At 40.8% G+C, this 144,179-nt stretch overlaps 3 protein-coding genes and 2 long non-coding RNA genes across 6 annotated transcripts; 4 read left to right on the top strand and 1 right to left on the bottom strand.

The window, feature by feature from the left end:
• Positions 1–63,895: 63,895 nt before the first annotated feature.
• On the top strand, positions 63,896–107,424 carry LOC148338642 (uncharacterized). Its single transcript, XR_015842993.1, has 6 exons — positions 63,896–63,941; positions 64,267–64,461; positions 80,245–80,372; positions 80,444–80,515; positions 106,215–106,324; positions 107,290–107,424. It is a non-coding gene; the product is annotated as an uncharacterized LOC148338642 (long non-coding RNA).
• A 2,851-nt stretch (positions 107,425–110,275) lies between these two features.
• atox1 (antioxidant 1 copper chaperone) lies at positions 110,276–113,132 on the bottom strand. Its single transcript, XM_088295161.1, has 4 exons — positions 112,993–113,132; positions 112,089–112,164; positions 111,405–111,535; positions 110,276–110,637 (listed from the first exon to the last, which is right to left on the bottom strand). Exons 1-3 carry the CDS (start codon positions 112,996–112,998, stop codon positions 111,411–111,413), a joined length of 207 nt encoding a protein of 68 aa, XP_088151287.1. The 5' UTR covers positions 112,999–113,132; the 3' UTR covers positions 110,276–110,637; positions 111,405–111,410.
• A 110-nt stretch (positions 113,133–113,242) lies between these two features.
• LOC148338640 (uncharacterized) lies at positions 113,243–115,305 on the top strand. Its single transcript, XR_015842992.1, has 2 exons — positions 113,243–113,855; positions 114,018–115,305. It is a non-coding gene; the product is annotated as an uncharacterized LOC148338640 (long non-coding RNA).
• Positions 115,306–116,820: 1,515 nt separating this feature from the next.
• On the top strand, positions 116,821–120,753 carry LOC148338639 (major histocompatibility complex class I-related protein 1-like). The gene is made up of 7 exons (XM_088295160.1): positions 116,821–116,994; positions 118,735–119,001; positions 119,109–119,387; positions 119,464–119,772; positions 119,914–120,024; positions 120,107–120,124; positions 120,330–120,753. The coding sequence occupies exons 1-7, from the start codon at positions 116,934–116,936 to the stop codon at positions 120,347–120,349; spliced, it is 1,065 nt and encodes a 354-aa protein (XP_088151286.1). The 5' UTR covers positions 116,821–116,933; the 3' UTR covers positions 120,350–120,753.
• Positions 120,754–124,063: 3,310 nt separating this feature from the next.
• mbnl3 (muscleblind-like splicing regulator 3) lies at positions 124,064–139,312 on the top strand. 2 transcript variants are annotated; one of them, XM_088295159.1, is made up of 6 exons: positions 124,064–124,948; positions 131,907–132,071; positions 132,668–132,871; positions 132,943–133,167; positions 134,571–134,721; positions 136,000–139,312. In XM_088295159.1, the coding sequence occupies exons 1-6, from the start codon at positions 124,775–124,777 to the stop codon at positions 136,143–136,145; spliced, it is 1,065 nt and encodes a 354-aa protein (XP_088151285.1). In that variant the 5' UTR covers positions 124,064–124,774; the 3' UTR covers positions 136,146–139,312. The 2 variants fall into 2 exon arrangements, with proteins under 2 accessions (XP_088151285.1, XP_088151284.1); XM_088295158.1 differs by having other exon boundaries at positions 124,077–124,948; positions 135,997–139,312.
• The last annotated feature ends 4,867 nt before the right edge of the window (positions 139,313–144,179 follow it).

The following is a 144,179-nucleotide window of genomic DNA, read 5'->3' as shown; positions in this document are numbered from 1 at the left end:
GATTTTTTCTAAAGACAATTTAAGTTCTTCCGCGGACATACTGAAATTGTGTACAATTTCGTCTTCCCTGAAGCTAAATCTGGTTTTGTCTATGTCAAAGACGAGTCTTCACCGAACCTGATGTTGTCAACAATTTTCCTTCCATTATCTGAGCCGCTTCTCCTCACAAGGGTCGTCCTGGAGCCTATCCCAGATGTCTTCGGGCAGTAAACGGAGTACACCGCAGACTGGTTGCCAGCCAATCGCAGGGCACACAGAAACGAACAACCATCAGCGCTCACAATCACATCCAGCACGTATTTAGTGTATTCCATTAACCTACCATGTCTTCGGAATGTGGGAGGAAACCGGAATACCTGGAGAAAACCCACGCAGGCATGGGGAGAACCTGCAAAATCCAACCAGGAAGATCAGAACCCGGAATTGAACCGTGTACCTCGTGTACTGTGAGGCGAATGTGCGAACCTGTCGCCCACTGTGCCGCCTCAATCATTTTCAATGACTTGAAGACACTTTTTGTCTTCAGAAATATCAACGTACATCTTTTTTGCAAAAGTCAAATCTGAAAATCACAGACAATGTTAACTACTCCCCTAACTCATTATTTTTTTCCGTCAACATCAAAGATGACTCATTGTCTTGAACGAATGGAACAAATGTGTTTTTCTTGCTGTAAGTCGCTTTAATATGGATGTACTGCATGCATGATGACAAATCACGGTTGCCACTCATGAAGTGGTTGTGTTCCAGTCACGGAAGAAAAAAAGATAAGATGATAAACAAGATGATAAACGGTCCATTGCAGGCCATTTGTTTGGCATTACAGTACACTCGGAATCTTTGCTTGATGAATGAAAGAGAAAGCGGCTGCACAAATCTTCCCCTTCTATCTTTTATCGACTGGTTTGCCTCGTAAAGGATGAGCGAAGGAGATGGGACACAGGCATCCCTAAATAAAAAGGAAATAATCACAAATTGTACAAGAAAAACTGGTGTCTAGGGGGAAACAAAGTATGCCAAGAAAGAGACGACACATCTTGGCAGCTCCCGTAATTAAACGTCATACTCGGATGGGCCGTGTGCCGCTTGGACACTTACAACGGTTGACTTCCGTCAGTTGGTTTCATCTGTCTCCCTTGTTTTATGTTCTCAAGATGAATGGATCAGATTTTATTTTTATTTTTTTTTTGGGGCTCAATTCACTCGCAAGGTGCGCGAATCACAAAAAGTAAAGATGATAAATGAGGTTTCCGGACAATTAGAACACAAGCACTGAAACCATCAATGAACGTAGACTAGATGGATTTGTCATCATCAAAGAAGAATTAGTCTCAGACGAACCAGATGGATCGCTTGTGTTTTGTAAACATCCATCCATCAATCCAAGCCAATTTCCAGGAGTAGCAAATAAAATGAAAACAGCAGGGGCCCCAAACTTGAACCCTGTGGAACACCGTACAACAATGGGGCAAAGTAGGACAATAGCCAAAGCTAACACAAAAACTCCCGCCTGACAACTTGAATCCAAACCACTCTAGAACGCGACCACTAATGCCCACCTGGTGCTGCTAATGAGCCAATAGAATACTGACGGACTCATTATAATTTTACTTGTGCTAACAATGCGATAGCAGATGGCTGTGTTGTTGTGTCATCTATTTCCAGCTACATTTGTCTCTTTGACTTCATATTTTTTTTTCACGTTCCTCCTCATGAGGAAAATGTATTTCTCACACTCGTGTTATCGCTTTGCCTTCACATATCCGTTTATTTATTCTTTCCTCCGCCTATGTATTATTATCTGACACTTCTGCACCATCGACTTCCTCCTCCTCCTCCTCGGAGCGCTGCCTAACGAGCATCGGGGACGGCGCCATTTTGCTCTGCGGGGGCTGGAGGACATCTATTCATAACGCGCTCATAAATAAAAGAACGGTGGAAGACGGACGCTTGACGCTTGAAGTGTGGAGGGCCTCATCCCGCAGAGGACAGCCCACCCACTGACCACCTTGCCGGGCTAACATCAGCCACACCGTGGGCTTCCTGGAGCTCTTCACGGTCTTTAGCCGTCAATGGCGGTAAATGAATTAACCATCTTTTAATAGTTTTAGTTAGCGACAGGTAAGTTCTTTCCTTTGCTTTTAAATTATATTAAATTAATTTGTGTTTACTGTAAATCCTGCTGCTTTTAAATGTATTTTTAATTTTGTGAAGCACATTGAGTTACTTCGTGTATGAAATGCGCTATATGAAAAAAGCTCCCTTGCCTTTGTTAGGATCAAGGAAAATGGAAAAATTGATCTACAATGAACATATTGTGCATGTTCAGAAGACAATTTGGAGTCTTGAAAACACATAATTTGATTTATTTTTCATCAAAATTTGCCTCTTTGTTAACATCAAAGACAATAAACAAAAGTTTGGGTTTTTTCGTCATTGAAGTTACTTTGGCGTCTTGAGTGAGGCTAACAAATGCTTTTTTTTCCCGTCTTTGCACTATGGTTGGCGAGCAAGCGCAACACGCAAACATGTCAAACCTTCTTTCTGGTTAATGATGTCCACTCCCTAGGATGTCGTCATCGCGTTGTTTTGTGCCTCCAGCTTCCCAAGCCGTCAACTGTTTAGCGCGGCTAATGATTGGCACGGCTAACGGATTACCGCGCCTTAATGAGCTGCGCCCTGAGACGGCATCCAACATGCCTCACCATCACTTCTCCTTCAAGACGTTAAAGATTCACACCTTGCTTCCTTTCCTTCATTAATGTCCCCGATGTCCAATGGCAACCTGCTAGCCTGTCAGCCAGCTTGCTCGCCTATGCTGATGATGCAACTCATCCATAACGCTAATTGGACGTAACGGCAGTGGCAGCAGAACCTCAGCGTGATCAAACCATCAAAGTGATGAAAATCAAAGACACGTTCGCAAAGTTCAAGACTAGAATGTTTATGAAAACTCATGCGGTAGGTTAAAGACTGTTAAAAATAACAATAACAGGACACTAAACAATGAAGCGCGGGTCTTTGATGTTTATAAAAACACGTACGTTGGTCCCGCAGGTTTACTCAAGACTGAATCTAGTCGGTCATTAATAAAAATGTGCGTTAGGCTCATTGAGGCAAAATTGTTTTAATTCTTAAATGTACGTGCATATCATGAACAAAAATAGACATTTGGTCAATGTTTATGAAAAAGACACATAGTTGCGGCAATTTAATTCAATTCTTTGTTTATAGAAATTGTTTGTTTTTTTATATGAACTAAAACAAATGAGTGAATCTCTTTGAAAAAGATTTGTCTTTGATGTTTCAGAAAGACAAATTTTTATATGAAATTGAATATATAATATGAATCAGATTCTTTTAAGGCACAATTATTTTGACTCTTACTAAAGTGCGGGTGAATTTTAATGTTTACTGGGACTGTAACTAACGATTATTTCAATAACCGAATAATCTGACAATTATTTTTCGATTAATCGGATAAAAATATTTTTATTCCCACCCCTTTTTTGCGAAATCTTGCGGATTTGAAGAATTGTTGAATGAAACAAGGTCTCGATGATGATCGAAATAGTAATGTTTAAAAAATTGTAGAGATTCTATGAAGGCTAATATGTCTTGAATGTTTACTTGGAAGCGCTGATCTCATCTCCCAGCATGCACTCCTTTGCGTCTCCTGCCCTGAGGGGCCCGACACAAGCATTCAGCACAAGTCAGGTTGACGCTTGATTTCTTTGCAGCCGCCCCCCACCCCCGCTCCCCATCTTTCTTTCTTTCTTTGGCTTCTATGAAGTGCAGCTGTGTTCAGGTGCCAGCTTCTCCGCCGTCTTTTCTCCGCCTGGTAAAGGTATCAAAGTGCTTGTGACGGCACCAAAGGAGAGGTGGGGAAAAAAGTGGCAGGAGCCGAATGGCGGCGCTGCAGACAGATTTGGTATATGGATATGGTTTGGGTTTTCTGGGCAGAGTTGGCATCCAAAAGTAGGGTTACAAACCAAAGTTGGGGTTTCAAATTCATGCTTTATGCCTCTGTTAAGGTGTTGAGTCAGGGTTAAGGTTTCAAGATAGGGTTGGAGTCTCAAATCAGGGTTTTGAGACAGAGGTACGGTTTATTCTGGTTTGTAACATGGATTAGCGTTTCAAAACAGGATTAGGGTGTTAAGTGGGGATTCAAGCCTTGGTTAGGGTTACCAAGTATTGGGATTAGGGTTTCAGGGTAGGGTTAGGGTTTTAATGTGGGATTTTAAGACATGGTAAGGATTTCGAGTAGCCTGTGCTTGGGTTTCAAGACTGGTTTGGGTTTTCAAAGTTAAATTTCAAGTCAGTGTTAAGGTTTCAAGATGGGGTTTCATGTTAGGGTTGGAAGCTAAAGTTAGGGTTTGGAATTAGGGTTTGAGTTTCAGTTGGGGATGTATGCCTCAGTCAGGGTTTTAAAGTAAGGTTTTCAGGTGTTTCAGGGCAGGCTTAGTGTTTCAGGGTAGGGTTTCAAGCCAGGTTGCGATTTTTGGTTGGGTTCTAAAAAGTGGTGATTTCAAGGCAGTGTCAGGGTTTAAAAACAGAAACACACATATTTTCTTCAGTGAAGTCGCATCAAGGTGTCATCTTTTCAGCTGTCTTGTCTGTGCTTGGCAAACATGCCAAAGCGTTTGTGACGGCACCAAAGGTAAAATTGCAGAAAACGTGTCAGGAGATGAATGGCAACTTTGACGCCGGGAAACAAGCACCTTCTAGCTGCTGTGAAGTTCTTTTCTTTCTTTTTCGTTTTTTTTTTTTTTTTTTTTCACTTCCGCAGACAAGCGTGAAATGCCGTGTTTCCCGCCTTTGACGCCATGATGCCGGGACGGGCTGACTCGTCAGACAGGTGACACTTGAGGAATTTCAGCCTGACACTCGCAACGTCCGCAGTTTGAACGGCGTCCCGACATCTCCCAATGTGTCAGCGCCATCTCCTGCCAAGCGGCGCTTGCAAGCTGGCAGGAGACGGGCAGGCACACTCATGTTGGTGTTGGATGTACACCACAAATATTTGGACATTTCAGACCTCCGCCAAGGCGTAGTGAACCTTGTTTGATTGCAAAACGTTCCACTCCAGAACTATAGGTGGCGATAATGTGCGACATTTTAATGTTTGCGAGTACACATTGTTCATGTACGTTGTAACAGAAAACTGTTTCACATGTTTCAAATTGTGGTTTGGGTTTTAAATAGGCTTTCAAGACATATTATGGTATGAATTTAGGACTTCAAATTAGGGTTCCAGGGTTTAAATAATGCTTCTTGTTTCAAATTATGGTATCAAGATAACTTTAAGATGTCAGAGAAGATTTAAAACCAGAGTTGAGTTTTAACATTAGATGTAAAGATACAGATGGGGTGAATATAGTGTTTCAAATTAGGGTCTCAAGACAAGTTTAGGGTTTCAGATTAAGTTTCCAAACAAGGGTAAGGGTTTCAGGTTATGGTTTCAAGTTAGACTTAACGTGCCATAATTAGATTTGAAAACTGAGGTGGCATGCATGGATTGTTTATGTATGATACTTGCAAGTTGCAGCATATAGATAAAGACAAATAAAGGGCTGTGTATAGTTAGAAATTCCAACAATTTTCGAAGTCGTAATAAGGTGTAAAATCTGGGATTTACTTATTACAGTATTGATCCCTAGTCGACTCCGCAAGCGACATTGTGACACTGGTTTCAAACTTGGCTTTCAAACCTGGTATAGAGATATTAGAATCTGGTTTCAAGCCTGGGTAGACATTTTAAATGAACGTTTTGCATCTTAAATTATGTTTTCAAGCCACTTTTAGGGTTTCAATGTAAGGTTTCAAGACAGGGTTATCATTTCAAATTAATTTCAGACCTGGGTTTGGCTCTCAAATTAGGATTTCAAGGCAGAATTAGGATTTCAAGTTAAGTCAAGTCAAACCCAGCCTCATGTCTCAAATTAGGGTTTCAAATCATGGTTTGGGTTTTAAAGATGGCTTTAAGCACTTTGGCTTCTCTTTCAGTTGCTCGTCACAAGTGTCCCCTCACCGCCCTTCAATCATAAATAGTATGACCCTACAGTACGTAAACCAGAAAGTATAAGTAAGTAGGTAAATAAGTAATGTTGAGGATTTGACCTAGCAAGAAGAATATGCTATATTAATCCGAATGAATTAGAACAAGTACTCACATCGTCATTGATAACTGCACCGCTATGAGCTGAATGACGATCGAAAACGCTAAACCGGAAACGGAAATATGAATCGACCCGTCAAAATAAAAGCAGAACGTATTTCAGAATTATACAATTTTACGTCACACGTTGAACGACTCGAAGAATTCTTAACAAGTAAGTCACTTTGTCTTGTCAATTTTAGAAAGAATTTCACATAACTCTCCCAGTCGCTGTACTGAAATAGTGTACCTAATAAAGCGACCAGTGAGAAGATAGAACACAATGGCTGAGGGGACTTTATGGATGCACACTTCCGCTTGTAAATGGGAATCAAAAACAGACATACGTTACATGCAGACTGTGCGTGTGCGTGTGTGTGCGTGCGCGTGTGTGTCTTCTTGATGCTGTAGCGTTAATGCAATTGCATCAGTGAACGTGACATTTCATATTTATGACTTCCTCCCCATTTTAACATATAGAGCCACTCTCTCCCGCCATTAATCCACAAACTTGTACACTGTGTCATTTTATGCTTCAGAGTCATTTCACGTCCGTGAGCCTTTAATGGCGGCAGCAGCAGATAAACACGAGCCCTCGCTCACACGATCGGAAAGTTATTTTTTTCAGAAATCAGTGTGAGTGGCGATGAATGATTTTGCATGTCCCGGTAATAAAACCATCTACGTTACTGGGAAAATCTTGATGCATTCAATCGGGGGACGCCCACGCAGCCGTCAATCAAAGAGGGATGCCAAAAACGTCATTCGAATGGACTGTTGCCACAACCCGCAAATTGAGCCCTTGAAAGTATCTCAAATAATCCAAAAAGACATCATCTTGACATTGTTGATGAAAGATGTTCTTGGCAGACATGATGACGCGTCCTCCAAGGAACAACGTGGAGCGTTTCCACGTGAAAGGGTCGCGCTTTATTAAGCTGTCGGCTTCATGTTTTCATTAAAGAGGATGTTTGCAGTGTTAACATTTGTAGATAGCTTTACTAATCCTGTTGATAGGGGAGAAAAGCGGCAGTAAAACAGGCCAAAATGCAGATGTTTATTTCTATGGATTATTTGTGGTATGAGGTGGCAGTTATCAGGAACCGTTGATCTAATCAACAATTAGTGCAAGGTGTTTTTGACACTGGTGATGATTTGGGGCCTTATTGTCATGGACAGGCAGAGGTGTGCTCGATTAAATATTGGCGCATATTAATTTTCGTGCTGGGAAAACTCTAGTTTACCGTATTTTGGGAATTTTGCGGACCACGCTGCATCGTTCTGGCAATCCCTGGCAAAGATTATGGAATCACTAGTGGTTGTTCATTCACATTTCGATTAGTAGAATAAAAGCAGATCACAGCCATGACAAAAACTAAAGTGGAGATCTTCTTACAGTTCCTTCTAAATGTACTTTGTCTCCCTCAAAAGGAATGAGAAGAGCCGCGTCGACCGGCTGGGAATCCGAGTTGCGTTCACTCCCACAATGGCGCAAACGCCCATTTCGAACTGTGCATGTCTATGAAAATACCAGAAAGAAAACTACACCCATGAGCACAATTGGGCTGCGCTCATGCTGTGCACAAAAATATCGCCCTGTAAGTCGATTTTGTTTTTACTATACAAGATGTTTTTTTTGTTGTTTTTTTATGAATAAGGAACGTGTGCTAGTGACTGAAAGATTCCGATTTTTAGTCGTCCACGCTACGGCAAGTTCCTCTGCATGTGCTCGTCCAATTACAATCAGGTACCTTCAGTGCCTCACAGACAAGTTGTAATTTAAATTAATTAACTCCAGAGCACATAACGCCACAGTGAAAGTAAATTTCAATCATACACATTATTATTATTATTTTTTTTAATCACAGTTTATGCTTTGTTATGATTGTTGCCAGAATTCTCAAAAGTTCTGACTGATTTTGAGGCAGGCAAGTTCTCTGAGTCAGTCTGAGCGTGAGAGTTTGGAATTCATTCGCACGTTATCTCTATTTGACGGCCAAAAATTAAAATTTGAATTTCATACGCACGTTTTACCTCTTTAAGTGGCCTCAATTTCATCTTTTTCCCATGTCATGTCTCGGGCTCCTACAAACATGTCTGACTGCGTGACCAAGAGATTCTCCAAAAGATCAATATTTGCACATTTAAGCATGAACGCCATGAACACAAAGTTACGCTACGCTAACAGCCTGCTGTAATAAACACACGGCAGGCAGGCAGATAAGGCGGCGGCCGGGCCGGCTGGATTTAAGTGACGCCGCGGAGAGAATCAATCACACCTAGCGCGCTGTCTTTGAAGCCGGATTCCACTTTAGATCCTTCACAGGGGAACGCCGGGAGCGCGACGAGGCTCGGGCGCGAAGGGCCACTAAAGCCTCTTGCCCCCCCGCTCCGGTGGTCTTTTATCAGTCCGCCCGCTAATGTCCGCCGGCGTTAATTCCGCCTATAAAGTATTTTTACAGCTGCGCCTGTGCTCGCAATCTGACCCAGCACACACACTTGTGTCTTAACTCCTCCCATAAACTGTTGATGGATATGTACATCATATCTGTGTGTGGACATGTGATCTCGTACTCCTACACACTCACTTCTGGCTTCGTACTTTACAGACAAAGTGTGCAGTGGAATATTTTTACCACGTGGATTATTACTTAGCGGTTACTTGTGGGGTTTTTTTTTTTTCCACTCTTTCCATTTTTTTTCCTCACACTCACGAGACAACGAGGCGCTCTAAAGGAGCCGCGCTTGCCCTGACGGCCCAGTCAACACCTTGGCTGTGGAATCGGATTTGAAAAAAATAAATAAATGAAAAAAAAAAAATCCCCCTTCCTCACTATTCCATTTTTTTGGGGGGGGGGCGTGCAGGCACTCATGCCTGACAACAAGGTGCTTTAAAGTGGCCATGCTAGCCCAAAGCCCAAGTCTGGGATTTTAAGAAAAGCTATTCCGCCTTTCTCTGTCTGATTTGTGCACACTCACGGCAGATAACAAGGCACTCTAAAAGTGGTGGTGGTGGTTAGCGTGATTAATTAGTGAGAGGAGCGAAAGTGTTGAAGTTAAGTTAGCATATTAGCTCGTTGCACTCCCAATATGTGTTGAAGAAAATGCAACAATGTAACGTTAATAATAGGAACAACTTCACATATGTGTGTCTTTCATCTTTTTATCAAGGAGACGGACGGGCATGTCTTTGATGGGAGTGGATGAGCTGCTCTCTTGTTCCATTTCACAAAAACACCTGCCGGTCATTTTTTTTATTTATTTTTTTTGGTTGCATTTTATTTCAATTTTCCTGGAGTGACTCAGGTTGTTATTTGGCTGCGTGGATGAAGGTGCGCAGCGGACACCTGTCTCCCAGATTAATTATACCCCAGGCAAAACATCACAGTGCACCAGAGCAGGTGCTTCCTGCTAATGTGAAGAATTTCTTTTTCTTTTTTTTATGTATGAGACTTTTATTGAAAATAATAATAATAAATAAATAATGAATAATTATATATATAAATATATATATATATAAATATTAATAAATAATAATAATTATTATATATATATATATATATATATATACAAAATAAAAGGTAACTTAAATGGTATTTGTTCAAAATAAAAATATATAAAAGTACAAAACAACTGGGAGCAACAAATCACAAGGACTTGATTTAACGGAACAAAGGCAATACAGGCAGGAGGACAACTGACAGAGACTTGACAAGATGCACTGACAAGAACTGAACGTAAACAGGGAACTAAATACGAATTAAGAGCCAACGAGGAGCACCTGGATGGGTTGGAAGGACCTGATTGGTTGACACCGGGTAGACGAACACAGGTGGTCACAATGAACATGACGAGACACACCAAGCACAAGGAAAAAACATGAAACTAAATTCTGAACTAAAAAAAACACAAAGTAACGAAAGCAAGCTCAGATTATTTTTTTTCGCATTTGTTTTCTGACACTTTTGCTTGGATTTAAAAAAAAGTTAATAAATAAAAGGTGTAAAAAAAAAAAAAAAAAAATGGAGAAATTTTTTATCATTAGCAATCAGATTTGTACTGCTGTAACATTTAAATTTCCCCTTTGAGGATCATTGACGATTTCTCATCTTTTCTGCAGTTTTCAACTTGAAAACGGTTTCATTTGTCCCACAACATCACATGAAGCTTGAGATCTGTCCTACATATCATGGATCAGAGTCTTGTCATTCAAATTTGTTTACCTGCTGCATGTGCTCCTTTCTGAAAAACGGACGGATAACGAGACGAGCATTTTGTACTCTATTGTATCTCCAGCAGGAGGAGAGGAGAAAATTGGCATGTATTTTTTATATTTTTTTTTCACCCACATTTTTATTTCCTGTTCCAAACAATCAGCAGCAAAGCGCTTTGGACAGATGCAAATCACCTCATTAACTCCACAACCTAAATCCATTCGGCGGCGAGCGAGCGTGAGGAGACGGGAAGAGACAGCGAGGCTGGAAAAGCACGGGAAAAAAAAAACAACAAAAAAAAAAACGGTCCCTATGAAAACATCTGCCGGATCGGTCCATCTGTGCCAGCGAGTGAGGGAGCGAGTCGGCGGGCCGAGACAAAAGACAGCAGCCGCAGACGGAAGGCGCCATTGTGCCCACGTCCTCCACTGACACAAATTGTTTGGAGTGGGGGGGGAAATGTAAGATAGCGAAGGCGGTGGTCGTGACCGACATTTTTACGTTAATCCCGCTGTTATATTGTGGGTCAAATTGACAAAAGTGGAAAAATTATGACAAGCCATTTCTCGAGAATTAAATGAATTTCACATGCTCTCTATGGAAGAGTGTGAAGATTAATTAGTCACTCATTCACGAAAGATCACCGTTATTCGACATTACCGTCAACGGCTCAGCATTGATTATCGCCGCCGATGGCACGGAGGGGTACTGCATCTCACACTTGAACTATGTTGTAAGTCAAACTGATCTCTCTAACGTTATCGTGAGTCAGTCTAGCCGAGTGACACATTTTTCAGATTAAAAGCCCGGTTGTAATAAAAATGCATCACCCCATTCGAAATATTCTGTCGCGATCACGCCCATTACGATCAAGATTATATTCCGAACGAGAGGCGTGCTTTATGTGGATTGATAATCCGATCGGCGCACATAAAATCACGGATTCTGAAATTTCTGAATAAATCGTCTTTACCGTGACATCACTATTACGATTTCTGTTAGTCTCTGAAGCTCGTAGAAGAAGAGCGGGCGAAAGACTGAACTGAAAAGTAAGGTCTGGAGGAAATGTCGCTCCATTTGGAAGTATAACTCGACGCAACAGCGAAAAGAAGAAAATAATGCTAACGTTTAAAGTAGAAATTAACGCGTTTGGGCTTCTTCTTCTACGACTATTTATGGTATATTTCGTCAATCTGCGCGTGGCAAAATAATTTGTTCCGATCGAAAGTATGATGCCTAATCGGATCGAAACTTTTTAGTGTTCATGAAAACAGTGCATCCGGTCATAATTTTAATGCGGACTCCGGTCGGATTATGCTGTAATTTATGGTGACCCATTTTTAACAGTCACGTCTTCTCTATTAATGCATTTCAAACCGACCCATTTTTAACACTTTGGATCTTGTTACAGGTCAAACTGACCTCGTTATTTTGCTGAGGACAAATTTGACCGATTTGACATGTTTTACCCTCCTGGGGGGGTTAATTTGACACATTTTTAAAAATGTTTAATCCTCTTCTTAATATTATGTTCATCGTGTCCCATTTTTGACGTTAACCGTCCTTTTAATTTGGAAGTCAATTTGATTTTTTTTTTTTTCATTTAGCCCTGAGCAAAATGTCAAAAAGGCTCTTTGAAATGTAAGCCATTTCTAACAAGAGAAATATTTTTAGAGAGAAAGAATACAATAAACATACTAAAGACAATATATTTTAGCATTTATTTTATGGGCACCCATTTTCAAATTTTAAACCTCCTGTTACGCTGTTGGTCAAACGGACCATTTTTTTCACATTTAACCCTCTTTCTGCACGGCGGGTCAAACCGACCCGTTTAAAATATAACACTCATTATATACTGCGGGTCAAACTGATGAGTTATTAACGTCACTCCACTTATACAGTGAGTCATAGTGAGCCGTTATTTATTCATTCATTAATTGTTTTTTTTATATTATAATAATAATAATATTATACGTTTTTTATCGCTCAAACCTCCTGTTAAATTGTGGGTCAAGTTGACCCATTCTAACGTTCAACTACTACTACTATTACTGTTCAGCGTGGGCAAGATTTCGATACTGTGCCCACGAAAATACGTGCCACAAATTGTTTTGAGGGGGGTGGGGGGTAGGCATAAAATGCAGGATGGCGGGGGCGGACCAGAATCCCCCAGCTAACGCCAAATCCCGTAGGAAACAATTAAAAGCGCCAGTGTCTCTCGCGGCCATCTTTTTAGTCACACACTCGCCCTCCGCGCCGCCTGTTTCCTGACTCGATTTCAGGGGGATTTAGCGTTTCCTACGCCGCCGGCCCCACTGAGTTGTTGGAGTGGCGCAGAGGGAGGCCGGGGGGGTCAGCGCAGGACAAGATGTCTGCTCCGTTATCGATGCTCGATGGTGGCAGGATTATTATTCTTATCGGCAGGATTATCAACAGGATTATCCCGCCGCTGAAGTAGAGATTAGCGCATGCCTTCACCGACAAAAAAAGACGTACGCCGATGGATCACCAGCATGAAGACAACATGGGCGCCGTAATCCAGTCCGTCTGGTATACTACGGGTCGAACAGGTCCGTTTTGAACTTTGACACTTCGTGTTGTGTTACTCGACAAACTGACCTGAAGTCAACTGGTCCCACTTTTAATATTTGATGCGCCTGTTATACTGCGGGTCAAACTGACCAGGCCACAAAAGTCATCCTTTTTAAACCTCTTGTCTCACCGTGGGTCAAACTGATCTTTTTATAACACTTTACCCTCCTGTTGGATCAAATATACGTACCTGTTGTGGGTCAAATTTAGGGCTTTGCAATTAATCGAAATTCAGTTACGATTATTACACAATTACAAAATATATACAATGTATATTAATATACATATATCATTGTTAATATAGTACCTTAAATTTACGACGTCTACTACTAAAATGGGCATACTTGAGGTCAAAATTTGAATGTTCGATTGAAATTATTTCAATGTTTCTTTATACAAGGAAACCATACTCGATTTTATACATTTGCACCTTTTTAAAAAATAAAAAAATATTTACATTTTATTTGTTTGAATATTGATTTATTTTGTGTAATATATTTTATGTTTGTACCCGCAATCAAAAATAATAGTTCGGATTTAAATTATTACTAAAATAATTATTATCAATATTTTTTGGACTCATGTGACCCATTTAAATATATAATGCTCTTGTACTATTGTGGGTCCAAGTGACGCAATTAGAACATTAAACAGTCCAATTCGACCCAACGTTTAACGCTCCAATTATAATGCAAGTCGCACTGACCCATTTTTTTAACATTTAAAAGTCGATAAAAATTAGCCCCAAAACACGTTTTCAAGTACCGACAACTAGTCTATCACGAGTAGACCTGAGAATTCTCAAGAAGTCTGCTTTTTGGTTTTGAGAGAATCCTTTGAGGCCGCATTGGCTCAGTTGCGCTGAAAAGTGTTCAAAATGAAAAAAAAAAAAAAAACAACAGACATTTTGGTTTGAAGTGGCACTTCTCGCGTCAATTTGTCCATTTTCATGAGTCTTCCAAATATGGACGGATGATGCCCAATTGTTTCCAGACAGCTGCTATTTCATCTTTATTCAATTCATATGCTATTATTAATTATTTAGCAGTCATCCAAATATGCCCTGGCATCTAATTACACTTACACAGAAACTTTTTGCCGAGTGCACACTCATCGTGATTAGCTGCTGCTTCTTCTGCGTCGTCTGCTCTCCTCCAGATTGTATTCCGCCATTAGTCTGATCATCAATAATTGCATTTTAAAGAGCTGACGGATTATACACTTTGCCAAAACGGCCACCGCCACTTCACCGGTGGCATAAATCTCTGTCCGTTCAAGGCGCGCGTTCGCCTCCTGCCGTATTAATTAAAATCAACCAAAGCTGCCCTATCAATCACTCAGATTAATAAATGTATTCAGTGGAGGCACATTGTGTTCCTGCAGATTAACCAGCAAAGACGAAGTGTTATACAAAAGGTGAGGGGGGGTGTCAGACTCGCGGGAACATGGAGTGCACATTAATCAAGCAATTTAATCCTCTTCTCACGATGTGGGTCAAATTGACCCATTTGAAAGTTGCGTAGTGAGTGAGTGAGTGAGTGTAATGGCTTAATAAAAGGTATCTATAGTGAGTAATTGACCTGATAATGAGATTTCATGCTGTTTAGGAATTGTTTGGGAAACGGGTCAAAGTGACCCCAGGAAAAATTTGATCGGAAATTGCAACTGAACAGGACTTCTGAACATTTAAATGGGTTGGTCAATTCCATTAGCAATATAAAAGGATGGGTGAAGATTAAAAACGGGTCAATTTGACCCACATTATACGGGGAGAGTCAAATGTTACAAACGGGTCAGACTGACAAGCAACGTAATGGGAGGGTAAAATGTTAAAATGGGTCAATTTGACCCACAAAAGGTTTGCCGACCTATGATATAGTTGAGTGCAAACTTAGACTCGTTTTTTTTAACAGGGTAAATGGGTCAATTCGACCCATAACAGGTCAGTTTGACGCTCAGTAAAATAGGAGGATGCAATGTAACCTGGGTCAGTTTGACCCATGATGTAGCAGGAGTGTTCAATGCCCCAACACGACCCACAACACATCAATTTCACCCTTGGAGGGTTCATCATTTTTGGTGAACTGAGCCAGGGCAGCATAAAATGGCGGCTTCAAACCTAATTGGCACAATTGTGTAATTTTTCGGAGTTCTTGTGTCTCAACCTATTACTATTTTGACTGGCTTAATGCTAATAATCAATGTGAAATGTTAAACTTTAACTTGCGTGTTAAATGCTTCGTTAACGCACATTTAGAAGCAACAAATAGAGGCAGAACTTACATTACAACAACACTCAAAGGCCTAAAACTGCAATTTGCATTTGTTTAGCTTTGGTTGCCTCTTTGCTCCAGTCGCCCGCCTCTCAGAGTGAACCAAAGAACTCCGCCTCATCGGTCTCGTTCTCCCGGATCCAATCGATCCAACGCTAATGGCGTCGCCATAATGCGTGTCAAATCCATGCACCAGGGCGACCGTGACAGAGTGTCGCCACCACCCGTGTATGATCGCAGGTGGTGGGCACTCCCCAGCACTGCCTCGACCATCCGCCGGCGAGCACAGGCAAGCAAAGTGGCCCTAACCTGATTTTCACACCATGATTGGATATTGAAAATTCAATATTGGCGGGTAAAAAAGAGGTGGCGTGGATCAGATGGCCATTTACACCTGCCGTGTCTCCGGCAGCATGCTTAATGTGCGACAAGTGGATTTATCAAAGGCCACTGGCAAGAGGACAGGATAAGTTTATTTGGGCGGCCTCAAGTTGAAACCACTGGGATAAGGACGGTGGCTTTTTGTGGTAAATTTTGCATAATTTCCACATCTATCTTTCCAGTGTGTCCACGGATGAATAAAAAGCTTTTTTATCACTACGGAAGGGAAGGAAGGAATGAAGTACAGTGGTGCCCCGAGATATGAGTGACTCAAACACAAACAGCCGAATCGTACTCAGTCATATTTTTATCCTCTACGTAGAATGACTAATGTAACCCGCAGTATAACTGCAGGTTTACACACTAAAAATGGGTTAATTTGACCCGCAGTACAACAGGTGGGATACATGTTTAAAGCGGGTCAATTTGACCCATAGTATAATAAGTGGGATACATGTTTAAAGCGGGTCAATTTGGCACGCAATGTAACAGAATTGGGATACATGTTTAATGTGGGTCAATGTGACCCCCAGTATAACAGTTGTGATACATGTTTAAAGCGGGTCAATTTGACCCACAGTATAACCAGTGGGATACATGTTTAAAGCAGGTCAATTTGACCCACAGTATAACAGGTGTGATCCATGTTTAAAGCGGTTCAATTTGACCCGCAGTATAATAGTTGGGATACATGTTTAAAGCGGGTCAATTTGACCCACAGTACAACAGGTGGAATACACTTCTAAAGCAGATCAATTTGATCCACAGTATAACGGGTGGGATACATGTTTAAAGCGGGTCAATTTGACCCACAGTATAACAGTTGGGATACATGTTTAAAGTGGGTCAATTTGACCCCCAGTATAACAGGTGGAATACACTTTTAAAGCAGGTCAATTTGACCCACAGTACAACAGGTGGGATACATGTTTAAAGCAGGTCGATTTGACCCATATTATAACGGAATTATTTTGCTCACACTATAACGAGAGAAATGTTGAAGTGTTTAATTCCGGTCTTTTTGACCCGCAGTACTATAACATGAGGGTTAATCGTTTCAAACGGGTCTGTGTAACTCGCAGCTTAAATTGAGTTTAAATTTAACTTTGACCCGCAGAATAACAGCTGGCTCTTTTGTATTGGTTCTGCCTGCCTCGTCTGTAACCTTTTTTTTTTTCCCTTAGTGGAGATAACAAACAGGAAGAGTCCGTTATGGATTTCCGCTCTGGCAGTGTGGCGATCAATACATCATCCTAAAAGTAAAATGCACTTGTGCCAATTATTGCGCACGTCGGCCGCCTCGCGTGAGTAATCGGCCAATTTAGAGGACGGCGGCGGGGCTAAGTGCCGCGGCCGTCGTCATAAATCGCCCGACGCGTAATTAAGTTCCCCAAACGCACGTGTTAATATGGCCGCCGTGGCGTAAGGTGCGCGACTAGCTTTTGCTGACTCGTCGTCTCCCAGGATGGTCCTCAAATCGGACATTGGCAATAAAAGCAACTGCTCATCGGAGACCAAAGCAATGCACTTCTCTTTTATGATCATGTGTTAGACTTTTTTTAAACTGATTTAACTTTATTATAGTCAATGTTTATGGTGTATTTTTTATTTATTTGCTTTTATTTTGGTCTTATATACCATTTTTCAAGTGACTGTTCATGGGTTATAAAGAGCTAATTGATCTGAAATTATATTTTTTTCAATGCTCTATTTTTTTTTTTTTTAAGTTTCGGACTGAGAAAAATATTTCATATAATACATAAAATTATTTAAAATGAATATTTAAATTATGTAAAATGTATGTCCCAGAATTTGATTAAAAGGTTTTTTGACACAGACTTCATTTATATCATTTTAAATCTCTTAAAAAAATCAAATAAAAAAATTATGTTCAGACTAAGAAAAAAAAATCAAATTTTTATTTAAAAACATATTGGAATGCAAAATTTTACATCTTTAAAATTTGAATCGTTAAAAATACATTAAGAGAAAAAAAATTATATTGGTAAACATTTTTCTTTTTTTGTATTTTTTAAATATTACAAGATATATTAACATTTAAAAAGTTATATTTGAAAAAAATGGTATATAAGTTATATATACCTGTTATAAAACTTATATAAAAAAAATATAAATATATATATATATATATATATATATATATACCCTGCATTTGAGCTCATACGAAATGTCACACAAAACTAATTTTATACCTTAACACAACTTTTACTAATTTCTTACCATGTTACCTTTAGCGCTTCATCTTTGATCATCACCAAAACATCATTTAATTGACGCTTACGTGCAATATATGTACGGTATTTGTGTTTTGTATGCCGTTGAACAGAAAGCGCGTCGTCAAGTCCCCTAGATGTGTTGCACCTGTGAGCCTGCACTCAACTGTTGGCTGTTGCTAATCAGCCTGACTGAAAAGGCGCTGAGAAGCTCACAAAGGTAAGAACCATCAGCTTGCTTTGCAAATGTCGCCAATCTCAACGCAATTCACATTCGCTGGAGAGTGCAAAGCCCAAAATCAGCTTGATAGCAGCTCACACATGTTTGGGAGAAAAAAGAAAAAAAAAAAACAGCCACAGCAGATACTTTGACTTGACAGCATGAAATTTGGTAGGCATGTTGATCATGAGTAAACTCTTACAAAAAAAAAAGAAAAATTCCCTGCAAGCCATACCTGAAAAACTCACGCTAAGTCTCATTTTCATTTGAAGCAGCCATTTTAGGATCATTTCAAGGGTGCAACGATCCCTGTTTTTTGTTAAATTTCATCCATTGACCCTGAAATCTGCTAAACACGCCATGAGTAGCTCCACAAAAATCAAAGCAGTCACAAAAAGCAATACCCCCAAAACACAGAAATGCTTTCATTTTGCTTTGAAGTTTATTTCTAGATCCTTGACCACATGAACATTGGAACACACGTCTATCATGAGGAGCCCCACAAAAAAAACGTGTTGAGAAGCTATATCTGAAAAGACGTAGCAACTCAACCCTTTTGCTTTCCAAGCAGTCATTTGATCCTCATTTGGCCCAATTTTGCAGAACCTGATTCATATTGTCCAATCAGCCGCAGCAGCCAGTTACTAAAATGTCTATCACGATTAGACCCACAAAAAAAATCCCAAGGAGCCATGCATTAAAAGACACAGGACGTCACGCGTAAACGTACAACATGCATCAACTCCCCTCCTGATGTTGCGATTTCCTTCAAACGCCGTATAGTTGCATCAAATCCTCGGTCCGACAGTCATAACGACGACGGCCACAAAAATGGAGTCAACAAAGCGGCAGCGACATTGCGACTGTTTTCATTTTCCCCCGCCTGTGTTGCATCAAGTGGGTCCACCGCGCCGCATCCGTTGCATCAGCGGCACGGCATCCAAAGCACTTGTTACGGCGCGCCGGAGGACACAAAAAGTGCCGGCACAAATCCAGAACAATAAAAAAAATAAATGAAACAACAGGATGATCAAAGCTTGTGTTTGCGGGGGAGTGGTCAGTGATACTCAAAAATCTTCCCCCAGGTGAGAGAATCAACAATGTGGTGTTCACGGTCTGCAACCCCAAAACACACACACACACGCGCACGCACCCGCGCTTGTGAAGGGGCCTAATTCCCGCTTAATTACTACAAACTTCTGTGTAGCCACCCCGGGATTTTGTTATTGTCACAAAGTTGCAAGCCACTTTTATCGAAGTTGGGAACAATAAAGAACATGTTTTATTCAAAAAGAGTCTTTGAAAACATTTGTGAATCACATTTTCAAAACATAAACCCACACATTTATGTGGTCAAAGTGCCTTTCAGAGCACCTTGTGAGGAAACTGAGGAAGAATACGATTTTGCATTGTTTAAAAATTAACCCAGGGCGACACGGTGGAGGACGTGCAGGGTTCGATTCCGGCCTTCCTGTGTGGGGTTGCTTTGTTTTCCCAGTGCCCGTGGGTTTTCAACGGGTACTCCGGTTTCCTCCCACATTCCAAAAAAAAAATGCATGTTAGGTTGATTGGACACTCTAAAATTTCCCGGAGGTATGAGTGTGAGCGCGGATGGTTGTTCGTCTACCCTGTGATTGGCTGGCAACCAGTTGAGGGTGTCCCCCGCCTACTACCCGAAGGCGACGGGAATAACATCCAGAATGCACGCGACCCTTGTCGCGGCTCAGATAACGGATGGATAAAAATGAACTCTAACCCTTTAAAAGAAAACAGGCAAGTGCAAATTTAGAGTTTACTTCAAAAAGAAGACTTGACTTGTTGAAGAAGACGTCTGTATTTTCAAAACGGTGAATACTTTGAAAAAAAAAAAAGAATACTTGACTTTCCAACAGTGAAAACTTCACTTTCCCAAAATGAACACTTGTACGGAGCCCGTAAGGTGACATGGAAGTTAAGAAATATTTAAAAAAAAAAAAAACTTTGCATTCCCACACACAAAAAAAAAACAAGCAAGATGTATATAAATATATAAGATTTATTTATTTATCGCAAGGGAATGCTTTTTATTAAAAGCACGTTCATGTACTTCCAGGTCAGAGTTTAATTGAATTACTTTGAAATTCGCTTGACATAAAAAGACATAAAATGAGTTATTGATATTCAGCATGACATCTGAAGCGAGTGCGAAACAAAGGAGGACATTTCTTGACCGCAAGAAGCGTTCCAAGTCGTCCTCCACCATTTTTGCCGTCCATACCCGAAGTACTGTCCAGATGACCCGGCGTTATCTCGCAAACTGTACTGGGAAATGCCGTTTTTTTTTTTGTTTTTTTTTAAAGTTCCATTTTGACTTAGGAGCGCCGTCGCCTTGACTTTGAAAAAGATGACTTTTTGAAAAATGAGATTTTACTTTGTGCAGAAGATGAAAAATCCGACTTTTCGCTGTTTGTTAAAGAAGACTTGACATTTAGAAAATGAAAAACGAAGGACTTTGAAAAAGGTAAGACTTGACTTTGTGAAGCCTTGAAAGGAGTTAGATTTTTCCAAAAAGAAGACATTTTTTTTGCTCTTTGAAAGAAGACTTGACAATCCAGAGACGATCCAAACCAACGCAGAAAACACCGCATTATTTACGTTGACAAATTTACCGCATGGCGATTATGAAGATGACGACACGTCGCTAAGTCAGCAAGGCCTACCTTGCAAGATAACATTTTCCAAATGAAATCAAATTCCATCCAAGATACACGTTAAATATTTCACACTCCTCCAGGAATTTATTACCAGCACTCGGTGACCCACTCATCGTGGCCCCGTAACCCACTTTTGGGTCCCGACCCACCAGTTGAGGATCACAGCGTTAACAAACGCGTTGAAGGTGTTGTGTCATCGCGGGGCTGCCAGACATAACGGGAAGATTTTTTTTTTTTTTTACCTCCCCTTGCACTGTATAAAATGTTCAAAAGCCAGATGGTAATAAAAGCAGCACATGGTGAGCAGGCGGGGGGGCGACGAGGGGTGCACCCAGCGCAACCCCGGGGGCGCTGCCTGGTGCTTGCGATGAGAGCGAGCGAGCGCACGCCGCCGCTGCCAGATAAGCCAAGTGGGCGCCTCCCCACCTTTTTTCTCCCGCTTCCCTCCGTCATTACGGCGCTGAAACATTTGATTACGCGTGCTGGCTCGCAGGAAGTATTTATTTGGTTTCCTTCTTCTATTTACTACCACGAGTGAGACGCCCCGGGGGCCCTAAAGAAAATAAGAGTGACATGCAAAAGACAAGTGTCGTATTAACGCCTTCATGCATGAATTAGCTCCCCCAAGTGTTTTTTGTGCGTCTCATCAACAAAAGAAGACTAGAGCAAGGCAAAAGCTTTTTTCTTCCACGCGCATCAGTCTTTGTGTCAAAATTGCGCATCCATCACTACAGTGGATGCCACTTTTTTTAGTCAATACGCTTCTGTATGCATGAGATTTCACTTGCACGTGAGTCACGACAGTGGACAGCCATTCATCACTATTCTTGTCAGTACGTTCACGAGTATTGATAGTTAAATTGTGCTTCAGGCACTACAGTGGGGAACTGCTCACAAGCTCTTAGCGTGATGTCAAAACTATGGACAGCTGTTTCCAGGTCAGAGTTGTGCATCAGACACTACAGTGAACTTTTCACAAGCAAAATTGTAATAACAAAGTAATAATAATGTTATTACAATAATAACGTAGTAACAAAGTTGTGAATCAGTCACTGCAGTCGAATGTTGCGCGTCAGTGACTACAGTGAACCGTTTTTCAGTATCTACATCTCCAACATCAGTCACTACAGTGGACAGCCATTCATCACCATTCTTGTCAATACGTTCACAAGTATTGACAGTTAAATTGTGCATCAGGCACTACAGTGGGGAACTGCTCACAAGCGCTTAGCGTGATGTCAAAACTATGGACAGCTGTTTCCAGGTCAGAGTTGTGCATCAGACACTACAGTGAATTTTCCACAAGCAAAATTGTAATAACGTAATAATAATGTTATTACAATAATAATGTAATAACAAAGTTGTGTATCAGTCACTGCAGTCGAATGTTGCGCATCAGTGACTACAGTGAACCATTTTTCAGGATCTACATCTCCAGCATCAGTCACTACATTGGACAGTTGATCAAAAGCTGTTTTTGTCTATATGCATGAGTCTCGAAATCAAGCTTGAGCACCAGTCACTACAGCGGGCAGCTATTCACAAACTGTTTTTGGTGCTGTCAGAGTTGTGCATCAGACACTACATTTGGGAGCTATTCACAAGTTCTTGTGGTGAATTAGTCACTACAGTGAGGAGTGAGTCACAAGAAGTATTTTATTGAATTTGTGCATCAGTCACTGAGGTGAGGGTGCTATTCACGAGCTGTTTTCTTGATACCAAATGTGTGCATCAGTCACTACAGTGGGTAGATTTTTTTTGTGCATTAGTTACTACATTGAACAGTTATTTATAAGCACTTCTCTTGATGGCAGCGTTCATCATCTGTCACTACAGTGAGGAGCTATTCAAAAGCTCTTTTGTCGTGAATCAGTCACTACAGTCAACAGCCATTCAAACTGAGTCTTATCTCTTAACGTATGTCTAGGTTGTGCATGCAAATGAGCGACTGTCAGTCAAATGGGTGGCTACTGTAGTGACTGATGTCCCACTTTACATTCAAAGCGCGTATGCATATACAGTTTTTCATGCTCAAACAGTGAGAAGACCCGTCTGCCTTTTGATCCCGAGCGAGTGGAGCGATATGCGAGAGCTGCCAATCATTCGGCATCCATCTTGAGTCTCCAATTGTGTCAAAGTTATTTGGGAGTCAGAGCGCGAGGTCCCGATTCGCGGCATCCCGCCTGTGACGGCGTGGAATATCCTAACGTATCCCTGACATTTCCCCTCCCAATTATACACTAATCCGGCATCCCCGCCACAATGTGTCTGCATTTATCAGTGGAAATTGATGCCATTTATATTCATTTTGCAGCGTCACACAATAGCGTCGTACGGGAATGGATTGGCTTCCTCAATGCGCGTGCATGGAAATGGCCAGATAAGACGTTCAGCAGCCCGGGCGGAAAGATGAAGATTTAAGGATTTTGGATCTATTTTGTCAACTGTGTCTGTGTGTGTGTGTGTGTGTGTGGGTATGTGTGTGTGCTGTGTGTGGCTGTTGGCTGTTTGCACCTGCATGGAGGAATTCCAAATGAGAACGCTATCTCCCTCCGCCATTCAGCAGGACTTACTTGAGGCCTGAGATGCTCATAAATTGGACTCGGCCGTCATGTTTCATTTAAAATCATGTCAGACATGAGCGCTCGTATTTAGACAAGAAATCTTGGGCTCGACTCGCTCTTAACCCCTGAAGTCTCGGTCTTAATTGCATCTCAACCTCTCTAAGATTTCAGCTCAGTCTTACTCTTGACTTGGTCCAAACCCACAAAATCTTGGTCTTGGCAAGGTCTTAGCGATACAGTATCAGTACTAGTTAATGTCTTTGTCTTGAAACCTTGGTCTCTGACTTGACTTAATATTGAAGACTTGCAGTCGAGATCTTGTCTTGATCTTAACTTCTCCACGTTTATTCATTCTCCATGATGCTTATCCTGATGAGGGTCAAAGGTGTGCTGGTCTTAAAATCTTAGTCTGGACATGATCTCAACTTATTAAAAGTCTTAACTGTATCCCATGAAAGTCTTGTGGACTTTTACGCTCTGTTAAAACCTGGCACATTTTCATTATAGTGCCAGGACAAGCCTAGTTTACCGTGTTTGAGAATTTAGCAGTCGCGCTGTGCCTCGCTGGGCATTCCAACAGCTTTTTCTATGACATGCCCACAGTGCAATTTAGTGACCGAAAGTAGACTGACCTCAAAAAAGCAGGTCTAAGTTGTGGCGCAGGTGATGGAACGCAATTTTGGTGCAGTTGATCAAGGCACGAGCAGAAATATTCTGCACTACTCTGATATATGGGAACGCAGGCCGATTATTTTATGAATAAGGACAGAAGGACAATGATCCAAGAGTCCCCAGGTCGCGGATGGGATGGTCAATCAAAATAGGCTAAAGTGTCCATCTCTTATCATGTTTAAGTTTAAAAGCAGTATCTGACTGCAGCACAGTTAGTGTGTGTTTTTGTGTGTATGTTGGTGCCCACATTCAAGCGGGCAACTCGACATCATCCACCAGTGGAGATCTTGCAGTTCCTTATGAACATAGTTTGCATGCATCAATCTCCTTCATGGATTCCAGAAAGCGAGTCTGTTATGCTTCCGCTATGTAGACCGGAGAATGAGAGGAGCTGCTTCAACTGGCCAAGGATCGAGACCCTTGTGTTCTTTCCCACAACAGTCCAAACGCACATTTCTAACGTCAATGCCTGTCTACGAAAATACTAAAGGAAAGAGAACTCAAGTCAGTCACTCTGGCCCTTGGTCTTGTTCTCAGTCCCTTCAAGTTATGGCCTTGAATAGGTCTTGAGTCTAGGTCTTGCCATTTGGTTTTACCAATTCAGAGACGTGTTCTTGCTTTGGTCTCAAAGTGTTGGTAATAAAAGTTACCCGAAAAGTTTTGATCATGACTTGGTCTTAGTCTAAAGCCTTGATCTTTGCTTGGTCTTGGCTCAAGAACTCATGGCCTTGATTTAACTTTGACTGCTCTAAAGTCATCTTCTTGATTTAGACTTGACCTCTCAATGTCTTGGTCTGGCCATCTGGACTTTGGTCTTGGCTGTTTCGTCTCTGTCATCGATCTCCGTATGTCTTTGTCTTAGCCCCTGAGCCTTGGTTTTGGTCTGAGCGCCTCAAATGAAAAGGCACAATCCTGAAGTCTCTGTGTCACATGAACACACACACTTCTGGTGCAGGTTTCACGTTGTTGGTTTTTCATTGATACCGTGATCCAGGCTGACGTCATCCCCTCGCTTCTCCCTTATCATCACGGGCGTGTTGGGCTGCACCCATCAATCTCCCGCCACTCTTCCTTCCCGTTTCTTTCAAGCGCCACCTGTGAGTACCGCTCCACGTGGTACAGTATCTAATTGCTGCAGGCGTTTGCTGTTATTATCGCTCCCTCCTGTTGCCCCGCCGTCTAAATCCTCCACGTTATTGTCGGCACATTTTCATTATCTTTGAGAGAGTCGGCGCTCTCGGTGCGCTTTGATGAGTTTATGAACAGTGGCACCTCTAATCCGAGGCAAGATGCTCTGGAGAGCTCACATCAGAGCGCCGGCAGCCGGGGGGACCAGGCTGATGCAATTTTACATTTGTAATAATAATCTGGGAAGCCTTTAATGCGACTCAAACAAAGCCCCGTCAAAAGGAATACGGCCCAGTTTATATGAGGTGAGGGAGGCTGCTGCTCTGGTTTGTTTGTCACGCTGCACACTCCAAATGGATTTCTCATTACGAGTGCGCTTCCTCTGCACTTGTGAGGATGTCTGACCTTCGTCGCCTCGCAATTAGGAACACTCGTAGGAAGCCTTTTATGCAGATTGGAGAGACGTTCTCTCGAGGCACCGCGGTGGCCATCTGATCGAAAGCTGTTTTTGTCCACACACGTGAAATCTTGACGTCAAAGTTGATCATCGGTACAGTGTGGAACTGTTCAAAATCAGTCTTGCTTTAATTTCCAGATACGTATTGCTGCTGTGAGGTGGGAACTTTAGATTTCCTCAGGTGATAATTTGCTTTTACAAATCGTAGTATTGGTCTGGCTCGACATTATCCGGCATTTTTACAGATTATTAATCAATTTAAAGTGTCGGAAATGGATTGAGAACACATCTCTTAAATCTCTTGACCTCACTTACTGAAAAGTCTTTAAAAAGACGGGGGCGGAGGACGATTATTTTTATGAATAAGGACGGAAGATGATGACGGAAGGCTGTCCAAGTTGCGGATGGAGGACAGAGGACGGACCGGTGAAATAGGGTCAAATTGCCCTGGTTCTGTGGTGTTCGTCATTGGCCAGAACAGGATGAATGATGCCATAGTTTTTTTATTTTGGAGTTTTTTACGTATTTGTCGATCGTGACGTCAGGGTCGGTCCACTATGTAGTGCACCGGACGTTGTGTGAATTGGTTTAAAGTACAAAGTACCGTGTTTGGTGCTTAAATCTTGTTGAGGTTGTTTGAAAAATCTTCTTTGATCAGCGTAAAGTGTCTCGTCCCATTTTCTTCACATTTTCCAATTGGTCCCTTTTTGGGTCAATTTGAACTATTTGTGTTTTCAAATGTGTTTGAATAAACACGGATTTTGATGGTGTAAATATACTACGGATATCTACTCAAAATCTCTTTCTCCAATTTGCATTTTTGTATTTTTTCAGTTTTACAGTAATTTAACACAGACAAGAGCGTTACCATAGCAACATTTTTTCTGTTGTGTTTTCCCGGTCGTCCTATAAAATGCGACTTGCTGTCACCTGTGGCTGTCTTCGCCAGGATGGCAAAGCGGTATCGAGACGATCCTCCCAATCTCGCCTTAAATTGCCAATTAGCTTTAATGATAGCATTAATTTTAATGAGATGCGCCATTCACGTGCACGTCAACACAATCATAAGACGAGCGACCGGTCAGCAAACCTCCGCCCGATCAAGGTTGATTTTTTTTTTTTTTCCTCCCCACTCTGAGCCCCATCCCGCCTGTCCTTTTTCCTTTTAATTCTTTTCATTTATTTCTTTCCAGCCGGAATGTCAGTCCATCTTATTCTAATGAAGCTTTGATTTCTGCGCGTTCCGGAGCATCCGAGCCATAACGATCCGCCGCCCGCAGCCCCGGCCTCAATTAGATTATCCGTGGGGGAGCCAGGGGGGGGTGGGGAGGCGGTGGACCGGGATGATGTTGATGGTGGTGGTGGGAGGCATTAAAGGCACTGGCATGACTGACCTCATGCCGGAGGTTTGATATAAATTGCGTTAATGGTTTTAATCCCTCTGAGTGCACAAGTTAGTTTGACAGGACTTTGCTGTTCAACACGTAAGATGATGGAGAAGTCCATTAAAATGTTGTTGTGTTTGAGTCTTGGGAATTTCCATACTCTACTTTTATCACTTGAAGATTATGCTCGCTTTGATAACTGTTGGTTGCTCAAACTCATTTCAGGCTATCACCACTGGTAGCATCCTGAACGTGCATATTGCAGCTCTTCCCTCCCAACATTTTGGTCTTGTCCGATTACATTTCCAGCTGTTCCCGTCCCCGTTGTGCCATTTTGGTAGTCTCCAGCCCTGGCTGCTCTTGATCCAGGTTGTTCCCATCCGAAAGCTCATAGTTCCCAACCAAACTGCTATCGTTCCAGCATACTTTTTTTTGTCCAGTTTTTCTAGTGCCGTAATTTTTAGAGTATAAGGCGCACTTAAAATCCTTCAAAAAAGTGACAGTCAGCCTTATAATCGTGTGTGACTTTTGCGTGGAAGTGGAAAGAAGTTTGACATATTTGCTGTCCAGATTTGTTTCCCTTAATATGCAGTAACCCGGTGCACCGTTTAACCCGTGTGCCCTAAAAATGGACATTTCCCAAAATGGATCTGTTCACTCAGACTGCACCTTTTAGTCCCGAAAAAGTACTGCTCCGTTTATTGACTTGTTTTTCGACCCTCTGTCGGTTGGAGAGTCAGTTCTTGATTTGTATCTCCGCCTCGTGTAGGTTCGATTTGGCTTTTGTTTTGCATTCTGTACTTCCGTCTAGTGCAGGTTGGATTCGTCTTTTTGTTGTTTAAAGGTTACATTTCTGCTTTGGCACCATCCACTTCCTTTCGTTCAATATGGACATGTCATATTAGTTTATTCGCGCCAACATTTTGTCATTTTCTGATTTGGTATCTATTTGACGGGTTGTAGCCGCACGGTTACATGCTCATCCCAGCCGTCCTCATTCCCACTGCCAATCGAAATAGTCATCAGTCTGTTCATTCCCATTCCAACACTCATACTGAGAGTCTCCACCTTGGATTTCTTCTTCTTGACTGCTCCCAGGAATCTATAACCATTCATTCTCAATCATTGCTTTTCTCATCCTTGCTGTCCCTGTTGGAGGAATCAGATGGCTTTTTCCATCCTGGAAATCCTCATTCTGGGGAGCCCTATTTAAAAACAATTAGTGGTTATCCCTCACCTGTATTGTCCAATCTTTATAGACATTTGTCAATTGTCTATCCATTCTTGTCCCCATAACCACCGTCCCGTCTAGGTGGTCTCCATTCCAATCTTCCTTTTCCTGGAGTCTACATCCTGGAAGTTGCCATCCATGTTTCCGTTCAGGTTGTTCCCGTCCCTAGATGTCAATTTCCATTCATTGTACAAAATGTTGCATCTTCATCATGGTTGTCCTCATTCGGGGCGGATCTCAGGAGTCTCTTCAACTCATTATTCTGGTAGTCCCCGTCTTGGATGTCCCAATCTATACTGTCCCCATCCTGGTATTCTTGAAGCAGTTTTTTCTCTAGGCCATTTGTCTTTGTGCCAACCGTCCATCTCCAACCAGGATTTCCGACCGTCTCCATCCCATAAATCCATCCTTACTGTTGTTTTATGTGTCCAAACAGTTCCAAAATGCTCCCTTGGAGGAAATCTGAAGCTCATTACAGTACATTTATCCAATAATAATAGAGGAGCCACGGAAATTCCTCTTACTTCCTGTGGTGGTTTTGAAAGCACTCTATAAAAAATGTTGAGTTGAGATGAGAGTAAATTCCCACTTTTGCATGATCAGTGAGAGGTTCCCCATCTGCGGTTGTCGGAGCAGGTGACTCTGAGGCATTTCCTTTCTGTGTTTAAACTAAACCGATATGTTGACGACGAGCAGGGCTCGCTCGTGTTTTCATTGAATATTCCCGATATGTGGCACCTGCTGCCCATTCCTGCCGGAGAGGCCGCCAGCTGCAGATGACATTAGCATGGAGATAAAGATGGATGCGACGGTTCTGAAAGCAGGGACCGCCTACTCGTCAGGTGGCGAGGCACGCAGCTGTGGCCAGGGAACATTTACATCCCCTGGACACTCCATAAAACTTATCATACATGTAACGTTTAGTGCGTAAATACAAACTAAAGCCGTTTAAAACATCAGTAATGAGCCGTTTTGCTGTAAAGCCAAAATCTTCTCGTCAAGGAAATGTCGTCAGCTCACGCTGCGGTAATTGCTGCCCAGCCACGATTAAGGGTTAGCACTTTTTTACTCCCACACGGACCTTTAAATGCGATTTAGGATTTAGGAATAACGCAGCTCGGAATGTTAGATGTCTGTAATTAAAGGGGGAATAAGCTATAATGTGTATGACGCCAGGTCGTCCTTTGAGTGCCGCTGTGTGGATAGGAACCTTTGCAAAATATGCATGTGTGGTATCATGAATATTGCAACGCTTGGACATTCTAATGAGCTACTGTGTCATAACATTCAGTCTTTAACAAAAAAAGAAAGAAGAAAAGTTTCAGACTAAGCTTCGAGTTTAAAATTAGGTTTTAACATAATTGGAGTTTCAAATTAGATTTTAAAGACAAAGCTAGGGTATCAGACAAGGTCAGGGTTACAAATTAGGGTTTAAAGCCGTTCAAATGATGGTTTCAAGAGAGTGTGACGGTTTCAAATCTGCGTTCTATTTGAAAATGACAGTTCGAAGCCAGAATTGGGGATTCAAATTTGATTTTTGAGACTGGATTTAAAACAAAGGTTGGGCTTTAAAAACAAGGTTATCATTTCAAGCACATTCAGTGTGCCAGCATGTGGTGCGTGTGTGTGTGTGTGTGTGTGTGTTCGTGCCGAGGTGCCTCGGGGTGCTTCTGGACAAGGTTTTGAGACGGAGTCAGAAGAGGACCTGAGGGAAGCACGCTGTCGTTTCTGGCAGCTCACGTCCATCCAGACAGTCCACAAAGTCCATAAAGTGTCATGTGGACGCTGCGTGGCTGCGGGTCCAAACAGTCGTACATTCTGCCCGAGAAAGAAAAAATAAATAAATAATAACACAACACGAGCGAGTTGAACAAGCGAGCGAGCAGAACACCTGCAGGCTGATTTATTTTATTGCACCGCGTCCGCGCGCCGCTTTGTTTACAACGGGGAATGTGACGTGAATATCGATCGCCACTATACGTCGACAATGCTCAAGAATACGTTTTCACATTTTAATGTAAAAAAACAAAATAATAAACGACTAATGCTACGAGTTTTCTTTAACCGTTTGCCGATAGTATCTTAAACAGAAATAAAATGGCAGCTTCAAAGCAAAGTGACCGTATTTTTTGGGGCATCGATTCTTGAGACTTTTTTGTGGGTTTATTTTTTATTACCAATTTTTAGCCTTTTTGGTAAAACTGACTGATGGCGACATTTGGCACAAAATTCCAAGAGGTCAAAGATTCTTTGGAATGAGGCCTAACGACTTCAGTTTAAACCAAAATGTCGATTTGAATGTGATTTCTCAAGAATCTTGATCTGTCTTTGTGGTTTTTGGTTCAGTTTTTAGTTTCATGTTTTTTCCTGGTGTTTGGTGTGTCTCGTCATATTCATTGTGTCCACCTGTGTTCGTCTACCCGGCGTCAACCAATCAGGTCCTTCCAACCCTTCGTGTCATGGCCAGGTGCTCCTCGTTGTCTCGTTAATTTGTTTGTATTTAGTTCCCTGTTTGCTTGCTAGGTCAGACTGGCTTTTGGGACTGAAATTTAAAAAGAAAATCCAGGGGACAAGATTTGTTAGCCCTAAAATATCTGCTCTGGAACAAAATGGCAGACTTATTTTCTACTTTTGGTCACGGCTTCTTGAGGCTTTTTGATTTGCGACTTATGTTTGACATGCCTACAAAATTTCAGTTTGCTAGGTAAAACTGACTCTGGGGGATTGATTAAAAAAAAAAATCCTTGTACCCTTGGAAATTACCTTAAATGGACACTCTCAACCAAAATGGCACACTCGTGTCTTTTTGAGTGTAGATTTTTTTAGACTTTTTTTGTGCAGCAATTTATGGGTGGACCTGGCTGCCAATTTTTGATTTGCTAAGTAAGACTTGCTTTGGTGGATTTATAGGGGGGGATCCAAGGGGTAAATCCCTCTAGAACAGGTGTGGGCACACTATGGCTCGGGGGCCACATGCGGCCCGTTAAACGTTTTAGCACGGCCCGCCCAACTTGAAAAAAATTAAATGAATAAAACTTGTTAGTGTTTTATTTTCTAAATACTGTAGTGTGTCAAAGACATATAATTTGATGTAATGCTTTTGTTCACTTTCATTTAAAATTAAATGTATTTTTTTTCACCCCTCTGTCAATTTTTAGAACCCATTGTAGCCCGCCAATCACAAAGTTTGCCCACCCCTGCCCTAGAATGATGGTGAATAGCCACTTGGAACCAAAATGGCAGACATCCCTCACTTTTCAGGCCTCTTGAGCAATTTTTGTGGGTATATGATATATATGCCGACCAAATTTCATGTAACTCTGTGAAGCATACGTCAGGGGTTGAATTTTTCAAATTGGAACTGCCCCCTAAAATTACCTCTTCAAACCAAAATGGCAGACCTCCCATGTATTTTCAGCCTTTCTCTCGGCACTTTTTTTTGTGCGCCTACTTTTGCTAGACCTGCCTAGCAAATTTCATGTTGCTAAGAGTTAACTGGCTTTGAGAGCTAAATTATCTAAAAAGTCCAGGGGCCACACAGCATGAATTCCACTTAGTGGGCTCATCATTCGGTAGCCTTTTAGCCAGCAAGTAAAAGGCTAACCTTGGTGGGAAGAATTGACTTCCACCCACATGGGAAGTGAGTCATTGCAGTTCATGAAAAACATTTGAACTCCCACACGCATTGGCCACTTCAATAGGTACACCTGCATAAACTACAGCCATCCATTACAACATCACAAATGCGTCCAGCATGAAAAATACCATTGCTGTCACCTGCAAATGAAAACTTGTCTGGAATGGCATGCACGTAGACCAATCAATGACTGCTTGCAGGGTGGACACCACCCTATTTATCATTAGTCTTGCCCGTAATGATTGACAAGTCGACAAATGAAAAACTCGATGGACAGTGCATGAGGGCAGCAGTCCGTGTGAATTTTTTTATTTTATTTTTTATAGGAACACAATGTGCAATAAAATGGAAAAACACAACTGAGATAAAGAACCCTTGAAAAAAAATCATGCACTGCTAAGTGTACTGGTAGAACAGGACATCTGGTCACCTGGGTTCAAAGGTTGCCATTTAAGTCAAGCCAGTTAAATATCGTTGTACAAGAGCGCCCCCTGGCTTTGCAGTGCACAGTCAAAGGCTAAAAGAGGAAGTGTATTATTAGGACGTCTTCATCCCGGAGGTGAGCAAGATGGAGTCTCCTCTTCTTCGTCTTTGGGCCTCGTGAGATACAAAGATTGGCCCGGGTGAGGGGAGGTCTCTCCCGTAATGGCGACTCGGGGAGACGACACTTCCCGGGGTCGTGCCGCTGACAGTTTAAGGAATCTTTTGACCCTTCATCCGGCGCATGGCCAGCTTCCCCGCCGGTGATTATCCGCCCATGGAGAAGAACGGCGCTTAGAATGCACTCCCACCCCGCCCCCCCCCATGTCCCCGTCAGCCGGCGGAACCGACGGGGGCTGACAGAGCGGGTCAACCCGGCCGCAGGAATGATGTTGTCGCGGAAGGAGCGTCAAGGCGGAATGGCAAAAGTGTCCGGAAGCTTCCTTGTCAAAGCAACGGGGTCAATTTCAGACTTTGTCATGGCAAGAGCTGTTTTAATTGGCCGGTCAAGGTTATTCTTGTACCAGCCGAGGAACTGTACACAATTGTTTGCTTGGGATCACATAGTAAACTTTTTGCTTACCCTTTTTCACATCCTAACACCTGATTGGTTGCGCCGCTCATCGAGTTAAGGCAAATCAATTTCAGAATAATGGATTGGTGCCAACCGAGTGTCTCGTGAAAATATTCCCATACACTGAGTGACATTATTCACCTCTACATGGTTTAAACAAATCCGCCATGTTTCCAACCACTTCAGGCCAAAGCAACTGCTTAGACAAGATTTGAGTTTGTCAGCGTTTAGCCCCGCCCACTAACTTTGATGTCGAGTTTGACAAATAAAATAAATTCATGAAACACTGCAACATGGGACTGTGAAATAATTAAACACAGAAATAATTAATTAAATACCAAAATAGTTTATAACATAATTATAAGAAAAATGAATGATTATTATTCATTAATAATTACTAGTAATTAAAAAATTGTTATATAAATATATTAGTGATATAGTAATTTAATTTATTAATGTCACATTCATTTATTTAATTCCATATTTAATTAATAAATCAAACGTTTAATTAACGACTCTTTTATTTAATTGTTAATTTATAAATTAGATTGATTAATTTCATATTTAATGAATGAATGAAACAAGTCATTAATTACCATTTTCATTTCATGGTGTATTTATTTATTTAATTTTGGCGCTTTCAGTCCTCCATAGTTTCTACTCTTTATCGCAGGATATTCAAAAAAAAATTTGGTGAAGTATGAAATTTTTTTGGGTCATACAGACAACGCACTATGAATGCGACTATGAATGAATTTCTCATTTGTCTTGCTAGATAATACAAATGCCTGTCAACAATTGAATGTTTCCGATCACCACATTAACATCTCTGTTTTCTGCTTTTTACCCTCGTTTCCTCTTTTTATAGATTTATTATAAAAATTCAACTCTTGGTTAGTTACCTGTTTTTTTTGTTGTTTTTTTTTTTGTATAACTGTTCATGAGACAGGAGCATATTTTGCGCAGACTGCTTTTGTATTTTTTTTCTGTGGGATAAACGATGACGTATTTAAAAAAAAAAATAGTTTAAGATAAACAACGACACTGAACTGACTGAACTTGACCAAGCGACTGTCGACAATTGTTGTTTGTGATCAAAAGCTGCCGAGTGTTTCAGAAGGATGCTTAAACTGCTATTTGTGTTGACCATGTGCAATTTCTCCTCTTTCTTACCAGATGAAAGCCTCCGATTTTTATGACTGTAATAGAAAAGTGCCGCGACACATCTTAATATCTGCAGAACAACAGAAAAAAATCGAAAACGCATCAAAGCTAAATGCCGAACTTTTTTTTTTTTAAAGCCCTGCAAGTTCATATTGATTTTTTACAGAGTGGAAATGTAATTTTTCTTTGTCCTTCCTCGCCTGCCTGCCAATCAGAGGTGAGAGTAAGAACTCCTGCGGACGTCTCTCACTTGACAGCCTCATTTCCAGGACGGGAGGCCAAAGTGGCGGCGAAGCCACCGAGCCGGCCTGCGCCTTCTGCTTTTGTCTCCTCTCATTTCCCGGAGAAAAAGCGAGAGAAAAAAAAAAGCAGCGGGAGAGTTTGAGATGGTCCTCCCGACCGCTCGGCCATTAACTGCCAAGCTGATTGCTTTGTGCAAAAGGTACCCAAAGAGAGAAGCGAAGGAAATTAGGGAATAATGGGCGGGAGTAATGAAAGGCGATGAAAAGTGGCAGCCTGGCTCATCTCGGCAAAGTTGAAAGAAAAAGAAAAGGAGGCAGGCGGGGAAAAAAAAAAAGGTATCAGTGAGGAGAGATGAGACAAATGGAGTCGGTATTTCTTTTTCTACAAGATTTAGCCGGACGATAAAACTGAACAATCACTGGTGTCTCCTCTAATGATCGACACGCTATCAGACCATAACACATGCTTTTGGGCTGTGTTTCTTTTCAAAATAGATGTCAGTATTCCCACAAAAACCTTCCGGTACATGCAAGAAAGCGAAAAAAAAAAAAAGTCAGGAAAAGCCTACTAGAACATCTGAAATGGCGAAAGGTATTGGACTTAATCAGAGGCCCTTAAAATGGTGGCAGGTGCTTGCCCACTACCATTTACCTTAAATTCGAATGTTAATCCCAATTTAGAATTTAGAACAGGGGTGTGTAGACTTTTTATAACCACTCTACCTTAAGAGTGTGAACAAACACTTGAACATGCATATTTCTAAAACCAGAATAAATTGTACAATCGTCCTGAAACACTTTATAAGAAGGTTCTGTGTTTTTGTGTATTCGTCAATAAGTACGGCTGTAACCATATACGTGCACACGTAGGCGTGGACGACCACACGGTTCAGCACGCACGGATTCACTGATTTTTTTTTTTTTTTTCTTTTGATAATTTTTCGATATTTTTCCTTTTTGTCTTTGATGGGGAGAGTTAACCCCCAGTTTGTTTGTCATATATTTTTCTCAAGAAGTTTTGTTTTTTTTCACTGCACTTATAATTGCCGTCAATTATCCGTATATTTTCACCAGTTTCTCTTATCGCCCAAATCGCGGCGTTTCACCGTACGGTACATGCATGTGTAGGGATAGCAATATTTTTTGTGTGCATGTACAGTACATGCGTGTTTGTGTGCGTGTGTCGGAACATGTGAATAACATATATGTGTTTATTCGGGTTGTGATCGGCTCATTAGTGAGTCTAACGGGAATTCGAGTGAGCGTAAAAAAAGCGAGTATGGGATGCAAATTTTTGGATTTGATTCAGAATCTTGAAATAATGTCGCGTGTCCTGTCCCTTGAACGGAGGGATCAATGTGTATGATGTAAAATCTCTTTGGACACCCACCGTATGATGTAGATACAGTGCGTGAAGTGAACTCCAATTACCCGTTTAATCATATTGATTTTTTCATCTGTTGGACGATGACACGTTTTGTTTTGTTTTTTTTCTGCACGATGCAAATCAATTCGAAAGTCACTCGCTGACATGAAATCGAATGGTGAGTGGAGATTCTTCGCTCTCGTGCATAAGAACGTGTACATGCATTTCTGCCGAATGCCCATTCGTCAATATGTATATTAGTGATTGTGTCTCTCCGTATTTGTACGGCGGAGCTGGTGTTTCTCAGGACATTTGAACACGGTTTATCATGCTCCTATTAGATCGCAAGCCCTTTCTCCATATATTGACAAGGAAATGATGAAGACGCTCCTTTTCTCCGCCCCCTCTCTCTCCACCTTCCAATATTGAGCACAATGAGGCGCTCAGCTGGATGCTTTCGCAGCAGCGCGCCGCTAACAAGCAGTTGCGGGAACTCCAGCTTATATGGAGGAGGGAAAATCAACAGTTTGATTTGCAAAACGCTGCACTCGGACCAGGAGGAGCCCATTATGGAAAGAAAGAGGAGGAAGCGGAGGATGAGGCGGGCGATGCTGGGAGCGAGAAGAGTGTCGATATCACAGTTCCAATTACGGCCTTCTAAATGGGCCCCGGTGTCGGCGGGAATGAGCGGCTCCATCCATCTGTCCCGACAGCCGCGCTCCTTAGCCCGTCACTCCCGCTTGCCGCCGCAATCTGTACATTTCAACTTGGACCCGTAAATTGATAATCTGATTGTGCCGTAACCCGGTTAGCCACTCAGTGCGCCCGGGGAAGACGAAGAGGAGGAGGAGGAATCCGAGTCCAGCGCGCTTGAGCGAGGCGCTTCCCAGGAAATCCGCTTGATCGATCGTCAAGGAAATTCACAAACAATTAGCAATGATGGAGGAAGCCTGGAAAAGCCGACGCGAATTGTTCTGTGAGTGGCTCAAAGTAGTCATTCAGTGACATCGTGATACAATGCGATTCACTCCAATCATGTTACGCTATAATTCACCCAATTATAATACGATACATTACGAAACAAAACGTCGTTACTCCAATTTCGATAAAACAGTAAAATGAAATTCAATTACGATGCAAAACTGACGTGATAAAATACAACCAACACGATTCACTCTGATTACGTCGGAATACAATTACGATAACATGCAATTTATTCCCGATATGACACAATATTCAATAATGATATGAAGCGGTGCAATATCACTAATTTATAAAATACGACGATTATGACACAAAGCGATTCGTTTCAGTTCCCATAAGAAACAATCCAATGCGATTCACCCTGACTACAATAATGATCGGAGATGACTCGCATTTGTGAGCCTTCTAATTACATTCAAGCAAGTGGTTCGTTGGATTTATCCGGATAGTTTCGGAAAGTTAATAGCTGCAAAGGTTACTTTAAAAGCCCAAGACGAACAAACTGTGATTTTACCGAGCATGTGTACAAATAAATAAAATATTTCGCTCGGCTGCAGTTTTGCTCTGCATGGATCTGTTCAAGCGGCGCAGGTAGCGGCATTCATACAAAGTGGAGCGTCGGAGATCGCCAGACGATCGTTGGGCGAGTTCGATGGAGGCGAGCGATCCCTCGCCAGGCTCCGTATTGATCCCGGGGCTCTTCTCCCAGCCCGCGGCAGATGAATGGAGCAGCGCTGACGTAATTGAGTCTTTACGGAGCACACGTGAAGACGGCAGAGGTGGAATGGCTATCAGATTGTCAATCTGCTCCTCCATTACGCTGCTTGGCTGTGCATGTTTGCCAGAGGGCCGTGCGCATCTAAATGTGCTTTTGTGGCGAGAGGTGCGCCGACCACGCTAGAGGTTGGCGGGGCCTCGCTTTCTTCATTTAATGGCCGCTGAGTCTTCAAGTTTTCTTACGTGGAAGACAACAACATCAATTGAAGCAGGCGGCTGTCAGGTATAGAACACGCTCATTCTCATCCCCATCATAGTGATTGAGTGAGTGCGTGAGTGAGTGAGCCAGCAAACTACCATGTGAGTGAGTGAGTGAGTGAGTGAAATAGTAGTGAATGCTTGCGTGAGTAAGCAGCAATCTATTACATGAGTGAGTGAGTCAGTGAGTGAGTGAGTGAAAGTGAGTGAGCCGTCAATCTACTATGTGAGTGAGTGAGTGAGTGAATGAAAGTGAGTGAGCCAGCAATCTACTATGTGAGTGAGTGAGTGGGTGAGTGAGCCAGCATTCTACTATGTGAATGAGTGAGTGAGTGAGTGAGTGAGCCAACAATCTACTATGTGAGTGCTTGTGTGAGTGAGCAGCAATCTATTACATGAGTGAGTGAGTCAGTGAGTGAGTGAGTGAAAGTGAGTGAGCCGTCAATCTACTATGTGAGTGAGTGAGTGAGTGAATGAAAGTGAGTGAGCCAACAATCTACTATGTGAGTGAGTGAGTGGGTGAGTGAGCCAGCATTCTACTATGTGAGTGAGTGAGTGAGTGAGTGAGTGAGCCAACAATCTACTATGTGAGTGAGTGAGTGAGTGAGTGAGTGAGTGAGTGAGCCAGCAATCTACCATGTGAGTGAGTGAGTGAGTGAGTGAGTGAGTGAGTGAGTGAGTGAGTGAGTGAGTGAGTGAGTGAGTGAGTGAGTGAGTGAGTGAGTGAGTGAGTGAGTGAGTCAATCCACAGCTGCTATATGTTAAGAACATCCCCTGATCCGAACCCCTCTATACTACTCTCTGAGTGTGTGAGAAATTAAGGGACTGTGTGCGTTAGTCAGTGTCTAGCTGTTTTACTTACTGGATAGGTGTGTGAGTAAATGTGTGAATGAGTGAGTGTGTGAGAAGGTCACTTATGAGCAAACAAGCAAGTGAGTGAATGAATGTGTGTTTTCACAAACAACAGAATAGGCCCTGCTGGTCATCAACTGTGAAATTTAATTTTTAAAAATTTGAAGTATGGCATTGGAAGGACCCCCCCCCCCCCTGCCCCGACTTCACCTCATATGTGCCGCTGTCGCCATGGCAATGTCAAAGGCTCGGGGGAGAATTAATGGGCGTCGGATGGCGAGGCATCTGCAGCTCGCTACGCCGCCAACTGCTGCTGTCACGTGATGAAAAAGACCCTCATGGAGCCAACGTGTGCTGACTTCTTGTGTGACTCGCTCTGCCTGTCTGTCAAGTCCATGCTCTTCTTCTGTTTTGGATTCCTTCTGAACCGCCAACCTTTACTCTGACCGAAGTGTTTGGAAGAAGAAACGGTACAGACGAGCATCTCTCGCATAAATGTTAAAACCATCATGTTATTTGTTCTTATTCAAAATTCGCATCATATCATATGTATTCCTTCTCAACCTCCAACCGTTCCTGTGGACCAAGACTTAAGGCTCTACGCCAAGAGTTAGAGAAGCTACAGGCACTGACTTCCAAAAAATATATAGCAGGCGCTAAATTGTGCGTTCACGCTAACATACAATTTAAAGGTTAACATTGGAACATTTACGAAGCGAATGAGATTTTCTCTGATCTTTCTTCTTTTTTTAATCTAATATAACATTTAACATGGGGGGGGGGAATATGAACAGAACGGCCGTACTTAAGCACAGCGTGAGTTGGCATCCATTTCACAGTCTGCCTTTATTGAAGTGACCAGCAGCACAGCGCTAAAGACGGTCTTCAGTCGTCGCTTCAGCGAGTCATATTCTCCAGGCAAGACTAATCGATTTACGTTCAATCCATGTCCAAAGTATGAAGACGACAGTTCGAATAAGCATGGGTTGATTGGTCATGCCTGGAGAGGGAGGCGATCTGTGGCTATCTGTGACAAAGACACATCTTAAGAATTATCAAAAAGCGGGACTTAAAATAATTACGAGGAATCAAATTATTGGGAACTGGCTCATGCAAAGAACTGCAAAGAGTGAGTTCAGAGTCTGTTTCGGGTCACTCTGTAAAGCCCAATCTGAAAGTTAGAGTTAGGTTTCCTGTTTCTTTTCTCCTCTGTGAATTCAAACTTCTTAATAACGAAAGGCACTGACATGCAGCCAAGTGTGAACAAGTCATAAGTGTCTTCGTTCTGTGATAGAAAATTGAAAAATGAGATGAATGTGTGAAAAGCAAACACGCTGCCAACATTTTTTGCAGCAGCAAACCTCGACAAGTTAAAGCCTGAAGGACGCCGCGCGTTTGCCTTCCGGGCCGCGACCTCGACCTGGACTGGGCCTGCGAGGCCGCCTGACAAGGCGAGGTCAGTGACCTGGACAGCCTTTCGAGTCGTCAAACCTTGAGGCGGGAGCGGAACCGGGGCTGAAGAGCGTCTTCTTTCAGGGAAATAAAGTGGACACAGAAAGAAGCGTAAACTCCCTTTGGACATCATCGTACGTGGATGCTGAAAGATGATGTCATCGGCTTGAAATTGTACAGACAAGTTTTTTTTAAAGGGTTTGTTCATATTTTAAAACTCATGTGAACAACCACGTAAAAAATCAGATGAGCAGGAGAAATGCAGTAGTAGGTTGCTGTTAGGTAAGGTTGAGGTTAGCGTTAGTTAGGGTTGGTAAAGTTAGTTGCACTGGGTTGTTAGTTTAGGTACAAACATTTTCCGAGTATGATTTATTTATTTTTTTATTTTTTTTTTGGGTGATGGCAGAATCTGTGCATCTCCAAAGCCATCACTTTTTTGATGCATGTTTGTTGAGCCATTAACATTATGTCAAAGACAACAAGCCATTCTCAACACTTCAGATTGGTTAATAATTTGAAATTAAATAAAAAAATGAATAAAAGACCCAACAGGGCACTTATTGATTGTGATGATTTGTGAATAAGAAAAATATAATCAACCAAATTTGAGTTTGAGAAGTTTCTGACTGAAAAATCTCAGTTTAAAAAAAAAGTCCCGTCAAAAATATACAAACATTTAAAAACATGTCAATTAAATTAAATCCAAATAAGGAAGGGGGCGGGGCAATGCTCCCATGCCACATTTTTTTTTTTTTTTTTTTTAAATCTATGATGACAATTTATTCGATTTGCAAGATAATTTGGTTTGGAAATTAGCAGAAAGCCTTTTTCTAGCGTTTCTCCTTTTGAGTGGTCTGTTTTCTCAATGTTTTAAAAATATTCAAGAAGCACATAAATTTTTGTTCTGATTGTCTTTCTGTTGGTCTTCATTTGATGCGGAAAACCGCTTTCATTGGACTGGTTCGTTAGTGAAATGTGGGCATCTTCACTGTACTGGCGCCACTGAAATTTAGCGAGCCGTCAGCGGATTTTTGGCCAGTCCCGGTGCACTCTGAGGTGGACACGGCAATGCGATGGCCTCGGGGTCCGACTAGAGGAAAATGTACGGCCTTTAACAAAAAAAAAATGAGCCTTCAAGAACTTAAACTTAAAATTATTTTTTTATTAAATTCAAAATATTATGAAAGAGATTTTGTGTGTTTCTTGTTTGTCTATGTGTGCCCTGCGATTGGCTGGCAACCAGTCCAGAGTGCGAGGATAAGCGGCTTGGATAATGGACGGATGGATGTTTGTTAGATTTACTGCTTAGTATTTTACCACATGAGCACAATATTGCGTGAGTCATGTGACTATTTCATCCAAGATGAAACTACCGCAAGCATCAGAGTATATCGTGCAAGAAAATCATGAACATCATCTTAGACGTGTTTGAGCACCAAAGACTCTAAAAATGGAGAGGAGGTCTTCCCACGACAGCATTTTTTTTTTCTTTTCCCGCGGTCTCGTTATGTTCCGGTCGGCGGGTCGCCGCGTCGCTCGCTATCTTGGATCACAGCAGCGTGACCTCGCGCTCTCATCTGGCTCTCATCCTCGTCACACCTGCCCGGCTTGCGCTCAGCCATCATGGGCGCACTTGGTGGGATCACGGCGCCCCCTGGAGGCCACTTTTTTTTTTCTTGCTCTTCATCTTCCTCCTCTTCGGCATCAGCGGGGCACCTCATGCATATTTCATCAGGTTTAACTCCACTTAAAATATGCATTCTAATTGGGCCTAAGTGGCGCAGCTCAGCTCCCTAAGTAGCTCCTCCGCTCATGTGCTCACGTCCTCCTCCTGACGGACAAGTTCGGCCAGGCCCGCGTTCTCCTGCCGGCTGCCGCGTCTCCTCCTCTTCCTCCTTTTTAGCATCCTCTTCCGTCACAGGCTTGACCGTGTTAAGCGAGTCGTATTGATTTGTTTGGAGAGCAGTGTTAGCTCGTCTCCAAGGTGTGTTGAGAGATTAGGATTTGGATGAAGTATTAATGAGCTTTCAATGCAACAAAAATTAACATGAATTTTGAGAATTTTTTTTAATCTCCAGTTAGGCTTGATTAACGGTTTTCTTTCCGGACTCTCTCAAAAGAGCCAACAGCTGAAGCTCCGGTTCTGACCACAACAAAGAGATCAGATCATATTAATCCAGTTCTAAAGGCTTTACACAGCTCCCAATTAGCTGCACAATAGATTTAATATTCTGCTACTGGTCTTTAAATCACTGAACGGTTTTGGTCCTGAAATGCTGATTGAATATGAACTCATTAGGGTTGAGAGATCTGCGGACTTGGGTCACTTTGTGGAGCCTGGAGTTCAAAGTAAACATGGTGAAGCTGCGTTTCGCTGTTATGCTGCGCCCAGATGGAATAAGACTCCGACTGAAGTGAAGTCGGCTCAGTGCAAATAAAAATAAAATTAAAAAAATATATAAACATAAATACTTAAATCCATGTTTAAAAAAATCCCCATACCTTTAATGAAGGTCTTCTAAAAAAATAATATATTTTCTTTTAATTATTTTAAAGGTTTTTTTCAAGTTTGTATGTTCTTTTAGTAATTTTTAAAGCTACTTTTGTTTACCCTGCTTTGCTTCTGAATGCCATTGAGTGTTGTGTTTGTAAATGTTTTCATGCAATGTGTCTTTGCTTGTGTGAAGCACATTGAGTTAGTTGCCTTGTGTATGAAATTCGCCATAGAAACAAAGCTGCCTTGCCTTACCTTGATGTTGAAAATGACACTTTTGCTTTCGGCACCGTTACAAAGAGAATACATGATAAATCCAGGCACAGCGCCATGTTTTTTTTTTCCTCTCCTGGAGCTACGAGGTGGAGGGAGTTTGGACGTTATGTGGGGTTGCTGGGGAAAATAATTGATCTTCATGACTTCACGTACTTGAGAGGTTCTAATCTATTTTATTTTTTTAATAAAAGTACAATACGACAAGCATACGTATACGAAAGCGTGCAACTGTCAATCAGGAAGGCAAACTCCCGCCAATGTATTTACAAATTATCTTTGAACATTTTGATGAAATGTATGCTAAATGCTCAAAACGTGGCATTTTTTCCCATAATACCTCAACAACGTCGACAACCCCGAGGAGGAGACCATTGAATTTTTTATTTTATTTTATTTATTTTTTTTAAATCATCGAAAACTATGGCCCCCACTAGCGCCCTCTAGCGCCGCGCATGGTTAAATCCAAACATGCCTCGTGAGCATTCAACGGCATGAAGTAAAGATGTTTACTTACTCTTAATTTACAGTGACCATAATTATAAACGTAATATTCAAATTAATCACCTTTTTATATTCTTTATGTCTGCATGCATCTCTGCATTTGTGTATTTCTGTCTGTAGTTTATGCGCGTGTGAATTTGAGTAAGTGTGTCTTTAGTGCTGCGAATGTGCGTGTGTGTCTACACTTTTATTTTCGCATTTGTACTTTTGTTCTGTTTTTACCACTCTTTTAATTTGTGTTAATATGTTTGTGTGTGTGTGTGTGTGTTCACATTTTAAATACATGTTCAGTCCGATACACCTTGTCCATGTATCACTCTTTGTCTCACACACACACACACATGCAGCACACAGTGTTAGTTAGTGTTGTGAACTTCCCGAGTGCACAGTGTACGTATGTGGTGGAGTGTGTCGGGGGCTCAGCGACATGATGGAGCGCACGGTGAGGCGGGAGGCAGCGCTTTGTTTCCATGGTGATGGCAGAGCAACTAATAACATGGTGGTGGCAGATAAGGCGGGACACACACACGCATATGCTGAAATAGAAGTGTTTGTGGATGATAAATGTTCAATCAATCACTTAGAAAACAAACTTCTTCTTTTTGTCATTTTAAAGTTGTAGCATGTAAATTTGGGTTGCTTAAATTCTGGAGTGCAACAACAGAACAGGCGTCGCTTCAATATGATGTCGGTCAATGGATGTAATGCCCCTGGAGTTTGTCAACATTTTCATTCAATTCTGAAAAAAAGATTGTAAATTCCTTATCTTTGCTGTTTTGTGGGATTTCGTGTATTTTTTTTTAGCAGGCATCTTTTTCTATGTGCTCTGGAAGATGGACCTGAAGTTGGTTTGCATTAGCTGTTACTCAAGATCAAAAATGCAGAGTATGGTCTTGTAAACTCACCAAGTATAGTTTTCCTAAAGGCCTCAACACACCAATCCGACGTCGGCCGCCTGTTTGGTGTAGCGCGCCGCGTCGGAAAGTCGGCGCAGTTGTTGGGGCGTCTGGGGGGCGTGTTAGACCGATTAAAAATGTAGAATCGGGCCGTGCTGTTGGGATAAATGAACTATGCGATTGGCTGTCAGCTAGCGAATCAGTGCACTGGACAGCCGTAAGTGTTGAACGCTGAAAAAACTGTGAAAGTTGAAGCGATTTATCCATTATCCGCCGCTTATCCGGGGTCGGGTCGCGGCGGCAGCAGCTTCAGCAAGGAAGCCCAGACTTCCCTCTCCCCAGCCACGTCTTCTAGCTCTTCCGGAGGGATCCCCAGGCGTTCCCAGGCCAGCCGGGAGACCTTGGGGCCTCCTGCCGGTGGGACATGCCCGGAACACCTCACCTGGGAGGCGTCCAGGAGGAAGAACTAAATAAACTAGGCTCCTTTTCACATCTCCTCTATGGACAATAATGGCTGGCTAGAGAAGAGTGCCAAGACGTCGTTCAAGAAAATATTTGACATCACCCTCAGAGGGTACACATTGACTAGCGCCACCGAAAGCAGGGAGGGGTGCTACTTCTCACACATGCGCAGGCTTTTCTGTCAGCTTTTCCGGTGTGTGCACTTCTAGGCAGTCGCGACAGTTGACCACGACGACCGACGTCGGATTGGTGTGTTAATACTCATTTAATCCCAGAAATTTCCACTCGAGGAAACCTCTCAATTCCGGCGTTTTTCTGGATTTTGACTGATTATGCCAACCAAATATTGTGTTCTAATTGCTATAAAAACACAGAGCTATGAGGCAAAAAAAAAAAAAAGGCTAAGACGTATAAATACGTCTTTGGGAGGCGGGGACTACCTTTTTGAAAACATATGTGTATGTTTTATGGATTGAATGAGTTAATGTACTTTTTTTGTTTCTATACCCGTCAATGGCAGTGAATGAATTAAGAACGAACCCGAGAACATACTTCCTTAGAAGATGTCTTTGTAATTAAAACGGCTTTGTATTTGTGAGCCCCCACCGACTCTGATGTATTTCGGTGATAGCAGCACGGAATGCATCTGGAGATATTTTCCCAGCCAAGTCTTTTCAAGTATCCAACTGATTCCTCCTTGGTTTAAGAGAACAACATCCGGTATCCTGTGCATTCGTGGTTCGTGAATACGAACCGGACTTGGGCCGTGACGGGTGACGTTTCGCAACATCACAAAAATGGAATTACGGAAATGAGCGTCAATTGAGAAAGTGTAAATAAAAGTATCTTTTATTTCTTTTTACATCAAAACGTCTGCATTTGTGATAAAGATATCCAACCGAAAGATCCCAGGCAGTAAAATGCAGACACAGTGAGTCATTCCTTATTATTTCTGGGTTTGTGCTTCGTGTGTTTCAGTCAGGCATCTTATTGGGCAGCTATGCGATCTTGGGGAGATGTTTTTTTTTTTTAAAATGCTTTATTCGTCCTCGCAAGACAAACAAATCTGGTGTCGGATGGCAAATGTTGCATTTTTAATTTAATTAAAATGTCTACTTGAAACCAATTTGACCGTCTTCCTGTTCAATTTGGAGCATGGGTCTTCAACACTTTTTTGTCTGTCTTGTAATAACAGACATGTTCGCTCAATTGTGTGACATTTGACAAAACTGGTGTGGAATTGTCAGACTGACTGAATTGACAGTTTCAAAACAAAGTTCCCGTTCAATTTTGGGTCTGGGCACTTGAGACGTTTTCATTCATCCTGTTATGATAGACAAGTCAACCTATTTTTGTGTCTTATAGTTCCAACTGTTGTCAGTTTTTTTTTTTCAAACTTTCTATTAGGCGCCATTGAGTGATTTTTGGAGGAATGATATTGGGGGAACCCGAAAATGGATCCATGTTCACATGTTTACCACAATTGGAGCACTTTCAGGCATGGTGAGGATCTCAAAAAGGTGATTGAGGAACCAACTCGGAGATTTTAAACTAATCCTCAAAGCATCACTTGTTGTTCATTCGAATGAAGAAGAGAGAAATTATTCCGTGTATGTTTCTAATGTTCTCATTCGACTACATTCGAATTAGATCAACACACACGCGCGCTACAATTCTACACACACACGCATTCCATCCGCACACCCATTAGCAGCGCAATGATCCAATTAATCAGACTTTTTGCTTTGGGTTAGAATACTGATTCCTCGTATTTTCTCTTTCCGAGCTGGAAATCCATCCGTCTGTCGGAGGCGTTTTGGCCGGGAGGCTTGGCGTCGCCTCCCCGTCGAGCTGGGCGCCATTAAAACTAAAAAATATAGCGATATATAAAAAGGGTCCGCATAGGGGCTGGAAGACGCAGCGACGGCCACTCAGCTGGACGCCGCAAATGAAGCAGAGGCCTGGCTGATGTCTTCCATATGGACGTCCTTGCGTGGCAGCCACCGCCACCAAAGCCGCCACTTGTGGGACCCCAAATGTTAGCTCGACCCAGGGTCTTGAAAGGCGCTTCCAAATTGAATGTATTATTATTATTATTAGTTTTATTATTATTATTAAATCATTTGAATAGCGTTTAATATTAATAGAAATGACGACAAAATGCAAAAATACACAGAACAGGCCAACATTTTACTTTTTGTCAGCATCACACATTGTGTCTATGACGGAGGAAGCTTTTATTTGCTTGTTTTTACTGCGCGTGCGTGCGTGCGTGCGCACACGCGCGCGTGTGACTGCACGAGGTGTTTCGCGTCTTCACGCACGACGTCTCTTTATCTGCCGCTGCTTTTAATTACACTTTCTCATTTGCACGTGCTGTGAATGCGACGATGATGATGATTGTAATGAAGGTGCAGGCAACAGTTGTAAAGGATGAAATAAACCCTTGAAAAGATTTTTCTGGATTTCATTTTTTTTTTTTTCGTATAAAATACTTCGTGCTTCCATTCAGATGACTTCGAACTGCTGTGCCCCCTCCCCACCTCCTCCGCTTCACATCTTACTGTCTTAACGTCTTGCTTGCCCCCTCAAATATAAAACCTATCAAGTTGCTTCTTATGTCATGTTTCTCGACTCAGGTCCATCCCTCCTTTTCCCTCTGCTCACAGTATCTGACTGCTTCCGGCTCACTTGCGAGGGAGACCCAACAGCCAATCACGCTTCAGTATGCAAATGAGCCAGTGTCAGGTTACTAATAGCAGTTTGCGGCAGTAAACTGCTTTTGCGAAGCAAATGAGCGTCGTTAAACGCGTTGATAGTGTTTTCCGTAGTGACATTAACAATAATGAAAACAACGGTTAATATTTTTCTTGAAAATACTGATTTTCTCAGTCAACAACAACGACTGAAACAATATAACCAAATTCTTCTAATGGCTAAGCTGTATCTTTTTATTCCCCTCGTACACTGGCCTGTCGTGTGTCACAGCACAGGGTTCGATTAAAATTTGTATATGTCTAAAATCTGCATTATATTTAATGTGTTTATACTCCTTTTATGCTCCATATTCATATACAGTATGTACACTACATACTGTCGAATGTAAATTAATGTTTGCATCTCTAATGCATGAAATTTACTATATAATGCACGTCTATTAAATGCAGTTTGTGCCCCCTAGAAATGTCCCTTTAAGAAATGTTGCATTCAAAGTTGCACCTGCTGTGCACACAAACTAAACATGACAAGCTCAAAAGTCCTCTGAAGACTTGTTTTTTTTCCCATGTATTAGCCTGCCTTACTTCATTTGCCTGATCAAAAATCATTTGGAATTGTCGTCAGTTGCATCCTTCTCATCCTCCTCCCCCTCATCATCATCATCATTCTCATCATCACACGTGCGTTTGAGGCCTGTGAAGGATTCATCCCGGGATTTTTATTTATTTCATCACTCCCCGCCGTCTTCTGAGGGAATCAGATAACGACGTCGCTAACGATGATGCCGGCAGCTCGTCTGATGCCTGACAGGAAATAGCTGCGGGCGGCGCGGGAACGCCGCACATATCAAAAAAAGTCCTACAAAAAAAAAAAAAAAGAAATCAGCGAGTGCTCAAGTGTTGAGAAGGGATTGTGGACGCCGGCTCAAGGTGGAAAGTGCGTTGTGTTTTTTACCCGTGTCTGTAAAAAAGGGCTGCATATATTCTCCAGTCAAGTCATTTATGCATCCTCTTGCCAGGTGCCCAATATTGGTGGAGCAGCTCTTAATTGCGGCTATTCTTTGTCAAATCTTATACCGCCCCCTGCTGTCCGCTGAAATTGACGTTATTGTGCCCTTGAGCTGACCAAACCCATAAAACAGTTGAGCTGTGATATTTGCAATCCGCGAGCACTTTGATGTCAATTTTTATCGACAGCGCAGGGGGCAATTGCTGCATACATAACATGTCAGCCTCCTTTGATGAGGTGTGGAGTGAGGAACATATTGTTGCAATGAGTCTTAAAACGTTTAGCGCTCATTCTAACACAAGCTGAAACTGCTGCCAAGCCGTATTGTCAAAATACAAAATGGAAATATTTTATTTCTAATTTTTCATTGGAAAACGTATATTAAATGCTTATTAGCAAGTATTTTAAGATTTAGTTTTCCACCGATGCGTTTTTATTTAAAAAGAGTGAAAGTGTGTACAAATGAAGGACTGATTTTTTTTTTCCAAATCAAAAGGAAAAAGTGCGTTTCAATCCAAGATGTCAATTTGTGAAATAATATTGATTATAAAATGAATACATATTCAGTCTATTTTTATTCATTTGATTTCATCTTTATTTCATTCTTTAAAATAAAATAATTGAAAGGGGGCAGAACAAAGTTGAAATAATTTTTTTTTGCCTGTTAACAAAAAATAAATGACACTTACAAATGTAATTTTACAATTCATAATAAAAAAATCAATCCAGTCTCCTAATTTAGAAGCTATAAATTGTACTGTTAAGTAGTATTATCAAAAAAAGCTGAAAAAAGTCGAAATCAAAAAAAAAAAAACTAAATCACAGGCCGGCCCAAGCCTGACTGTTAGCCATTTTCAACTAAAACGAAAAACCTTTCCAGAGATACAAATGGCAGCCATTATAATCTCTGGTTGAAAAGGTAGTTTTCCCTAAAGTAAAAAAGAAAAAGAAAAATCCATGGCATACTCCGTGACGCATCGGCTCTTGCGTGTAGTTAGCGCAATTTCTCCTCTCACCATTCTTCACCACAGCTGCGCAATCGAAATAAACACATGTTGAAATAATCCATAAAAGCAGAGGGTAATTTTCGCTCGGATGAAACGATGGAGGATTTAGTGAAAGGATTAAAAAACTTTCACACTCTCAGGAAGCCCGACACTTCATTAAAACGGAAAATAATATCCCAATTGTTTGTTTGTTAATTATGCTGTTGCTCTCCGACTGCTAATTTGGAAATGGTGAGTGTGTCTCAGTCTGCGCATGTGTGCATGCGCGCGCGTGTGTTTTCATTAAACCCGGGCAGCCATTGTTATGCCGCCTGCTGTTTATCAGGCGCCCGCTATCGCTAACACAGCTCATCATTCACTGCCATATTGTGGAGGCAAACAATGAGCCCCCGCCGCACACAATGAAGCCTGATGGGAGCCTGTCAACAATTGTATGTTTGTGATCTCGAAGGTGGCTCGGTGTTGAGGAGAAGTCTGACAGCAGTTGCCGTGTTAGTCTGAAGGCCTCATGTGCTGCATTCTGTGCCTTGTACAATTTCTCCTCTCCTACGTGATAGAAGACAACTCGAGGTAACTGTCATCTATTGCATGTTTGTGATTAAAAAGTGGCTCAGAGTAAAGTCATTATAAATTTGGCAGTAGAATCCTCATTGAATCCCAGACATTTTCACAGGAGGAAACCCCTCAATCCCAGCATTTTTTGGGATTTTGACTGATTTTGCAAAGCCAACAGAATATTGTGTTTCAATGCTATAAAAACACGGAGCTATGACGCAAAAAAAAAAAAAAAGAGGCAAAGACGTATAAATACGTATAAATACGTCTTTGGGAGGCGGGGACTATGTTTTTAAAAAGGTATATGTTTGTCTTATGGAGTGAATGAGTTAATCAGAGGACCTGCATTAAGTTCATCTCCGCTGTGCAAACTCTGCTTTGTTACAAGTCCAGGGAGTTTCCACAATTGTATGTTTATGATGTAGAAGCAGCTCAACGTTTAGTAGCTGGCGTCTGTGTCAAAAGATCTTGTCTACTGCATTCCATCTATACTTTGCACAATTTCTCCCATTCGTTGTAAGGCAAGCGACAGCTCTTACTTAAGTAACTGTGCGCAATTTTATGTTTATGATCGTCATTTGGCTCCACGTTATACATAAGCGAAAGAGTATTATCAGGATGGAGGCGTTCAATGGAGTGAGGCATTTATTACTGCATCGAGATGAACCATTCATTTTTGTGGTGCGTTCACGGACATGAGGCATTTAATGGCATGTGGCATTCACGAGCATGAGGCCTTCATTGATGGATCATTCTCAAGATCCTCATATATATATATATATATATATTATATGGTGAGAAACACTTAATGTGATGAGGCATTCAATGGAAGGAGGTGGAAACTGATGGGAAACATTCCGTGCAACTGCATTTTGTCCTTGTGAGTTTCAAGATGGTCCTTGTGTGGAAACAAGACAAATTTTACATCTTTAAACACGATGAGATCCTAAAGAGGAGGCGTCAACCGTTTGATGTCATTCAGATGCTAGTGTAACTACAGAAGGGGCGAGAGATTCTTGGGGAGAGTTCCCCCCTCAGAGCGGAAGAATTGGTGAAAAGGTTGCCTGCTGGATGATTGGCGGCTGGTATTTGCCGAGGCGAGGTGTACGCAAAGCGCCGCTGTGTCCAGGGAAAAAAAAAAAAAAAAAAATCAGGTGGCACGTCCTCCCCCTCTTGATGCCTCTTTGACTCTGCAGTCAGCATCAGAAAAAAAAAATATATATATATATATATATTTGAAACCCTCGCCCTGGCTTGAAAATATACTTTGACACCCTACTCCTAATTTGAGACCTTAATTCTTGTTTGAAACCCTGTAACTGACTTACCTAGTTTAAAACCCTTACCCTTATTTGAAACCCTACTTTTGTTTGAAATTCAAACCCTAGTTCAAACACGAACTAGGAACCCTGAACGTTTCTTGAAACCCTACTCTGAACAACCTGGCTTAAAAATGCTCTTCGTTGAAACTCTCATTGTGACTTGGCAGCCTACTTTGAAACCCCGAGCTGTGTTTGGAACCCTAATTTAAAAGCCTAACCCGAAGTGGACCTGTTTGTCGGCCATCATCGCTCTTACGTGCTTCCAAACGTGACACAGCCACTTTAAGTTGGCATCACGTTGGCGTGCCTTTCGTCTCATTTGAACTCTGACCCTACCACAATGGGGCCGCGTCGGCCGCCGCTTCCAAGCAAATGAATGAATGAAACGCGTCCGCTGGGGGTTAAAAGCTACCCGGTGGTTTTATTGAAGGTGAAGCGCGCACGGCCGTTCACTTGCGACGAGCGTTTCTTTTCTTCTCTTGTTTTTTTTTTTTTTCAGTCTGCCTGTGTGACATTTGAGCTGAGATTGCTTTTCATTATTAGACTCCACTGGATGCATTGTGGGTAAATATGGCAGGTGGAGGTCGCCCGGGGAGACGAGAGAACACTTGGCCAAAGTCAAGCCGCAGGGAAATGCCGCCGCTCGTGTCGGATATTAAAAAAAAAAAAAAAAAAATCAAAACACAACAGGAACGAACAACAACAGGTTGTGTACAAACATAGTGAATAGCTAACAGTAGATAAACATCAAAATCAATGGCACAAAAAAAAACAGTTTGAAGCCCTAACCTTTATTTAAAACCCCATCCCAATTCTGAAACTGCACTTTGAAACCTAACCCAGGCTTGAAGCCCCAATTTGAAATCGCAGCACTGGCTTGAAACTTGACTTTGAAACAGTAATCCCTGCCAAAAACCCTCATTAGAAACCCTAACGCTTATTTGAAACCCTAACCTGTAATTAAAACCTCAATTTGAAACCCTAGTGTGAACTACCAACGCCAAACACCCTACCTCTGTCTTGGACCCATAATTAAAAAAAAACCTTCCCCTTGTTTGTAGCCCAAACCAGATTTGAAACCTTAACTTGAAACCCTCGTCCTTGTTTGAAACCTTATTTGAAAACCCTAACACTGTCTCCAAACTGTGACCCCCACACATGAAACCCACATTTTAAAACCCTAACTCTGTCTTGACCCCCTCATTTTGAAACCCTAACCTGGGATTGAAATCCCAAATTGAACCCACAGCCATTGCTTGAAACCCAAACCGTTGTCGGAAATACTTATTTGAAACCCTAACCCTGGCTTAAAACCCATACAGTCTATCTTTAAATTGTGTCTGCTGATTTGAAACCCTATCTTGAAACTCAAAAGCAGATTGGAAAACCTCTTTCCGAACCCTAACTTGTGTGCAAAAACGTAATATTGTCCTAGTGCGTTGAATCATCTTACGAGTCAGGACAAAGACTTTACTAGTCCACCTTAAGGCGAAGTCAGGGATATCGAATAAATGCTCATAGCGCGGTGGATAATTGGAGCATTTGTTCTTACTTTCCATGAACCCCTGCGGCAATCTCAGCTTCCTGATTAAATCTCTCTCTCGCTCTCTCACTTTTTAATGGAAAGAAATTGGTGTTTCTCGCAGCCAAGGTAAACGCTGACCTCAAGACTTGTAATCATGACAGGCTAAGGAGTTAGCTGCAGGTGGCGTAATGCTAGCAATAGATGGAACCTAACTGTCCTGAAATCTGAGCATCTACCAAGAATTATTTTACGCATTTACCTTTGTAGCATGCCCTCCGAACCAAGGATGAGACTTTACTGATGATTTTGTGGTTTATTTTTTGAGCAAGATGTATCCATAACCGTGAAACCTTAAAACCGAATCACCGTAAGAGCTGAAACACAGTTCAAAACATACGCATACAATTAGCTGACATATTTCACATTCAACACTTAATATTTACAAACACAAAATACTTATATCCATCGTTTACACACCTTTTGCCTCTTCGGAGGGGGTGCTAGAAAAATAAACGTCCGTTTTCTGAGGCGCAATATGCAACTTTTTGCCGTACTCTTCGTTAATTTACTACTAAACAGGAAGTATGCATTCAAAATAAAAGCATATAGCTTAAACCGGAAGTAGAACCTTTCAATGCAAATTTCAAATGAAAATAAAATACAATAAACAAAATCACCGCTGCTGTTCACAAAATATGAATATGGTTAGTTACAACCATGAATGAGATGTTAGAATAATTAAATAATTTAAACAACTAACAAATGAAAAAGGAGAAGGAACGTGTACTATCACTCATTTTATGGGTGTATATTTTCCAATCATACAAAAGAATGTGAGTGTTTCTAATGACAAATTGCAACTTTGACATATTTCTAAGATGTTAAACGATAGACGTGTCCCAGTGCTACAGATGTCTAAGGGTAAAAATTTCCAATGATCCCTCAAACTTCCGTTGGCCCAAAATGCTCCCTGTACATTTTAGAGTTCATTTTAAGATTATTTTATTTGTCTTTAAATCTCGAAATTGGTCTTGCCCCTTCGAGACCAGACTCAACCGGCAGGTCAACGAATGGCTAGACTAAAGTTAAACATTGGCAGGGTTTTTACTTTCTGGACTCGGGGTTCTTAGTTTATTGTTTAAACTGGACTTGTTTTCACATGTCCGATTTTTACTTATGTACAGCACTTGGTGTGGTTGTTTTTAAGGCGCGCTATAAATAAAGCCGAGTTGCGAGTTACACCCTTCGAGGGAGTGAATTTAAAAGTAAAATCATGACATTTGCGAGAAGAGTAAAACACTTTAGGACACGAGCGACATATCTTCCATCCACTTTGAGCCTTCAGCGAGGCTAATGAGCGTTAACATCCTCCTATATGTGAAGCATCCCACCAGCCGCTTGTGGCGTCACGCCGTGCCCGCAGAGTGACGCGCCAAACTCCTCTTCATCCGCTCATTAATGCCCGAGAAGACGGTGACAAAGCTCGCTGGAGCTTTAGTGGCCGCTGTTTATCCTCGCCTTCTATGTCTAACGTGACAATGTTGACTTTCATCACCACCACGCCAGCCCAGCCAGGACATCAAAGTGAGTCAAGCATTAACAGGACACGATGGAACAAGCGTCGTGCGTTTTTATGGGGCTTTTAATTGTTTCAATGTGAGCTAAACTCCATCATTGTCTGCTGTGATAAACAGGCGGAGCATATTAGTGCGTGTTATTGGAGCAGCGAATGAGGCAACATTTGTGGTTGTGGCTCGATTGTGATTCACTACAAAATTTGTTGAAATGTTATCAAGTTACATTTTTGACATTACATCTAGTTACATACGATGACAAAAATATTTGGTCGACGCCCCTTTTTTCATGACGAGACGAGGACGAGCTAAACGAGGTTATTTGATGACGAAAGCATGACGTGACGTGCAGGAATTTTCGTTGACGAGACGAGACGGGACGAAATTGTTCGCGTGTGGTTCGTCAGACCCACAAAATTGATGACCTATTGTACATGTAATATGTCTTTCAAAAAATGCAATGCAGGTGCAACCTATCTTTTGTTTGGGCACGCCCACCACCGGGACAGCACGCAGGGCGCATGCGCGACGCACAGACACGAACATGTCTGCGGGCATTCATCTCGGCTCACGCACACTGACACGCTTTGCTTTGATTGACCGAGGCGACAATGACTCTCGGTAGGCTACTTGGTTCTGATAACAGCAAGCTGGTACAAGTAAACAAGACATATGTTTGATCGAGTTTCTACTTGTGGTACTGTATTAGAACAAGTCTATGTTGTTAAAACGTTTTTATTTTATGTTGCTTTAAGTGAAATAAAGCCACAACAGCTGACAAACAAAACGTTTTGGTTCCCGGCTTATTTTGGAGCAATGAGCATAGATTCCACTGTTACATTATCTGTTTGTCCTTAATAGTCCAGAAAGTCTTTGCTATTGGGTGGAAACAGAGTATGCCTTTTTCTAACTAAAACGGACTAAAACCTTTTTGAGTTTTGGTCTAACAATTTTACAAAAAGCAGACTAAAACTTTTTTTTTTTTTTTTGCGTTTCAGTTGAATAAAACCTCTTTGAGTTTTCGTGGACTAAAACCGACTAAAACTTTTTTGAGTTTTTGTCGACTAAAACTAGAATAAAACTATCACAAATAGGAATGACTGAATCTGATGAAAACTAATTAGCATTTTGGTCCAAATGACTAAGTCTAAATCTAAAATGCCTGCCCAAAACAACACTGGTAAGGGGCTACAGGTGAACCGTAATACATGTGTCCAGTTTTACAGGTGTCCAATCATGCACATGACCATTGACACAGGTGCCTATTGATTTAGGTCCACAGTGAAACAGGAGTGCATTCAGATTGGTGTCTATGACTGCTCTCGAGTGATACCTGTGTGCAGTGACGTAAGAGTCCTTTGACACAGGTGTCCAGTGATTCCGATTTCGAAACATGCAATGCAGATTTCCAGCGGCACAGGTGTCCATTGATAAAGGTGTATGCATCCAATGTGATGGTGTCTGGTGCTAAAGGTTCACAGTGACGTATTTGTCAAATGATATAGTTGTCCATCGATACAGATGAAATTGATGTCTAAGTATTGTCCATTAAGGACTCTTTTTTTTTTTTTTTTTTTTTAAATCATAAAACGGAAGTCGCCATGCAGTGTTAAGTGTTTTGGTTGTGCTGACGTGATGTCAGACTGACACAATCAGAGCGTGTTCGCTCTTCACATCTCAGAGAAATGAACATCCTGGAGGTGAAATCCTTGCGCGCAACATCGTCCTCATTTGTAATATTCTCGGCTTCAAAGGAGGGATGCCGTTAAAGCGCAATTTTCTCTACGGGGGTCAGCAACGAGAAGCTGAAAAACATAACAAGCGAGGTGTGGAGAAAAGCCTCTTCTGTCAGATGGAAATGGTTTCACATGACTGCTTCACTCTTTAATAATAACAAAATACAAAACACTTGCTGTAGTTTGGAGTTCCCCAGGGCTCTTTACAAGGGACACCTGTGTTCAACTTATAGCGGACAAAATCATCATTTTCTTTTTTATTGCATTCAATTATTGTTTGGTTGCTAAATTATATATAATAGTAATTAAATGTATCAAATTGGTCTCGGCCTTGGTTCTCCTATTCTTCTCGAAAAAAAACATTGACAATTTAGCTTACTCTGAGATCATTCTTAATGATCACAATTAAACACCTCAGAAAGTTAAACCAAGTGCCCAACACCAGTGTCACCCATCGACATGAAATTGGGTGGAGAGGATTCGTAAAGAAGTCCCACGGAATCATACAGGAAATTGTACCAGAAATTTCAATTTGAGACTCCCAATTTTAGGTCAATTCAGCAGTTCAGGCAAATTTGAAAAGGCCCAATTTGACGTTCAAAATTGTCCCCGGAACCCGGGGTTGAACCCTGCATCTCTGAACTGTGAGGCAGACGTGCGAACCAGCCGCCCACCGTGCCACCTCTTAATTAATATTATTTTTATTATCTGAATCACATCAGCAAGGTCAAAAGAGATTCTTCGCTCTTTGCTCATGTTTTGAACCTTTTTAAGACCGACTGTGTGAATACGGTAGCAGTGAAAGGCCTTGTCACTCGAGTGTGCGTGCATGGGCGCGTGTGTGTGAATAATTAGAAGATGAAGTGGCTCCTCTTTTCATGGCAAACACAAGCCGACTGAATTCCCTTCAATGAGTCATTATCAAAGTTCAGTGTGAGGTTGGTGCGGACACAAAAGAGCCGCCGCCGATGTTCATGCATTCATATGGAAGATTTCAAGAACACGTCGCAGACTCACCAGCAATTTGTGTCAATAACATCTTTTTTTCTCTCCACCTGGGAGCCAAAGTGCACTTTAAGCTGCCGACCCTGAACATCCATGAAAGATAAAAAGTTCCACGCCGACACTACAGCAGCTGCAGGACACAAGCTCCCCCTGTCAATGGGGAGCACAGCATGTTCTGTTTCTCAGGATACCGATTTACAATGACATACTTGTCCATACAGGTGCCCTGTCACGCAGGATTCATGCGTCTGACGATGCGGGTGCCTGATAACGCAGTTACGGTTGAAGGAATATGGTGTGTGATGAAAGCAGTATATGGTAGAGAGAACTGAAGTGGACGGCACGATGGCCTCACAGTGCAGAGGTCGTGGGTTCGATTCCGGCCTTCCTGTGTGGAGTTTGCATGCTCTCCCTGTGTCTGCGTGGCTTTTCTCCGGGTACTCCGATTTTCTCCCACATTCCCAAAACATGCATGGCAGGTTGATTGGACACTCTAAATTGACCCTTGGTGTGATTTTGAGCGTGGATGATTGTTTGTCTATGTGTGCTCTGTGATTGGCTGGCAACCAGTGGCAACCCGCTGACTGCCCGAAGATAGCCGGGATAGGCTCCGGCACACCCGCGGAGAAGCGGTACAAAAAAAATGATGGATGGATGACCTGAAGTGATACCGCACCTGAACGTTAAGGTCACATCGCGCCGTTTTGTGACAATAAGAAATTAAGTTTACTTTGAGTTTTCTTTAAAGGGAATATCCCCGTATTGTTTTGATTGTCCACATGGTTGAAGAATGGGAGGGGTTAGGAAAAATATTATTGACCATGTATAAGTAGCCTGTGATCAGCAAAAAAAAAATAATCAACATCTGTCTATTTCCGTCTCATTGGGTCAGACACGAAATGTCGGCATTGTCCGTTGACGCGAGCAGTGAACATCAAAGTCAACAGATTTCGTCCTGCGTGACACTTAAAAAATGTGGATGTAAAAAAGCTAAGCTAAAAACTTGAGGTGGAGTGAATGAATAAAAAACACAAAGCAGAAAATGTTCTATTTTTTTTTTTGTAGTGGGTTGTTTTTTCCAAGCAAACATGACTGTGGTTGACTCCAGAGAACCAGATATTTTTCAATAATACCAAATAAATATTTTCAGGCTGACAGTGTTAACCATGCTAACACATTAGCACTTTGTTGGACAGGAAATAAATGTTTCCTGCCTTCATGAATGAGCATTGCCGAGTTGTTGACCACCCAGCTGCCTATTCCTGACGTTGTTAGCGCCACGCTAATTAGCATCCGGGCTTCAAATGGCGGCATGGACTGCACTCAAGTTGAACTGAGACCCGCTGCAAGGCTGCCTAATGCGTCCCGCAGAGTACTGAGAAAATCAAGCGTTCTTCATTTGGTAAACAAAGCACTATTTGTCTAGTATAGTCGGCGCTGACATCTGGAGACCGACATGAAGAGGGCTATCGCTCTGTGACAGGTCCTAATTTCATGAATGAACACTTGATGACGAGGTCTCTAATTTGATTCCAATTCTTAAAAAAAAAAATTATAAAAAAGAGGGCGCTATCCAGAGTCGTTGATGATTGATGGGCTAACCTAGAGTTGTATTTCTTTCGAGAAATATATTCTGCATGTATGCATGTATGCTCTAAGAATAATAATTTATTTGGGCATTTTGATTGATTTTTTTTTTTTTGCAACTAAATATTTATCACTGATCCAAACTGATGTTCTGTCTCTTCCTCCGTGCAGAGTGAGACTCCATTACGATGTCGAGCAGCTGAGGAGCCCGTTAGCGAGAAAAAAAAGGCCAACTGCCCTGATCTGATTGGACTCTTGTCTGCTGAAAAGGCCTTTGTGGGTCTGCTCCAAAAAAAAAAAAAAAAAACCTCTTCAGAATTTATGGGCGGCCTAATCTTGTTCACCGCACAAAAAAAATCTCCAAGCACATTTTTGCTTTCTCTTTCTATTTTATTGGAGTTTTTCCCAACCGGCGTTGGCCCGATTTCCACTCGCGCCGCTCTCGTTTTCACGCCAGGACAAAAGGACGGGTCGGTGAGCACTTAGCTTGAAAAATGCTCATGTTGGCGTCCACTGTCACTTCGATTACGAGCAATGATAAGATCCATTTTGAAATTTTGCAACTGAACTAAAATGTGATCAAGCAGATGTGACAATGTCACCTGTTGCTAGGAAGAGTTTATCTTCTTCTATTAGCGTCAACCACCAAGGAACAAATGACAAAAACCCCAACACCGGCTTTAAGATAAAATTTAAAACCTTGACTCTTGCTTGTACCATCAATTGAATGTCTAACTTCAATTTATAACCCTGTCTCGAAACCTGACCCGCACAATTGCATTCCTTATTTGCAATCCCATAATAATGGCCTGACAAGCAAATTTATAAACCTAAACCAGACAGCAAACCATAATTGGAAACACAAATTTGACAAACTAATGTATGCGTGAAACCCTTTCCCTGTACTTAAACCCAATTTAGAAACACGAAATCCTGCCTTGAAACCTTACTTTCAAACCCTTATAGTCCATTTTCTCTATTATTTTTATCACGAAAACTGGTTTAAAAATCATTTATCAATCACCGGCCACAATGTAGAACGGAGTCCTCAATCCTGGTCCTCGAGGGCTGAGACCCCGGAATTACGGACCCCATTCTAGGGAAGCTTAGACGCAAGGCAAGACTGCCTTCAAGGTATTTTATTTCAGGAATGTAAAAAAAGGGAAAACAAGGCACATTGGAATCATCCAAAAACGAAACAATCAAAAGGGGCGTGGCTAATGACAGAGTACGAAAAAAAACGAGAGCAATGACAGAAAGGAGGAAACAAACTGACCAGAAAACGAGGAACACCTTGGACAAGACACGAGTGGCTGAAGAAAACGGACGAGAACAGGTGGACACAGAACCCTAACGAGACGCACATGCGACAAATCACAAGAAAACAAGATGTAACATGAAATGCTGTCAAAATAAAACCAAAGTCCAAAGACAGATTTGACAACTTGTGACTTGATCATTTTGTACAAAAAAATCCGAAGACGAACAAGACGAAAAGGGGGAGTCCCGCATGTATAGCTCGAGTTTTATTTTTTATTTTTTTTTTTTGTATTTCAAGTTGAAGTACTTGCAGTAAGTACATTGTTGTTCTATTGTTTCTCTAGTGTGTGTACGTGGTTATGTGATAATGTTCAAAGCCGAGTGGGCATTTCTTCTTGGTCTTGGTCTTCTTCGTCATCCGGCAGAATTTTAATTAGCCCCGCATGCTTGGAGATGCGCAATTTAATGAACAAAACGTCTGTGGCGTGTGTCAGCGTCGTCGTTTGGCCGTATCGCCGGCTGCGATCGCGCGGCAGAAAAGGAAAGTTAATTAAAAAGATATGACAAAAGGCTGTCGGGGCTGCAGCCGTCTTTTCAATTACGCCTTCATTGTGCCTTTAAAGCTCTCAATCAGCAAACATCCTTCTTCTTCTTCTCCACAGATGGTGTGTGTGTGTGTGTAGGGGGGGGGGCGTATTACGGGCAACCACCAGAACCCCCCCCGCCACCCCCTACCCCCCTTCGCTTTGAACAAGGCACACCTAAAAAAAATGGACAGGTGAGCTACAATAGAGGATTCTGTGACTCTATTGCAAAAAATTAAAAACAATACATTTGAATCTATTCAGTGGTGTTGCAATAAAATAATTTGAATTAGAAACCTGAGACCTTGTTTTGAATTCCATTTTAAAACGCTAACCTTTGTTTAAAACTGTAACTGACTTTTGAAACCCTATTTATTTTTTTTGTTACATCAACCCTACTTAGAAATTTTTAACCCTGCCTTGACGCCCTAATTTGAGATCCAAAGTGTTTTTTTTTTAAACCCTGAAGGCACCACGTTGGTAAGAAGAAGATCTTAGTTTGTACGTAAAACCAATTTAACAGATTGGTGCCGTTTTGAAATGAGTGCAACCAATGAATCGTGGAGGGTTAAATAGGATTAACTTGACACGGGATTTGGGTGAATTATGAACTCAAAGGGAACGCCGACCTCCGTTAAAATAGTGGTGAGCGATGATATTAATAGAGATGATAAAGAAGGAAATGTGAACTTCCAAGAGGAGGTCACATTTCATCCAGATACATTATTACTGAAGGATCTTCAGGGGGATAAGCATGAGATTTACTTGATGTTGAACGGGATTGTTGTTAACTTTTAAATCGGGATCAGATCTGGATTAAACTTGTTTTAGCATTAAAGTTACAGACCCTTCAAATAAAAGGAATTTTATTTGTGGGTACGGTTTCATAAAGATCTGACCTTTTACAATTTCTAAACTACCTTTGTCTTTCCAGGCAGTGCTTATTGAGAATTGTTTTGTGGTTCGAGTAAGAACAGATTTGCTTACTAAATCTCACGTTGCTAAAACTGCGTTTTCAAATTCATGTGAAAGTAAAAAGATTTGTAAAATGTCAATTTCCAACCTGAACGGCCAGATTCAAGTGTCGTTTGGGGCGTGGCTTCTTGAGATTTTTTTTTTTTGTGGGTCTACTGATGATAGACTTGCCTACCAGAACATGATACTAAGTTTAACTGGATTTGACAACTATTTTTTTTAATTTGTGTGAATGGCAAAAAATGACATTAAAATGTCATTTTGTAACAAATTGTCTGACTTGCTGTTCATTTACGGGTCATGTTTATTAAGAGTATTTTGTGGGTCTTCTTGTTATCGACATTTTATTTTTAGTGACTTCATGGCCTTACATTTGCAAATCACATTACTGACTAAAATACCTCAAATGGATCCTTCGGATCGAAATGGTTGACTTCCTGAGTCTTTTTTGCCAAGGCTTCTTGAGATTTTTTTTTTTGGTAGACTTGCCCACTAAACTTCATGTTGGGAAGATAAACTTGCTCTCAAGTCTGAATTTTCAAATTTATTTGAATGCCCAAAATGATCCTAAAAATGGCGTCTTTGAGCCAACATGTCTTTTTGGTCATGCTTTTTGACCCATTTTTGTGAGTCTACTTGTGAATGACCAAATTCATGTTGCTTAGTCAAACCAACTCTCATGGCTGAATTCAGAAAAAAAATCCTGGGGGCGCCAGTGAGCCAATTTTGGACATTTGACCACTTTCTCTGTCCTAACGTAAAATAAACATTAATTGTCCACGCCTGCAAAATTTGTAGAAGTTCTGAGCATGCCAAAGCCCTCAAAACGGCAATTTAGTTCGCCATGATGAAAAGATCCAGGTACTATTAGAACGACTTCAGTATTTTGCGCTTTCACCGTCAGAGGTATCTGCAAAAAAAAAAAAAGGTTTTCAAAAGCTTCTTTTCCTCTTCCAGATGTTGTCTTTGAAGCAATAAATGTCAGGATGCCGACAGTCAAGAATAATCTGAAGAGGAAGAGGAGGAGGTGAAGAGTAAAAACAGATTTGGAGCCTCCGCCTCCTCCTTGTCTTCCTCCTCCACAGCTCGTCAGTTGATATTTTTTTTTTCCACGTGCAGGCAGAGCGGAGACAAGAAGTTCATTTCAGGGCCGACTAATTCCTCCATTACAGGTGCAGGGTGACGGCTGACGACGCAGATAGCAAGAACGGTGCGGCTGAGGTGCGATGAGGCAAGGGAAGGAAGGAAGAAGTAAGGAAGGATGCTTGAAAAGTTGAGACTCTTGCGTCACCCAGAACAGAAAATACACAGTGGACGTTCCGACCGTTTCCATCGAGTTGGTGTCAGTAGAGTTCATTCTCAACACCTAAAGAAAAAAAAATCAAGAAAGACGACAGACTCTGGACCCTTCTTTAACTGCCCTCTTCCTAATATAAAATCCCAACTCTGTCTTGAAACCCGACTTTAAAATGACAAATTGCGCTTGAAACCCTTATTTGAAACCCAACGCATGTTTGAATTAAAACCCCAAACTCGGTCTTTAACCTTCAGTCTAAAACTGAAAACCTAATAGTATCTTGTAAATCGAATTTAAAACCCTGACCCTAATTTGAAACCTTAAAGGTCCCGTGTTTAGAATCTAGTGCCATCTAGTGGCGAACTAACAGAATGCAACAACTTTAGCTTGAAGCGCATTAGACATGGAGCTAAAGTGTTACATGAATTATATTTTTAAGATCTAACTCTACAGTATCTTAGCAGCAGGCTTTAAATCAGTTGTCGAGCTATGCGCACAGTTTACGTTCAATAATCAGCGTCTGTGGTGAATAGGATGCATTTGCTCTCAATGTTTTATCAGGTTAATAGATAAAAATTGATTATAAGTTGCTCTAGATGACGTTTTTGGATACGTTGGTATCGATAGATTCGATAATTGCAACCTGATGGCGGTGCTGCTAAGAGACGGTCTTGATTGCCTAACGAGAAATAAATAGTTTTTCTATATCGCCATCTGGATGAAGTCTCAATGGAAAGCTGCGGTTGGAGTCAATAGCAACTTCGAGGCTTTGAACTTCCTGTGAAGGAAAAAAAAAAAGTGCATCCTTCTGCTTGCGCATATCCAACCTTCTTGTGGCACTTTTTAAGCAACTTTGCCTCAGAGGAGCGTCTGGCTAATGGCGTAAGCGCTGCCCCGCTAAGTTAGCGGCAGTCAGAGCGCGGTCGTAGGCGGCGTGCTAATCGATGGCGAGCGCAGGTGATTTATTACGTTTGCTGAAGTCAGCGGCGAGGCAAGGGAGATTCTCGCCACTCAGGATTCCCTCGCCGGTGGGTCGGCACACGCCGCCCTCGCTCGCCTCCTAATTGCATCAGAGAAGTTTTTTAAGAACCCCCCCCTCCATGCCGACCCCCACCAATAACCTGCATTGCTAATGGAGACAAATGCTGCAGTGCATCCTGGGAGGCTTCACTAATTGGGTGACGGAACGGCTAAGGAAGGCATTGTGGGATGACACAGGTGGCGCTCAGGTGGTTTGCTCTTTATTGTCTTGAAGATATGAAGAAACATGAAGTTAGCTTTAATGCTGCTATGCTATCGGCAGCGACAAACAGCAGTATTGTATACAGCGCATAATAACCTAAGGAATCGATTTGAAATTAAATAAACACCAAAAAATAAAAAATTGTGAGTAAACATATTTTATCAACAGAGAGGAATATTAGTCAGCAAATTCTATGCTGCAATTAATGTTGTGTATGTAACCCATGTTTTGGCAAAGTATATTTATTTTATTCTTATTTTCTGTTAATATGATGTTTTCATGAGCGGTGTTGTTATTTCCTATGTACCAAGAACGCACCTCAGCGTGAGATGACGTCACCGCTCGTACGAGAGAGAGAGAGAGAACTTTCGACAAAGTGCTCTGAATTGACAAAAATGGGTGCCTTGATTTTGTTTTGTGTAAGTTGTGAGGGAATGGAGTTCGAATCCTGTGGTGTTCTTCAGCCATGTCAAGTTGGAGAGTTTTTTTGAAGACTATCAATCCTGGTGAGTGTTTTAGTCGAATGTGCCCGACTAGCATTCGTCTGTCAATGTATCACTTGATGTGTAACTGTAAAAAAAAAAGTCAGCAATGAAGTTCTTTGAACGTTGAGATTGTTATAAGGTAACGGTGAAATATAACTGTTGCTAAAAAAAATGTAAACTATTGGACCCGCACAAGCACTCCGAGCAGGTGCACTACCTCGTGAGCTAAGCTAACAGACTCACGGGGGGGCCTTACGCTGTGTACTCCATGCGAGTTCGGTACCCGCATTTTTTTTTATTCAATTCGATTATCACAATATTGTTTTTGGGGCCACATTGAGTAAATGCTTTGCATGTTTCGTGCAGGTTGTTTTTTTTTCGGGGTGATGGGGGGGTCTTATAGAATCGTCTCAGGATTAATCGGCACTGACAGTGGATCGGATCCCTCGTGGGACTTCGATAAGTGACGTTGGGATTTCCGTGGCCACCTATTTCCCTGGAAGGTTGGAAGGACCGTTATTTATTTTTTTGATGGAGGGGGCGGGGGACAAATCATTTTTTGTTATTGTTTTTCTGAGATCTCAGACATTTTTTTGTGGGTCATATCTGCCGCCAACGTTGAGCCTAACGGGCACCAATTTTTGACACTGATACCAACGCGAATACTGTTAAAAGAAAATTTGAATGTTCTAAATATGAAGAAGTTTATTATATATAAATATAAAAGTTCGCATATTTCGGCTAATTACTCTTAGGGTGTCTTATTTCTGTTGGTTTCTTCCTGCTCTAAGTAGAGTCGCTGCCGTCAATCTCCCTGCAACCTAAAATAGATGAAGCCTAAATTCAATACATTTGGATAATTGGTATGCTTACAATGATAACTTAGCTTTAGTGTGATGCTGCATAGCTTTAATTGTAGTTGTTACATATATGTGTGTGTGCGTGCGTGTGTGTGTGTATATATATATTATATTATATTATATTATATTATATAAGCACTCGGGAAACTTAAACTGTGCTCCAACTTCCAATCGGGACAATGAGTCAAGTCAGTCGCCACGTCATCATGCGCTACCACAAACAATGTAAAAATAAAAGTGTTCCAAGGCACTGATGTCCGCTTGTTACTGTATTTGGAATGAATTGAAGTTGGCTTCACCTCGTTGGCTGCAAGTTTTGTCACGTATTGCACGAACAGTTGTTTCTGCTTCTGGTCGAATAACAAGTCTAGAAATATGAAATTTTTTTTGGTAGTTTTTATGAATCAGTGTGTAATAGGTTGGCATTATTTTTGATTATTTTGTTGCAAAAAAATGTGTGTTGTTCTTCGGAAATTATGAATGTAGCAATCAGTGCTTTGAGTGGAAAAAAAGTGTTGGCAGTTAAATTAGGCAGTGGGTAACTGCACAGACACCCAAAGAAAAACTGTTACCCACATAATATGGACATATATGCATGGAAACCTACAAATAAATCCAATAGTATGTTATCAAAAGCGATTTGAATAGAACAAAAAGCAGCAAGAATAGTCAGCTGCGTTGTATGTGATGAGTACTCTCGACACAACACTTGTGTTGTCCTCTGCGAGTTCTGTGTTTATGATAACGCCACAAAAAAAGAGCGTTTTGATCTCCTTTCATCTTGTGTCTTTCCTCAAGTGTTTTCCCACCAAGAAATAATTGGAGCGCCCCCACTTGCACCCCCTCTACTCCCGTCCTTATTCCCATCGTCGGCCCCATCTCGTGGGAAGAAGCTCATTTCAATTCCCGCGCAGAAACGCGCTGTTAAAAAAAACATCCCCTTGGCCCTCGCCACCAGCGGATGACCAGCGAAGGCTGCAAACATCTTCCCACAATTCCCACCCGAGTGCATTGTGGGAAGGGTCCCCGATGGCTCCTCATGGATGGCTTTTTTGTTCTCGGCTGCGGAAAGCGTCCTCCCACAAGAGTCGCTCGGCTTAAAGGAGGCGATTAAGCCGCAATTGGGCTTTTTTTTTTTAGACTCTATTATATATTTTTTCACACCAAAAATAACAATTGTAGTAGGTATTATAAATATAAATAAATAGGATCAATAACAACTGATTAACCCTGCGCCCCAACCAGCTCCTTTAATTTTGCCGCTTCATTTCTCTGGCGACGTGTTCCTGAATGTTCTGCTTTCGATTTGGAGGATCCTATAATATGCAAATGAGGTGGGCGGAACTATAGAAAGAAAACAAATGTGGGAAAAGAGCAACATTTAATGAATTTCGATGAAACTATCAAATTAAAACAAATCCAAAATTGTACAACGGAAATATAAATACGACATTTTTTTAATGCTTTAAATGCTTTTTTTTAACCCCCCAAAAAATGTAATGGAAAAAAATAAAATAAAACAATGAAAATTTTGTGAGTTCTACAAATAATGTCATTGAGTTAATTGAATAGATTTATAAAAAAATGTTTCATCATATTTCTTGAACTAAAATAATTTCAGTTTATATTTTTTATATTTTTTTTTATTGTTTTATATTTTTTATCATCATTTAAGTGAATTAAATATAAAAACAATGAGAAATGTTTACTTTTTAAATTAACAATGAAGCCTGGAAATAAATGAAAAATATTCAACTTTAAAATCAGTATTATAAAAATAGGGTGATTTCTTTTTTTAATTAAATCAATGAATTGATTAAAAATATAATGAATTAAAGAAGTCAAGCTGCTTTTTTTAAAATGAAACAATTGATGTCTGAAATGACAGAGGTTTATGATAGTGAGGTTTATTTTTCAAGATATAATGAAATAAAGAAAAATAATACATTTATAGAATATATTAATAGAATAGGCAGTCTCTTTTTATATTAAAAAAATAGTAATACAATGTATTTTTTTAAATGAGTGCTCGCTAGAAGCTGCAAGGTCACGCGTCGCAAACCCGTCGAGATTTGCGTGTTTATTAACGACACTTGAGAGCAGCTTTCGTTGCAAATGACATGCCGTGTGCACTTGTATGCATGCGTGTGCGTGTATGCATGTGTGCGTGCGTGTTTCAGCATTCATCTGAAATGCAAATAACACAGGATTTCCATATGAATGTGCATTTATGATGTGGAGCGTATGTATTTCCAGAGATGGAAATTCATCCTCATTTCCATCCAACACATCTCGGCTCCTCTTTAAAGGCAGCGTCACGTCATCCTGTCAATCATCTTACAGGGTTCGCAGTTTTGTTTAGTTTTTTTTTTCAAATTACTTACTGTATCTTTTATGTCGAAAGCGTTACGTGTAGTTTATAAGGTGAGATCTGACTTGGGTTTGTGGTGTTGTGTCATGATTTGAAAATGTAAATATTGTTTTGAGAATTCTGAAGAGCATTCACATACTTTAGTCTCTTTTGTCAAGTCTTTTATTTTAATATTACACCCACTTTCTTCAGCTTTTATTTTACAACGAATTCAAACCATTTAAATGTCTCAACAAAAAAAAAAATGCAGGACTTGCGCGTGCTTGTCTAAAAATATTTTCCACACACAACAATCAAGTGAATGAGACATTCAACAAGAATGTTACCTTGTCATTCAACTCGAGGCTGTTTAATTCCTTCAATTTCATTATTCCACATTTTATGTATCAACCTTCGTTTTCCACAATTCTTAACCGATTTAATTTCATTTCATTCATGATATCTTTAACTATTTAGTTTCCCAAATGTCCACATTTTTCAGGATTACACATTTTCCATATACATCCATCCGTTTTCTGAGCCGCTTACCCTCACGAGGGCTGCCGGCCATTTTCCATGTCTACGTTCCAAAATTAATGAAGAAATTTTACACATTGACTTTTCTCTTTTCTGAACACATTCAAACAATTCACACTGCAGAATGTTAAGCTTTTTGTCGGACATCTTGGAAACGACCGCATTCCGCAAATTCCCACTTCATCACATTCAAATCCCCAAATCAAACGATTTTACGAATTAAACTCCGCTTCCGCATTCCTTGACCGATTGGAAACCCTTCTACTTCAAAATGTTGATCAAATCCTGGAACCCGTTTTATCTGTGTCCAAATTCTCTAATTTTTCCGATTCAGCATTCCCAAATGAATGCAGACATTTGACCATCTGATCTCCTTCTTCCTAATCTCCACAGACTCAAACCATTGCAACTTGAAAATGGTCACGTCTTTTGTGACACTATTGGAATTATATTTACAATACCACATTCCAGGAATTCCCACATTTTTCAGTCTTCCACATTTTCAGATTATTCCAATTTCACACATTACAATTTATGCCATATTCCCCAAAATTCCAACATTTTCCATGCCCAAAACCTGAAATTCATGGAGACACTTTTACAAACACACCAAAATGAATTAAATTCTTCTTTTTTTCAGTCTCACATTTTACGATGAAACGTTAAATGTTAAGTTTAATCTTCCGCAGCATTTTAACCGCGTCAGCTTCTCAGCGTTCACTTGCAATTTCTACAGAAATTGCAATTTAATACAACATTAAAAGTGTGAGTATTGTGTTGAAACAGTGGTCATAAGTGGGTACAAATTGCCAAATTTGAACAAATGAAGCACTAAAATATCACAGTCATTTCTGTTTACTGCGTAATTCCAAATGATTTATGTTATTTTAATGCACAACGTATACGAACAAGACAGTCATAAGTAGACCGCAAGCGTGTGTTGCGCCGCCTTTGCGCTCCAACTGTCTTTTTCCATCATTAATCTTCGCGTGTCCATAAATAAATACATAAATGAGGTCACGGTAGTTGAGTGTTTGTGTGTTTTATTTTCTTCTTCCCAGTGGAGGATGGACACGCATGAAATGTGGCCATTAGCCGCGTTTTGATGGATACGGCACATTAGGCCCGGGCTTAACGTCTTGCTTGATGCGTACGTGGCCGTGAAGGGCTGGCTCATCATGGTTATTTTCATCGTCATCATCATCGACGTCACTCTAGGTTTGGTCGTGACTATGAAGATCTCGTGTGATTACAATCTTCTGGCTTACTATGCAAAATAATACATCTGATTCAATGTATGTGCAGGACATGCGTTACATTGTTTGTAATGCAAAACGCTCATATGCCAAATCATCTTTTCCTGGGTGAAATTAATGCAAATGTCATGAATGCTTTTCAGCTAGCTTGTTGCTAGGCAGATTTCATAGCTGAATCATAACTGGCTGATCACACCTTCATCGCTTCAATTAATTTTTGACATTTAGATTTTTTTTAAAATAAAACTTAACTTTAGTCAATCACACAGATGCATTAATAAAATTACTTTTTTAATTTTACTGATAAAATTCACGGTACTGGATCACAAATGCCACTTAACAAAACATGAATTATTTTTCATTTTTTCGTTTGAAATCATCCTAGATAAATATTTTAGCATTGTTCTTCACTCCTATTTGAAAAACTAGTCAGACCTGAATAACTTTTGACATAGTTTAATAATGCCACAAATCGTACGTGAATTGTATTGACTTTTATTTGTGAGCTTCCGCCTTTATTTGTCAGACTTCCTTTGTCCTTTTGTTGAGGATTATCTAAGTTTTCCTCATCCGGTGATTTGTGGGTGTATTTCAAGGGGGAGGAAGGCGTGTCCTCTAAAAGACATGATTAAAATAAAAAAAAAAAGTAATCTTAACTGACATTATCACGATGCTTGAATAATGCACAATGGCATCAAGTATTCATAACGTATTGAACAGACCTGCCTTAAGGCGCACACTCGACCTGTGCATGTGTGTGCACGCGTGTGCGCCTGCATGTGAGTGTTTATTGGCAAAGACTGGTGTTGATATTGCAGCCCCTCAGGAGCAACAAAGGGAAGATTTAAGCAAAAAGTAGCTTTTGTTGCACTTTATTGACGTTTTATGTTCATCCAGGCAGAGAAGAACACAAAAGTTTACACAGTCTGGATGCCATTTGTAACGATTGCTGCACGGTGGGCGCTGATCTCATCTGCGGGTTACACTTTATACGCGAGTTGTATTGACTGCTAATAATAATAAAAAAAGAATGCTATACAATAAAACCAAGTGTAGAAAGATGTGAGGGTTTGATACTTGTACGAGGGCTTAACAACAGCCAACAATCAGATAAAAAGAAAATAATGAAAATGAAACTAATATTGATTAAAATAAACGTACAAATATAGAGAATGAAAAGTAATGGAAATAAAAATTTAAAAAATGATCTAAAACCAATTTAAAATCATATTAAGGAAATATAGAAGTACACGTCCAATTTAATTGCGCCGTTGTGGGAGTGAACACAACCGACTTTATTCCTGGCCAATGAAAAACGGCTCCACTCATTATCCCAATGCAGGAGCGCTGCGCGCAGTTTTTAATTCCTTCAGCGGGCTTGAAACACGCTGTTCTTATATTTATGAATGAAATACATGTATGGTAACATCCACCACAAATACTTGGAGAGCACAGGATCTGTCTGCCTGTCCACAATGAAATTTAGCAAAATTGTTTTACACCACCAGCGCCACAATTTAGACCTGCTCCGAGCTGGTCAAAGGTTAGCACGATGGCCTCACAGTCCAGAGGTTACAGGGTTTGATTCCGCCTCTGGTCAAAATGTTTTTTTTTTTTAAATATAATTTATAAGTATGCTAATTAAAATTACACATTCATTTTATTCACTAGAGGAATACTTCAACAATAAAACGTAAACGTAACCAATTAAATCCTGAAGGTTGATTTAAATCTTTTTTTTTTTTGCTCAAATATACATTGAAACAAAATAAATGTAACATGTTGATGAAAAGCTTTTGAAAAAATGGTCGTTACCAGAAATCCATCCCATAGTTTTTGATAAAGTTTGATTATTTTGCATTTGTTATTTGCACTCATTGTTGGGGTTTTCCTTGTGCTCAACATGAATCATACGTGTTTGTTCCAGTGTAATCGAACCGCCCGCCCCCACACGCCCGGAGACCCCCACCCTCAACCCTCTTCTTCCTCCTCTTCCTCATCTTATTATGAAAAGTGTCCTCTGGGTGCGAACATGAAGCAATAACACAGCGGCGGTGGCTAATTGCGTTAGCCGAGCAGCACAGTGGCTGGTGAGTGGGACAAAGGGCAAAAATCTAATAGTCAGGTGGCAATATGGCAACCAAATTAGAGCATTAGTTTTCATCAGTGTCCCCCCGTTGGCCGGGGGGGCGACAAGGGGGGCGCTACAAAACATCCCAATCTAATTGCCAGCGTGCAAACGTGACTGGAGGCCCGGCGAGTGGTGGCGTGAACGATGTGATGTCATCCCTGGGAGACGCAAGCAGCTTTGATGGGGCCACTACACCCCCAAGGCCCCTTCATTAGGTACAGCAACCAATTATGCAGGTGGCTTGATCTACGAGTGTAATTCAGTCCATGTCCGAGCTCGTAATGTAAATTTACTCATATCGAATACATTTTCCCATTTGAAATGAAGTGAAAAGCCATTAAGCATTCGCCCCACCCCCCAACCAACTAATCAACAAATACAAAATTATAGGAGACTGGTCAGTTGGTTCTTCGGCAATTGTCATACAAAAGAACTGATTGTCATTGTTTTTATTATTCTTTCATCCATAAGCGAACATGTCACCCAATGTAAAATATAAAATCAATTTTAAAGTAATTGGATTCCATTCATTGTAATTGAAAATGAGTGTTTAGAATTACAAGCAAGCTCACCAAATGAATTAAAATTGTTTTACTACATTATCATAAATACAATTTAGAGATGCTAGTACGACTTTTTTGCCTTTATTTGTTGATCGGTTGTAAGAACTCGCGCTGCATCAATTGGCAGCCCAACGTCTCATCTGCCTTTCCGCTGCTGGAATGGATTTTTTCTCAACTTTAGCGACAACTGTATTAGACGCTATTTTCCGCTTGTACAAATGTTGGTATGTGCGTTAAATGTTGTTTTTGTCGCCAGGGAAGCAAGGAAGCCAAGCGACAAACGAAGCCAGCAACGGCAAAGGCGAGGTATTTAGCGCTAATGTCGGAGCTGTAGGCGACATCGACGAGCAATAAATGGCGCACGAGGGCGAGCGTGGCGCGGCCCCCCCATCACAAAGAGACGCTGACCTTTTGTCCATGAAGCCTCCCCCTCTCGCTCGTCTTTTGTGCCACATCAATGTTGTTTTCCACCGTCTCGCCGAGGCCTCGGCGCAAAGAGCGAAATAATCACCGCCTTCGCTGAAAGCCGCCGCCATATCGACTGATTTAAAGCAAATGTTCGCCCGGGCCAGAAGGTCGCAGCGCCGAGCTCATTTCGTGAGAGTGAGAGAATAAAAAAGGAAAATATAAAAACCAGGAAAGGCAAGCTGCAGTTGTTAATAGTTGAAATAATGAGCTTTGCCCGGATACATATCGGTATCAGGTCGATACCAGCCTTATTATAAGGTCTCGGATATCCGTGGAGGCTGCTGACACTAAGTCCTCTTTGGCAGTAGTCTCAGAAAGAAAGGTCCTGTTCACAATGTTTTGTCAAATTGCATCCATCCATCTTCCATCCATCCATCAATCTGAGCCGCTTCTCCTCACGAGGGTCACGAGCTTGCTGGAGCCTATCGCAGCTATCTTTAGGCAGTAGGCGGGGTCCACCCTGAACTGGTCGCCAGCCAATCACAGGGCACGCAAAGACGAACAACCATCCATGCTCACAAACAAACCAAGGCAATTCAGTCTGTCCAATTAAACTACCTTGCATGTTTTTGGAATGTGGGAGGAAACTGGAGTACCCGGAGAAAACCCACGCAGGCACGGGGACAACATACAAACTCCACACAGGAAGGCCGGAGCCGGAATGAAACCCTGTACCTCTGTACTGTGAGGCCATCGCACTAACCAGTTAGCTGCTGTTTTGTCAAATTGTTAATTTAAATTTTATACAATAAAAATATTGTTGCTCAGTCAGTTTGTTAGTTAGTCAGTCTGTCGCCAGGTCGATTGCTCAGTGATTTGGTCAGTCTATCTGTCATTCGGTTGGCAGTTTGGTTTGCCGGTCAGTCAACCAGCCTGCCGATTGGTAGGTTGGTCAGTTGTTCATTTTGTTGGTTGACTGACAGGTTGGATTGAGTTGATTGATCGAGGAGTCGGTAGGTCTGTTGGTCACTCCAGAAGTCAGTCTTGTTAGTTTGTTGGTTGGCCAGTTCGTTAGCTAGTCAGTTGGCTGATAGGAATAATTAGTTGATTGGTCGAAAAGTCGGTGGGTCTGTCAGTTAGTTAGTCAATTTGTTATTTTGCCGGAGAACCAAGTGGACAAATGAAAACAGAATTTAATGATAATTGTTTTGAACTATTCATACTCTGAGAGTGTAATAACGGGATTTTTGTTTTTCCGATATGAGCATCGATTCCCAGGTCAAAATATCGAGAACAGAAACCATCAAATATGCTTGAACAAAAGGCAACAAAGTAGCTCTTTCAAAAAATAGCTTTTTCTCTCTTTCGACCATATAAAATCTGGCGGTGGAGGCCATAACAATTTGGAGCCTTGATGTTTTTTTCTTGTCCTTTCTGCCACACAAACTAGCCTCAGTCGTGGTGGAACGCACGTTGGATGGCCGCAATATTTTGCGCAAAGTCGACAGGCTTTGAAGTGTCTTGGTGAGGAAAAATCACGTATCGAACGTCGCCGCCTCGCACGTCTCGCTGCGGCCCGGTTAATAATTCACAGTGGGAAAGTGGCAGAGTGAGCCAGCTCAAATCAAAGAATAATAAGTCTTTTTTTTCTTCCTCTTCTTTTTCTTCACACAGCTGCAGGTGAGGCGTCATATCGCCGCCCATCAAATATTCACACAGCCGGAGGGGAAGCGGGAGCGGGAGACGGGTGGGGAGGAGTTTTTGATGGGCTGGACTGAAGAATCATGTTTAGTTTTTTTTAGAAAATGTCTTTTATATATTTATATATATGTATATATATATATATATATATATATATATATATAACACATTTATTTTTTTAGAATATTCATGAGGAAAACTAATATTTTGGGGGAGAAAATACTGAATCTTAAGAGAAGATATTTTTTTTTAAAAATGAAAGATTTTGTGATAAATTGAAAATGTGGGAAAGAATTGTTTGGGAAGTTATATATAGAATATAATGTGCTGAATATTGAATAAAAAAAAAACATTTTTTGGGGGGGGTTATACCTATAGTAGTTTTTGCTCAAAAAGGCTGTATTTTAGTAAATTGGTTTTGTTTTCCCACAAAAAGTGTTTTTTGACAAATAAAAGTCCCAATTGAAAGAAAATAATACTTGTAAAAATTAAGCAAAAATGTAAAAATGATCAAGTCAGTATCTTCAAAACATGTAACTCGAAAACATAAGCGATGCGCTTTATTCCCCTATTATAGACTCCACCAACGTCAACATTCTTGTACTTATCATTATTATGACAATATTATTATTATTAACCAGAAAAAGCAAAACAACAAAAACAAAAAGATAAGAGAAAGCTCGCGACGGGGTGACCTTTCTTGCTCCGTCTTTAATCACCACGCTGGCGTGTGACTGATCTTCGCTAAAAGTCGAGCATGGTGCAACTTTTGTGGCTCCAATTAGACGCGTTGTTATCGCCATTACAGCGGCGGTGGGGATGTCGACGGGGTCTAATTGACGCCCCCAAACAGACTTGTTGGCGTTCCCGAAGGCGAGGGGAGCGCATCCAGCGTGGGGAAGTGAGGGGAGATGACAAGCGGATAATGAGACGGCTAAAAGCTTGATCTTGACAATAATTAGCTCCTTTCGCCTCAGCCTCCTGGCGCTAATCAAAGGTTAGCTCCAAATAAACTTTCTTCACAAGGTACGTTCTCCCTAAACGTTTCATACTCCAAATCCAATTATTTGACTATTTTAGCACATCGTGCGCACACTTTAGCTTGATAATTGCTGTATTACTTCCAGACAGTCACTACACAGTGTCAGGATTCATTTGAAATATTTGGAATATTAGGGCTCAGGGACGCCGACTTTATTATAGTTGCCTGCTTCATGGCAAGATGTCAAACTTTGCCAGCACGCCCCAACAATGGCAGATTTGTGCCTTCCAAAATGCATGGAGCAAAACTAAAGTGGGGGTGACTATTGAATTTTGCTTTAATGGTCAAAATGACCCCAAAATCGCACCTTTGAACCAAAATTTGCCACTTCCGGTGTGTTTCCTCCATTTTTTAGAGGTCTACTCATCATAGAAATGCCAACTGTGTTTAGAGTCGCTCAGTCAAATTAGCTTCAAGGGGTGAATTTTCAAAATTTGTGTTCATGGTCAATTTGACCCTAAAATGGTAGTTTCAAACCAAAATGGCAGACCTCCTGTTTCATTCTGGTTATCGCGACTGTAGATAGCCTTTTTCTTTGGGGGGGGGGGGTTCTACTGATAACAGACATGTCTACCAAGTTTCTTGCACAAGTAAACTGTCTGAGTTGTTTCAATTTAAGTCCACAGCCATTATGACCCAAAATGGCGGCAAACCCTAATTTGAGGTTGCTGTCTCTGCAGGCATGGTTTCTTGAGAGGTTTTTGTGGGTTTACTTATAATTTATGTGACGAGTAAATTTCATGTAGCTCCTGTAATTCAAACTGACTCTAAGGGCTGAATTTTCACGTTTGCTTTAATGGCCAATATCATCCGAAAATGGCATATTTCCTTTTTTTGTGGGTCTAACCGTTTTCGACATTTCTACCAAAGTCCATGTTGTTCGGTTGAAGTGGTTTTGCCGACTAACTTGAAATTTACGTTATTGGCCAAAATGACCCTTAAATGGCAGCTTCAAACCCACTGCATGACTTGCTCTGTGTTTTCGGGCATGGCTTGTTGATACTTTTTTCGTGCGTCTAGTTCCTCATGCCAACTAAATTTCATTCAGTGAAGTCAAACTCTGCAAAATTTTCAATTTTACATGAATGGACAAAATGTGTCATGGTGTTTGACAAGGAAAAGAAAAGAAAGAATATAGAAAATATATTTATTTTTGAAAATAGTTCTTGGAGTGAAATGATCATAATAATTTTAATAATTTGATATGGATGATTCGATTCTTAAAAAGAAAAAAATGTAGACTGCTATTTAATATTAATTATGATCAAGAGTCTGCATTATTAAGAATTAATATTCCAGATAACTACCAGTATTAGTAAGAATGTGTCCTAAATGGATGAACGTAAAATGAATAAAATATTTAAAAAGTCATCCGGTTTCAGGTTGACAAGCGCCGTCGGTGCCTTCAGGTGCCGTCGGAGTTTCAAGTGCTCAAGTTGCCTCTGTGTTCTCGTCTCCACTCTGCTTCTTTTCATGTTCATTCTTTTGATGTGGTTTTTCAAGACTACGTGACATCCAAATCTGAGTCCATGTGTCTCAATTGTGTTGCATTTGGAGGCTGATTTGAAGGCACATGACAACATAACACTGCCCCCCCAAAGAAAATATTTGTCAGTCCTGCTGTATTTGAAGGACATTTGAGAAAGTCAAAATTCAAAGAATCCTTCAAACGTGACCTTGTTTTTTTTTTGTTGTTGTCAATGTTGTTTTTATTGTTTTTTTCTCTCCAAGGATACAAAAATTACAGTCCAAATATGATTCCGTCTTCATGTTAGGTGGATAATTTTTTTCCAATTTTTAAGCCTCCTTCAACTGCAACCGTCTTACAAGAATTATTTCAGAAAAGATAGTAAGTTTGAAAAATAAAACATTTTTTATCAATTCTGCTTCATTTGATGGCAGATAATCATCATATAAAATTAATGAATGTAAAAAAAAACATTCAAAATTAAGAAAAATAAAATTAAAAGTCATCAGGTTTTCAGTGCGACAAAGCACAATACCTTGAAGTGCCGTCTGACTTTCAAGAGCGCAGGTCGTCTCTGCGTGTTCACCTTCTCCTTTAGGCTGTTTGTCTTTTTAGTTAGATTCTTTTTTTCCGTCCGCCTCTGCCTCATGCTTAATGGATGCAATTGGTGGTGAATACGCCACTCTACCTGCGAGCAAATCATCAGGACGGCGCAAGGAGCAGCGGCGGCCAAGCGACGCAAATATGAAAAACAACAAAAAAACAGGGATGAAATTTCCCCGAGTCAGAGTCAGGCAATAAAATGATTCTATTAAAAAGCCATCTGACCGTTAATAAAAGCAATGATTTGACGTCGTCGCCGCGGGCTGGAGCTTCGTTTTTTATTTTTTTGTTTTATTTTATTTTGATGCGCGCGTACATGGAAAAACATAAAACACAATTGCAGGCTGGCCCGTGTTTTGTGACTTAATGAGATTTGGTAAGGCGGCCGGGCGGGCGGCCCGAGGTGTTATTCGTGCGCGATGGAGGCGTCGGATAAAGCTCGCTGCCGTCGCAGCAGGATATCAAACTCATGCGAGGACGCCGCCAGATGTTTTCATTTGAGCCGCAAACGGGCCTGGTAAGATTTGACAGTCAGACAGGAAATGGACTGACTTCATATACCACCTGCTTCCTTCCAGGGGATTGTCAAAAACAGCTACGACTGCCCATGTGGTCGTTGATGACTTAAAAAAAAAAAAAGATGTTTTTCGCCACTCCCAATTGAAGTTTACTGGAAAAGCTCAAAGTGTATTTGTCTTTGTTTTATCTCATCAAACATCTTTGTCTTGCAAAAAGTGTGCTAGCTTGATGCTAATACAGAATTGAAAAAAATCAGTGTAGCAATGCATATTCAAATGCAAAAAGTGATGTTTTGGTTGGGCGAAAGAAATTTAATTATAAGTCGCCACCCTTTTCCCGTTCTCTCTTTGGAGGCCACTTTGAAGGCAGATGGCATCATATTGTTTAAAAAAAAATCAAAAGAACCGTCAAATGGCTTTCGTTCACAGTTTTGATTTAAGTCCTTCAATTGTACCTTTCCTTTAAATACAGCCTTCTTTTTAATATAAGGTATCTTATTCTCGGCGTTGGTGATTTTTTTTTTTTTTTTTTTTTTGCATAATGTCGTTCAGGCCTGAAAACTAACAATAATGTGTTTATTAATGAAAACGCAACAGTTCTGGTGCATGAGGAAGCCAAATTGAAGGCAGATGACAACAAAATGCTATCCTAATTTAAAGGCTCCTTCAAAAGTGTCTCTCTTTGATGTATCTCTTTTGTTTTTTCTGAACAAACTTAATTTAAAGTCCAATTACGAATAAATTTCCTCTCTACTGGTGGACTTGGAAGGTAAATGACCTTAAAATGCTGTTTTGATTTAAATGCAGCTTCTAATGTGCCTTCTTTTTTGTCATGTTATTTTTTTGGGAGCAGGTATAATATTAAGTCCACTTATAAGTCAGTTTTATCATGATTGCTGGATTTTGCCAAGTTCAATGTAGAGGAGGGTTGTTTTTTTTTTTGTTTTTTTTTTACAATGTTTTAGAAATTACATGGTTAATATCATTGTGGCCTTCCAAACATCCTTGTGTGTTGCTACTAAGTCCTAATAAATTACTCCAAATTTCTTCCTCTGGTTCAGGTTATAAAGTTATAAAGGCATAGTATATAATTCAAATATTTGTAATATTTTCAGCACAAAGCGATGTGATTGGCTGCATTTGTAAGACTTCCGAAAGACTCGAAGGCTGCTTTTGAATGCGTCACCCTCGTCGTTTGTTTTTTTTTCAGCGGCGAATGAATGGCAGCCTCGTTAGCGACATTAGATGAGACAAAAGGCGGCGAAGGTTTTGCTGTTTTTACAGACGAGACCTTGGAGCCAAGCCGACGCACGCTCGCTCGCTTGCTCGCCGAGTTTGAAAAGTGACGCTTGACGATGAAGGTCCATCAAAGCACTGCGGCAATTAGTTGCCACATACAAACTTGTCATTAATTTTTTTTTTCTGTTTTTAGTTCAAGTTGCCACCGCAGGAAGTCGACGGCATGTTGTTTTCATATTTAAATTTATTCTTCCGCGTCTCTCTCAGGAATAAAAAAACAACAAAAAATGTGCTCATGTTTATGAAGTTGATCGCTGTTGGACGTCTCGCTGAAAGTGGAAGTCAAGTCAAACATGTACTTTGGAATAATATGTTGTATGTGCCCTCACAATTTTAAAGATTGTATTCTGATTAATATTGCCGTGGTGGAACAAGAACCAAACAAAATGAATCCACCCGTTCCCGGCAATCAAGGGCGGGTTCTGACATTTCATGCAGCCGCGCCTCCTCATGTCGAATGACATTAACGTCAAAATGACTTTGGGCTCGCATTGCAAACGTCACGTAAACAAACAATTGGACTAGTGGGACTACAATGAACATACTTTTTTATTGCAAAAAAAAATTTGGACTTGACTTCCATTTGAAGTTAAAAAGAAAACAAGTTGTGAACATGCATCTGAGATTGTTACCAGGAACAGATTAGGGGGTAGTGGTCGGGAAATTGAGTTAGAGTTGGTTGAGCATTGGGGTTGTAGGTTGGTTTACAAATTTGGGGTGATATTAAGATTGAGAAAAATAAAAATTAAAAAAATGTTTTGGTCATGTCGTAAATATGTTTTAAACTTGACGAAAGACACCACATTCTGTATGCTAGCGCTAATTAGCATCTACGTTGTGGTGCTTTATCCCTTTTAAGCAACAGGCTGAACACAAATGGTTCATCACCAGCAAGTAGGCAGACAATATGACGGTACTCACAGTCACATATTCTTAATCCTCTGCATAGAATGATTAATTAGAGCCGTACCGATGAGCTCCAAGAAGAGTCAAGACGAAGCCCACTGTTATACTGCCCCACATACGTTATTTTATGTTTTTATTTATATGCCGCTATTTCTGTCATAGGTCGCCACGGTGGTCAAATGGTTAGCACGTCAGCCTCACAATGCAGCGGTCCAGGATTCAATTCCGAGCTCCAGCATTTCAGTGTGGAGTTAACATGTTCTCCCCGTGCATGTGTGGATTTTCTCCAGGTACTCTGGTTTCCTCCAACATCAAAAAACAATTCACGGTAGGTAAATTGAACACTCTGAATTGTCCTTAGGTGGACAAGACAACTGGGATAGGTTCCGGCACGCCCACAGCCCTCGTGAGGATGGAGCGATTCAGATAATGGGTGAGTATTTTCTTCTTTAAAATACACTTTCCACATTTTTATTAGTTTTTGGGAGAAACCTGAAATGGATTAATGGGGTTAATTTTGTAAGGGATTTTGTATTTTTAGTATTTTTGCATTCATTTTTAATGTTTTTTTTTTTTATCAGATGAATCAAATACTATAATAAAGCAAGATCAGCCTATCCTGATGTTTCTTTAGCCTAAAGTTGGCTTTGATGCGCGAGAAAGTCAAGTTTTACAGCGCCTGAATATTTCTGGGTGTATCTCAGCAGCTGGTCGTCGCTTTTAAACGCCGTCGGTTCATTTCTCCACGGTGAGGAAAGAAAAAAAAAAAAGACAACAGTGTAATTACGCGGAGCTTTGAGGGGCTAATGCGGGATTGATTCGTAACTGCGGGACATCCTTGAACCAGATCCTCGCAAATGAAGCCAGCCAGCAGCTAGCCAATGCTGCCTTAAGTGAATTTAAAAATGCACGAATAATTACACGTACGCGGCAAACTAATTAAGACGACGTGAACTCTGCGGCCCGGCTCGTCGCTCACGGTGATTAGCACCCTCGTATTTCACCACCAACCCAAAATGGAGTCTGTGACATCGGGCGTGGACTGGCGGAAATATAGAAAAAAAAAATGAAAAAAGGAAGAAAGTCAGACTGCCGTTACTATTTCCAAGTCGCCGCATTAATCGTGTAAAAGGCGGACGACTGTCGGCGAAGAAACATGAATATTTTTATAATTCAATGACTGTAATTTATACCCGGGCCAAATCATCAGAATGGCTCCTCTTTTTTTAATGGTGGGGAGGGAGAAATTCATCAATAAGATGTGAGCAGAATGTAGTCGCTTGTATTGTGAGAACCTTATTCCATTTTGTGACATGATTAAATGCACATGTTAAATCATAACACAAACATTGTGCTCACTTTATAATGACTTTGTCAGATTGGTATCATCTAAATATGTTTACAGATACGGTACATATAACACATTTCAGTCTAAAGTGATGAAAGTTGAAAAACAAAATTCTCTATTCAATTTCAACACAAGCTGGATTACATTCCACTCAATAAAAACAAATTTTCTAAGCACTAAATTCATGCATAGTTAAATCACCCTCAAATGTATTTCTTAATTTATCCTAATTTATTAATAGAATGCTCACTTTTTGGCTCTTTCAAATAGTTATTATTCATTTTAATGTGGTTGCATAAATTTGGACAGGAAATTGTAATCAAATGTGATACAATTTGAATTTAATTTATTTAACTAAAAATGTTTAATTAGTACTAATTTTAGGTCGTGCATGAATAAATTCCAGTTTCTTAAAATTCGTAAAAAAGAATTATTTAATCTCATTTTAAAAAGAAGTACATTAAATCATGTTATTATTAGATATTATATTTTGGAAAATATTGTTAAAAACTTTCAAAATGCTGCCCTGTTGAAAAATTGAGTGTTTTTTTTTTTTTTATTATAATATACTGGAAATATTTGTTCTCCCCCCCCACTGTAATTTATTAAAACTAAAAAGTAAAACGGAAAAGAAGAAAATCTAAAAGTCTTGTTATACTTCCTTTTGTGGGCACAATAAAAAATTATTTTTAAATGCAAAAAGGGAAAATGACAAACCGTAGAGTTATGAGCAAGAGAGCCGGAATAAAATGACTCAAAAAATATTCACAATGCGTTGCGTTTGGCACACAGGTGCATTTAAACATGGAGCCACTTTCTAATTACAATATCGCATTGTTGACATGAACCCAAAATAACCTTGGTGGATGAGCCACATGCTGCTTCATCACTTCTAAAAAGACAAGGACGATGATTTGATCACTTACGAAGTCTTTCCGAAGATCTCTGCGAAAGTCGTCGTCATTCTCGTCTCTTTGTGCTAGCAAATCTTCCGGCTGGATTAAGACAATCTTCAGGGGCGCTCTTCATCCTCGTCTTGCTCTTCGTCTTCCTCGGCGCATCTCCGTTAAAGCCCGAGATTCCGTTTAGCCTCATCAGCGTCCGTACGACTTAAGCAAATCCTCGGCGAAAAGCCCTCGACGGACACTTTGAGACGCAAAAACACGGCGAACCAAAGAGATGTGAGCGCTTTATTGGAACTGCAACTAATACTTTGTCTTCTTCCTCTTCTTGTTTGAAATGCAAGAGAGGATTGTGACCAGCAGATTTGTTGTAAAAGCTCACATTTGCATGCCGTTCTCACGCACAAAGCACAATTGTGGAGCGTTGCTTGCAAATGAGATGTATGAATTTGCATTTCCTTTTTCTTGTTTATTGTTTGACTCCGGTGATGATGAGCAGTCACATTTTCTTATTTTTTGTTGCATTTCTGTGTTGACATTTTACTATTGTGAGGATGGAACAGTTTCTTCAGTCTTTCTAGAATGGTGGAGCGAACTTTCTTGTTTTCTAACTATATTTCAGTCGACATTTCCTCGCTTTGATTTCTTGTGGTTTTTGTGTTGAATGAAATTTGCTGCTTTCTGATTTCACCATTAAAGTAAAATGAGAACACATCGCAATTGCTCATCAAGAGTTCAATCTGATAAATGAGAAAATGTCATAGTTGTCCATCAGTACCAAAGTATAAACGGAAAATGAGGACTTTCAAACCTGATGTGCCTACCCTTCATCTCCCAACAAAAACAACAAAAAGCCAGAACTGACCATTGTCACAGAAGGAAAACCACGTCCTAGAAAAGTCACAACTGTCCATGAAAAAATTACAATTCTTGACAGAGCGGGAATCACTCTACGTGCACCTGTAAATGCTTCTCTAGCCCACCCGAGAAGTTAAAAAATCCCTCAAAGCACCAATGACGGAATAGCTCCTGACGTGCTAGCCCCCCTCCGGCGAGAAAGCGAGCTGACAGGGCCCCGCCGCTAATCCGGCGTTAGCAAGTTAGCGCTTTGCCCCCGCGTGCCGCCCAGCTGGAGCAAATACCTGCATCGCACCTTGCGGATCAGCGGCACAGAGCCGCAGCTTTACCGCCTCTGCCGCACGACTCTGGCCTTAATTAAGTCCATCTCGCAGACGGCGCGGCGGGAATGGCGGGCGGAGCGCTAGGCGGATTTGGGCTAGCTCACCGCCAGCGTCAAAATAGATTCCGACAAGCATGCGCTTTAAAATCGGAAGCATTTTGGGAGGGGAAACTAAAAGAATACGAGATACAGTACAACACATTTTTGGTCGTAGTAATATTAGTGCGGTTGTTGTGATTTTTGTTCTGTTCCTACGAACTTCTATTAGAGAAGAATCTTTGAATATATTTATATTATAAATAATATTCTATTATTTATTTTGTTACTTTTGGAATAAGACTATTCAAAATTAGTTATCAATCAATGAAAAGCTAACTGCCCATTAATCACTAAAATAAAGTGAAAAATACGACAATATGTTATAACAGTCCATCATAACTGATTAAAAACAAAATTGAGGGAATAACATAACACCCCAAAAATGGAAAGAAATCAAGTAAAATTTTAAATGTTACTAGATTAATGAGTACCTGACTAGCAAGGGTCGATACATACCTCGGTAGATTAATAGTTTTTGCCATGGGCAGGCACTACAGGTGACTAATTAAAATTCTGAGTAATTTTTATGCTGAATTTCACACTCAATATGTATGTTTGTATTTTTCGAGTATAATGCGCTCTATGAAATTTACTGTGTAGGTAGCTATCAAGATGGATTGCAGACGCTTGTACTTGTTCGGATGTTATCTTTATGTAGTTGTTTGGTCTTTGCGGTATCTTGTTCTTGGCTCCTGAAGGGACTGCAGATGGACTCCTGAGGGACTCCAGTGCCTCCGCTTTGTTTTCCCCAATGTGGCCTCTCAGGACGGCCTTCAGGCAGCCGGCCAGCAGTCGTCCCTCGTCCATAGTGCCTGTTGTTGTTGTTGTTGTTGTTGTTGAGCCACAAGCTGCGAGGCAAACTTTTAATGGGCCGAGGTACGGGTCGCTTGGCTGCTCTAACTGGTCTCCCCGGACCCTCCCGTCCGGCCCCACTCCGCAGAGCAGCAAAGCATCATGGGAGGAGGCCGCCGCAGCCGCCTCATAAGTCAAAGCCTGCAAGCTGGCTTCTTTGCCTGTGGGAGCCTCATGGAGCGCTTGTCCTATAAAAGCAACTTTGCCTTTTTTCTCTTCAGGAATCCAATCCCGACTGCAGCGTTCTAAATTTACTTCCTCGCCGCAGAAGGAAGATAGAAAATCAGACACAAGGGAAGAAGAAACATGTATGCAAGATAGGGGGGAAAAAACAACTTTTCATGGAAAGAAATGATCTGAAATGACTTTGTTGTAGCTTAGAGCCACTTGCCGCTTGTTTTTACGGTGGAAATGTTTCATCATGGACTGGATTCACATTCGCTGAAATTCAACATATTGCTTTCCAGAAGTGTGCGTTCCGTCAGACTGACAGACTAGTAGGTCAGTCTGTCACTGATGGACGCCCGTTTGGATGATGGTTGACGAATGACGTGGCACTTTAAAAAAATAAAATAAATCGTCATTCACCACGTCCCTCAGTGACGGACCTCCCAGGTGTGGGAACGGACGGACGGACTGGCAGACTTCTGGCGGACTAACTGATATACTTAACTGACAGACTGACTCAAGGGTTCACTGACTGACGAATGTACGGGTACCCAGGCCGCTCATCGCTGACGAATAACTGACCGGCAAAATTTTGTAAAATGTCCACCTCTGCCGCTTTCGACAAATTTTTATGTTGCCAATTGTATATACGTTTAAAATATTGGTAACAATCACATAAAATCTCTCGGCCAAGCTCGTCTTTTGACTGCTTCTGCTTCGAAGCCAATGAGCAAACTTCCTGTATCTTTCTTGAGGCTTTTTTTTGTGGATCAACTTATGATAGAAAATGCCTACCAAATTTCATGTTGCGAAATTAAACTGGCTTCAGGGGCTGATTTTTTTTTTTTATTTTCATTTGGTTGGCCACAAATGGACCTAAAATTATCACTTCAAACCAAAATGATAAACCATGCATGTCTTTTTGAGTACGGCTTCTTGAGTCGACTCAAAATAGACTTACCGAGAACTATGAAATTTAAGCTTGATAAACGACGCTGGCCTTCGGGCCCGAAGTTCCACGCACTCGCACCGCCGTGTTTGAAAAATCACAAAATGTTCTGACATGCTTTGATATGAAATTAGTCAACATGATTGTTTTTCTGCTTCTGATTGGCGGACGCCTCTGTTGGCTTGGCCTGCCCACCTCGACACCGACATTTACATATCATGTAATTCACGGCTGATGTTACCACGGCGATGGGCCTCCTCATTGAAAACTCCTTTAATCTCGTCAGTGACAGAGTGGTGGTGTAGGGAGCCTTGTGGGGGTGTAGAAGGACGCCTGACAGCTGCATTAAGGCCTGCCTTCCAGGCCCGCGTCACGCCCGCTCGCCTCTCCCAGCATGCATCAGTGCCGCCAGGAGCCTCTAATGGCAGAGGAGATGGAGGGGGCTTCATTAACATTCAAACACATTTTTTGAATAGTAGCACTGATGACGGTGGAAAAACATTACATTTCACAGCCCCGAAGCCAGTTACACTGAGCAACATGAAATCGAGCAGGAATGTCTATCATGAGTCGAGCCACAAAAAAAAAAAAAGACTCAAGACGCCATGCCTGAAAAGACACAAGAAGACCACATGCCATTTTCAGTTTGGAATTCAGCCCAGAAGCCAGTTTCATCATCTATCAAGAGTAGTGGCAACCATTTTAGGGTCTTTTGACAATTTCTAATGTCACTCCTCTGGGAGAGTTTTTTCAACTACTACCAAATTTAAACCGATGACATGACCAATGCAAAATTGTCAAGAATTTTCATGGTCTGTGTTTGTATGTAGTTTCATGTTTTTTCTTTGCATTCCTTTGGTGTCTCTCTTGTTAAAGCTGACCTGTGCTTGTCGTCCCACTCCCTGATGTTAACCAATCAGCTCTCTCCAACCCTTTGCGGCTTGTCCAGGTGTTCCTCGTAGTCTCGTCAATTTGTTTGTATTTAGTTCCCCGTTTCCGTTCAGTTCTTGTTGGGTCGATGTCCAAGTCAGTTGTTCTCCTACCTTCCTCCTGGCTTGCTTTGTTGTGTCTTTTGTCTACGCCACGGCCATGTTTATATTCTTGAGTTTGATTGTGACTTTGATCGTTATTGTTTTGGAGCTTAGCATTTTTTATTTTCCTAGTTCTATATTTGCTTTTTAGTCCTCATTCGGAAATGAAATACTTTTTGTGAAACCCACTTCCCTACCTGTCTGGTTTCCCTGCGTTTGGGCCCTCCACCTCAACCCTCCACCGTGCCAAAACCAAGACCTGACAAGAATTTGTCTTTTTGTCCTTGTGTGCGTTTTCAGTCCTGGAAGCCCGTTAAACTTAGCATTGTGAAATCCTGCAAGCATGAGTAGATCTTGGGGGGAGGGGGAGACAAACTTTTTGATTGGCGGGCCGCAATGGGTTAAAAAATTTGACAGGGGGGGTCGGACCAGGAGCAGATGGATGGAGTGTTTTGTAACCTCACCTCATTGTAGAAAATGTACTTTTAAATGAAAGTGCACAAAAGCGTTACAACAATATGTCTTTGAAAAACCACAGTATTTAGAAAAAACATTAACAAGGTTTATTCATTTCATTTTTTTTTTCACGTTCGGCGGGCCGGATTAAAACGTTTAACGGGCCGCATGTGGCCCGCGGGCCACAGTTTGCCCACGCCTGCTCTATGGGCTGTCACTTGTCTAGAGCTTTTCTACCTTCGGTACTCAAATCGCTTACCGAAGAAACCAAGCCTGAAAATATAAAGGAAGTCTGCCATTTTGGTTTGACGTGGCAATTTTGGGCATAATTTGTCATTTCCGAGGATGCTTCAAAGACCGGCTGCTCCCAGAGCTTTTGTCCGTTTGCTACTAAATTAAAACTAGTATCGTAGACAGCCAATCCTAGATGATGTCGTTTGAGTTCATGTAATTGCGTTTGGGCAGAGCACAGCAGCAAATTTTGATGACCTGCCATAAAACATGAAACTCCAATTAAGTGGAGTTTGAAAATTCAGCCCTGAAAGCACGTTACACTCAGCATTATGAAATTCGGCGGACGTGTTTATCAAGAGTAGGCCCACAAAACGCTGAAAGCATATGCCAAAAAATATATGGTGCGGCAACCGTTTTGGTTCGACGTGATCATTTTCAGGAAACCTTGCTCCCTGGAATTCTTTTTGAAAACTTACCAACATGATTCGCCGCAGGAATGTCTGTCATGATTAGACCCACAAAAAAGTCTACAAGCCTGAAAAGACATAGAAAGTATCCCATTTTGGTTTGTGACTATTTCCGACGGTTTGTCCATTTCCAGGGGGGATTCAAAAACACACTCCAAGCAGTGATTTTGTCTGACCGTTACCAAATTGCAACCTTGAATAATAGACAGATGGACAACACTTAAACGTGACCAAAAATTGCGTGTGGGATGATGCTCACGTCCTCTCTTGTGGCGGAAATATATAGATGCAATAATGCTGTATCGAAGTCTTAAGATGCACGTTGGCCATAAACGTGAGCAGCATTGTCGATCCTCACATGAAAACAAAAATAATCACGCTGGAGGCTGAGTGTTGATTCCCGCCTCTGCGAAATGAGAAGCTGTTTCTCATCACGGCGGCAAGGACGAAAAAACACCCGCCACAATTGACCCGAGTGCGCTCGTGTGTCGCTCGGCTATTTCTCGGAAAGGCCAATCGGCGAGTCGTCTTTTTACGACACTAATCAGAGCAAATGCGGTTACAGAGATGCACTTTGGGAGAAATGATTGCTTTTCAGAAAAGAATCAAAGCAAACACAGGGCGCTAATGCTTCCGCCATGCCGAGAAGCGCGACGTGACGAGCGCATTTAATTTGCCCGCTAAATCAAATAAGTTAAATTAGAGAGTGCTCATTTTAACGGCCCTCGGAGGGCGAGAGGCGGCGTCGAAAGAAAACAAACAACAAGCTGTCGAAATGGCTGAGAGGCGCTCTGTTACCTGGAAACAACAACACACATACACACACACACACACACACACACTCGCCTTTTCAGGTGCAACCAAACGACTCTCCGCAATGTCGGCGAAAAAAAAAGCCGAGGGCCCAATCAGGAGGTCCCAGCGCTGAGGCGCGGGAAAGGCCTCGTTCCGACAAGTCTTCAACTGCGCTCAGACCGCAGGGACGGGAGACCTCAGCTGGCTAATTAAAGGCGGCCAATTAGAGAGCCGCTCATGTGTTTGTTTTTTCAATGAGCCTAAGCTAAAGCTTGGGTGTCAAACTGGAGTCGTTCGAGTTTCGTGTTTCATTGCTAGTCATCAAAATGAGAAGTGCGCATGAATTGACACAAAAAAATAAATGAATAAATAAACATTTAACTTTTTAACCTTATCTATTTTTCTAGTATTCGAGGTTGAAATGTGGGTAGCCATCGGACAAATTCCAGCACACGTTGGCAATTGACAAATAACCTTAAAATGCCTACTTGAAACCGAACATCTTTCTGTGGTATTTGGGCGTGGCTTCTTCTGACTGTTTTGTGATGGACAATGCCTACCAAATTTGATTGCTAAGTGTAACGTTCTCTAATCTCAAGCAAGAGTTTCCCTTTTGGAAAAACAAAAAAACTAAAAATGGCCAAAAGGTGCCCTAAAATTTTCTATTTCAACCATGATAGTTCCTGTGTCTTTTATAAGCATGTTTTTTTGTGGGTCACCTTGTAATAGACAAGTCTATCAAATTCATGCTGCTATGCGAAACATGCTTCTGGGATTGTGTTTATTTTGCCGGATCATAACTGTTTGGGTGCAATACATTAGCCAATACACACCTGCATATTTTATAGCATGCCTTCATGAGACTTTTTGGTGGTACCAAATTATATGTTGATACATGAATGTGGTTTCAGGGGCTGGATTTTACAATGAATGTTCAGTCGGCCCTAATTGAGCTTAAAATGGACGTTTCAAACCAAAACGGGAGACTTATTTTGTCTTTTTGGCACGTCTCCTTGAGACTTTTTGGTGGGTCTTTTCTTGATAGACAGAGGTACTAAATTTCATGTTATTTATACCTGCATGAACTGAACCAAAAATGGCAGCCATCCTTTTTTTTCGGTTTGGGTATAGGAGGAGTTTTGCGATTTCTGGAATGGCCTCTTTAGATTTTTTTGTGGGTCCACTACAATATGGCAAGATATATCAAGTTGTGTGTTGACAAGGAAATTCGGCTGGGCTCTATTTTTTATTTATTTATTTTTTTTAATTATGTTGGGTGCTCCAAAATTCATGTTTCCAAATTATTCCGTGGGGCACTTTTGAGCAAATTGGGGCTAAGACTTGCAACTCCAAACAGACACATTTTCACCAGGGCGACCCATGCCTGCAAAATTGGTTGTACCTTTCGTGACCAATCACCTCCATGCTTGCCCTCCTGTGCTAGCCAGCTGCGTCCTCTCCTCTTTTCGCCCTTTTTCCGAGTGTCCAATTAGCCTCCTGCCTCCCCACCTGTGCCTCATTTGTGCGTGTTTCAGCGCGTTTGTTTGCTTGCTTGTTAGTCCTGCTGGCTTTGTTGGTTTAGCCATGGCAAGAAAATTAACAAATAATAACTCATAATTGCCACGTAATGGCGTGAAAATGAAAATGCCTCCGCAGGTAGGCTCGCTAATGCCTTGCATGTTTAATCTAATTTGACACGGTGGCTTTTACGAGCGCAGTTCATTTGCTGGTATATTGACTTGAGCTTCGTGGGTAACGGCGCTTTGTGAGGATTCCAATAAAAGGACGCCACTTTTTGGAAAATGACGCCCGTTTCCATTTGCATGAATAAACGCGCCGCTGTGAAATGGCGACAGGTTTGGGATTCACTTGATCACCGCGCAACGGCAAGATATCTATGGGGTTTCAAATTAGTGCTTCGGGACAGGGTTCGGGTTTTTGAGTATGCGTTCCCATCTGAATAAGGTTTTTAAGACTGCAAGAGGGTTTCAAGGGTTCGAATTAGGGTTTCAGGAGAGAGTTAGGGATTGAAATTGAGATTTGGACTGGGAGAGTTAGGCATTCAATTAAAATTAAAAAAAAAAAAATCTAACCTGGATTTGGGTTTCAAACCAAGATTTTGAAGACTGGGCTAGGGATGCAATTTAAAAATTCACATGTGGATTAGGGTTCCAAATCAAGGTTCTAAACTTGGGCTAGAGTTTCAAATTAGCGTGCAAAACACAGTTAAAGATTCAAATTAGGTGTGCAGGACATTAAAATGAAGGTTTCGCAACAAGGTTAGGTTTTCAAATTAAAGGTTCAAATCCGGATTAGGGATCTAAATAAATTTCGCAAAACTGGATTAGGGTTTCCATACAGAGTTAGGTATTCAAGTTACAATTTCAAGATAACGTTTGGGTGTCGAACATTAAGGATTCAAGTTCAAGGTTCAGTTCTGTATTAGAGTTCCCAAACAACATAATGGTTTTAAATGACTATTTCAAACTCGCAATTCAGTGTTTCAAAATGAGGATGCCGAGACAGGGTAAGGATTTTAAAGAAGGGTTAGGGTCTCAAATTGCCATTTCAAGGCACATTTAGGGTTTCAAATTAGGGTTCCAAGACAAGGTCAGGTTTTCATACAAGGGTTGGTGTTTTAAATTAGGGGTTCAAACAATTGTTAGGGTTTCAACTTTCGGTTAAGGTTTCAAGTTTAGTGTCCAAATCTGGATTAGGGGTTTAATAATTAATAGGGTTTCAAATTGGATTTTCAAGGGATAGTTTATGTTTTAAAATGAGATTCAGTGCAGGTTTGGCTTCTCAAAGCTGAATTTAGGTTTGAAATCAGTTTTAGGGTTTGAAATTTAGGCCGTCTTGGGGTTTTTGATTTGGGTTTCAAGTTTTGTTTATTTTTTTTTCAAATGAGGATTGAAAAGCTCAGTTCACGCTTCAAACAAGGGATCTTTTTCAAATTGGTAGGTTTTCAAAATAGGGTTTCAAAACAGATTTAGGGATTCTAATTGGCGTTTCAAACATGGGTTAGGGTTCCAAATGAGGAGTTAAGGGTTTAATTTTTAGGGTTTAAAAACAGATTCAGTGCTCCAAACAAATGTTACTGCTTCAAGACTGCGATAGGCTTTCAAAGTAGGGTTGTATGTTTAATCTGAATGGCATTCATGCGCACTCTACGTTGGCTGTTAAATGACAATTACCATGATTACTTTTATATGACTTTCCGTGTAAACCACCAATAAAAGGGCAGGATTTTTTTCACGCACGCACACAAAAAAATGACGGCCAATTCAATGAGTAATGCTCTGACACAGGCGTGTGATTTACGCGCTATACACGCTTGACTCATGCGGTCTTTATAACACCACCGCCGCCACCGCCTACTTCTTTCGATACAGCCTTTCGCCGGCGCTGTAAAATGGCGACAGATTTGTGATTAAGCAGCCACTTTGTCATGCGATGCATCAGCGGAGGTGAGCCGCTCTCCTGGAGTTTAGTGACGCCGCTGCCTCGCAAATTTACAAACGGTTCTTTAGTGGCTGACAGTCATGCCAAGCGCACAGGCAGAAGCATGTTTTTGTTAATAATATTAGGATGACTATTGTGATTGTCGATAATATTATGAGCACAGGCCCGCTTGGTATTTTTCTTGGAATTCTTTTTTTTTTGTGTGTAGCATTCTTATCATGCTCAAAAGAAAAAATAATTTTGGCAAGCCAGTGTATTCATGAGAAAATTTCTTGACATTCAGTGGCATCCCAGTTCCAAAGTTTGGGAAAAAAAAAAAATAAATCAGCTCGAAATGCCATGTTTTCCAATCAGTGTAAAATTTGGAGGACATGTCTGTCATAACAGAATGCATGAAAAACTCTCAAGGACACAAGCTTGACGTTATACAACAGGTCAGCCGTTTTCTTTCAAAACAGACATTTTGGCTTGTCACACTAATTTGAAAAATTAGCCCCTGACACCAGTTTCAGTGATCAGCACAAAATTGGGTGGACACGTCTAGCATAACAATCTGCTCCCAAAAAAAGAAGAAAAAAAAAGGCTCAGAGACACATGCTTCAATTTGAACAGGAAATCAGCCATTTTGGTTTAAAACGGATATTTTGGGGGCAATTTGGCCATTAACTCGAATTTAAAAAAAATTAGGCTTCATCACCAGTTTCCCTGATCAGCACAAAATTGGGTAGACGTGTCTAGCATAACTCTCACTAAATAGGATCAGGGACACATGCTTAAATTTGAACAGGAAGTCGGCCATTTTGGTTTAAAACTGAAGGTCTTGGGTCAATTTGGCCATTAACTTGAATTAGGCTGCATCACCAGTTTCACTTATCAGCAAAAAAATTGGTTGGACACGACTCTAATAATAGAACGCATGAAAAATTCTCTCGGACGGATGCTTGAAAATGAACTGGAAGCCTACCATTTTGGTTTGAATCATCCATTTTGCCTCTGTTTGGCTAGCCCTCAGAATTTGAAAATTTAGCCCCCAACTCCTGTTTCATCGGCCAGCACAAAATTGTCTGGACATGTCTGTCATAAGAGAACAGGTGAAAAAGTCTCAAGACCCCATACTTGAAATTAACAGGAAGTCGGCCATTTTGGCCATTACTGCCAATTTGAAAAATTTGCCAACAGCACTAAACTGGTCTACACAAAACTGGGTGGACAACAAGAGGCACAAAAAATCCTTAAGAAACCATGCTTTAAATTAAACAGGAAGTCGGCCATTTTGGTTTGAAACAAGCCCCTTTGGCCAGTCAACGCATGTTTGAAACATTAGTTCTAGTCTCACCAATCAACACAAAACTTGGTGAACTCGGTCTGCCATAATACGATGCATGCAAAAGTCTCAATAAGCCACGCGTGAAACTGAACAGGAAGTTGTCCATTTTGTTTTGAAACAGCCATTTGGGGCCAATCGCCGGCCGTCTGTTGTTTCCTATTTTGCAACAGCAGCAGTTAATTGACGGCGGGAAGAAGAGAAAGCATGTCATCTACCTGCCCAGGGTCCAAACAGGATTCGGGTCAGAGCTGATATTAGCGCCATCAAAGGCAAATTTTCCAAAGTGATTCAGACGCAGGAGGTGCGTCGCAAACGTGCTGTTTGAGATTCATGAGTGCGATCCGCATGCGGCGGCAGCAAGAAAGCAAAAGAAAAAGGAGGAGGAGGATTGGAGAAAATGGCTCGCTTTAATTTCCTGCCTCATAGATTGTTGAGTGTATGCACAGCTACGTCCTTATCTGCAGGAAGCAAGATTTAACACCTCGCCTTCACTAAATGTGACCACTCGCAGCTCGATAAATTAGCGCATAATTTTAAGACACTTTGTCGTCATATTTTTGCTTGGACTGGATAAAAGAAGTGTGGTTTCAAGACGAAGGTTGGCTTTAAACTCGGATTGAAGGTTTGGAAGGGGGGCTTTCAAGACGGGGTTAGGGATTTTAATTTTTCAAGTTTCAGCCATTGTTAAGGTGTGAAGCGAGGGTTTAAAGCTCAGAATTGTTGTTCAAATTAGAGTAACACTGTTAGGGCTTTTACTGAGGGTTACGGTTTCAAATGACAGGTTCAAGACAGGCTGAGGGTTTTGCGTTGGGTTTTAAGCAAGGGTTTACGTTTTAAGGTTGGGTTTCACTGTTGTAATTTCAAGACAGGGTTAGGGCTTCAACGTAGAGTTAGGGTTGAAAATGAGAGTTCCAAGCCTGGGGTTGTTTTTTTCATTTATTTGGGTTTTAAAATCGGAAGTCATAGTAAAGCTGTTAGCATGAGCATCAGTGTTTCAAATTAGGTGTTCACTCTTGATGACTGAAGCAGAAAAACCTAGAGTAATGAGCCACATGCTGCTTCACCAGAGCGTTACTATGGTAAACATTTGCTCATTATGTGCCCAAAATTTTCTCAACACTCCACTTGGATGAACATCTCAGGCATCACGCAAAGTCGAGACGCACGGCGACAGTCGTCGTGCGGCTCCCATCGGCAGCGACATGGAAACGGAAACATCCATCAGCGTCACTGGCAGCAGGTCGTAAATCAGCAGGCGGGAAGCGAGGCGGCGCGGGCGAAATGGACGAGAGCAAAGCAAAGCGCTCCAAAGTGTCAAACGAGGCACCAGAGAGTCGCGATGACAATCAAACCATCGTGACAAATAAGACGCAAAAGTTAAAGATGACGCTCGCAGATGCTGGGGTGACCACCTGCAAGGCATCCTGTTGGAAACATGCCACCAGAACACTTTTGACACCTGGATAAACAGAAGTCAGGCTTCAAAATAAAGGTTTGGAGCCAGGTTAGGGTTTCAAATTATGCTTTCAAGTCTCGATACAGTCAGGGATTCAATTTAGGTTTGAAAGCTGGGGTTGAGGGTTCCAAATGAGGGTTTCAAGCCAGTTTTTCAAACAGTTAAGGTTTTAAAGTAGGGTTTTCAAACCAGTGTTAGGATTTTAAATTGGGCTTTTAAATATAGAATGGGTCTTCAAAAGAGGGTTTCAAGCCTGTATGAGGGTTTCAAATCGGGATTATGAGTAAGAACTAGCCTTAAAAGCCAGTGTCATGGTTTCAAAATAAGGTTTCACGGTAAGGTTAGGATTTCAAGGAAGGGTTAAGATTTTAAACAAGACCAAGGGGTGCAAAGTCAGGTTTGAAGTCAGGGTTAAGGTTTCAAGCGGATGATTGGACTTTCTTCAAAAATTGGATTTTAATCGTTTAAGGGTTTTAAAGTAGGGCTTCAATCCCGTGTGAGGGTTCCAAAATAGAGTTTCAAACCAGGGTTAGGGTTTCAAATTAACTTTTTGTGTTAAGGCTTGAAAAAAAAAATGCATGGATAAGGATTTCATTTCTAAAGCAAACAACGGCTAGGGGTTCAAATTATGTTCTAAAACTTAGGCTGAGGTTTTCAAACAAAGGTTAGGAGATTAAAGTAGGGTTTCAAGCCAGAGGATTTTGAAACAGGGTGAGTGATTCAGATTACAGGATTAGGGATTCAAAAATTGGTTTAAATCTGGATGAGGGTTTAAAAGTAAAGTTACAAGCCTGGATTATGGTTTCAAATTAGGGTTTCAAGCATGGGTTGAGGCTGTATCGACAATTAAATAAAAAGTAAATACGTTACATTAGAGGACCTTTCTATTTCAGTGCTACATCTAATAATATCGGAAGAGGAATAAAATAGGAGTGTGTCAGGAAGCGTGTACGACACGAGGTGGGAAGCAAATGAAGTGACGGCGAGAAAGGTTGAGAGATATTACCAAAAAAAAAAAAAAAGTGGCGGAGCGGAGCTGAAGGATTAGCGTCACGCTTATCAGACGGCAGGTGCAAAGAGCAGCGCTTATTTGCATGGCACGCCGCTCGCCACCTTTGCCCCCCCCTCCTAACAGCCGCCGCCCTTATCACAACAGCCGCCACTCTTTCAGGCGGTCGGAGGGCTCGGCCCCGCCGACAAAGTGGGCCACAAACACATAGCGCGCTTGAAAATGTTTAACCAGCGTACAAAGGATACGGTTCAGTATGCTCGGCTTCAAAGGTTATTCGGAGATTGATTTGAATAATTAGCATAAAACCTCCATACATTTACAACCAAGAGGTTAGCGCCACGGGATTAGCATGCATTAGCACGGGTCAAAAGGAAAAGAGAAAAACAATCAAACGGGTTGAGTTTAACTTGAGTTTACGGTTTGAAGATGAGCTTGGTTACAAAAATAAACCAAAATTTTTTAAATAGATTGAGGCAATTGGCTTGGCTGCTTTGGAGCGCCTCGTTGTCGGCCACTAGTGTGCGCACATCATGCGAAGAGATGAAAAAGCAGGGAATTTATTTATTTTTTTTAAGTCTGACTTGATGGCAAGCATGTGGGCTGCGGCTTTGCATCAACGTGTCCACTTTAGAGTGCCTCGTTGTCAGACATGAGTGTGCGTACGTCACATAGAACAAAAGCAAGGTGGAGGGGAAAAAAACCAAACATTTTAAATCCGACGTGACAGTCCACGCGTGGACTGGAGCGTCACGCTGCCGCCGTGGCTGTAGAGTGCCTCGTTGACGGCCACAAGTGCATGCATGTCATGAAGAAAAAAGAGCGAGGAGGAGTGTAATGCTTTTAAAAGTCTGACATGTCAGTTTAAATTTGTGTTTTGGGGTTAGGGGAGTCGGGTTAGGATTTTGGGTTTCTAGCCAATTTGCAGCAACTCTGAATTTTAGCAGTGCTCCATGGGCCACTTTTGAAACTCGTTTGAAAACACGTTGGAATTTTGTGCAAGGGTTAGGTGTCGAGGGTATGGGTTAAGACTTTCTGTTTTGCCGACTTTGTTCTGAAGCTCAAAATGACATGCATCCGAGTATCTCTTTCCAGGTAATGAAATTCACGGACTCTCACTGCTGCTGCTGGCTTGTTTCTCTCTCTTTAGTCAGCAAAGCAGTGCATCGGTCCACCTTCTGCCCACCAGTGTTTAACCTGTGGCTCTTGCAATTTAACCCCCCATGAAAAGTCAACTTCAACAAGCTGACTCTGGGATTTTAGAGACTCGTATTCTTATTTGTTCTCTTTGTTTTTTGTTGTTTTTTTTTTTTTTTTTTTACTTTTCTCTGGTGCACACAGTGGTTGGAATTACCAGCCGCTGCTTTCCTTCTGGGTGCAGTTATGGATCTTATTCGCTCCTGCAGCAGGACGGCAGATTATTAATCAGATTCATAAATAATAAAAGATGGCGGCAGCAGTAGCGATGCCTGTCGGGCCGCCGGGGCCGCGGCTGCCGCCTCATCCGAGCAGCGGGCCCGAGTGATGGAGGATAAGTCACAGAGAACAATATTAACACTAAGCCAGCTGGATTTATCCGGAGTGTGCCGACGCTCCACCTGTGCCGTCTGCGCCGATGCTAAATCAGCTCAGAATTCAAGTGGAAATTAGCATGAGGCTAATCTGGCTGCCACCAGATGAGACGGGGAGGTTTTCCTCTCCTAAAGACAGAGACTAAAAACTTTCATTTTGCTCATATTAAACTCATGCGGAATGATGCAAACACCAGTCCTGACCTGCTGTGATTTTTTTTTTTTTTTGAACGGGCCACTTATAAAACTACTAAAAGCTTCATATGAAATATTTAGAGGATTTTTAGGATGGATTTAAAACGTTGAGGCGCGGTAACGAACGAGGATATTTGTTTGAACGTCGGCACGGATCAAAACATCCAGAGCTCAACTCTTGACTGACGGTCACAGACTTTTTCCTGTCTAAGGCGATTTAGCATTTGTTTCTGGTGTCTTACTGCTTCCGTGTTCCCAGATACTTACTAGTGTCAGAAAGTTTCCAACTCTCTGACATTGGCTTACGACTCCCTGACTCTTGATTGGTTGTTGTTTTCGTTTGTTGCGTTTCATTTTATTTATATAATGCCAACTCACAACGTACGTTATCTCAGAACAGAACTGTGCGCACTGTGCGATGCTTCCGAGTCTGACTTGGACCCGAACATTGCAAAAAAATGGCCATTCAACCTCCAGTCCCCACACGTTGGGTGCTTTGACATTAGGAATCCTCGCGACGGGAACCGTGCGAGCCTGTACCGTGTTCTGAAGCCATATCACTTTTTCTTTTTTTTTAAAATCCATAAAAAGATGGAGGGTCCATCAAGAAAGACGCCGGTAGCTACAGAAAGAAGACATGGGTGGGAAAAAAGACAGAGATTATAACCTCGCTCGCTTCTAACCAGGAAATGGATTTTTCACCTGCGTGAAAGCTTCCGTGCATTTCGATTGGCCACAACTTGCGACGTTGCCGCGACGTGCAAGCATGATTCAAATTTGGAATCGTCGCAAAACCAATGGCCCATACTCGGCCCCTGGTGAAATCTTGTGGCAGAACCCCGCACACTGCGCGAGTGTCGGGAGGCCGACTGCCTCAACGACAAAAGGTGATGGAGGAGAGAGGGCGAAACAGAATATATTAGAGCCCATCACAGCTCCATAAAATGAGCCAGAATCATGACAGTCAATGTCGTAAATGCAATGCTGATGAAGGAACTCGACTCGGTTTATTGTGGGACTGTAATCAAATCCAAGATAATTGGTGGGGCATAACAAAATCGGTCATGATTCATCTCACACCAAGAACATGCACCCTGAGAGAGCTGCATGACTTTAGTGTATCTGCAACGAGTAAAAAACATCTTTCCTTCTTTCCGTCTGGTCACGTAAAAAGGTCATCGTCGATAACTCGTCATGGTCTGTCCTTTGAATTTAGGTTTTGACTAGTTTTATGTTTTTCCTTGCATTCCTTTGTCTGTCTGTCTCATTAGGTTATAGCAGGGGTCTTCAATCCTGTTCCTTGCGGGTCCTGTTTTCTATCTCTCCCTGCTGCAAGACATTTGATTCAAATGATCAGGATCGTTATCGAGCTTCTGCAGCCCTTGATGATTATCTGATCGTTTGAATTAGGTGTGTTGCAGCAGGGAGAGATAGAAAACAGGACCCGCAAGGAACAGGATTGAGGACCACTCCTTGGGTCCACCTGTGCTTGTCAGTCCCTTGTGTTGGCCAATCACCTCCCTCCACCCATTTGCGTCTTGCCCAGGTGTTCCCCGTTGTCTTGTCAGTTTGTCTGCATTTATTTAGTTTGTTTCAGTCCTCATGGGTTCATTGTCAGTTGTCAGATCAATGTCACGTCACAGTCCTCAGTCCTGGTTTACTTTCTTCTGATCCGTGTTGTTTTGGTCTTCAATATTATCGCAGTACCTTGTTTGTGTTAGAGGTTCCCCAGGATCCTCCTAGTGTTCTTCGCAGGACCTGATTTAATTGTTCCTCGTATTGCACCTGCATCTGTAATGACGCAAGAGTTTTTGGTGACTTCCTGGTGAGGTTTTTGGAAGGAACTCGATGCCAGATGGTGCCTGGTGTTCTTGAAAGATGATGGGTCCTCTTACGACCGTCTTGTGGTTCTTTTGTGTCTTTCGGAAGTGTGAACCAGCTTTTTGAAAGATCTGCAGCGTTTCAAGTTTCTTTGTTGGCCAAAGTTTAGCGTGGACTTTTTTTTTTCATCGCTTTCTTTGCCAAACTTTTTTTTTCAAGAAAACGGCGATCATCAAGAACCATTGCGGAATCTCTTTGTTCACCTGAGCGCTGGCTTCCTGCTTTTTCCTTCAACCTGCACTCTCTCCTCCCCGCGTTTTTTTCTTTTTTTTTCCCAGCCTTTTGTTTAATTTCTCCTGTAAGCACACAAAGATTAATTGCCGCTTTCTTTCAACTTTTAACGCGTGCCGTCCTGCCGACCGCTCATTCTGTCTCTCAGGAATGCCTCTCATCATCTTTTCATTAGCGCTACCTCTGCCCTTATACATTATTCAGCCTGGCTCTGGTGTGCACGGCCTGTCGCCAGAGTGCATTCTGCAAACTCATTAAAAAACTATTAAAGCCTGATGATTTCCTGTGATAGAGCCAAGCGGGCGGCAGCCGTGGCGGCGTTTGCGTTTCCGAGTGATCTGACGAAATGGCGGCGGCAGCGCGTGTCAAGATGAACATTGGCGCAGTGCTTTTGTTTAACCTTTAGAGGTGACGCTTTCATCCCGCGTGGATGCTTGGAGCAGAACGCCAGCGTATGCGCAATGCAACCCGCTGCTTTTGTTGACTAAAACCTTGTCGCTTTACGCTGCGCCGTCAGAGAGTTCCGGGCTTTCTAGGAGCGTTGTTTAGGCTCAGGGGGCGCCACACTGCAGTGACACCTTGATTTACGGGCTTGGGAATATTCCCATTTATTCAGGTCATTTCATTCTAAGGGCACTTAATCGATCGCAACTGGACTGTTGGACTGTTCGCTTGTCTGGAAAGACGTTCTGCGTCTCATCCAAGCTTCATCACTTCATGCAACGACCGTATTTTCCGAACAATAAGCCGCTACTTTTTTCCTAGATTTTGAACCATGCGGCTAACACAACGGTGACCAGTAGGGGCGCTCTATACCACAGAAAATCTGCTAAATAAATGCAGATTTTTTTTTTTACCCTCTTGGGTTATATCATTCATATCATGTCATTTTTTTGTTTGTTTTTTTTTTCCCAAAAAAATAGTTGCTGCGGCTTATATGCAGGTGCACCTTATAGTCCGGAAAATACGGTTGGCTTAGTTTTTTCCGCACTAGCCTGAGTTAATGTGGAAAAAAAAAAATGACTTGATGACTTGGCTGTCCTTGCTTTCTCACGTGGGCAAGGAGAGTCACAGAGTGTTGAATGAATTAGACAAACAGGCCAACACGCGTCAGGAGCTGCTGTAGGCCACTCTATGCCGACGACGAAGATGCCAACATTTTAGCTTGCGTGTGTAATTACACTTCATGACACCTGTTTCTTTAAATGCTTAACATTACTTTTTTTTTATTTTTTTTTTTATTTTTAATACATTGCTATTTTACTTTCTTAGAAACACATAATGTGTTTTTTTTGGGGGGGGGTGAAATATATTTTCAAGTCTTCTGTTGTCTTATTTCAGCTCATTCTTAAAGTCTTACGTTGATATTTTGGTATATGGTCAGCATGTTTTGGTGAATTTAAACCAGTTTTGTTTGTTGTGTTGGATTTTTTTTTTTTTAAGCTTATAAATCATAATTGAACTTCCTTTTGTTGTGTTTGCCTTGGGCTTGGGAATGACTGTGGAGGCTCGCATGTCCGATTATGCTGTAGGTTCCTCTACTAAGAGCATAACGACCAATAGACATTAATTTATAAAAATATTAAATAAATCATTTTTTTTTTAATATAGGTTTGCCAAGAAAATACTATCATGTCTTCAATTTAATTCAGTTACTGATATAAATGAGTTTTGCGCCTCCTAAACTACTAATTAAAGATTCTCAACGCGCTTGCATTGCAACATGTTTTGCATGAATGTTTTGAAGCACTCCACTAATTTTCTCCTTTTTTTTTTATTTTTTATTTAATCAACTTTTCAGGCAGGTCCATAAATATTAGGACATGGACGCTGTTGTTATCAAGCGAAATGGATTTGAAATAAAAGTAAGATGTGCCGTTACTGCCGATTTTCAACTTTAATTTGAGGATATTGACATCCAAATCGGGGGAATATTGTCGGATTGAAAACAGTTTGTATATGCGCCTCCTAATTTTGAAAGGAGCGGAAGTACTGGTGCAATTGTTGCTCAGCTGTGGCTGCCAATTTGTATTTGTCGATGACAATGATGATGATGGCTGGCAAAAGCAGCAGGATGAATTCTGAAGAGCAATCTGATTATCTGTTCACATTCAGCCAAATGCTTCAGAAGCCATCGGACGGTGCTTGCCTCTCCAGATGGACAATGACCCCGGAGCATAATGACTGTTAGGGATTTGCGAATAAAACTACTCAAAAAGTAAGACCAATATTCATGAAACGAACCGTTGGTCACTCAATGCCTCTCATGCAATGGTGACTGTTTAGCATTTCAACGTATTATCTTGCATTTTCTCCAATAGTTGGCTCTGACTTGCAGGTGTACCTAATGAACTGTCCCGTGGGTGCAATTGAACTTAAGGTGAAGTTTGTCCTCAAAACATCAAATATTGAGCGGAAGCTCTCCAGCAGGCTTTTAGTGGATTTATTTATTCCGTTTTTCGTGGTATATCTCTCACCTGCACATCCTTTTGGTGATGGCTGACGCCCGTTAGGAGCCGAGCGTCTCGACGTATCACAGATGTTTTTTGGTTTTTTTTTCTTCCTCCTCACATCCTCCACGGGGGGGTGTTTGGAGAGAAGAGTTGACATGTTAATTGATGCTTTGCAGACTCCCCCCCCCCCCCCCTCTCGCTGCTCTCCGGGGAACTTCCTCTTCCTCCTCCTCCTCGCTGTGATTTACGTGTGGCGTCTTGTGTGATCAGAGCTGCTTCAAGATGACGAGGAGGAGATCATCAGGAGGAGACGTTCAAGTTCAAAGGGAACAGGCACCTCCTATTTCTCCTGCTGGAACATCAAAAAAGGCTTTTTCTTGAAATTATCATTTAGATGCAAAAATTATTCATTATCACTTCTAACAAAATGGTAAATTACACAAAAATATGTTTAGTAATTTAATTTATATATTTTAAAATATTAGATTTGTGATTTTTTTCCAAAATAGTTTAACTGTTTGAAAATGTTCTTAGTGAAAAATGTGATTTAACAAATTAATGTAAAAATATTGAGAAATTTTCAGGTTAAAACGAATAAAGAATATTTGCAAATAAATCTGTTACGAAACAGAATCAGGCATTGAACCCTTAAGTACAAGGAAAAGTGTTTAAAATATGTTAATTTTATATTATAATTTTGTAATTAATATGCCAACGTTCTTGCATAAAAATTGTGATTTGCATCGAGCTCCTTGTAAACGGAATCCATCTCAATTTCAAATGTCAGTTTCATGTAAAGTCAACTTATTTGAATTACATTTAAATCATTTTTTGTCAATTTTTTATTTTTACATCCATACATGTATTTTCCCACAGAAGTGCCCATGATTTTTATCAACTGAATATATTTTAATACATATAAATATAATAAAACAATAAAAATCTGATTCCAATTTAATTAGAATTAATTCTATTTTTTTAAATCTAACTAATGAGTAATTTCCTAATGTTGCATGTTCCTTGCTTTGGATTTTGCCATTTGTTTTAGAGCGATGGCTAAATAAAATCCTCTGGTGAACTAATGGAAGCATGGAAAAGTTGCGTGGGTAAAGCAGCTCCATGAAATGATTCGAATGTGATTCATATCACAGCCTATGAAGGCAAAAGATGTATTCATGTGCGAGTGTGAGCCCTCCTATCAATAGCCGCCTGATGCGATTGTGCGCAAAAGGAATCTTAATTCGTCATCTAGCGACTTCTTTTCTCTGACACCGAATTTGCCTCAACGCATGATCTATTCTCATCTGATATATTTGGCCTGGAAAATGATAGAAAAGCCACGGAAACACTTTTGCTCACGGTTGCATTCTGTACAATATTTTTGCCTTCAATAGGCTCGCTCGTTTTCCACTTTGATGCAATATTTGTGAAATGGACTCACAAAAAGGCTAAACGCGGCATGGAAAGCATGTGTTTTGCTTTGCAACTAAAACACTGTTCAAGCGAATCCTATATTAGGCATTAGTGTTTGCTTAAAAAGCATATTAAAATATCTGCTTTTCGCTGAAACTGGTTTTATCCATTTAATATCAATTAAAATTAAATTTCTCATTAACAGACAAAATTAACACAAAAAGCCAATACATTGTTCAATTTCTTTAGAAAGAGTTCATTTTAGTTGGGATATTTGTCTTAAAAGGCTAGTTGATGCCATCCACATTAATTTTTATTCAATTAAACGGGCTAGTTTGCCATTTGAATGCAGTGCCAACATTAAAATGCTACATTTGCTCGCAAAATGGTCTGAAAATGTTCGAATTTGCCACCAAAATACTATCATTTCAGACTTACATCATAATAATGATAATTATATCATCTTGGAATCATTAATATGTTATTATAGTTACTTAATCCTTACAAACAGCCACACAACTTTGCCTAAAGTCTGCTAGCTTTATGCTAACGCATAAACACCATAGACAGGCTTACAAATGGCAAGTATGTGGCAGTGCTAAAATGGTACAGTAACACATGAACAGACCATATGACAACAGTCACAGGCGTATATTCTTTATTCTCTGCAAAGAGCGATTTATAGTCCTGTGGTTTACCGAGTTACTTCGAGTTGTCGTTGAAATTCTCAGTCTACTTGCATAAATGAAACAGGGCCCCTTGGTGGCCAAGATGTAAGCACCAGAGTAGCCGCCATGACTTAATCTCAATGCACGCATTTTGCATCCTTTATTTCCTATTTAATTATAGATTTGATTTTTATAAGATGCAATATTATACAGTGCTATTTTCTTTAAATGTGATTTTGTTCCATTAAAACTCCATATTTACTTACAAAAAGGCCACGTAAAGAACAAATGTTTCATGTTTTTCCTTGAAAACAGTGAAACTCAATTTTACGCATTATAACATGCTAGTAATCCACTCAGTTGAAATATTTTGGTTTATTATGTTGGTTTTACCGGCTGAATATGTACAGTGGCTATGTAGATATTTGTAATACAGCATATATTATTCCTTATTATTTTTGATAGGAAATTGACTCCCAGTGTGAAAACTCCTGTACTCCAGTATGTTTTGAAACTCACTGAATAATCTGAGTGTAATAATCCCTGCAGGTGGGCCCATCCATCTAATCTGGCCAAATTAAATGAGATCCGTCACACGTCCCCCTAATGGCCGCCGCAGATTGTGTGCAAAAATCTCCATTAATTATTCAGAGCCGTCTTGTATTATTCATGCCAGTGCCTTTAAAAGGGCCGGCGCACACTTTTTACAGCGGGAACTTTCTTCCTGCAGGGTCAGGCCACGATGCGTTCGGGGACTGTGGGATATGACAGTGACTTTGCATAGTTCTGCTCATCTCAGGTGTCCTCTTCCAACTACAGTGACAGTGCAGTCATGTCACTTTGGGTCACATACTCGTACATTAAAAATAAAATGCTCAGTAGTGCCCCATCCCGTCCAATTTTTGGTAAATTCAAACCACAAGGTAGGTTTATTTAAGCAACATGAAATTTGGTCGACATGTCTAACATGAGTAAGCCTATAAAAATATCTCTTGCCCAAAAAGACACAGGAAGTCAGCCACTTTGGATCAAAGCAGCAGTTGTAGTCTCATTCGGGCCATTTGCAAGATTTCAAATATTCAGTAACCAAAACCCGTTTCACGAAGCAATGTGGCCGGCATGTCTATCATCAGTAGCCCTACAAAGAAGCTATGTTGCAAATCTGCCATCTTGCTTCAAAGCCTCCATTTTAGGTCCATTTTGGCTATTTATAGAAATTTTAAAAATCAGCTCCCAAAATATGTTTCTCTTAATATTGTAAAATTCGGTACGCATGTCTATCATGAGAATACCCCCCCCCCCCAAAAAAAATGTCCAAGGAAGTTATGCCTGGAAAGACAGAGAAAACCCGCAATTTTTCCGTGAAGCTGAAATTTTAACCTCAATTGTACCCAATCACATTGTTCTGGTTTTAAATTCAGCCCCTGGCGAAAATTTAATTTAGCAACATGAAATTTGGATGACAGCTCTATCATGAGTAAAAATGCCTAAAAAGATCATAAATATGCTGCTTTGGTTTGGTGCATACATTTTAGGCTCAATTAATTCACTTGTGCCAAAAAGATACGCCGCTTTTAAATTGAGGCCTCAAAGCTTCTTTGATGCAGCCATTCGAAAATTTGATACACCTGCCTGTCATGGGTAAACCCACAAAAAAAAAAAGAAGTCTCCAAAAGCCATGTCTGAAAATATGGCATCTGTCATTTTGGTTTGAAGCCACGATTATAGATTGAGGGCTCTTAATGCTTTACGCGATAAAATGAATTGTCTGTTTTATGTGTGCATAATTGTCATCATCACCAAGTCTTTAATGTAAATTCAGTTTTATTCCTAACATGACGCTTGTTTCCTTACTAGAATAAATTAGACTATTATGACTCTTTAATCAGTGCGGATGCGACAGACGGCGTCTTTCTGTGGGGAAACAAACCTTCCCCGGTGTCAATAAGTGACATTTTCCTTTTTCTTTTAACACCAATTTACAGAAATTCCAAGGTGGCTCGATGAATCGTAAACCTTCTGCTGGAGTCTTGCTGACAAGCGTCTGCCATATATATATTCTCCATGAAGGTGAGAGGCTGCCGTGATTAAAGAGGTAAGCATTAGCGGCCCGTTTGCGCTCGCTCACTTTTCCCGCCTCGCTCAGGTGCTTTTAATCCTGCCGCCTTTGTCGCCTCCATCTTTAAGACCACGTCGTCCGTGCACTGTAAAAAAGAAGCAAAGTTTTTTAATAAGGACCAAAACTTTGGAGGTTCCTAAAGCGAAGAATCAAGATCAAACTGGGGCCAAAGACAAAGAGATCTGAGGCACTCCAAAAAAAAAAAAAGAAGTAGTCATCCTCCAAAGAATTTGCAGAGGAAGTATATGTGTCATGCCAGCAAAGGAGAGCTCTGCTCTTCACACGAGCAATGACAAGAACTGAAATGATTTGCAATTTAATATCGGCCCCCAGCCTTTGAAAAAAGCGTCACATTTGGTAGCAATCAGACAAAATCTCAAGGAGTTTTCCTTCATAAGCCTTCTAGAAATGACCAAAATCAACTAAAAATAGCCAAAACCAACCAAAAGGTCAGAATGTGTGTCTTCTCAAGAATGGTTTGTTGAGACTTTTTTTTGTGGCTCTAGTCCTGAGAGACATATTTACCAAATTCCATTTTGCAAAGTGAAACAAGTTTAGTCGGCTGAATTTCAAATTCTAAAATGACCTTTCAAAGTATAGCTTTGAACCAAATTAGCAGATTTCCTGTGTCCTTTCATGCGTGGCTTCTTAAGACTTTTTTTCTTCATAAAAAATATACTAATTTAACAAGACTTTTTACATGATAGTGGTTCTCTTCTTTTCGTTTATTTGGTTTATCTTTACCTTACTTGCGTGCGTGTCCCTAAAAAAAATGAATAAATACATTTTTCTTCTCAAGTCAACTAATAATTGGATTAATTGTAATAAAAGTTGTCGTGATGGCCAGGAAAGTGTGTGTGTGTGTGTCTGTGTGTGGGTGGGGGTGTGTGTGTGGAGTGTGTGTTTGTGCGTGTGTCATTTGTGATGTTTTTTTTATTCAGCATGTGCCATCATTAGCCTCAGTCTGCATCTTCCTCCCAGCGAGCACATACATTATGGATGCTCTTCATCATCATTCTTCCTCCTCTTCAATATGACAATCGTCCTCTCGTTTCCTCCGCATGGTCTCAAAGCTAAAAAAAAATCAAATAAAATAATAAAAAGTTATACTTTGCTGCCATCAAGTGGTTCTTCCGTGCTGTGCTGTGATTTTTTATCACTTTGGTGCTCTGTGATAGGCGACTGGGTTTGTGGGGATGCGTTTTTATCGAAAGAAAAAAAAGGACTATATTCACACGAAAATACAAAAGGATACGACTTTTGTTATACTTAAAGAAAAAAAAGACAATTCTCAAGTCAACTCAGCTCAACTGTATTTATAGAGCAGCAGGTATGTGCTCCCTCTTCCGAGAACCAGTCAAGAGGTGAGGAGCAGCATTTTGGACCAACTGGAGACGATTGATGGAGGAATTATTGTTTCAAAATGCTGTTGAGAAAGGAGATACTTTAGCTTAGCCAGGTGTGTAAGATGAGAATTCAATTAAAGATGTCAGCTTTATGTGAGGCTGTCATAGTCACATCAAAGATTTTAACTAGCCCAAAACTGAGATTGCCACTATGACATCACAATTCATAATTCAACGTATCTTTATAGAAATCCATGGTTCATTTGCCTTTATTTTTGTGAAAGACCAAAACTTTTGATTATTTTTTATTATAATAATGATTAATTTATTACTTGTTTATTTAAAAAAAATACATGGGAACAGGGCCTTGACAAAAATAATCAAATACTAAATAAATATTGAGTGAGAAAAACATTATGTAATTAGATTATTTGTCAAAATCATTCAGCCGTAATCAGAAGAATTATTCCAAATGTTCGTCTTGGCACAAAATACCCAAAAAGTTCCGCTAATTTTGACAAACCTTTGAAACTGGAAGAAAGAACAAGTCACTAAACTCATTCTTTTTTTTGCTGCAAACGACAACAGCTGCAAACAGGAAATGAGCAGCTGTCTCCTGCTCGCAAGAATTAATTGATGATTTATTTGTCCATGGATCATTGTTATCATCTTCGAATTATGCGCAGAACGTTGCAGGCGCTTTTGACCTCTGAACCTCAACAGCCCGCATGGCTCCCCCTTCCGATGCAATTGCAGGCTACTTTGTTTATTGTTGACTATTTGTTATTTATTGCCGGCGCCTGGGCTGTAAACATAAATCACGGCGCTTGCTCATATAAATGTCAGCGCGGACGGGCGAGCTCATAAAGCTCTAATTTGATCGGCGTTCATTTGGGGACGCGGCGTGAATAAACGGCGGGCCTCTTCAATCATCGTTTTCTGCATCCTGTCACAAGACGCCCCGGACACACATCCGTCAGGCTCCTGATAAGACCCGCCCACGAGCAGCCCGCCAATGGCACAGTAAGGCTCCTGATTGGCCACCTCAACCGTGCCCTGCCATTTGATTGGTTTATCGCAAAAGCAGTTTCGCGTCATGCAAATACTCTACTGGCAACAGAAAAGATTTGTCACCTTGAAATCGTGATCAATTATTTAAGGCCTTACTTTGGCCGCTTTTAAAAAAGCAGTTTTTAGGTAAAAAAGGAGAATGTGTATGTTGTCCTATTCATGATCCCTCCGGGGAACTGAAGAAATGGAAAAATAGTTACATTTACATCTTATATTTGGACAATCAAAATTAGATGAGCCCTGAAAGGACGTTAAAATGTAATTAATGTTAAATTAAAATCATGTACTGAAACGGAATGATACTAAATCATGGGGGGCAAAAAAAGTATTTTTTTTTAATTATTCAAAGTTTTACTTTGGACAAGTAAAATTAACAAATTAACATTAAATTTAGGAAAGTAACAACCTTAATAGTCCCTAAAGGGAATTTTTAAAACATCAACTCCAACGATATTTTTTATACAATAATAATTGTAAATGAAAAACTGATAAAATATTCAAATGTAACCAAAAATAATTTTGTCGTTGAATCTACTTCATAAAACACCCCAATGACGAAACTAAACATAAACAGTATTAAATATTTCTTTGCTTTGGATTGTTTCCAGACGACGCTTCATAGAGTTCTGCTGCCATCTGCCGACGCATCAGCGCAACTGCAATTGAGCCCAGAGTATTGCTGATGTAAAGTAACACTTCCACTAAAATTTTTATTCTTTATTCATAATTTCTTGATAAGGCATTTTAACATCGTGTCCTTGGATAGTTTCTAAAATTACCCGTCTCACATTTATAGTATAACATTAGTATTTTTCAGCCAAAAATAATCAAGTATTGTTGACCTTGAACGGGGCAAAAAGCCGAGCTTGTTGAATTTACTTTGCAAATAACATGCCAAAAGTGTATGGTTTACTTTCACAAGGCGATGGCAGGTTTCACAACACGAGTCAATGGACTTTCAGATTTGATAGGCAGTTGCGATAGACAATCAGATCACCAGTTTGTTACAACGAGCCTTCTCTCTGGCCTTACGCTGACGGCGATGAATGTGTTTTGTGATTGGATACTCACTTGTGACGAGGCAGCGCTATCCAGAATCAACACACCCGAAAGTCGTAACTGGCGACCGTTTGAAAATCTGCTTTTTTTAAACCACAATGGCCAAAGGAGGGAAAGGTGTGGATTTAATTGCAGACACACCTGCGAGGCCATTTTCAAAATGGACCTTTTAAATAGAAGCTAGGTCGTGCAACACTCCGCAGTGTGTAAGAGTTTGTCTTTTTATTTTTCCAGCCGTGGTGTCATAAATGACGCTATTATGAGAGTAAAAAAAAAATGTAAAACAAACAAAAAAAATGATCGAGACACCCCTATTAACTAACTAACAAAAAAGCAGAAGCAACCAGCAGCTAATTTGTGCTAACGCTTACCCAAAGAGCAAACGGAGGCAAGTAAAGATTTCTGTGATTGAAAGATAGTGAACGGATACGAACGATGATAAGCGCAACAATCAAGTCTGTAACTTTATTGCAATGATAATGTACAATCCACAAGGACACAGAATTCATTTTTTCCTTGCTACAAAAGTGCGTGAATGTGTTTTTGTTATTTTTTTTTGTGTTAGTTTATCACTGTGGCATTAAAGAGAGATCAGAGCAAAAGCAGAAAAAAATATGTGATATCAAAAAATAATAATCATAATAATAAAAAAAATTAGCATGTAATGGTGTCTCTGACGACTTTAGTGCGGAATGCATGATGTCCAGGAAGTAATGATTGATCTTTAAATAAAAGAATGTTGTTGCGAGTCACTCTTGTGACGTCCACGATTGAAGCTCTTTCCTTCATTTGGCACCACAAAAAGTCCTCGTCCTTGAGAAAGAAACCACACACAACACAAAGAACGCAGTTAGTGACACGCCTATCAATGGACGTTCAGTTTTTGGCCATAGTTAGCGTGACAGCTTGTTTATCATATGTGTGGTTCAATCTTTGTTCAGATATTGTTGTGATATTTATTTGGTGACTTAACGTGAAGTTTATTTGTAAGTTTGCGGAATTTTTGGAGGATACAGACAAATGCAAATTTAGAGTCTCACACCTTCATTGCAGTACCATTTTGTGCCACAACTTAGCAGGCAGCGCTGAGCTCTACTGGACGACAGGCGGCAAAATTAAGGGCAAGAAGAAAAGAAAAAACTATAAGCTAGCGCACTTGGGTGAAATTATGCGGTTTAGTTGAATATTTGATGTGTAAATACTGTTTTTCTATTTTTTTAATTATTAAAACAATCGCTTGAAAGGTTTATAAGTGCTGTCAAATCTATGCTAATTTCCGATTACAATTAGCTCATTAGCTTTCATTATATAGCGTGACATTTTGGCCTTAAATATTCAATGTTTAGTTCATTTTTTTTTGTTTTACAGAAAACTTTATGTGGGAATGACAAAAGGCTTGAAGCAAGCACGTGACCCAGAGTCTTTTTCCTTTTCATTTTCCTCTTTTATGGTCTCTATCGCAGATTTTCACTTATCGCTATCGGGTCTGCAACGTATCCCGCCAATAAACGGGGGTTCACTTTATAACAGAAGTTGAACTTGTTGAAACAGCTGATGTCATCAAAATATGGAGGCATCACCTGTTTTTATTTGGTGCCCTTGTAGGTGACCTGTTTGCCACACTTCTTTAGCGTCTCCAGCAGAACGTCTGCGTCCTTGTCCGACTCGATCCACACCAACTGATTCGGGAGATCGATTTCAAACTTGACGTCTGCAGAAAGCAACCAATGGACATTTCATCAAGTGATGTCCGTAACATTAGGACGATTCATTCTGTGATTCTATTACGTACCACTTTGGCAATTACTGCTCGAAAAGATGTCCCTGAGTGATTATCGTATGCTCACATATCAGAGCATCTGAACTTTATTTGGGGTTAATCGGACGAACTTTAAATGGTGGAAGGTGAGTTCTGACTCACATCTTAAATGTTTCAAAGTGATTGGTTATTCTGAAAACAGCCTCATTCGCTGTATAAGAAAGTGTGCATACTTTTGCAACCACATAATACTTAGTTGTTCGTGCTTCCATTTTCTGAATTGAGTTGTCACAAATTGGAGGTCAAATTAATGGTATGTGGGAACATTTTTTTTTATTTATCCTGGTTTGATATCATTACATTGCAAAACCATGTCACTTGAACAGGAGTTTGTAGACATGACCTATTATTTACATTCACAACTGTCAATGATTGGACTTTTAAATTTGAAAAATCGGTTCAAATGTTAAATATTGGCACGTGCGTACCGGGCTTTAGTTCTCACCTTCCAACCTGCTGAGGATTCGGTTGACAGCGCCGGAACATCCTTCACATGTCATAGCCACCGCAAACTCGTGTTTCTGTCAGAATACACAAGAATTACTGTTCATAAAATTGCAAACATTTCATTGAACTTTTGTTCCAGTCATCGGTTCTTGTTATTTTTGCACGTTGAACAAATGGCCCATGCCTGTCACTACCTGAATTTTTTTTTATCGACTGTTTATTAGCAAAAAAATAATAATAATAATAATCCATGATTACTGTTGTTATTATTTATGTTTATTTGGTAGTGTTTAACGATCAGGCAAAACTAAAAGAACAACAGTTAAGCAATAGCACACGAGAGGGAGCAACGTACTCGCCAACGTTTTCGAAACTGAGAGCTACAGTGGACGACTAAATTTAAAAACGTAGGTTTTATAAGTACCTGAGTCTAGCCAAGTATTTGACAAACCATCATATAAAAGTCGATCGTTGATGGTTGAGCCGGACACATCAAATTCATTGAATTTAATTGAAAAGGCACCAAAAAGCTCAGCAAAAAGATCCGTTTTGCACAAATGTTGTCGTTTTTCCTCCAATACTGGAACGACCAAAATACCAGCCGGCTGACTGTGGTGACCTAGCTATTTGGCATGTCGTAAGCAAACTATTATATCAGCACAGAGTCCGCTTTTTAATAAGTGCTAACCCACGCGATTTGAGGGGACATGAATCCACAATAGAAATATGCGACATGTTTATCAGCGTTTCGAAAACATTGACGTGTTAACGTCTCAAAACAATCAATTGCTAGCTTAGCAGCGACGCCAACGCTGAGTACTAAACCCCGAGGCTCGCTAGTGCAAAAAGAAAAACTCGATGTCAAGCTGTTATTAGGTTATAAATATGTCAAGAGAACTCACGGGCATGTTTATGATGACGTGGCGTCTATCTGGAGATAAACTTTGACCACCGAGTGACAAAAAACACAAATCTACTACCTGCGTACTGAACAGTCAAGTTAACGTCCAATTGGAGAAGTAACAGCAGTTCCGGTTAATGTAATATTCTAATATTACATATTTGTAGAACTGTTGCGTTTGAATACAAAGTTAAGTAACCTCATTTGATTGTTTTATATCAAACAATTCAAAAGAACGACCATACTTGATTTTGAAACACGACCATAAATCATTTTGATGTTATTTTATTTTGTTGATCTTTTTCGGTTTCCTTTATTTATGGTGGTGTTATGGTAACTTGACGTCCGTCTCCAGACCATATGCGGTGGTGACCAAATAAAAATCTATTTGTGTCACAGGTAAAGTAATTACACATAATACAAATAATAAAGCATGTTTGTTTTTTTTGGTATATTTGACAAAATAGTATTTTCCGAAGTTCGATTTTGCAAAGAGACAATTATCTCCACTTCTTAAACACCTTGTATGAGTACTTTTGCCATCTTATTTATTGCCTCTATCAACCACTACACAATACGTTTTAAATGACACAGTCAACTGTCTCGTGTTTTCCCGGAAAGCTGCACATCTGTTTACCTCTTATGGCCAGTGGGGGAGCGACACAATGACTGCAGAGGAGGCCTAATCAAATAATCAAACGAAGAAGAAAAATACCTGTTCAACAGGAAGATTTTTTTTGTCACTTACGGGATTAACACTAGTAGACATTCTTTGATGGATTTTGATTTGATTTACGTCGATAATGACCACAAACTTGGATTTGTTCTTTCTTCTGATTCTGCACATGCACAGCGTCACGCCTGGTATGTTGGCATACTGCACTAACATACTGTTTTTGTTCTTTGTATGCAAAATAGGTGTTGGCACATTATTGTTATTGCTGGTGACTGAAGTGAGTCTGTTGATTGTTTCTTTTGTCAGTCCAACATTAAACTACTAAATCGAATGTCTTTTTGTTCTTTCAGTGATTCACTCGCTGAAGTATTTCCAGACTGCGTCCTCCCAAGTTCCAAACTTCCCAGATTACGTGGAAGTTGGTTATGTTGATGGCGTTCAGAAGGCTCTTTGCGATTTGTCCTCTGCGTGCCTGTAGAAAACGTCACGTCAATGCTACGTTGCTTTGGGAATCAGACTGGTTAAGGGTCGGAGGGAAAATATGGTTAAGTTTTAAGAAATATTTTAATTATATACAGACATTTTATTCATACAATCTTGTAGCCTGAATGAACCACGACATTGTTGCAAGTTCGGCAGGAGAAACGTAAACGTTCCACTGATGTGCGGCAGCCGCTTCTCGGGGCATGGGCGGAAGTGACGTAGAAGGTGAGGCGCCAACGTGGCGGTCATGCGGTTATTTTGTTTTATTTTTCTATTGAGCGAATCAAAATATGTAAATAGAACAGCCAGGTGTAAAAAAAAAAAAAAACACATAGGCAAAGAAATATATTTGAAAATACGTGTTTAGAGTGACGTCATTAGCAAGCGCGCAGCCTCCGAAGGACCCCGTCCACATCGAGTATCTACACCGGCATACGCGACCCCAAACCGGAAGCAATTTCTCACAAAACATTCCAAATAATAATTCGACCCATACTGAACAAAAACATCCATAGCTAGGTTAATCCTGAATCATTTTGCAAATACATCACAATCATCTCACTTTTATACAATAACGTTTATAAAATAACAAATTCAAACATTGTAAATTTTAATTGTCATGGCAACCGATTGATAGCAATACTAGCGCCAGCTATATACACCGCAATTTGAGAAGTCTTTTTTTTTTTTTTTTCTGATTTGCTTTGAGCCTCCAGAAAGAAAGCAGTGCTGAGTCTCACTCACAAAGTTGGGACGCTCGTTTCACGCCACGCGCCCAAACTAAAAGTAACTTGAGGTTCTTGTAAGCGCGCCATATCAGGTGCCAGCAAAAGTGTTTTCTCCAGGTGGACGCGTTCAAGTCATTTGTCTCCTCAAATTTCCCGTCTGCTGGTTGAGGAACGTCCTGTGATTTGTGGACGCATGTCTCATCTTTTATGATTTGTCATTTGAAACTTGGAAGACAAGTTAGGGCACCAATGTTTCTGCTAAAAGCTTTTTTGTTCTTTTTAGTTTTGGTCAAATCATTCGTGTGCTCGCGTTTACGTCCAGAGGAGGATTTCAGCCAATGGTTGTTGAAGAGCGGCTGAGATGGATTCAAATCAAATTTCGTTGCGTCATGGTGGCCTTTGCAATAAACATTTGTTCTCGATTGCATCGATTTGTCGTTCTTCCGCAGTACAGTCACCAAGTGTAGCCTGTACACGTCCAGAATGCTCCCAAAATAACTTTTAATGACACAAAGTCATTCATCTCCCACAAATTCAATAAAACACTTTCCCTAATTTATTTTCTTAATTATTTTACAGAAAGGTCACAAAACTTGCTCAAAAGCCACCGCACAGATGTGTTTTATGGAATAGTAAGATAACATCTCGCCAAATTAGCTTTTTTTTTTACTCTCAAATTGAAAAGACAAACGTGTGATATTTTAGCAACTGGACAGTTATCACCTTTGAGCACAAATTGGGAGCACGGGGAAGCTCGCAACTTGCCAACTAGCATAAGAAGCTAACGTCGCAGTCTACATATCTTGAGCTCAACTTCTGTGATGCGGCACTAAACCGTAACCAGATTTTCAAACAGGACAGAACTGTTAGACAAAAACGAATCAAGCAAAGACGCGCCTGGATTTTGGCTGCCACACCTTGGTTGTTTAGAGTTTGTATTTTCGCTTTTAGGGCCGTCGGTTCTCAGGTGTGGCACGGAGTGCTCGCTTGGTTGTTGTGAGCAAGCTTGGGTTTCAAAATGTTGTCGGGGAAGATCTTAAATGCTCTGCTGATTTTTCAATCCAATTTAAAATCACTGCTATTGAAATAAAATTGAACAACAAGAACTTCCACATGTGTTGGATTCTGGTGATAGACGAGTAGAATAAAGCGAGCAAAGCGAAACCAAATACAACATCTGATGGAAATGCTGTGTTGTGGTATGTCATACTCCCACAGTGTGACGAAGTTGCCAAACTGGACAGGATCGTTTCCAAAAAATAAATACAGCAAAGATTTCCGCCTCGAATGGACTCATCTTCATCTTCTATTCTAATTTTATTCTGTGAAAGTCTCAATTTCTCCACAATTATGTATAATTTGAAATAATGCAGCAGCCACACAAAATGATTCAACATTGTTTATTTTTACGTGATGATTATGATTTTTTAATTATTTTTTCACATGATTTTCCCTTTATTATTCATGTACTTTAGTACTGTTGTAGGAACTAGGTTATTGTACTGTTACTTATTATCTTATCAAACGCTATAAAACAGGCATTCGACTGTCACGTGATTTCCCGGAAAGCTACACAACCTTTTACCCGCTGTGGCCACAGGCGGCGCTCGCTGAGGAGATTGTCGTGGAGGTCCATTCGATGAAAGCAGGAAGACGACTTGTTCATTTGAGTTAGAAGATTGTTTTTGCATCAACGCTAACTTCACAAAGCAACTACTTTTCACCTCCTACTTCATTTACACGCTTGTGCGAGTCTGTTCTATCACCACAGGAACTCTGAACATGACAGACATGTCATATTGTGTCTAAAATGATCCACATCGATCCTTTTTTGACACCAGGAAATCACCAAAGTATGGTGGAGGCTTACCTAGTAGTATGTGACGTCATAGTTAACCGAATTCTCATTGGCTGAAGTGGCTTAATATAAGATGCGTTTTTTTCCCGGTTCCTCTCAATTTGCGTTTGTGAGTCAACGGAACGTCCCTCGTTTGCTTTGTCTTTCTTTCCGGGATTAGACCCTGCAATATATATATTTTTTGATTCAGTTTGATCATGACAACAAACTTTGTTTTGGTCTTTCTTCTGATTGCTTCCATGCGCAGCGTGACCCCTGGTAAGTCATTTTTTTAAACAGTTGATTTATTTTCTTGACACGTAACCAAAAAAAAAAAAACACAAGACTTGAGACTCGTCTTGCGCTTCACAGAATTTTTTTAACTAGGTCGCTCGATATTAATGCGTGTTACAGAGAAATATGCTGTCCAGTGTCGGGAAGCTTGGTCTCAGTCTCTAGTCATGGGAACAGGATAATGAGTCCAAACACAGCGCTAAAAACACCCAAGAATGGTGAAGAGCAGAGCGTTGAACGCCACTCAAGTGGCTTTGCGTGAGCCCTGATCTAAATCCTATCGAACATGTACGTTTGGAAAGAGCTGAAACATGCCGTCTGGAGAAAGCACGCTTTAAACCTGGAACAACTGGCACAGTTTGCAAAATAGCTGCTTTAGGTACACAAGTATCATTGAAAGGTACACACATTTTTTTTAATGAAGTAATTATACAAAATTTTTGGTAAAGAGTACCATCATTTTTGACAGGGCTTTTTTCATGAGTTTATTTATTTTTTTAAATCGGCTCAACTACAATTCAACAGCAAATTCCGATTTGTATTGGTTAATTTTCATGATTTTTTATTCCATACATATTTTTTCTTGATTTTATTCCCAGTTATTAATTATACCAATTATTATTTATTAACAGAGGCGTAACAGCATTATTCTTCCCGTGTTCAGCGTTCGTCAAATTTAGGATGATAATTGATCATGAGAGAACACGATATTGACTTGAAACAACAGGCTGGCGCCATCTTCTGGTCACAAAGAGAAATGCTGTAGCTGTCAAAATTCCATGAATCCAAAACAGAATTGCTGTATTCGATTTTACTTTGACAAATAAATTAAAAAATCAACTGACATCAGACTTTTCCTTAATCATTCCAGACAACAAAATAGAAACTCAAGATGTGTTTTAATTTGGGTGTTTCTATTTTAAAACGAAAATCAAATTAGTCATTTTTCTATTTCTTATATCTATTTACAGATGTAATATTCATTTGCCAAAAAAGACACGGACCGCATGAGCAACCCGAGGGCTCGTTGCCACGATGTAACTTTATTTCACTCGGGCTAAATGAAACCTGGAGCCTTTTTTTGTTCTCCTCTTCGTAGCCGGAAAGCGACGAGGCCAATTCTTAAAATCATTTGCCCCTTTCCACCACCATTCCCAGGAACATTTAGTTAGTGGTAATAAAGTTCGTGGTAATGACCTGTCGATTATTGAGAGAAACGAGCCCGGCCTGCCGACTTCCTGATATTTATTTGTTTCGACAAGACTACAGTGGCCATTCGTTTCAGGAAAAGGAAAATTGCTGGCAGGTTCACATTTTCCTCCCAAAGTACAATTGTTGCTGAACCTTTTTGGAAGTGACACCAACGTGAGGTTCAAAACCTGGTTTACTGTCAAGGACCACGCCAGAAAGTGTGTCCTTAGCCACCGTTTCAACAAAAGCCCCCCCAAAAAATGACAAAAAATGTGAAGACTGAAGGTGTGTCTACTTGATATACACGCCACTTTGTACATCCCCGATGAGCAACACTCGCTGAAAAATTGTTGTCAAAACGGCTCAAGTTGGTCGTCGTCACTTTCTTTCTTGTCACTTCAAACTTGCAGACATCTTTTCATTTAAGATGATGATGACAAATTTGGCTTTATGTTTTTCCGACTGCGCACATGCACAGCGTGACGTCGGGTTAAACATGAAAAAACAGGAATCCTTTTTCCTTTTTTCTTCCAGTGACTCACTCGCTGAAGTATTTCAGAACTGCGTCCTCTCAAGTTCCAAACTTCCCAGACTACGTGGGCGTTGGTTATGTTGATGGCGTTCAGATTTCTCACTATGACAGCAAGAGCAAGAAAGCAGAAGCTAAACAGGACTGGATGAAGGAAGCCACAGCGGACGAACCAAACTACTGGAAGAGACATAGAGAGCACAATCTTGTTGCTGAGCAGATCCACAAAGTCAACATTGAAATTGCGAAGGAGCGTTTCAACCAAACTGGAGGTTCGTTCATGTTGAACTTTCGACTATTCGAATATATTTCATGCGCTCTTACACTTTTCTGTGTGCCTGCGTGTGATGAGGTTGAACATTTTGCGTCACTCTCTCAGGTGTTCACATGTTCCAGGAGATGGTCGGCTGCGAATGGGATGATGAGACTGATGAGGTTGACGGTTGGCGTCAGTTCAGTTATGATGGCGAAGACTTTCTGTCCTTGGACGTGAAGACGATGACATGGACGGCAGCTAAACAACAAGCTTTCGTCACCAAACACAAGTGGGACCATTACATAGCTCGAAGAGAATACCTCAAATATTACTTGACTGAGGAATGTCCTTCTTGGTTGAAGAAGTACGTGCAGCACGGGAGGAAGGTCCTCATGAGAACAGGTCCGATCGCATGCTGCCCTTTGACCTTTGCAAGCACGTTCTCTCCGTCTTTCCTCCTCTCACGCGTCCTGTGCAGAGCTTCCCGTGGTGTCGCTCCTCCAGAAGACGCCGTCCTCTCCGCTCACCTGCCACGCGACAGGTTTCTACCCCAGCATGGCCGTCCTGTTTTGGAGGAAGGACGGCCAGGAGGTGGACCAGGACGTGGAGAAGGGAGAGATCCTCCCCAACCACGACGGAACCTTCCAGATGACGGCCCACCTGAAAGTGGAGGTGACGGCCGACGTGGAGGCCCGCTACCAATGTGTGTTCCAGCTGTCCGGCGTCCCGGACGACATCGTCACCAAGCTGGAGAGAAGAAGCATCCTGAGCAACGTGCGCATCCAAGGTGAAATTCAACATTTTGCCCCTGACTAGAATTTCCCACAAAAATAAAAAATGATCTACTTTTTTTTCTCGTCACAATCCGCCGTCATCATATTAATCATTGACATTGGATCAGATGCTTTCCTCTCTTTGTCTTGCGTAGAAGAAGCTAACAAGCAGAAGGCGGTGACCGCCACGTTGGTGGTCCTCGCTCTGGTCATGTCGACGGCCGTCGTCGTCATTGGCGTCAAGTTTTGCCAAAAGAGACAACAAGGTGAGGGACACAAGTGATTTGTCTGCCAGGAAGATCCGACGCCAAGAAAAGTCCGTTTCACCTTCTTTCTCTTTCATTTCAGCAAAGTACGCCGCACCTGGTAAGGCAAACTTTTTCTTTTTTTTTTTGGCTTTGGGGTGTCGTGTTCAAAGCAGCGCTGAATTATTTGAGGCTCCTGTAAACGCGCCGTGTCGAGTGTCGGATGACTTTTCTCAAGACTTGTTTGATGGATCGTTGTGTAGTTGTTGACGAGTGTGAAGCGTTTGGATGACTCGCTCACTCGCGTTGTCTTTGTGCTCCCGCAGCTGCTGACGTGGCTGAGTGAGACGCACGCAAGCCAGCAAAATTGTCTTCCTCCAGGTGGACACGTCCAAGTCTTTTTTTCTCTACAAATTTCCCGTTTTCTGGTGGAAGGGCGTCGTGAGATTGCGGGACGCGCTCCTCCTCTTCTTTGATGTGTCATTTGAAATGCTTTGGAATACTGAGAAAGAAAACGGCGGCGGGAGTCATTTTTGCTTGTGGATTTTAAATTTCGCTGGGAACGTCACTTTGCACTTGTCCACTCTGAACTTTCCAAAATGAAACGGATCCTGCCAGAAATTGTCATAATGAAGAGGCGCCTCAAATCTCAAGCAGTGGCTTTTTCCTTCCGTGTTTACACATATGAAAAGCACAGCTCCAGCTTTTGTGAAATGCGCTATAAATAAAGTTGTATTGTATTTTACTGTAGTGAATATTGGGGAAACACATATTTTCCATCAAAATAATTATGCTATGAAAAAGAGGCAATAAGCTTTAATGTTGGTAAATAGAAAACAATTGTGCAGACGTCTGTTCTGTCAAAGTCGATTTTTCGACTTTCAGAGTTGATAGACGAAGTCAAGTGGCGATGGCCAATCAGATCACGAGTTGATGACCGTGAGGCCTTCTCGTTGACCTTACGTTGAAGGTGATGAACGCGTTTTGTGATTGGACACTCACTCGTGACGGGGGCTGCCCTATGCGGAATCAACACACCCGAAAGTCGTAACTGGCGACTGTTTGAAATTCTAAAATATAAGAGAGCACAGAGTCTTCTGTAGAACTCAGCACTTTATTCAGCATCACTGTGTAGATGTGCATACATGTATACGCACAATTATATATATATATAAAGTATATCGTCATTGACTACTGCACCGCTCTGAGCTGAATGACGAACGAGAACGCTAAACAGGAAACGGAAATACGAAGCGCCCTTCAAAATAAAAGACAATGAAACGTCACCTATTAAACGACTTGAAGAATTCTTAACAGGAGGAGTCGCCGTGGAAACTCCCGCTGGCCGCTTCCGGCTCTCCGAGGCGTCCGATTGGCCAGCCTCCCTTCTTCCCACCTTTGATTATTAATCTTCCTGCTCAGTAAGTGCTTGGCCTCTTGGGCGTTAATCATCATCGTGGGCTCTTGTCAAGGACGCCGCCTGCCTCACTGCGTGCGATGCATGTCACGTCAGTCAGTTGCTCTGTTGGGATGAGTGAATGATTCCGGACACAGCGAATAAACGAGTCATTGCCTAAGAATACTTTAGTCGTTATGCGACTTTTTACGGAGTATGAGCGACACTAGTATTACAGTAACAGGCAACTACAATAAACAAAGATGATATACAAGTATAGAAAATCGTTCCGTGATGTAGGGGTACCATTGTGCAGTAATACTTCCCATGATAGCTGTGCAATAATTCATCCATCCGTCCATTATCCGTACCGCTTCGCCTCACTAGGGTCGCGGTCGCGGGGGGTTGCTGGAGCCTATCCCAGCTATCTTCAGGCAGTAGGCTGGGTGCACCCTGAACTGGTTGCCAGCCAATCGCAGTGCAATAATTCAAAGAATCATAGGAGCAGTGATAAAGTGATCAGTGGTGCAATACTACGACAGGTGCGCAGCTGATGCAGATAATCGTTGCACCATTATTTAGTGTAATGCAACTTTGTGTCTGCAATTATACCAAAGGTCTTTGAATACTCTAAAGTGTCAGTGCTGGGGAATATTAATCAACAACAGTTCAAGAATGTCCAGGTTCTGAGGCTACATTGATCAATGAAGTAATAATAAAAATAATAATAATGCCACTAAAGTAATGCCTCGCTATATCGCGCTTCACTGCTTCGCGGATTTTTTTTTTTTCCAGCGCAATTGTGCTCTGTGTAGCGGCCCCTTAGATTTCAAATAAGGACGCAGAGAGTTTCAAACGGGTGTCGATAATCTTTTATCTCTGAACAAGCATGTTCAGCATTCTGCACCGAGAAAACTACAGAACAACAGAAAAACACAAATTGTAATAGTAGTTTCACAAATAATTCACATATCAATCATGTATACACAACGCTCCTATCATCTCAATACAAAGGAATGAAGAAATAAAAACAAATCAAATGACCCCATTTCAATTTGCAATTTACATTTTTAGTATATTTAACATTTTATACACTACCGTACCTCATTCCGCTCTCCAAGGACGCTAGTTAACAGTTCCGACAGTCAGCTATCTTGCCTTAGCTTGGGATACACATCGAGATTCTGAGATACGGACAATGTAAAATAACGAAAAATCACAATGTCAATTCTTTCCCAAAACAATCAAATCAATGCTCTTTACCTACTGTGTGTTAATATAGATGGCTTTTTTTTACAGTTCCTCTGTCAACATATGAGCGCACATCTCAAAGTAAAGCAACCCAAAAGTTGAATAACAAAAAAAAAAGATAGAAGAAGAAATTACACGCTTAAAACGAACGCAGCATTGCCACAAGGTGGCACTGCAGGACCACAACTTCCCATCGACACGCACAAACAAACCACAACAATGCATCCATTTTCTGTACTCTTGTCTTGGTTTTTTAAGTGTACTACAGAGAGATTCATTTCCACGGAAGTGTACACTTAACAATGCAAAGGTGGCACAGCAATTTATTGAATAAAGACTTAATTAGCTCCTGAAACTTAGCATGTTTTAGCCGTCACAAGTGCATCAACATCAGAAGAAACAACCAACTTCCGAATGTTAATAAAGGTGTTGTCTTTACAGCGTAGAGTTAAAAATTCTTTATTGCGCAAGTTCGGATGGACTCGCTGGTGGACCACTTCTAGTTCCGCCAAGGGCTAATATTACAGCAAACTACGGCCCGGGGGCCACATGCGGCCCGTTAAATGTTTTAATCCGGCCCGCCAAACTTGAAAAAGATTAAATGAATAAACCTTGTTAATGTTTTATTTTCTAAATATTGTGGTGTGCCAAAGACATATATTTTGGTGTAATGCTTTTGTTCACTTTAATTTAGAATTAAATGTATTTTTTTTTCTCCAATGAGATGAGGATACCAACACACTCCATCCATCTGCTCCTGGTCCGGCCCCTCTGTCAAATTTTGGAACCCAATGTGGCCCGCCAATAAAGAGGTTTGCCCACCTGTGGTCTATTAAGTCGTTATAAAGACACATCAACATAATGTGGTATCCGTATTAACATTTAACTAAAAGATAAAATACCTATAGATGAACTTACAACAAATAATAACTTGATGAAAATTGCTTTTAGTTCCTCCACCTTTCATTTCATCCCTGTTAAATATTTTTCCATGGTGTCCTTTAAGGGTTTATTCATTGCAATTCACATTTCCTGCTCTGTACAGGCTCCGCATGTTTGTTGCAAAATAAACAAACAAAAAATACAGAACACTTAGAGCTAATACTTCCTGTTCACATTCCGACAACAAGAACGCCACTGCCACCATCTGTAGTGGATGAAAAACTACACTCTGTTCTGCAAAAAAAATAAAGAATAAAAATACAAGTCAAAATATAACCAATGTCTTTCGTCTTGGTTGAGAAGTAAAATGGAAAGCGATCCATTCCTTCCTCACTCCCTCTCACTAATATAACGAAGGCACACGTTCCTGTTTATTGCTATCCTTCCTTCCTCCCTCCCTCCTCCCTGCGGCTGCTCCACTCCCAGTTTGTTTGTCGTCGCTTGTTTCTTTCCTTCCCTTCCTGCCTCGTGGTCCACATCAGCACCCTCCTCCTCCTCCTCCTCCTCCTCCTCCTCCTCCTCCTCCGCTTCCTCCTCCGCATTTAACGCCGCAAAATCTTTGGCTGGTAGTACTACATTTCTTCTGTCAACCATTGTGCGTTTTTCTACCTTTTTCCAGCCACGACGATGATGATGCGGACGGAAAGGATGCAAAAGAGGCTAAACTAAGAAGAAGAGGAAGTGGATGTGGGACGTGAGGAGGAGTCGTCTGACGCTGTTTAGTATTTTTTGCTGGATGAGGGCGGCACGGTACCCGCTGGCCTGGAATGCAGACTCCGTTTGAACGAGCTGCACCTTTTTGTCTTGGACGTTTCAAGGACGCCGACTTGCTCAGTGACTTCTTGGGACAAACGCGCACTGCGGTGACTGCCTCTGCCTCCAACATGTTGACGTGAATCCAACGGCGACGCAAGGTGGGCCTGGCACGGGCACCCCACCTCCATCCAACCCCATCCCCACTATGACAAACTGATGTCCTCGGAGTAGTTTAGTTTTTTTTAAAAATTTTATTTTGGTTCCCATGGACAGTCATCCTTGCTATCTCACCTCAGTCCAACTTCAGCTGCCACTTTTCCCAGGAAGAGCCAATAAAGCACAGCGCCCCTCTGCAGAAATCCCCCCCGTGGACGTTTTCCATCCGCGCCTCGTCGTTTCCAGTTGCTCCAGTGCGTCACGTCGGTCATGGCGGTTCGCGTGAGCGTGGGCCGTGACACCAAATGGCTGACCCTGGAAGTGTGCCGAGAGTTCCAGAGAGGCACCTGCTCGCGCTCGGACGCCGACTGCAAGTTTGCGCACCCGTCGCGCAGCTGCCATGTGGACAACGGCAGAGTCATCGCCTGTTTCGACTCGCTTAAGGTAAGCGAATTATACTATTGTATTATAAAACTAATACTAAAAAATAAATGTAAGCAATTTTCTACAAAAGTAATGTTTTGGGTTTTTGGTGCCAAGGAACTACAGTGGACTCCCACATACTCACGGAGTCACATGTTTGCAGAATTAAAAAAAATATATATATTTATTTTTTTTAAATGACTATTTATTTTCTGAACCGGGGTTGCCTCCATTGTAACCCATTTATGGTGGGACTGCAAGGTATTTCAGTGAGTGTTACCTAAATGCAGATTTTTGGTCCCAATCCCTGTCTGTTTGTTGAAGTGAGTTGAAGATTTACATATCGTAGTGCCTTGCCGCCATGTTGTGGCGTTTTGGTGACAAACTTTGTTTCATGTAAGTTGAGGTGCCACATATTGACCAAAGTAGTAATTTGTCACCATCTTGCGAAACCCTGATTCTGCACAACGATGTTGAGGTGAGCGGACGGTTTTCATCCTTCCAGCCATCCTTTATCTGAGCCGCTTCGCCTCGCGAGGGTGGTGGGCGTGCTGGAGCCTATTTCAACCATGGTTGCCAGCCAATCGCAGGGCACACAAAGACAACTGACCATTCACATGCATAAGCACACCAAGGGACCATTCGGGGTGTCCAATCAAGCTTCCATGCATGTTTTTGGAATGTGGGAGGAAACCGGAATACCCTGAGAAAACCCACGCAGGCACTGGGAGAACATCCAAACTCCACGCAGGAAGGCCAGAGCCGGAAGGTGGATTATCATTTAGACAGAAATAGTGCTTTGACATCTCATGGCATCTTGGTGCTAAGGAACTATATTAAAGTGAGTTGCAAAGTTTGGTTGAAAAGGAATGCTTTGCTACCATATTGTGGCAATTTGGTGACAAGGAACTATCTTGAAATTAATTTAGGAGTTGTATTTAAATGGACTATTAAATATTTTAAGACCTCACATTTAAAAAATAATAAGGAAAGGTTTGCACCTTCTAAACAAACATTGCTGATTGTTAAACATATGTTGATGTTCTGACAGTATTTAGGAACTATGTTGAAATGCGGATAATGGATAGAGGAACCAAGATACTTTATTTGTTATGACTAAATAATTTTGTATTTGTGTGACTTTTTTTTCTTTTGGGCGGCCGGATGAAATGGTGAAAGCGGATCATTTCTCACTGCTCAGCTGATTATGACTCATGACTGGGCATCTCGTTTAATCTTTTAAATTTACCACAATCTATGATCTGAAAACATTTCAACGACATTTAAAAGGAAATTAATGTCTGATGGAGGGTTGGATTAAAAATAAATGTGACAAAGCCTCTCCGTAACAAACCAGGCTAAACTGAGTTCCTTAAGAGTCATCATTTCCACATACTTCCTTGACACCAATTAGTGCGTTCTTATTAGTCAGGGCTTTGAAAGCTCCTTTGCCATTTTGCCGAGCGCACAGAAATATACAAATGACTGAAATTTTCAGCAAATATCTGAACTGTATATGAGGATAGATTCAACGTTTAAAAAAAAGTCAATTTTTAGGTGGGGGTTTTCTTTTATGGCCCGGTGGTACCTTCAATTACATGTTTTTTTATTATGTTGTCCCTTGTCATTTTTTACTGAGCCAATCACATAAATACAAAATGAAAACAATCACATAGCTGAAGGCCCCAGCTCAGGGCCAGCCACTCACGCGCAGACTCGCTCAACATTTCAGTATAGGCCACGCCCATTAAACAAACACATTCAACATCACAGATGTTTTTTGATTTTACACAATATAATGCTAGATTTCTTTGTTTGATGGGTGCCGTTCCATTCGTTTCAATGTTGAAAACGGATTTGGTGTATGATTCAATTAAGTTTCAAGCTCCGTCATGGAATGAATTAAACTTGTCAAGGTGTCACCATGTGTTCAAGTGTTGCATGTTAGGGCGGAGCAAAGTTTAGTCAGGGTCGTTGACATAAGAAACAGAGAGGTTTCGCCGCATGTGAATGAACAAGTTCACGGCTGGAAATCAAATCCTCTCTGAGCCATTTGTTTTAAAAGATAATTATATTAAGATATATATTAAATGTTCACTGTGCATGCAGTGGGTATGATGATTTGATATATATTTTTTTTCAGTTTGTGTTGTTCAAAGTGTAGCTTTGCGAGATGTTCGGTGCCTGCTGCAAAAGGAAAGCGCAAACCAGACAAGTGGCTTCATATACCAGAGCAGGCCGCGGCCGCCGTCTCCTTGTTTATTGAGTTTGAATGTATTATTGGTCCATTTTCCACGTTATGTCCTCCAGAGCAGCAGGCAGATGGAGAAGAGAGAGTAGAGGGGGTGGGGGGGGGCCTAGCAACAGCACAGGAGTGCATAGCCATTGGATAGTTTGATCTTCCTGAATGGCAAGGCTGTTTTTAGCACAGAGCAACAGTCTGCCTCGGTATCGCTGGCGTGGAGGGCAGCAAGAGGCCTGCTGTTGTTTTGCGCCGAAGGCCAGGAGGACGCCCTGGTGGCCTCGTTTGACTGTTTCAAGCACAACGGTCCGGACGGTCTTCAAGTTGCTGTCGGCAGAAGGTCTTGAAATATGATTGAACCCAAGTTTTTTTTTTTCTTTGCTTTGATTTACAAGCAAGCTACTAGCTCTGAATGGTGGCAGTGAACTCGACTCAAATCAGTCGTAGTGAACAATTCGTCTTTATTGTTGCACCCCCAGTTGAAGTTAACTGTCAAACTAAACATAAGACATACACATATTCAATATGATCACGTCACCTCTGTTAGCTTAGTGCTAAAACAAAATGGAACATGCAAATATTATATTTGTAGCGGTGTCAGAACCCTTTAAGCAATGTATCTTTGTACACATAATTCAGACAGACATGGAAACAGACAGTATAACAGTTCTTAAAGGTATATATTCTTTATCCTCTGCAAAGAGTGTCTGATGGGTGATTGTCTGCGATGTCTGCGTTATACCGACCCCAGATGGCCAAGGCGCACACACCAGAAGGGGCAGGGCAATGCCGACTGCATTCAAGCCAAGCGTGTGAACATTTAATTCTTTATACTCTATTTCATTATGTTATTAATGTATGGTTTTATAACTCCAATGTTGTAGAGTACTATTTTTCCTCATTAAAAAAATGTATTTTGGGGAGAAGGCTAGAACTGATTAATAATAGCATTTAGATTCATATGTTGCAGAACCACCCTCAATAAGTGAACATTTCTTATTATTGAAGGCATATAAAAACAGTATAAGTTAAAGTTTTACGCCTCCCACATAATTTAAACAAACCTGAATTCATTACAACAATTAAATTATTTGTTTTGCACCTGGTCTCACTTTATTGCCGTAAAGGATATCGTATATCGTCACTTTGAGAATACAATACAATACAACAAAGTTTACCATAAGGTTTGACACTCCTGGGTGAAGTTTTCCACCAAAACTGACATTTAAAACAAAAGAGAGTGAAACATTGCACATTTTAACAAACAAAATGTTCCTTCAAACCGTAGAATTTCATCTCTAAAGAGTGCTAGCTTAATGCTAACATGAAATGCAAAGCATCATTGATAGGCTAACGGCTTTGTGAAAGCGTCTTTGATGACACCTTTGCTTTTTAACTACAATCTAGAACTTTTTTTTTAACCTTTACAGAATTTTTCAACAGACAACATAACAGTATCACAAATTAAGTTAAAAAAAATAAACCATTACATTTACATTGTGATATCATTATTAAATAAAATAGACCCAACAAAAGAAAGACTACAAATGTAAAAACAAACAAACAAACAAAAAACAGGAAAACAGTCTTTGGATATTTGTAACTAAGGCTTTAAAGGAATCATCCATCAAAGTTTCTGCGTAGTGATGTCAGTTTCTTTAGATGTTTGTTCCACTGCATTTTGCACTGTGGATGCTTTTCTGGGGAAATGATGTATGGCTTGCTGACAAAGTGGAAGCTACGCAGAGGTCATTTTGAGCAGCTCCTCTCTCGGTGGGGGTTTAAGGGCAACTGCAGTTCCTTACCCACTGCTGACCTGCCGTGCTACTGCACCAACAAGGTGCCAGGACACTCCTCATATGACATTGCCGCACAAATAAAGACATTTATTTATTTTTAGACTCACCTCTGTTCAGCCAGTAAAACCACCTGATTCAGAGCCGTGGAGTGACTTTGGATGTATTGTGGTGTCTTGAGATATGAATTTCCGGACTTTTTAAGATATGAGTTGCCGCTGTATGGCAGTAAGGAAACCCAACACGCTTCGTAACTAGCAGCGTTTTGGCACAGAGTGAAGAACCTTAAAAAAAAAAAAGGTTTTAAGCTGTTAGCAACAGCTAGTTCAACTTAATTTTATGTTTTGATATATTCTTTATCCTCTGTGAAAAGCAACGAGCATTGCTGCACCTTACTGAGATGTGACTACCAACATATACAAAATGTCGGTATTTCTGTATTGTACTGCCCCCAGGTGGCCATAAGGAGCAGTACAATGCACATTGAATTGAAGCAATAAATGTGGGAGAAACTTTTAAATTTCCGTATATTCTCCATCCATCCATTGTCTTAGCTGCTTATCCTCACAAGGGTCGCGGGCGTGCAGTTGCCAACCAATCGCAAGGCACTGAAAGACGAACACTAAGGGACAATTTAGCGTGTTCGATCAACCTACCATGTTTTTGGAATGTGGGAGGAAACCGGAGTACCCGGAGAAAACCCAAACAGCCACGGGGAGAACATGCAAACTGCACCCAGGAAGACCAGAGCAGGAATCTGACCCTGCACCTATGCACTGTAAGGTCATCGTGCTAACCAGTCGACCCCCGTGTCGCCCTCTGTATATTCTGTTTAATAATTTAATTACTTTATGTTTTAAACAAAGTAGAGGTTTTTTTTTTAATTAAGAAAACGTGTTACAAACATTTTTCTTCATTTTCAAAAATGGAAACTTTTATGGTAATGGGAAGGATTGAAGGTTAGCTCTTAATATGAACTTAAATGCAGTTGGGAAATTATGCTAACACATCCTGTCAAAAACAAGCAGATGTCATGCTACTACTGCGGTATCTTGAGCCCCAACTTTCAAACTTGCATTGAATTTGAGGTCAATAAAAGATGGTTTGGCAACACGGAGCGGTGAGACTTGACCATCTGTTTCCACTCTCCAACGTTATCTCATCAGCCGTGTTTGTTCAACTTGGTGTTTGCCGCTGGGGAAAATGCATAAACTGCGGCACGTATTTTGTATGGTTCAAAAACAGCAGTTGTATTTTTGTGAAGAACCATTATCACGCTATTTTATTGCAATTTCGGGAATTTAGAATTTCCTTTCTCGCAGTTCTGAGGTTCTTCATTTGCCTCTCAGCTCCTCTGTTCTCCCCGTTGCTTCCTTTTTCCAAAATATGCAAGTTAGCTTCATTGGACTCAAAATTGTCCGTAAAGCCTAAAATTGTGAGTATTTACGGCGGCAAAGTTCCCATGAATGTGAATGTGTGCCCTGAGATTGGCTGGCGACCAATCCATTGTGTACCACGCCTCTCACCCAAAGTCAACTGAGGCAGACTTCAATTCTCCGGTGACATTCGTGATGAAGTGCTTCAAAAGTTGAAGAGATAAAACGTTTTGTTGCGCAATTTCCTTGCCGTTACATGTCTCAATGCTTTATTCAGACATAACGTTGCCGATTGTGTCTCTGACCATGTACAATTTTCGAGACGGCTGGCGCATTACTCATAAATTATCCAGCACAAGCTCCTCGGAGACCTCATTAGCGCTTAATTTCAGCAGAACTTACAAAATGCCGCCCTATATTTAAAGCCCACTTGACGCTTAGCTAACAAATGTTTTGCAATGATCATGGGGAAAATGTTTTGTAATTATTTGATATAGAGCTGAGCCACAGATTTTTATTTTCTTGTTGTCTTTATTATGTTTTGGGATTTATAACGGTGGTATGTGTGTGTGTGTGGAAAAGCAGCAGTTTGAAGGTTTCTAATTACCATCTGTTCTCATTTCTGTTAGCCGACAGTGTTGTTTCACATTGTATGCTAGCATTAAGCTAGCGGACTTTCATTAGACAAAATGAAGTACTTTGGTTGATCATTTGGTTGTGTAAATGCAGATCTAGGCGGTTCGTCCCGGGGACGGTGGACGCCCATTTTTGGGCGGAAAGTGTGTGTGTGGGGGGGGGGGGGGTCGTGGATGTTTTAAAAAAGGGCTCAATGAAGCAAGGCCGTAGGTGGATTTTAGTCTGGCCCTCGTGTCACCATAATAAGTCCACAATAAGGTAAGTGGATTTGAATAGTAAATTAGCCTGCTAATGATCATTATATTGATGGTTGTATCCCCCCCCCTCCCTCTTGTGATGGTATGCCCCAGTAGCAGGCGGGACAATTTTTATGAATAAGGCCAGTCGGTCGAGGCCGGACCGGTAACTAGGTCTCGATCTGAGGGCGGGAGACTGACCTGCAAAAGAACGTCAAGTGCCATCGTCCGTGTAAATCTTTAATTTCCTTTACTTTAACTTACTTAAACAGGGAGTTACAAACATCTTGACGCTATCACGTTGCGTCTTATTTGGACAACTCTGAGTCCTCTTTTTGAATCCGGGAAGGGATATTTCACACTATTTTCCCTATTCTTTAAATAATGTCTTTTAATGAGTGTCAGTGTGTTTTAATAAGTTTACATTTGTTTAAAGTATATGGGAGGGGTAAAACATTAAAAAAAAAATTATATGGTCTTTACAGCCATCCAAATCAATCTGTTAAAATTTCCAAGATTGTACCAGGACAACACAAGCGCTCCTTTGCTTTAAGGTGGTCCGAGCAACCCTGATGCTTGAAATCAATATACACCTGTTTTGCATAACTTCACACTGTTTCATAGGGGAATATACTGCATGGTCTTGTGTTTGGAGCTGCTGCAGTGTGTCACCTTTCCTGTTCTTTTCTTCAGGGCCGGTGCGTGCGAGAGAACTGCAAATACCTACATCCTCCTCCTCACCTCAAAACCCAGCTGGAGATTAATGGCAGGAACAACCTGATTCAGCAGAAGGCTGCCGCCGCCATGTTGGCTCAACAGATGCACTTCATGCTGCCTGGAGCTCAGCTGCAGCCCATTGTGAGTCCGCCAATGAGATACAATCTCAATTTTTAATATACACTGGCACAGTCACCCCATTTTATCTCATTGGATATGTTTCACCTTACGTAGGTGAAAACTGAATTCTGAAAAAAGAATAATCTGTGGTCTGAATGCTAACATGTAATGCAAAACACGACAGATGAGCTAATGGATGTTAGCATCGCGATTACATTAACTATACTCTTTATTCTCTGTGGTAATAATGCGATTAAATTGGAAAATATTTGTAATATACTACACTTTAAAGGTCATCCTCTTCTTTTTTGAAATTATACGCTACGTGTGTTTCAGTCAGGCTCAGTGGTACCACACTGAAGGTGTGCAATTTTTGGGGAGTTTTTTTTTTTTTTTATAAAAATGTATTCAAAATCTAGGATAGCCGGGGGTTTGCTGTACTTTAGCGACCGACAATCAGAATGGCTCTTAAATTGGGGCGCTCTCAAGTCAAAGGTACCAATGTAAAGTATATGCTTTTTGTACTAATTTTGTTTGGTGGTAATGCCATGAGATTTTCTTTTCAATAAATGTTGGTAGGCACTGATGTAATGAACGATATTTTCCGAAACCCACAGACAACATTCCCCGTGACGCAATCCCTGGCGACCAGTCCCAATATGGCATTCAGTCCGTTCCTAGGCCCAATGGGCCCGAGCATGGGCTTGATGCCTGAGCTGCTGCCCAGTACTCCCCTGCTAGTCTCTGGAAGTCCCACCGGCCTGGTGGCCACGGGCAACGGTGTAGCCGCACCGAAGCACGCACGCACCGACAAGCTGGAGGTATGACGCGTACCCATTTTGTGTGTGAGTCGCATACGCTGAAAGGTAAACGCGGGTCGTGGCTCTCACAGGTTTGTCGCGAGTTCCAGCGTGGGAACTGCACACGCGGGGAGAGCGAATGTCGCTACGCGCACCCACTAGAGGCCGGCATGGTGGATTGCAATGAGAACTGTGTGATCGTTTGTATGGACTACGTGAAGGGACGTTGCGGCCGGGACAAGTGCAAGTATTTCCACCCTCCTACTCACCTGCAGGCCAGGATTAAGGCCGGACACAACACGGCTTCTGCCGCCTTGGTGAGTCACACTTCACTTCACAGCTTGCAAGGTCAATTCTAGGTAGGTATTCAATGGCTGGGTACGTAGACTATAGGTTGGTAGGTGGCTAGGATGATAGGTAGGTAGATAAGAGAGAGGTCGATATAGAGGTCGTTGGTATTGAGATACTCGGTGTGTAGGTATGTAGGTACGTAGGTAAGTCGGTAGGTAGATTGGGAAATACTAGACAGGCAGGCAGATATAGATACTCTGCAATAAGGTTACTTGGTTTCTACTAGATAGTAACTACATAGGTAGGTATGTAGGTAAATTGGTTTTAGCTTGATACGAGATAATAGGTAGATCCACTGTAAGTAGGTAGAGTAGTAGTAGACAATAGAGAGGTTGATAGCTACCAGTTTGGTGTACATTAAATACTATGTAGGTAGGTGGGTAGATACCAGGTAGGTATATTGGTATGTCCTGTAGCTAGCTAGGTATGTATGTAGGTAGGTAGATACTTGGTAGTTAGGTTGGTAGTTAGATACTAGATAACTCATCTTATGTGGATAGGTACTCGCTAGGTAGGTGGTTAGGTCGGTAAGGTTGGTAGGTTGATGCTAGGTAATTGGTAAATCCTATGTATGTAGCTAGATAAGTAGATAGATAGAGTAGGTTGGTTGGTATGTTGATAAGTAGGCAGATACCAGACACTATCGAGGTAGATAGTTAACAGTTTGGTATTTAAATATTAGCCAGATAGATAGATACTAGGTAGGTAGGTAGATTCAGAGAAGTGATGATGATCCTCACGTGCTTGCCTCAGATAAAATTTGACCCATGAACAAACTGTGAACGGCCCTAAAAAATATAACATTGTATAGACAGAAACTTGCAAGAATCCCATTAAAAAAAAAAAATTAAAAGGTGACGTTTTCTGTTTTGCATCTGCTCTAACTGGTCGTCTTAATTCACGTGAGCTCTTTTTACATACTGCAGCGTCCTCTAGTGGTAATTATTAGAACTTTCTGTGAAACAAAACTATACAGTTCTGTTCCAACAGTGCTAATGTCACTCCGTTGTGTACGTAAATCGGAGTGCGTCGTAATCTAACAATATCCTATGCTAAAATAACAGCAAGTATTTAAATGACACACACTTCTAGGCCATACACATAAAACTAATGGAAAACAGTTACCCCCTGTTTTTTTGTTCTGGAACATAAGATCTTGTAATATCAAAGCTTTTCTTTTTCTTCTTTTTTGTTTATTTACGGGAAAATTTATTTTCAGTACACTGCAAAAGTGAATACTTCATCTCTGTTGGACTATTTTGCCTCCTTAACTCACTGAAATTGAAATACATGCACAACACATTTAATTTGTTTTTTGAAAGTGCAGTGATCTTAATGCTCTTTCATGTTCTGCTGTGGGTGTGGTCAGGGTGTTCCGGCAGGAGGTGTGCAGTCGCTACCAAAGAGGCAGATGATGGACAAGAGCAATGGTGCCCCCGTCTTCAACCCCAACATGTTCCACTACCAGCAGGCCCTGGCCAGCATGCAGCTGCAGCAGCAGCCGGCCTTCATCCCCACTGGTGAGTGATGGCCGCAGCGCAGGCCCCTCAAATGAGCCGATAATCCCAACGACAATCAAACGTGATGTGTACCCCCAATTGCCAAAGGAATCAAAAAGTTGGCAAAAAATTTTTTTTTTCAAGATAGAAAAGATGACCAAAAAAAAAAAAACTTTGTAAAAAATAAATAAATAATAATCTGAAAGAAAATGTGTATTTTGTTGGGAATAAAAAACATCATTTCTGTCTTTTTTTAGTCATTACAATATGACACTAAAATCAAACTTTTACAAGGGAAAAAATAATATTATAATCAGTGAATTTCCAAAATAAGCAATAGATTAATTATGAATCAAGATGAGTTGAATATTTTTCTGTTTACCTTCTATTCTATTCTATTGGCCCCCTCACAAAAAGGGATGATAATTTGTAAAACTCATAAATGCCTCACGAATGAAAATGTTGTTTGTTTTTGGTTTAAAAAAAAGTCAATAGTGTTACTATCAATTCATGTTATTTTGGGAGAAAAACAAAATGATTCAATGTTCAAGAACAAAAGCTAACAAAGGCGTATTTTGTCCAAATAAAACTAGAAAAATTGTGACGTCGCTGGGCAGATTGGATTGACATGGCAACACATCAAGGCTGAAATGTGATTGGACAAAAACATTTACCGTCCACATACATGCATGAACGCGACTAAAACGACACAAGAAATTCAAACAATTTTCATGGGACAAGCATTCAAATTTAGCCTGCGTTAAAGTAGCCAGTGAATTTAATTTGTAAAATGCAATTATTACTGATCATTTGCTCTCTTCATGTAACATGTCCATTTTGAATACAATGGTCAGATAATGCTGTCTGATCACATTGTATGACCCCGTCGGCTCTTTGTCGCTCAACTTAATACTTTCGCCTTTTATTTTGATTGCATGTTTGGCGATAAATCATCCCGCTGATGTGGCTTGACCTGTTGCCATGGTAACCATCTCATTCCTGTCAACCCTTCCCTCATCCGCACAAAACAGCGGCGTTAGCCATTAGCGCAACATGCTAACAAGCCAGCGTATCAGTGTAACGTTGACCAGAAAATAAATAAATAAATGACACCATTTCTATCGTTCCACTTTCACAACAAAACGTTCGACCCGTTAGCATATTGGTTAAATTTTTATCCACTATTGAGTTCTATGAATGGCAACAGGTGGCTCTTCGGTTGTGGCTTTTTGTTCTCGATCTATAGTTGAGTACAAATGATGACAACCCAATCCTCTCTTCTTCTGTGTCTCCCAGTAGAGCCTTCTGAGCTTGTAACTCCCGATCCGGTGGAACTCCAGTGCATCCCCATGGATATGGAGACCCACCTGTGCCCTGTCCCCAAACTGCTGATGGCGGCTCCCGTGGCCCTCGACTCAGTAAGCCTTTCTACAAACGCCTCTTAAGTTTACCCCACTAAACCCCCCCCCCCCCAACAAAAAAAAGCAAAGACAAAAAAAACTAATGTGTGCCTCATCAACTGCACGCCAACTTAAGAGGCTGCGCCCAAGAGACACCAACTTCTTGTCAGCCATACTAACCAACACCTTAAAAGTGCATGCAAACTGAACCGCTGGAAACTAGAGTGGGCTAAGTTCGTTTTTGCCAATTTGCAGGAGAGACATTTAAAGTTCGATGGCAAATGTTATTGTTTTTTTTTTTTTCCAAACAGATTTTGCCAATTATAATGATTTTGGATATTCATGTAAGATCATATTGCTTGCACTTTATCCACTACTGAGGTGCTGTCATAATCTTTAGTTGCATCCTGGTTAGTATCATGTAAATCAGGGAAGGGCAAGTGGTGGCCCGCGGGCTGTATCGGGCCCTTGACCATAGTCTGAGTCGCCCCTTGATTATTTAATTTAAAAAAACATGTGGAAAAAACTAATTCATGAAAAAACACTGGTTAATATTGAAAATACATTTTCTGTGAAAAGTGGCAGGTATATGCGATTAAATTCAGAAAAATGTTTTTTAAAAAAAAACAAATATTAAAAATATTGGGGAAATATCTGTGAAATTTGTGAAAAATATCTGAATATGCGAATATGAGGGTGCAGAAATCGGCTGTAGTGTTAAGTTGTAAATTTGTCATTCACCACTAGATGGCAGACATGCCTTAGTTGTGCTTATACCGCCTTACACTGCCCTATACTACACCATGAGTAGGCCTAATAATTATTTTGCGGATTTGGAATGACAAACATAGTACCTCAATTAAAGAAAATAAATAAAATGCATGCCTTGATTTTTGTAAAAAAAAAAAAAAAATTATAATAATAATAATAATTAGTTCTTGCACATGTTGGTTTTCTGTTCTTATCCAAGGGAGCCCTTCGCACTGGACTGAAAAACATTAAATCACAGGTTCTTTTGTTGTTTGCTTTAAACTTTAAAGTCTGTGTTGTTGGGTTAGGATGGTGGATCTTTTATACATGTGTTGAACCACCCAAGCCAAAGCACTTTTCTTCTTTTTGGGTATCCTATTAGTCTCTGAAGCTCACTTTTGAAGTTGGCCCAGTTTTGCAGTGGTGACTCCAGAAACGAGCTGAACACAATCATGGACTCCAAACATTCATTTCAACCAGTATTCATCTGAACATGACCGCAATGGAGTTAGCCCACTCTAGTTCTCGATAGCTCAACTTATCCAATGTAAGATGCACACAAAGAGAAGATGAAAGTCCACTATTATGGGTTGGACTCATTCTGGATTGTGGCAGACCAACATTTGGACTGTTGACAAGCAACGGAGTGGAGAAGGAGACCAGTCGATTGACAGACTTGTGACAAACGATCGTTTGCAGATGGTCTCGCATGTAAATCCGATCACTTTTCAATTTGTGTGCTTACGATGTTGACTTGTTTGGGATTTTTGTTTTCGCTGGAGGGGAGACTCAAAAGTTCAGGGAACATACACTCACTGTTATTTATTTAAAATGTAAAAGATAATTACATGTGATTGATGAAAATCTATCATATCAAGAGATTATTAAAAAAAAAAAAAAAAGAATAAATCACCAATAAAAATGTTTATCATGTATGACGGTGATGCTCAAACTCCTGCTGTATAAAATTAAACCGAGATGAATAGAAAATTAGAAAATCATATGAACAGATCACACTTATTTCAGTATAGAAATTATAACCAGTGTAGTTCCGTTCACTCGTCATCGGCGAAATGCGGGCAGGTGCACAAATGATTGTGTTGAACTTGTATTGTATTTTTTTTCACATTATAAGGCAGTTAAGAATGTTGAATTGTTACTTCAAACATTGCCTGGACGGTGTGACCCGTTTGAGTGGATCAACTCAATTTCCATGATTCCTATTGGAAAGGTACATTGAAAGTGTCCACTGTAGTTATGTACAGTACAAAAAAAAAAAAAAAGAAATTTCAGAAATGTTCGTGTTAAACTGAAAGGCTATCTATAAACATATCTTACCACATACGCAACAGTAGAATTTTGAATCTTAACAAACTGAACAGGCGGGTGACCATTGATTTCTTTTGTCTTCAGCGAGGATTATATCTTGATTGTGGCGGAGGGGAAAAAAAAAAAAAAAAAACGACGCTTCTCGAAGCGTCGTTTTGATCTCAAGACACAAAAGCGACTCGATGATGCAGATGTTGGAATGAATGAAATGTGAACAATTCAATTGGGCCAAAGTCTTCAACTGTTATATGCAAGAAGCTGCACCATTGAATGCAATGCTGGATTCTAATGTACATGTCAACTTTTTAAATATCATTTTCTTTCTTTTTTGAAGCCTTCCGGGTTGAATGTTTGACACTATGGAATCGATTCCTGTGTTTGATGGCTCTCAAAGGGCAATCGAAACTTAAAAAAAAAAAAAAAATGTCTGATTGTTTTGCAGTGGTTCAAAGTCGACAGACTAAGATGGTCAAAGTTCACAAGGAAATCGTTTTATGTTGACGGACATTTTTTTTTTTTTTTTTTTTTGCCGTGGCAATTTGTGTGTTTGCGAAAAATCCCTTTGATTCAAATTCGAATGTGCCTCTTTCAAATTTCTTCACCGTCCTTACACTTCAGGATGGATGGTTGAATTTTGAGCAGTCCTTGAACGCTCTCTGGGGCAGCTGTGCTGTCTTATTTTGTGTCAGTGTGGTGGAGACGGGAAATTGCGTTAAATGTCTATATGGTTAGTTGGTGCTGAAGATTTGACACTCGGAATAGGAGTTGTTTGGAGAAATCCTGGCACGGATTTGTGAATGTGTCCGAATAGTGTAGTGGAAAAAGCAAACTATGTTGACATAGATTCATTCGTCATGAAATGACTTAGATAATGTGCGATGAGTATTTGCGCCACGCAGAAAAGAGAAAGTACACTATGATGAGTCTCATATACAACTTTTTCTCTTGAGAATATAAGACTTTATTCTCATGCAAAAAATGTAGTTCACATATTTGTCTGTTTGGTTTGTTTTTCTTGAAAACACTTAAATGCTTGTGAGAGTGAGAGTTTGTCTTGGAAATGTATGACGTTATTTTTAAAGCAATCCAAAATTTGGCGTTATTCTTTCAAAATATAAAGCTTTTCCTTGCAATATTGTTTATCTTTATTTTTTGAATATTACAACTTTCAGCCGTAAAAATAGTTTTCTTGGAAACATATATTTTGTTCTTGGGAAAATATAGGCCTTGGTTTTTGTAATTAGGTTCGAAGAATCTAATCCACTGTGTTTTATTCTCTCAGTTCATCTGATGAATAATTTTGAATGTTATTTTCACCTCATTTTAACCGACCTTTGCTCTTAAACTTGAGATTTGTCCAGCCCTCCTGAAAAAAACAAAAACATAAACACAATTCCCTTTATTTTGCTTGGTCTCCTCATCATTTTTTCCTCCTGTCTGTGGATTTTTTTTGGGAGAAACCATCACATACCTGTCAGATCCATCTTAACATTTGTGTACTAGTATTCTCTGTTCCCTCACTTCTAGTCTTACGAGAAACAGTTTTCTCCACTCCACTAGTACACGACTAAAGCTTCTTAGTAAAGTAAAATGCTCTAAAAATAACACTCCTCGGCCCAACTTTTCACACACCAAATTGTTTCATATTAGTTTTGCCTCCGGTAACATGTAGTTGTCCTACTAGGATTTTAAAAGTGTCATACTACTGAGGACAAATAGTGCACTAGTACAGGTGTGGGCAAACTACGGCACGGGGGCCACATGCGGCCCGTTAAACGTTTTAATCCGGCCCGCCGAACATGAAAAAAAATTAAATGAATAAACCTGTTATTTTATAAATACTGTGGTTTTTCAAAGACATATTTTGTTGTAGTGCTTTTGTTCACTTTCATTTGAAATTAAAATGTATTTTTTTTTCTCAGATGAGGTGAGTTTACCAAAACACTCCATCCATCTGCTCCTGGTCTGGCCCCTCTGTCAAATTTTAGAACCCATTGTGGCCCGCCAATCAAAAAGTTTGCTCACGCCTGCACTAGTAGAACGACTGTCTTACTAATCATGTATCTCCCTCTCCTTGTGCCACTTTTGGCCTACTAGAAAGTAATAACTCCTGACTAAATGATTAGGCCCAGCTATGTGTCACACACTAATGACCTTTCGGACCCTACTCGTAGTAGGCATTTCTCACTAGCAGTTTGCCTCATTTGTAACATGTAGTTGTCCTACGAGTATGCCAAAATACTATGCACTAAATACTCAGAATGATTGCCTTTCTAGTAACAACTTCTTGTTGCTAGTGAAGCAAAAGTGTGCACTACTTGACATCTGCATCTGCATTTGCATCTGCTTAGTAGCATTTTATAACCAGTCAATAGCAGTACTGGTAAAACTGAGTTGTCAACTAGTGCACAGTAGGGGATCACTAGTAACTTACTGTCGTATGCCAAAGTTGTCCTACTAGTGAAGACAAAAAATATACTAGTACATGGATCTTAAGATGGTTATCAAATATATTGAATAATTGCACAAACATTTGGGGAAAAATGTTTTGTGTGTGTCTGTATGAAGTGAGAAAACTAATCTGTTTAATTCTCTATTTTTTCCAATTCCATTTAAAAAGAAAATCCAAATCCAGTGTCAAAAATTCAACATCATCTTTTTGCAATTTAATTTCTAATCAAATTTCCAAACGTTTTTTTGAAATCATTGTTAAAATGTGAGTTAAAAACATTCAAAATCCAGTCTCTTATATTAAGCGTATTCTTTTTCAACGGATTTTTTTTTTATTGGTTAAATAATTCTGTGTCAAATATTTACACAAACTCTGATGGTGCGGCTATACTTTCATATTAAATCAAAGGATTTGGGCGTGTAAAGCAATGCTCGATCAGGGAGGTGAAATGGCTTTTGGACTGAATACTTAGTGTTATTTTGGCAAAAAAAAAAAAAATATCTTGACAGACAGCCTCCAAGTCTCCTTTTTGGGCGGGTAGTCCAGATATGCTGGCTGATGTGACGAATGTGTGACCTTCACCTCGTTTGCACTTATGTACATATTATCGAACTATGGCTAAATACTCCCCCAAAAATGTTTATTTTGAATATATGCAGACAAATGCATTGCGTAGAATGTGAATGTCTAACTATTTATTATTATCATTTTGCTCACTAAATGCTTGTTTAATTTAAAGAGGTCATTTCATTTGAGTAAGGTCCTATGTTGATAATCGGGAGGAATTGAAAAACTCAATCAGTGTACTTCTCTAACAATACGACTAAAATGTTAGTCAGAAGGCGCCGTAGCACTAACCAATTCTAGCGCAGTAGTAAAGTCATTATTGCGGTCAATATTTGTAGTAAATATTACAAATATTAAATACGACAGTAACTGAGCTTCATGTTTTTTTTTCTTTAATGACCTGCTTATAAATCTTCTATAGTAATATGACCACAAACCATTTCATACATACAGGGGGATCTTCGTTCTGTGCGTTTTCTTGCTTTCTTTCTTTCTGCAGTGGCAACCCAAATTTGTTTGTTCTGTAGCTAAGGGAGGCCTTGAGGAATGACTGACATTGGACCTTATCTATGACAAAATAAAGATACGGCTTTAGACACTGTAACGTCAATGTATCGGGATTAGGAAATCCCCCGTGTCGATCAGAATCACCAAATCCCGTAGCGTTCGTCACCTCGAAACATCATATGGAAAACGACCTCCCCTTGTCGTTCAAACTTTGAATTTTCTTCCCATTTTCGCTCCGCGTTTGTGCTCGGCAGGTTTGGACGTGCGCTCTGCGTTTTTTTTTTTGCTCCTCCCGCCTGCCGTCTTGTTGCCATAGCGCTGCTCCCAGCTGGAGTGAGTCATCCTCACAAATTGTTTCACAGCTCTTCAACTCGCTGATATGAACACTAGTGCACGCGGGGGAGGGGATGGAAAGCTGTTTGAGCATTTATTACGGATCTTTGAAATACAAGCTTACGGTCCAAGTACTAGTCAACTGCTTGTCCTCACTAGTAAAACAACCTAGTGAACTGTCTTGAGAAAATGTCTTGCTAGTAACGTTTTTTCATTGCTATTGCCACTTATGTCCTACTAGTACAGAATTAAACCTTCCAAGTAAGCAGCTAGTAATGCTGCTAACCCTAACTAGCCGATACCTGCCACGCGCTAAATTATTTCTCCTCATTAATAACATATAGTTGTCATATTTCTAAGCCAAAGTAGTGCGCAGGCCCATATACCTGTAAGCGCTTTGTCCTCAGTATTAAAACAATTTGGTGAACTAGTACAATCACCTTGTCTTACTTATGTTTTTTTCCCCCCAACAAGGGCCACTTTTGACATTGAATATGCAATGTGCTGCACTAGTAATATAACTGTGCCCAACTAGTTGGCATGTGTCATGCACTAGTAGCCTCCTGGATCCTACTAGTATGCCAAACTTGTCCTCTCAGTGTGCAGAAATGACATATAAGAATGGGAAAAATGCTACTTGTTAAACACTCATTCTACTAATGCACTGAATTGTCTTGATATACTTGATATCATCTTAAGGTCCATGTGCAAGAAGGCCAAAAGTGGCACTAGTAATGGAAGAAAACGTTTGCAGTAATACAGTCATTTTAATGGTGTATCCTAGTTGTTCTACTAGTGTAACGAAATGCCATCGACTAGTGGGGAAAAATGTTACAAATAAGACAATGTCATTTTACTGTAGTGCTACATTGTCTTGTACTCATACATGGACTTTAATAAGTAGTACTTTGTAATACGAGTAGGACAACATCTTACTAGTGAAGCAAACTGCACTAGTTGACTACAGTGTGCTATTGTTATTCCTATTGACATAAAATTGTACTATTAGTATTACTAGGAACTTCTTGTGCTTCACTAGTAGTACTAGAAGTGCACTGTAACGGGTAACTCGTTGGTAACATTTAGTCATCCTAGCAGTATGCCAAACTCTACCCACGACTGAGACAGCCATTTTACTAGTGCACAGAACTGTGTGTGCCTTTAGGACTCAATTGTGACTTTCTGTTCATGTTTAATTTGATACTTGTGTCCAAAATGTCCAAGAAAAAGTCCAAATTGTAGTTGAGGAGTTTGAGAATAAGCCATATAAGGAAAAACTGCTGTTAATTGTTTGCCTCCTTTTCGTCTTCTTGTGCTTTTTACATGCCACGCTATTTATCAATTGTGTGCATGATCATTATGATCGTTATGCGTAAGTTACCGTGCCTATTATTCTGCCCTTTCTGTTTGACCTTTAATAAAAACACATTGTGATCTTACTGTGGTGTTTTTGTCATTGTTTGCGCCACTTATTTTGTATCTTGACAAAATGTAAAGAAAATATATATGAAGCTGTTAGACATTGGCATAGAAGACTAGGTAGCCAGCAGCAGAAGAAGAACATTTTCCGTGCCAATGCAAAACACGCTTGAGGGAAATTAAATTACGGTCGTATTTTGTTTCTCGACTTGTGTTAAAGGAACATATACTAAGAGATCAGATAAAGGCCTGTTTTCCATTCTTCAATGTCCATTTTTTTAATGAAAAACAGGAAAGAGCTCATCCCTGTTCAATGGAAAGCAACACTGCCTCCTAGTGGATGGAGGAGGAATGGACTTTCAACCCGTGAATGCTGAGCCATGATGTGTCAAAAATAAATACGCATGTCCACTGATCCACAAACACACAATCGACAAGCTACACGCAGTCATGATAAAAGCACACTAAATGTTAAAAAAAAAAACACTTAAGAAAATCACAAATATCTTTATGCTTCTAAAAAACAAGAGAAAATAAAAATATTTTCGTGAACCCGAGAAATGTGTGAATAACAGATGTATTTGTGTGAGTAATGTTGAGACAAATCATTTCCCATAATTGTCTCACTGCACTGCAATGATGTTGAAAATAGACTACCGATTATGGGAAATCATCGAATGCAGGTAAATAAGGACAAGAAACTGAAAATTGTGTGTTGGGCA

This window comes from Idiotropiscis lumnitzeri, chromosome 4, assembly GCF_059441095.1.
Source record: "Idiotropiscis lumnitzeri isolate Australia: NSW breed Sydney's pygmy pipehorse chromosome 4, RoL_Ilum_1.0, whole genome shotgun sequence".
Taxonomy (NCBI): Eukaryota; Metazoa; Chordata; class Actinopteri; order Syngnathiformes; family Syngnathidae; genus Idiotropiscis; species Idiotropiscis lumnitzeri.
Note: the sequence above shows the minus strand (reverse complement) of the source record. Positions and strands in the feature narration are given on the sequence as shown.

Excerpts from the sequence above, each read along its gene's own strand:
- mbnl3 (XM_088295158.1), top strand. The coding sequence starts at position 124,775 with ATGGCGGTTCGCGTGAGCGTGGGCCGTGACACCAAATGGCTGACCCTG. Across the intron at positions 132,872-132,942 it reads CACGCACCGACAAGCTGGAG|GTTTGTCGCGAGTTCCAGCG; the intron begins GTATGACGCGTA and ends TGGCTCTCACAG. Across the intron at positions 133,168-134,570 it reads ACACGGCTTCTGCCGCCTTG|GGTGTTCCGGCAGGAGGTGT; the intron begins GTGAGTCACACT and ends GGGTGTGGTCAG.
- atox1 (XM_088295161.1), bottom strand. Across the intron at positions 111,536-112,088 it reads AATCCTCAGCAGGTTGGAAG|ACGTCAAGTTTGAAATCGAT; the intron begins GTGAGAACTAAA and ends TGCTTTCTGCAG.
- LOC148338639 (XM_088295160.1), top strand. The coding sequence starts at position 116,934 with ATGACAACAAACTTTGTTTTGGTCTTTCTTCTGATTGCTTCCATGCGC. Across the intron at positions 116,995-118,734 it reads CATGCGCAGCGTGACCCCTG|TGACTCACTCGCTGAAGTAT; the intron begins GTAAGTCATTTT and ends TTTTTCTTCCAG. Across the intron at positions 119,002-119,108 it reads GCGTTTCAACCAAACTGGAG|GTGTTCACATGTTCCAGGAG; the intron begins GTTCGTTCATGT and ends TCACTCTCTCAG.